Below are 101,747 nucleotides of genomic sequence, written 5' to 3'. Positions count from 1 at the left end.
CCAACCTCTTGAAAGTGTGAAAATTATTGGTTTTTCCTTGACAGCAATCGCTCATCAAATAAAATGAAAGTCATGTCATTAAAGGAGATTGCGCCACCTTTCGCGATAGATAGGGATGGCGGATGATTTTTTTTGACATGGAAAATTCGTAAAGTGAAGGCTAGCGCAAGCACAATTTCGAGAGAAAATCGGAGAAAATGTTGTTAAGATCGATAAAATATTTCGTTCTAGGGCAAGCGGACCATAATACCACTGATATCCTTGCGGTTTATTGAAAAGTCCGCCATTGCGGACAGACACCTTCTTACCTTGAGTATTGAAGTGCACCCGGGTGAAAGCAGAACGACAAGTGTACAGCTACGAGGTAACTCTTCTTTAAATCATATTCGAATAAAAACGACCATTAACAGACACCACTTAGACCAAAAATCGCATTTCGTAAGTCATTTGTCGAGATTTCCACAAAGCGATTTGCCTGACGTTGAACTTAACAGTAGATAATCTTGTTAAGAGTATAAGAACATAATACCATAGCCATCGAGACAGACTTCCACGATAACATAGATCAGAGCGATAGAGATGGGTGATTAACTAAGGGCTATGATAGGCCGGTTGATGGCAGTGCGGGGTATTTCTGATCTTTTCAAGGATGAAGGGAGAGTAATGCGTCTTGGAAGAAAGGCTGTACGAGATATTGCGCCTAATGGTATAAAACTGATTTATCGCTTTTAAAATCGTCACAGGATGATGCGACGTAATAGGACTTGAGGATAAGGAGGGATAAGTAACCCAGACATACGTCCTTGTTATGCTTTCTCCGTCTCTTTCTATGGATTCTTTTGTAGGATTTGTATGTGCTTAGATGCGGTAATAGAAAGTGATGAAGGTAATGTCGTACTCTTGTGATTTCTTCCCACTAAAACCCCAAATTGAGGATTCTCTTTTATTGGAGGAGTTGAAATCATAGGTTGGACTTGCTATGGTACATGTAATTGTCTGTATCTCGCTAGAGCCGAGTTGAAAGTTGAAAATATAGCCATGGATTAAAAAGTTAAAAGATACCGAGTTAATGGTTATGATAGCATATGCGATATATCCTTCTTGTGTTTTTTGGTGTTATTTTGAGGCACTTGGTATTCCATTTGGCAAAGATTGAAAAAAAATTATCATTTTTTATTCAAGATGACGAGAGTGCGATACTGAAAGTGCAGGAAAATGTACTGGGAACAATTTAGAAAAAAAATCAAGAAAGTGCAGCTTTTTGATCAAGTGCGTAAAGTAAACCTCAAACCCAACACTTTATGAATCATGGAGAAAAAGTTGAGATCTGCAACTTTATTTTTAAGGGAGCTGAGAAAGCTTCAAAGTACCAAGATCGAGAGACATTTATTATCAACCTGACTAGGATAAAATGGTGAACTTTTAGGTGAGATAACTATGCCTTAGCGCAGTTAGTCATGTCCAACTTTTTTTGTTTATGGACCCGAAGTGCGATTCTAAACTGGAGAAATTTCCAAAGAAATATTAATATAAAAATGATAAAATTGTCAAATATTGAAAGTCAAAGATTCGGAGTGGAAGAACTAGTGTCAAAGTGCGGCGTTTTGACACGGGAAATATCCTTAAGAAACTTAATGATAAAACGGTCAGGATTAAAAGGTTGGCAGAGAAGCTAGAAACGCACTGAGACTTTAGGCGGTGTTGCGATTTCCAGGAAAACTTATCTGGTGCGGTGATTCTTAGAAGGCTCGTCGAGTCCGTCGCAATATCTGATCTTACCCTTTGATCTGCAAGAAGGCATTTCGAAAACGCTATTTTATGGTAGTCTAGCCACCGCCTCATAAGAAAGCTCTTGGTGTTTATTCGCATAATATGTCTTTTTTTTCTAAAAAAAACTGCGTTCACTTTAGCACATCTTAGTGCGCAATAAGACTATCTTGCTCTATATAACACAAGCTAACATGTCTACAAGTTCAAAGCATACTATATATACATAAGCGTTGAGATTTAATTGCCATGCCAAAAAGTATCAACCTGAGAAAAATTATCTCCCATATACATCAATACAATCATTCCCGAAACAATGAATGCATTGAATGACATCGGATACATGGCCATCTAATGGGTAACTATTATCTAGAAAATATTTTGTTCTTCTTAGTACACAAATTTAGGGAATTTGACTTCAGGGAAACAGAAGGTCATTCCAATGACATCCTGTGGGCTGTAAAAGAGATAAAAAGCCCATTTATAACACAAAATGTCCCTTTACGAATAAAAATCACTTTTAGGCCTCCCACTTTATTACTTAGTCATTTTTTATTTTCCTTATTGACGACGAATAATACTTACTTTAACCTGACATTCTTCAACAGAAATTATGTTTTTATAAAAAAAATTGCTTTCTAAATAAGAAAGACATTTCAATATTTATAAACTAAGACATTATTGAGCTGTAACAAGTACGATATGTTAGGTTTATATTCTGCCTTTTTTGCAGTTTTGCAAATATATAAATATCTGTAAAAACTACTAAATCGGTCAGTACGCGGCCCATGGTCAGCTCTTGTTGTACTCCCAGTCCGGACAAAACGTACCAATAGTTTATCAGTCCTACTTTCCTGATAGCTCAAACATATCTGATAAATCAAAATTTAAAAGTTGTCTTAGAAAAAACATGTAGAAAAACCATTTATGACTCTAGCCTCACAAATACACAAGATCAATGAGAAATATAGGAAATATATCGTTTTATGTTTTTGCGCAATTTTGATATATTTGTCAGTGTGACAATTTTTCGCAGTTTCTGCAGCTGTCGGGCGCACCATCATCTCTGTATAACTTCTCTTTGATTCAATCAATTGTTCGACTAGCCTCTGGGATTCATAGCATACAGTTCTGCAGTAGAGTATAACTCGAAAGACTAGAGACAAGCTGTAGAAAAACTAGATGGTCTGCGTAGGGGTGTAGACCAACAGAAAACTTGCTCTGACGGTTTAAGGTTTTAGTCTTTCTTCGGAGCAATAAAAGGACGAAATGCTAACCCTCGAAACGTCCGCGCATCAACTCTGTTTTACAGAGGCGTTCAACATACTTGTTCAACCTTGCGTTGATTTATAGCCGAGCAGTATACCTTAGCCTTTCACTCTCATTTTATTCTGAACAGCAGACATTGAATAGACTAAAATAATGATAACTTGACCAAACCAAACCAGAGAAATAGCGATTGAATTTTAGAATCATTAACACCAAAGGGCTTTAAATGTGGGTGAGCATAGTTTCAGTTTGTGTTCGGTCCGCGGTTGAAAGCTTGCATAAAGGATGGTTCTCACTAGGACGCAAACACAAGAATCCGACTGCTTCTTCTTCTAGAGCTCGCGCTTGTGTTTGATCGATTCTCACTTGTGTTGTGCGTTTACCCTAGTGTTCTAGTAAGAACCAACCCTAACATAAGATTCGGCGTATCGCACATCTTATTAAAATATGACTTAAAAACTAGAACCCGGCAAACACTAGCGAATGAGCGCAATAGGTCTATGGTACACGTGGCTGTGCGCAATAGGTGTATGGTACACGTGGCTGTGCGCAATAGGTGTATGGTACACGTGGCTGTGCGCAATAGGTCTATGGTACACGTGACTGTGCGCAATAGGTCTATGGTACACGTGACTGTGCGCAATAGGTCTATGGTACACGTGGCTGTGCGCAATAGGTTTATTGTACACGTGACTGTGCGCAATAGGTTTATGGTACACGTGGCTGTGCGCAATAGGTCTATGGTACACGTGACTGTGCGTAACAGGTCTATGGTACACGTGACTGTGCGCAATAGGTCTATGGTACACGTGGCTGTGCGTAACAGGTCTATGGTACACTTGACTGTGCGTAATAGGTCTATGGTACACGTGACTGTGCGCAATAGGTCTATGGTACACGTGACTGTGCGCAATAGGTTTATGGTACACGTGACTGTGCGCAATAGGTTTATGGTACACGTGACTGTGCGCAATAGGTTTATGGTACACGTGACTGTGCGCAATAGGTTTATGGTACACGTGGCTGAGCGCAATAGGTTTATGGTACACGTGACTGTGCGCAATAGGTTTATAATACACGTGACTGTGCGCAATAGGTTTATGGTACACGTGACTGTGCGCAATAGGTTTATGATACACGTGACTGTGCGCAATAGGTTTATGGTACACGTGACTGTGCGCAATAGGTTTATGGTACACGTGACTGTGCGCAATAGGTGTATGGTACACGTGACTATGCGCAATAGGTGTATGGTACACGTGACTGTGCGCAATAGGTTTATGGTACACGTGGCTGTGCGCAATAGGTTTATAGTACACGTGACTATGCGCAATAGGTGTATGGTACACTTGACTGTGCGCAATAGGTTTATGGTACACGTGACTGTGCGCAACAGGTCTATGGTACACGTGACTGTGCGCAATAGGTCTATGGTACACGTGACTGTGCGCAATAGGTCTATGGTACACGTGACTGTGCGCAATAGGTCTATGGTACACGTGACTGTGCGCAATAGGTTTATGGTACACGTGACTGTGCGTAATAGGTTTATGGTACACGTGACTGTGCGCAATAGGTTTATGGTACACGTGACTGTGCGCAATAGGTTTATGGTACACGTGACTGTGCGTAATAGGTTTATGGTACACGTGGCTGTGCGCAATAGGTGTATGGTACACGTGACTGTGCGCAATAGGTTTATGGTACACGTGACTGTGCGCAATAGGTTTATGGTACACGTGACTGTGCGCAATAGGTCTATGGTACACGTGGCTGTGTGCAATAGGCCTATGGTACACGTGACTGTGCGTAATAGGTTTATGGTACACGTGGCTGTGCGCAATAGGTTTATGGTACACGTGGCTGTGCGCAATAGGTTTATGGTACACGTGGCTGTGCGTAATAGGTTTATGGTACACGTGGCTGAGCGCAATAGGTTTATGGTACACGTGACTGTGCGCAATAGGTTTATGGTACACGTGACTGTGCGCAATAGGTCTATGGTACACGTGACTGTGCGCAATAGGTGTATGGTACACGTGGCTGTGCGTAATAGGTTTATGGTACACGTGGCTGTGCGTAATAGGTTTATGGTACACGTGGCTGAGCGCAATAGGTTTATGGTACACGTGGCTGTGCGTAATAGGTTTATGGTACACGTGGCTGAGCGCAATAGGTTTATGGTACACGTGACTGTGCGCAATAGGTTTATGGTACACGTGACTGTGCGCAATAGGTCTATGGTACACGTGGCTGTGCGCAATAGGTCTATGGTACACGTGGCTGTGCGCAATAGGTCTATGGTACACGTGGCTGTGCGCAATAGGTTTATGGTACACGTGGCTGTGCGCAATAGGTCTATGGTACACGTGGCTGTGCGCAATAGGTCTATGGTACACGTGACTGTGCGCAATAGGTTTATGGTACACGTGACTGTGCGCAATAGGTTTATGGTACACGTGGCTGTGCGCAATAGGTTTATGGTACACGTGACTGTGCGCAATAGGTTTATGGTACACGTGACTGTGCGCAATAGGTTTATGGTACACGTGACTGTGCGCAATAGGTTTATGGTACACGTGACTGTGCGCAATAGGTTTATGGTACACGTGGCTGTGCGCAATAGGTTTATGGTACACGTGACTGTGCGCAATAGGTTTATGGTACACGTGACTGTGCGTAATAGGTTTATAGTACACGTGACTGTGCGTAATAGGTTTATAGTACACGTGACTATGCGTAATAGGTTTATGGTACACGTGACTGTGCGCAATAGGTTTATGGTACACGTGACTGTGCGCAATAGGTTTATGGTACACGTGGCTGTGCGTAATAGGTTTATGGTACACGTGACTGTGCGTAATAGGTTTATGGTACACGTGGCTGTGCGCAATAGGTTTATGGTACACGTGACTGTGCGCAATAGGTCTATGGTACACGTGACTGTGCGTAATAGGTGTATGGTACACGTGGCTGTGCGCAATAGGTTTATGGTACACGTGGCTGTGCGTAATAGGTTTATGAAACACGTGACTGTGCGTAATAGGTTTATGGTACACGTGGCTGTGCGCAATAGGTTTATGGTACACGTGGCTGTGCGCAATAGGTGTATGGTACACGTGACTGTGCGCAATAGGTTTATGGTACACGTCACTGAGCGCAATAGGTTTATGGTACACGTGGCTGTGCGTAATAGGTGTATGGTACACGTGACTGTGCGTAATAGGTGTATAGTACACGTGACTGTGCGTAATAGGTCTATTGTACACGTGACTGTGCGCAATAGGTTTATGGTACACGTGACTGTGCGTAACAGGTTTATGGTACACGTGGCTGTGCGCAATAGGTTTATGGTACACGTGACTGTGCGCAATAGGTTTATGGTACACGTGGCTGTGCGTAATAGGTTTATGGTACACGTGACTGTGCGCAATAGGTGTATGGTACACGTGACTGTGCGCAATAGATTTATTATACACGTGACTGTGCGCAATAGGTCTATGGTACACGTGACTGAGCGCAATAGGTTTATGGTACACGTGGCTGTGCGCAATAGGTCTATTGTACACGTGACTGTGCGTAATAGGTCTATGGTACACGTGACTGTTCGCAATAGGTTTATGGTACACGTGACTGTGCGTAATAGGTGTATGGTACACGTGACTGTTCGCAATAGGTTTATGGTACACGTGACTGTGCGCAATAGGTTTATAGTACACGTGACTGAGCGCAATAGGTTTATGGTACACGTGGCTGTGCGTAATAGGTTTATGGTGCACGTGGCTGAGCGCAATAGGTTTATGGTACACGTGGCTGTGCGCAATAGGTTTATGGTACACGTGGCTGTGCGCAATAGGTTTATTGTACACGTGACTGTGCGCAATAGGTTTATCGTACACGTGGCTGTGCGCAATAGGTTTATGGTACACGTGGCTGTGCGCAATAGGTGTATGGTACACGTGACTGTGCGCAATAGGTTTATGGTACACGTGGCTGTGCGCAATAGGTTTATGGTACACGTGACTGTGCGTAATAGGTGTATAGTACACGTGACTGAGCGCAATAGGTTTATGGTACACGTGGCTGTGCGCAATAGGTTTATGGTACACGTGGCTGTGTGCAATAGGCCTATGGTACACGTGACTGTGCGTAACAGGTCTATTGTACACGTGACTGAGCGCAATAGGTTTATGGTACACGTGGCTGTGCGTAATAGGTCTATTGTACACGTGACTGTGCGTAATAGGTCTATGGTACACGTGACTGTTCGCAATAGGTTTATGGTACACGTGACTGTGCGTAATAGGTGTATGGTACACGTGACTGTGCGCAATAGGTGTATGGTACACGTGACTGTGCGCAATAGGTTTATGGTACACGTGGCTGTGCGCAATAGGTTTATGGTACACGTGGCTGTGTGCAATAGGCCTATGGTACACGTGACTGTGCGTAACAGGTCTATTGTACACGTGACTGAGCGCAATAGGTTTATGGTACACGTGGCTGTGCGTAATAGGTCTATTGTACACGTGACTGTGCGTAATAGGTCTATGGTACACGTGACTGTTCGCAATAGGTTTATGGTACACGTGACTGTGCGTAATAGGTGTATGGTACACGTGACTGTGCGCAATAGGTGTATGGTACACGTGACTGTGCGCAATAGGTTTATGGTACACGTGGCTGTGCGCAATAGGTTTATGGTACACGTGGCTGTGCGCAATAGGTTTATTGTACACGTGACTGTGCGCAATAGGTCTATGGTACACGTGACTGAGCGCAATAGGTTTATGGTACACGTGGCTGTGCGCAATAGGTTTATGGTACACGTGGCTGTGTGCAATAGGCCTATGGTACACGTGACTGTGCGTAACAGGTCTATTGTACACGTGACTGAGCGCAATAGGTTTATGGTACACGTGGCTGTGCGTAATAGGTCTATTGTACACGTGACTGTGCGTAATAGGTCTATGGTACACGTGACTGTTCGCAATAGGTTTATGGTACACGTGACTGTGCGTAATAGGTGTATGGTACACGTGACTGTGCGCAATAGGTGTATGGTACACGTGACTGTGCGCAATAGGTGTATGGTACACGTGACTGTGCGCAATAGGTTTATGGTACACGTGACTGTGCGCAATAGGTTTATGGTACACGTGGCTGTGCGCAATAGGTGTATGGTACACGTGACTGTGCGCAATAAGTTTATGGTACACGTGACTGTGCGTAATAGGTTTATGGTACACGTGGCTGTGCGCAATAGATTTATGGTACACGTGGCTGTGCGCAATAGGTGTATGGTACACGTGACTGTGCGCAATAGGTGTATGGTACACGTGACTGTGCGCAATAGGTGTATGGTACACGTGACTGTGCGCAATAGGTTTATGGTACACGTGACTGTGCGCAATAGGTTTATGGTACACGTGGCTGTGCGCAATAGGTGTATGGTACACGTGACTGTGCGCAATAAGTTTATGGTACACGTGACTGTGCGTAATAGGTGTATGGTACACGTGACTGTGCGCAATAGGTGTATGGTACACGTGACTTTGCGCAATAGGTTTATGGTACACGTGACTGTGCGCAATAGGTTTATAGTACACGTGACTGTGCGCAATAGGTTTATGGTACACGTGGCTGTGCGCAATAGGTGTATGGTACACGTGACTGTGCGCAATAAGTTTATGGTACACGTGACTGTGCGTAATAGGTTTATGGTACACGTGGCTGTGCGCAATAGGTGTATGGTACACGTGGCTGTGCGCAATAGGTTTATGGTACACGTGGCTGTGCGCAATAGGTGTATGGTACACGTGGCTGTGCGCAATAGGTTTATGGTACACGTGGCTGTGCGCAATAGGTTTATGGTACACGTGGCTGTGCGCAATAGGTTTATGGTACACGTGACTGTGCGCAATAGGTGTATGGTACACGTGGCTGTGCGCAATAGGTTTATGGTACACGTGACTGTGCGCAATAGGTGTATGGTACACGTGGCTGTGCGCAATAGGTTTATGGTACACGTGACTGTGCGCAATAGGTGTATGGTACACGTGGCTGTGCGCAATAGGTGTATGGTACACGTGGCTGTGCGCAATAGGTTTATGGTACACGTGACTGTGCGCAATAGGTGTATGGTACACGTGACTGAGCGCAATAGGTTTATGGTACACGTGGCTGTGCGCAATAGGTTTATGGTACACGTGGCTGTGCGCAATAGGTTTATAGTACACGTGACTGTGCGTAATAGGTTTATGGTACACGTGACTGTGCGCAATAGGTCTATGGTACACGTGGCTGTGCGTAATAGGTTTATGGTACACGTGGCTGTGCGCAATAGGTGTATGGTACACGTGACTGTGCGTAATAGGTTTATAGTACACGTGGCTGTGCGTAATAGGTCTATGGTACACGTGGCTGTGCGCAATAGGTTTATAGTACACGTGGCTGTGCGCAATAGGTCTATAGTACACGTGACTGTGCGCAATAGGTCTATGGTACACGTGACTGTGCGTAATAGGTCTATGGTACACGTGACTGTACGTAATAGGTGTATGGTACACGTGGCTGTTCGCAATAGGTGTATGGTACACGTGGCTGTGCGCAATAGCTTTATGGGACACGTGACTGTGCGTAATAGGTCTATTGTACACGTGACTGTGCGTAATAGGTCTATGGTACACGTGACTGTACGTAATAGGTTTATGGTACACGTGACTGTGCGTAATAGGTCTATAGTACACGTGACTGTGCGTAATAGGTTTATGGTACACGTGGCTGTGCGCAATAGGTTTATGGTACACGTGACTTTGCGTTATAGGTCTATGGTACACGTGACTGTGCGTAATAGGTGTATGGTACACGTGACTGAGCGCAATAGGTTTATGGTACACGTGACTGTGCGTTATAGGTCTATGGTACACGTGACTGTGCGTAATAGGTCTATGGTACACGTGACTGTACGTAATAGGTTTATGGTACACGTGACTGTGCGCAATAAGTTTATGTTTTACATAATTTTGTGCGACATGTTAATGATTTTAATTTTGATGCTCAAAAGGCTTTGGGTTTTGTGTTGCGTAAATTGCTGTGTATAATATTTATAATTTCTCTGACCATGCACTGCAGCTTTATGATAAAAAAAAGTATGCAATGGTGTTACGTTTTCAAAAACAATTCTTATTTTTATACAAATGGTATTCACTCCACTCTAAGACGTATATGAGTATACCGGAAGCCCATGCATAATTGCAACATACAAAAGAGCACACATTTTCATATATTAGGTCCAAGGCGCACGAAAGGGACGCGGCGCCTAACAAATCACTCCAGATAATCCGAACAACATGTTATCTTTGGTATCCTTCATAATAGGGACAGGATATTTGAAATCTAAGTCAATTAGTACGACATTCATTCAAACGCGGGCCTGGGCTGCGAAGTAATATAACAAAGGTTTCAATAATGAATGTGGTGTTTCCGTGTTGCCTTCAAGTCTATTAGCATCAACAAGATTTAGGATTTGAGCTCGTGAAACTTTGCACACCTGGCCTCAGTATCGGGAAAATGCACCGTGATAGCGGAAATACGAACAAAATGTGCGTAGATTTATAGTTTTTTTTAGTTAATTAAAAGGAAGTTTTATTCTTGTTCATTCTAGTTTGTTTGAAGTTTGAGGTATGATTTGTTATAGCATACGAGCTGATCAAAAGGCTGCTTACATTATTTTAACACTTGCGATATAAATAGAATAAATGAAATAGAATAAATAAATTCGTACTCTCAAAACGGAGGCTCTAAATCGAATTTAGTGTTCTAGGGTATAAACCCTCAGGGACACCATCTACTATTCCACTTATATGTGAAAGTTACCTATGTAGCTGTAAAAAATCGATTCATCTTTTGCGTGTCTTAACTTTCCTCCCAGCTTAGCCTTTTGGCGCCATATAAGTTCGAAATGTTAAGATACCAAAAGAAATCTTTATTATATTGGTTCGAAATTTACTAGCCGTAACAAACCTTCGGCAGCTTTGGCCCATAAGCTTACGGTTGAGACGTATCTAAACCCTTTGTAATTGTTTTGTCACGTTTAGTTCACATGGAATGGTTCTACGAAGAGTCTTCTGTTCTTTAATGTTTAATAGCTGAATTCCAATCCAGATCGTCAAAGAAACCTTAAAAATTGTTAAAGGGACAATTTAACTAGCCGATTATTTTTTATTATTTATTTTTTAAAGTTTGTCGTTGGAGAATTTTGTCAGGAAAAAACAGCAATACGTAGTTATCTAAAGTGCGTAGTGTCAAGCAAAATATATGATGTGTCTTTTATTCTCAGTTTTCTAAATGAAAATCCCAATTCTAAACAAACAAACAAAAAACACTGTAGTCTACAACTTTTATCTGCTCATATTTTTTCCAGGTTAAGGCAGATTTAAAGTGCTTATTTCATTAAGGCCGTTCTAGATTGTTCACCAGCGACTTATTTTAAAAATAACTTCACTTGATTTCGCATAAAGAACGCAACGGACTGTAGAGTAAAGTAAACTAATGCTGACTTGCGACTCGCACCGGCGCCACATGTGAAGTTCTTCAGGGTTGTGTGCCGAACGCAATTCTTCTTTATAATTTAACGTTCACGTGGAAGACCTTTCGGGAAATCTTTTTGCTTTTCATTACCCAAAATGCTAGACATCTAGGAAACTAAAAGCTAATACGTAAATGGCGCATTTGTCTTTGCTTGTAATCGCTCCTTAACCGGTAAAAGGGAGCGTACTTTAAAACAGTTGTTAGAGTATTCTAGCGCACAGGTCATTGTATTGACCGAGATAAAATAAAACCAATTAATTTCATGACGTATTTAATTTGTGTCTATGTGCGAAAATAGTAGGTAGGTATTAATAAAAATTAACTTTCTAAACTTTAGCTTCTTTTAAAAACAAGCGCACCATTTGCAAACCAGTCTTAAACAAAGCCAAATTCCCGTTTGAAATCAGATTTATGAATTGATGTTGTCAAAATATATATTTTGCTAGTTCTAAAGTTTGACTGTGAAGTAAAGGTAATACCGTGTTTTTTCGAGAATCTTCAGTTACGTAACGTTTATATGTACAATATTCATGTAGAATCGAGGAAAGGAAGAGTTTAAGAGGGATAAGTTTGGTCAAAACTATTCTACCTTACTCACAAGAATCGTGTCTTTGACGCGTCATCAAGCGCCTATCAGAGTAACTCATCCACAAAAAAAACGATGAGAAAATGATTTCCCAGATATATTAGCGGGGCACAATAGTGGTAAGAATATCATGTGCAATTAACGGCAAAGATATTCTTAAATTGATAAACTTCGCTACCACTTATTTTCCTTTAAAATACCCGCTTTTATTGATTTCTTGATGAAAGGGTTGATTTTTATTCGTACACTCTTCTGCTTAATTCTTGTAACCAGTTTGAAACGCAAATAAAACCACCAGAGCAAAAGGAGGCTTCAAAGAAAAAAAAGAAAGCATTTTTTTTTCATTTTTACTTCCTTTTTTCATTTCCACTCCTGCTAAACATCTAAGACAGGAACGCAAAAACATGTTGAAGGATATGAAATAACCAGCACAGTAAACAGATATAAATACTGATCGGCTTCCTTAAAATAAAACTTATAGAAACTAAAAACTTTAGTTATCCGATAACGAGAAAGCAAAGAGCATTAAATAAACGACAGTGGGTTCGCTAATGAGACCCGGCATTTGTGATAATACGAGAACACAAAACAGAGGAAATAAACGTGATGTGACTGAGATGCCCCATTAGGGAGTTCCCCGGATCTGAAAGCAAGCGATTAACACGCTTAATACGGCTTTTATTGGAAAGTTATTGCAGTGTTAGTCACGTGACGGGGGATAATTACTTTGATTGGCCGAGAGTGTTATATAAACCGCCTTTGCGCTGGATGAGGTACAACTTGAGGATTTTCTCAGAAGGCTGCTCATCATCGTTCAAGTAAGTTCTTTGACTTTTTGCTGTTTCTTTTGATTTATATTTTCTTTAAACGCGAAAATCACCGCAAGACCGCAAAAAGCAACAACGGACTGCCGCTACAATAAGAAGTTTGGAAAATTCGTTTTTAACATCGATTATCTTTTTCTCCTACAAAAAGAATCGACAAATCTTAAATTACTCATGAAATACTTATTACTATTTCAGCCTTTTCTACTCGTTACTATTTTAGCCTTTTCATTTAGCATTTTCTTGCCCGCTTGTTTTTTTTTTGCATCGTATTGTTTATATTTCCAGTCTTGATGTACTTTTTTCTAACCTTGACTTGCCTTTCCTTCACGAATATGCGTTCTATTGTGTCACATAGTTATGTTTTAATCAGAGTTGAATGTGTTTTGTTTTTTTGCTGGCCAGGTTCGTCTTATTTTCCTCAAGAAAATTTAATTTCTGCACTTCTTGAACTAGGGGACAAATATTAAGAACATTTAATCATTTCCAAAAAAGATAATCCCATTTCCGTAACGATTTCCTTAACCTTCTATCCACTTTATCATAAACATTATAATCTTATTTTAATAGAGACCCTCCTTTTCAATAAGTTTGCTTTCTGTTATTGTCAGAGCTTGTTATTTCTCGTATTCAGCGCCCAGAAATAATTAGTCTCCTCTCAGCCGTTCTGGACCACCCAATCGATTACTTTACTGAAAAGTATCGAAAAATATCGAGTGCCAATCTCTAACTTACTCTTCGATATTTCCTAGAAATCGATTCGGTTGTCCGCTTGTCATATAAGACATCAAGTTGGACTGACCTCATATACGCAAAATGGAGTGGTTTGCAACTAGAAGGTTTTTTGACTTTGTACAAAAACCCCTAAAATGCGATTTTATTTGCACGTGTATGGCGCCTCGCCGATTAATAATAGGGTGATTTAGATCCACGACGCCGGCAAGAAGACGCCGCCTCGCGCACGTTCGATTGCGCCCGCACGCTTTTCTTGCCGGCGTCGCGTCCTGTTCAGGACGACATTTCTTGCTTTTTCACGTCCTCTTCAGGACGGGACGCCGGCAAAAATTAGCGTGCGCGTAATCGAACGTGCATGAGGCGGCGTCCTCTTGCCGGCGTCGTGGATCTAAATCACCCTAATATCTCAAATTTATTTATGAATTTGCAAACTAGAAGCATTATATTTGCAACAGGTCAGATAGATCTCTCGCTTTTGTGGGCTACTAAGCGGTTTTCAATTTGAGCGAATTTTTGAAAACAGTTACCCGCGAGAGGCTTTAATTGGTCGAGAACAGGCAGGTGGACCGTTTTCAGAAATATCAATTAACAAACAACAAAAAAGAAGTATACAGAATAACAGTCATCACATCGAAGGTCTGAGATTGTCAAACAGCTGTTAGCCTCATAATGCCTGAGATAATGGACAGTACAGCTATAAAATCGTCTCAGAGCCGCTCATGATGGGAAAAGTTTTACAATGATTACTCGAGCATGAATAGTCTTTGAGTCGAGAGGAACAATTCCTTTACTCAAATCACATTTAGCCTTGTTACTATGATGGGTATGGTAACTTTCAAGGCTGCTTTTCCATTATTTAGAATTAATACCTGAATGCCATCAAGAGTAGCCGTCGCATAAATGATGGTTTCAGCTCGGAGAGAGATAAGATTTAAAGGGGAAGTATTTAAGGGACCAGCTAGGCTTCCAATGATGCATAAGGCGGTTTTCTCATAGGCAAGTTCCCTCTTGCTATTATTCTTGATTGTGAAAGTAATCTCATTTCGATTATTTTCGGCTTTCCTTAATCTAAACAAAGCAGCACTTCTATTAGCTTGAAACAGTGCATCCCAGTTTGAGGAGCCAAAATTACGACACGTTGTTCACGAAATACACTCTTTTTTATAAGAACGTCTAATTTTTAGTTGAGGCTGGGCCGAATATGTTCTTAATGATGTTTTTAAATTTTAGTGTATATAAGAATATAATACTCAATGAATTATTAGGAAGAGAATTACTCTTAATGATCAATTATTAGCAATAATGAGGTTGTTACTATGAACACAATTCGATTCTGCATTTTAAAAAATCATCAGGACTAAAAAAGAAAAAAAAAAATTCTGCTATCTCAGCCTCGGCCTGTTCTAAGCATGATCTTAAAATTTGGTAAACTCTCAGCCTGGGCGTTCTTATAAAAAGGTTCTTATAAAAATAAAGTATGTACTCAGGTTCTGACTAAATCCTAAGCAGATAAAACACTAACATTACAGTAAAATATTATCATTATAGGAATTTTCATTAAGCTAGAGAAAAAAAAAAAACAGTGAGCTACATATCCGCAGTAAATGGCCATGTTGTTGCGGCTACCCCGCCTATTGTGGCGAAGCTAATAAAATAAAAAAACTAAAAATATCCACTATACTGACTTGTGCAAGCATTCTAGAAATATTTCTTTTGATGAAGTAAGTTCGAAATAATTACGTGCCGAGTTTTTTTCTTCTGATAAACAGTTTAGACTAAAGATATGTGGAAGTGATTCTATGTTTGATAAGGGTCTTGTCTAAGCTAATTACTTTCCTGCGCCGAAAGCCGTCGTAATTGTGCGTTTTCGATTAAAATCCCAAGAAGCTTTTGCATTACAAAGCAAAGTACGTTCAAGGAAATTATACAAGAATTGATCGTTGATTTTAATCTTTTTAGCCTGCTGGTATTTACAACTTTTAGATTGACGTCTAAAGCTTTCCTCATTGTTCCTTCCAACACATTTATGTCTTTATTTCTCCCCAAACTACTTATAATCGAGGGTAACTATTTTATACTTTGTGTCTTTTAGAATCTAGAACCTAGAAAAATAAAATATAGATTCTTGCTCGGACCTGACCGAGCAAAGAAAAATATGTTTTGTTGATTACGAGAAAAGGATAACAAATCTCGAAAGTTTGCGAATAAAAAAAAAAAAAACTAAAAAAAAAATAAATTTAAAAGTTAACTGTAAGGGTTGACGATGATGATGATGGAGCGACAATGAAGATTGTTTTATTCTTCAGGAATTTTTCTCGGGTATTTCAAATGGATATAAACTCAGGAGGATTTTAAAACGCTTTTGTTTTGATAAACCATCAAGCAAATAATAATTATTACCTTGTGGATTTAAAAATACTGAAAGTAAAAACTAAAAAAAAAAAAAAAACTAAAATTACATTCCAATCCCAATTCTTAAAAGATTTTGCGTCGAAAAGACTCTAATCCGGCAAGCAAAAACAAACCTATTAGTAAACCTGCCTGTGTGGTCTAGTACACTAAATATAATTTATAAAAGTTCTCATTAAAACAAACATAAGTAATGATAGTACAAAGAGTATACACAAGGGTGGGTTTGTAATTTAAGGTTTATACTTAAGGGGAGGAAATTAGAAACATCGTTAAAAGCCTTTTGCCGGCTAAATACCAAATAAGCAGTGGGTTTTGCCCGCTTCCTTGTGATACTGAGAGAAGCGATCAAAAAACCCTAGGCGCCTAAGGGTACTTACTACCCATCTAACGTTTGTCCAGGCGTTTTTAAAGGAACAATTTAAGTTACATTATTTCATCGCTTTTCTCGTTTGTTAAGGTTGATTCTCAACGTAACACAAATGAAAATAACTCGAACAAAAGTGCAAGAGAATTCGCTATTTTATCTCAGCTCTCGCCGGCAATTTCCAACACCTAAATCGTCTTCTGACTTCCGTCGTTGTTATAATTATGTCGTCGTTATTTATCGTCATGTTTCATCTGTAACACCCGCTCTTTCTGTCGCAGATGGCATCAAAAACACTTCTCGTGTGTCTACTCGTGACCTTCATGGTCTTGTCTTTCTACACACAAGAAAGCTCCGCAGGCCCACCACAAGGATTACGGTGGGGCAAGAGATGGGAGAACCCCTCCGAGAAACAAGTCAGAGAAAACGCTGAGAGAGAAGTACAGGATTTCAAGGATTACTTCAAGAAGAAATACAACAGAGGTATGTTATACCCCGCTTTCCGGCGTTTACTTGTTTTTTTTTTTTTTTTTTTTTTTCCACCATGCGCCGAGTACGTTCGCCATCTTGATTTTTTCCCTCGCTACGCGCTCGCCACGGGGGGTCTCAGTTTTCGCGCGGCCAAAACAAAACAAGATGGCGGCCACGACTCGGCCTCTTGCGAAAAACATAGCGGACTAGCTATGTGTATTGGCTACGAGCACAGTAGAGGAGAGTAGCTCATAGAATGGGATCTTCTTATCGATACTCGTCAGAAAAAAAATCATAGGTTGAAACCAATACAAAGTGCAAGATTGTTCTAAAGTTTTAAAGTTTTTTTCCTATTCCTTTGTATTTATAGATCACGAAAAAACCTCTTCTCTGGCCTTGCGTTTAAGTCAAAGTTCCACCCTCGCCCAAATCGTGTGTAACTATCACCACCTCCCCTTCCGTCTACTTTGCCTGCAAACTAATCAGCCGTACAATTCTTTGTTTCAGATCTTGATATTTAAATGAAGAAATCAACAGCAAGATTTCACCAACAATAGAGTCGTCACGCGTTATTGCAATCGTTGTGTGTCACACATACATTACCCATTCCTTTGTCACGCCAGCAGGTGTGACGTCATACCCCAACCCTACAAAGACTGGATTGGACCTGAATAATCGAATGATCAAAAATGTATTTATGTAAGAAAACACGTAGTTTAGAAATTAGCCAGAAGAGAACTATTGAATGAATACAAGCTAATAAAAGCTTATTTAAAAAGAAAAACAATGTTGTAATAGTCTCTCTTTCATTGAGTAGAAACGCAGATCTACCGACCAGACAGACATTCCCAGAAATAAGAGACAACATGGCCGCCACGCATGCGTAATAGTGCAAATACAATGTAAAAATGGCTGCCATTTATTATAAGGAAATGTGGGGAGACATCACAATTTATCAAATTTTCTCGTTTCAGAGATTTTGGGCTCACGATGCAGGACTCGAAAAAAAACCCCTTGCCATTGGAGTGGTACACTTTCCGTTCAAACGATGCCAGAGAAAGCCCTATAATTGTTCCTTGGACATTGCACTTTTGTTCGCTTGAGAGCATACAATCCTCCATACATTCTCTGTAATTTCATTGAAATCGGGCATAAAAGTACTCGTTTAAAAGGTAGAACTGTTCGCCGCATCACAGGTGCAGGACTCGAATATGGTAAATCGACTATCCTTCCATCAAATTGGCCAATAAAATAGGCAGTAGCGCCTTCCAATCTTGTTCCCGAAGAAATAACATTTGATGTAGTTATGCCTAGTTCAGGAACCATTATTGTTGTCTTTAAGATACAGACTGAAGCAAGGAAAACGGTGCGCTCCGCAAGAACAACTTCTCTCCGTTCGTCCGTTCTCTATTTTGTTTTTAAACGGCCCCACGGCTTTCTGGGATAGACACAGGGGAACCATAAAGCCTTTCTAAAATACTCTTTTTTTTTAATTTGCGCATATAATGTTTTCCAACCTCAGCAAGACTGCCGCACTTCCATTATCATTATACGTATCAAATCAGAGATGCCCCTTGCACGTTTAAATGCCGCTAATACTACTTTTATTTGGAATTTTAGTCAACCTGATTAAAAACTTCTAGTGCAACAACAAAAGAGAAGCCGGAATCTTGATTTTATTTGTGATACCGCTGTTATTCCTTGCGGGCCTAGCAAAATGTGAGCCCAGGGAAACCGCTGGCTAATGTCCCTTATTTCTGGGAATGCTAGAGCCCTATTTCATGCATATCATGGTAAAATGAAACAATGCAAATACCTTTATTCACACCCATGTATCATTTAAGATTCTTACAATCAACTCCTCTTACTAATATAAAACAAAAGAGTGTTTTAAACTACGGACTTTATAAGCACACTAGCATACACACATTGGCACCAGTCGGGCCAAGACGGGACGCTAGCACAGTCTATTACCCGTGCAGTTCGGCAACCATGGAAAGCTGTTTCGTCCTTATTAGGACTCGTCAGCATGGCATAGCCGGTTTGCCTCAGTTAAACTTCATCGGCAAAAAAACTGCAGGGCGACTTCGACTCGAACGAGGTGCTTTAAACCACAGCTTAGATCCATGTGGGATCTAAGAGCTTTTAAACTACTTTTAAACTTTTAAACTACTTTTAAACCACTTTTAAACTGCAATATGAATTCGAATATATTTTCCCTCCAAGAAATGGAGAGATAATGTTACCATAATGTTTTGCTTTAGCAAAATAATTGAATTTTCAATTTTACCCAATAAAAACCCTCAACTCAAAACACAATAGACTATTTCGCGGTTAGTAATAGAACAGTTCGGAGGCCTGTGGTTTTACACCAAAGAGAGGCTCAAACGGGCATTTTTTGACGGGAATGTTATGACTTCTACAAAATTTTGTTGTCTTGGGTGTTCTGTTGTTTACTTGCTTTTGGCGGGAAAAAGAAACTAACACGCCGTATGAGCCTCTTTTTGGTGAAAAACCACAGGCCTCCAAAGAATTATAATTTTAACCACAAAAGGTCTGTTAGGATGTGGCAAGAAATCTCTTTAATTCTTTATTTTATTCCAACCCAAAAAAGAGGCAATAAAATCGTTTCCCTCGATCGGCTGTGGTACATTATCTTCACGTATGCGCTTAAACATCATCTTCACAATTTTCCGGTAAAGCAGGCGCTCAGCGTCCATACCAAATAGGAAGTCGGCATGGTTCCATCCGGGGATCTCCTCAGAGTCTACGAGATTTTGAATGCGGGGTTTTAGCTCCCCGACATCTAGAGGGTCGGCTAGGGTGTCGTGAGACCCGGAGAATAGGACGGTGGGGACATCCATGTCCTCTACTCGGTAATGTGGAGGGTCAATCTAGAAAAAAATATTTATAGACTGTTTTCAGATACAGGGCCGTTGCAGGGGGCGGGGCACTGGGGGCACGTGCCCCCCAAATATTATTTTTTTAAATATAAGACAAATAACGTCGTGGCTGTGGTCCCCGATATTTTCGTAATGTTTCTGTATTGTGCCCATTATTTCGGGACCTGCTACGCCACTGTGAAAATTCAAGCACGAACTAGAATTAGGCATGGATTTCGGCTCGAAAACTCGGCAATAGCAACAACGAACAGCCACTATCACGAACATATAACAATAACAACAGCACCACCACAACCAACAACAGCCGCAACAGCAACAACAATAACAAAAACGTTTTAATCAACGTTGCATGATCATGACGTATTAACATATGGTCACGTTGCTATAACGACAATCATCATTGCTACATGATAATATCATAATGGGGGTGTAAGGGTTTGCAGTTATGCGGTTTTGCCTTGATTCTGGCGCGTTTTTCGTTTTTTTTCCGCGGTATAATTGCGGTTTCTCTAGACTGCACGGTTTACGATTATTGACTCATTTTGAAGGTATTGCTTTTTTGGCGTTTTTGTGTGCGGTTTTGCGGTCTTCGCACCTTCCTTACACCCCCTCTATCATTATTATTATCATCATCATCATCATCATCATCATCATCATCATCATCATCATCATCATCATCATCATAATCAACATCATCATTGTCATCATCATCATCATCATCATCATCATCATCATCATCATCATCATCATCATCATCATCATCATCATCATCATCATCATCATCATCATCATCATCATAATCAACATCTCCAGCACCACTTTCATCATAATCATCATATGCTCGTCAAAATGGATTTTATCCCAAGGGATAGCAAAATGGATGTGGTCAAAAGCAGTTTAAGTGCCTTAAGCAAAGGACATGGCCTTTAGATTTAAGACCCTAACGGAAAGCAGTTAAAACCGACTAACTATCATTTTGATTGGCCATTTGAAGTGTATGATTACTAAAGTATGGAAATAAGGCAGCATTTGATTTACATCATTGTTTGGGTCGGACTGAAAGACACTTTTAAGGATAACAGATTTTCAAGTAGCTCCTAATAAGGGATAGCACTTGGGTAAACTTTTCACCCCAAGGAATAGGGAGAGCATATGTGAAATTTTGGGTTTACCTTCTCCCTCGGACTACAAAACTGAAGCGAATGAAAGCTACGATGTCAAAATCTTTACCTGTCCGTACTTCACCCAGTTGTAGAAATACCCATAGTTATATTTCTGACACTTGCCTGAGGTAACCATCTGATATAAAAAAAAAGACATAAATGAATATCACGTGGTGAAGTGTGTAGAAGATTTCCCCAGAAGCTGCGCTTACCTGACCAAAGTGCACCATGTTTTTAAATGACGTCCCAGATCCCCAGTGTGACATGATGACTGGGACACGTGACTAGAAAAGAACAAACGATCGTGACTATCAAAATAAGGACACGTGGCTGAAAGTAACAAACGATCGTGGCTATCAAATAAGAACACGTGGCTAGAAAAGAACAAACGATCGTGGCTATCAAAATAAGAACAAGTGGCTAGAAAAGAACAAACGATCGTGGCTATCAAAATAAGATCATGTGACTAGAAAAGAACAAACGATCGTGGCTATCAAAATAAGAACACGTGACAAGAAAAGAACAAACGATCGTGGCTATCAAAATAAGAACACGTGACTGGAAAAGAACAAACGACCGTGGCTATCAAAATAAGAACACGTGACTGGAAAAGAAATAACGACCGAGGAAAATCAGAATAAATACACGTGGATAGAAAAGAACAAAAGATCGGCACATGAAAATATCGATCGTGTGGCTTATAAGAAAGAGCAAGTGACTAAAAAAGAACAATAGATTATAGCTCATCCAAAAAGGGCAATGGATCTATCCTCCCTATCGTGGATTTCTTAGAGTGAAAATTGAGTTATAATTACTGACCATGTTTAGGTTTGAGCTGTCAAAGCCGAAAAGTGTCTCTCCCGTCTTGTAGCACAGTTCCTCAGACTTCGCGCGGCTGCACACGCCCGCGTCACTCATCATCTTTGTCAGCTTACTGGGGACGAATTCCTCGCTAACGTGGTTTTGAAAAATGTGCTAGAAAACAAATTAAACAAATGTTTTATGAGCATAGCAACGACAGCAATCAACATATATAAATCAACATATATAATTTTGGAGTCGATGTGTATGGATACGTATTGGTTCATGGTTATCTTATAACTTGCTATAAATCCTTTTCTCTCAAAGCCTGAATTAGCTGTACAATCAAAGAAAAGGTCTCAACATTAATTGCGTAGTTGACATCAAATTGTGTTACATAACATGAGAGGTGCGTGACTAACCGTGACAGGGAATAGCGCATAAGCAGACGCTTTAATAAACTCGGATACGTGCGCGACCGTGTAGACTGGCGCTAGTGCAAAGAACATCTTGATTTTCTTGGCAAGTTCTTGATTGGCTGAGAATCCTGTGAAACCGATCAGGGTACCCTGGGAATGGCCTACGTAGAAGACTTGTGATTGGCTGGTTGCCAGAGTGACATAATCAATCATGGCGGGAAGGTCGTATTGCGCCATCTGTTGCCAACTGAAGGTGGTCAAGTTAATAAGGGATCCATTTCCCCAGGGTAACCAAGATATGGGATGCATTTTCACAGGGTTACCAAGATATGGGATGCATTTCCACAGGGTAACCAAGTTATGGGATGCATTTCCACAGGGTTACCAAGATATGGGATGCATTTCCACAGGGTTACAAGGATGCAGGATACATTTCCACAAGGTTACCAAGATATGGGATACATTTCCACAGGGTTACCAGGGCAAGAGTTGCATTTCTACAGGGTCTTTTACAGATAGGGTTGAATACAATCCTCTCGGCCGTTGTTTAACCACGAGCCTTTTCAGTTTATTGTTGCTTAAAAAAAATCACTTTAAAAAATGCAACTTAACCCCTTGGGAACCCTGTCCCTGCGCCTCAGTGATCTAATAAGCCGATTTTAGCAGCTGATTTTAGCATATATTTTGCTTATTCTGGTGTTGTTGTAGTTGTTTTTGTTGTTGCTGTTGTTGTTGTTGTTGTTGTTATTTTTGTTGTTGTTGTTGTTGTTGTTAATACATACGTCCAGTCCCAAAACTTGCTGGAGTCCTTGTTCCATTTGACGTGAGCAGCAGAATACTCATTACCCCGGATGTTACCAAGCCACACGTCAAAACCCTAGGAACAAACAATGATTGAAGTACGGCTTGGAATCATTTGTCCTCCATAAATACTCATTTTACTGGCCAGGTCAATGGTATTTAGCTATATACATTTAAGCTTTGATCAAACGGAGATGACAGTCGATAAGAGCTCCAGCTCTCATGGACCTTTTACCATGCACTCTCACTTGTTCTTATAGATTCTCATTCACTTTGAACAAGTTCAAATCAAATTCAAAATGATAGTTGATGAGTCTCACCATTTGATCGCTGGGCTCCGACAAAGGGCGAACGCTCGAAACGTCAGCGCAACTACTATGTTTCACAGAGGCGTTCAACTTTTTCAACATCGTGTTGATTTATAGCTTACCATCTAATTTTGCTACAGCTAGTCTGTAGTCTTTCTTGTTACACTGTTTAATCGTAAGCCTTTAAGAACTAAAGGAACTCTCATTGACTCTCCTCAACTCTTATAGTGACCTATTACCAGATCTAAGGATGCCGATTTGAACTTGATCCCTGGTCAGTGAGTTTCTAATCTGGACCCCACACTCCGTTTTTCTCTTTTAATCTTGTTATTCATTATATTGACCTTTATTTATTTATCCTAACCTAGCTGCATCTAATAATAATAAACGCGCGTACGACATAAACTAACTACCTGAGAAATTAAGGTATCTCCTTATCTAAGTCATACTTACCTTATCTGCAAGTATGTACCCAAGACTGTCGTGCGGGGAGTTCAGAACCCAGTTTGTGCTGTCCATTAGTAGGCCATGTTGTAGGAAAACTACAGGCTTGCGCCCAGATCCCTCGCGAAGCTCGTTCCGTCCATGTGGGATGCGCTGGAGGTTCAGGATGAACCCGTCACTAGTAGTGACGTAATGCTCCTCCACAGGGTACCCGCGGTTACGGATCAGCTGGCTCTAAAATATAGAGGATGCGTTAAACAACGACGATTACGACAGTAACAACAACATCGGCAACACAACATAAACAACTAAGAAATAAAGAAAAGCAGTACAAAAAATAAATAGATAGCCCTGAATATAATAAAAAAGCATGAAAAAGTGTTCATCCCCAGTAATTGCGCGGCTCAAAATACAAGATGGCGCCCGATCACCGGACTGAGCGGGTTTTCCGCGATAAAAACACCGAGTACTGCCTACAAGCAGGCTAAAATCATCGACGAGAACTCGCAGAACACTGTAAACTACAGTAAGCATCAACTGCGCATGTCTGTACTTACGGCATTTCTGTCAATGTCTGGGTCACGTGGTGGTTCGTCGGTCGTCGCTTCTCGATGAATGAATGGCAGCGCATGCGCAATGTAAAGACACGTGACAAAAACCAAGCTGCGCATCACGCCGATAGAAGATCTAATACATGCAAAAAACACGTTATAAAATTGAACTCGATTTTTATCATCACAGAGAGCTATAGGCGAAGTTGGTTTGAGCACGTACTGCGTGCTCGCAGTAGGGGCAAATTTAGATTTTCGCTGAAGGGGCAGGGGGGTTAGCTCAGTGACAAAGGGGGGAGGGGGTAATTATTTTTTGTTACATATTCCTCCCCCCTATACCCTCCCTAAAACTAAACCCTACAACTCCCCCCTTGACCCGCTACTGCACAGCTGGTAATCGATCCTGGGAGGGTACAGATTTTATTTTTTAAGCATGTCATAAAGAAGCTACGTTTTCAAGAATATACCATGCCTGAGGCTAGAGGCTAGAGGTTAAAAATTGTCTTCTATATACTACGGGCGCAGAATGAGCAGAATGTTCTTGATTTAAACTTACCCAGTATGAAAATTTTAAAGTATGACAAGATCGCAACATAAGCTATGCAGGTATTCTAAATAACAAAATAAACAGACCTTGCTTTTGTAAACTGATAGGCTATAACCCATCGGTCTAAAGCTACAGAAATGTTTGATGCTGTAAGGTTCTTCTTTAGAAAACGTATCTATTACCGCACTGCATGGGACATTAGTTTGTTGTTGCCTTATAATTAAAAACTTGAACGAACATAAAAATAACAACTCAAAAATTGAATGATTAACAGCCCTTTTAATACAAAAAAGCTATCGTCACTACAAGGTTGTTTTGACTCTCATATCAAAATTGAGTGTATTATCAATTACTAATCAAGATAAGAATCAGTTGCAAGCACACGCGCCAAAGCTATGATCATAATCATGGTATTCTCCAGCAACAAGTCGTAGTCATAGAATCCTATTATCATATCATACCAATTGCCTCGCATTTTGCACGCAATACACAAGTATCGAGATTACAAATAAATAGGATCTTTTCTCGAGCTGCGCAATGATATTGTCAATGTTTCGCAATATGCCAATGCAAGTACTTTATGCTGATATAAGTATTGCGATCCCTTACACAAACGAATACAAATATAAAGAAAACTCCCCTACCTTTGAATGCCAGCTAGCAGCCTCCGCGAGGGTCTGTTGTTGCGGGTCTATATCTCGACCTTGAGAATACAACTTTTATTACACAGCCCTGCTAGAATTACCGAAAATCACGTGATATTCACGCTACAAGCGTTTCCGGCGTTAACACCCCTCCCAATAATTTTCTCGGTAAAAAATATAAATAATTTAAGATTTTTATATTGTCGTTGACGTAAATATCGTAGTACCCTTTGAATGAGAGGCAGGGGGGGGATAATGTTGTGCTCCCCAATCCCCAATAAATTTTTTCTTCCGCTACCCGAAAAAAAAAAAATACAATCATGATGCAATACGAAGATCGTATTATTCGTTGAACATTTCCTTTCCAACATCGGGAACCCAGTGCGTTGAGATTAGCCTCCAAGGCCGCGATCGTCTCGCGTGTCGTGACCTCGACGCCCTGAGCTCGGATAATAGGGATATGTCCTTTCAAGGGCACAAAACGGATCTGCAGCCCATTTTTTTGCTGGCTGGGAAAATGTTGGTTGCTCGGTTGCTGGGGAAAAATCGTCCCGAATGGTTCTGCTGACAAATTTGTGTAGTCGAACTAGTTGTGCTGGGAATATTTTGGGAGGCGCTGGAGCGGTTGCTTGGGAAAAAAATCGTCCTGATCGGATATACGGGCAATTATTCATGTGTTAAAATGCCTAACCACTGCTGGCTGGGAAAAAAAAATCCTAACCAATACTGTAAGGGAAGAAAAAGAAATGGTCCCTTCTGGGAAAAGGAACAGATAAATTTTTCCTAGCAACTTTTAAAATGTATTTTTTCGGCATGAAAACATATTCAAGCCATTTTAACGTGTTTCGGTGAGGGGTGTTCGATGTGTGCCCTTTCCCTTTTTGGTTCTCGGCTCTAACGACTATCTATGTGATAACCAGGCCCGTACCCAGGATTTTTATTGGGGAGGGGGGGGGGGGGGGCGAAATCCGAAAAAGTGGACCTAATTTTTCCTGGGGGGGATTGAGGGAGTTATCTGATAAAAATCTGACCACCCGCGAAAAAAATGCTTTTTTATGCCTTTTAAGTATCTCCACGGGACGTTTATTGTAGGATTTGGCAACATACCAGAGTGATCTAGCGATCTTTATAGTTTTGTCTACAAATAGCACGTCTATTGAGAAGTGGACCTTCGGCCGTTGTGGGGGAGAGGGGGTGCGTTCGCACCCCTTGCATCCCCCTGGGTACGGGCCTGATAACTGCCTGCTATTTCTATCGGCAGAGAGAGTAGAATGGCAGTGGCGATGGCGATGGCGGAAATCTCTAGAAAAACACATGGACGAAAGTGGCGCTCGCTTCCTAGCAACATGCTTGTAAATACTAAAATTGACTTGTGACAGGGATGCCAACATGATTAGAAATAGTTCTTAATTCCGGTAGGGGGTGTTAAAAAAATATATATAAAACAAAAAGAAGCAGACGAGTTAAATAAATACAGCCACCTTGCTCCATTAGAATAGATAGCTATATAATCAATCACATTTACACTTCAATATGTATATTTACATTTACAAGTTAATATTGGTCATAGGGACGACGGATGAAGATAAACTAAAATTTGAAAGTAATATTTTTTTATTTTCGTGCTTGGAAGATAAATTCTTGTAGAAACAAGAGGAACGAGAAGAATTAAAAAAGAAAAGGTAATGCGGCGGCAATAAGTCTAACATATTCCCAATCTTCCCATCTATTTTATCCGAATGATTATCAAACACTCCCCCTTCAAATTTTAAGAGATTTATGAAGAAATACGTGTATGTTTTCATGTTGCTGAAAAGAGAAAAGTTTTTAATTGCAGTGTGAAACCTACTGACAGATGGCTAGCTAGCTATTCTAAATAAAATTATTAAAAAGACGATGAAAATGAATTATTGCTTTCAATACAACAATCAAATTTTCTGACGTTTTTTGACAGCAATGAGATATTTGTATTCGTATTATATTCGCCTATTGTTATTCTAGGTTTGGGACCTTGATTATCTGGAATAATTATGACTCAGTCTCCGGTACTCTCGCTATGACAAGCGATACGAGAACATATGAAAACGAATTTTGGACGGGTTTATACGACTTAATTGTAATATTTCATTATCAAGAACTTGGGGTTACGGCGTAGATGATGACTCCACCACAATCACTGAATAGGAGCAAGATAAATAAGGCGAATTTCGAAGAAACTTCCCGGGGAATATCGCCCGTTTATGGATATCAAAAGATTTCTAGGGCTTTGTGTTGACAAGTAACAAGACTGGGCATCGAAGCGTAGGAAGAAAGCTGTTGCAGTTTCTTATGGAGCTCCGCTATTGGGCTGTGCCATATTTATTAGTCGGATGTCTCATCGTGGTTCTAAATCTGCTGTCACTTGTGACGTTCGTGGCTCACACCAGTCTACGTAGGCGCAGTTCCTTCTTTCTGATCAGCGTTTGTGTGGCGGACATGGGCATAGGTGTTGTTATGGTAACCTATGGATCCCTCATCTTACGTCACGGCCTCTTTTCTGACCAGCCATTGGCTACAACCTTTTCCGCAGTTGGTGTACTTGACATGGCAATGTCAACAGCCTCGTTTCTAGGCCTCGTATTTGTATCTCTAGAGCGCATGGGTGCCACGGTCTACCCACTACGTCACCGTCGCCTTGGCAACCGAGCATATTATCTTGGAATCGCTTTTCAGTGGTTTTACCCAGTATTGGGTGTGCCTCCTCTGTTTTTTCTGCAGAATTCCATTCATAATCTCATTGCTGCAGTAGCAGCCCCGTTAGGTCTTGCTGTGATCGGGGTGTCGTATTTGACAATCTATATATCCGTCAAGAAACAACATGTCCAACATCACCAAGGAATAGGAGCCACACAAGCAAACGCTCAGCTGAAAGAGCGTGAGTTAGCCAAGACTCTCTTTATTGTAACTGGTCTTTCGTTCGTCACATGGGTACCAGATGCAGTCGAAGTTGGTCTGATGAAATTCTACCTGAATTTCCATATGATCAGTAATTTGCTTCGCTGTATAAACTCTGTAATAAACCCTGTCGTTTATATATTCCGAATGAAGGACTTTAGACGTGTGTTGAAGTCGATTGTATGCCGATGCTCACGTGATCAGCTTCAGCCAATAGGATTAGGGCCACATTTGGTGATTGTGAGAGAAATGTAAAACTATGGCGAAACCAATGGACACTGGGCCGTCCAAAAAATATGGTTGAGGCTGCTTCAAACCTCGGTAAAAAAAAAAAAAAAAAGTCAAGAAGAAATACAAAAATTGCCAACTAGTTAAGACATATAAAGAAAATATCTGGCGTTAATAAGAAGAAGGTTGGCCAAAACCAGATGATGTTTTTATGACGAGGCTAAAAAAAATCAGAAAGAGGAAATTAAGTAGCAATAATTTGTTCTTGATTGTCACCAGTTTACTTCCGGTCGATTATTAACAATGTCCGATTATTTTTAACGGAAAACGTGAAAAATAAGCAGTGTGTCTATTGGAAGATTCTTTGAGGAGGTGTTTTAAAATTTAGAGCAGATGGCTTGTTAAAAAGCACGGATTCTAATCGATTCTTTTGTCTTTTAACGGTTGAGGTTTCCGTCGGACCTCCGGAAGTAAACTGGTAACATTGCGGCTTTAAGGAACGACCAGGGTATTTTTGTCAGCGAAGCTAAGGGAGCGTGATGGTGTTAGGAGTTCAGTTATATATTCAGGAGCCTGATTGTGAAGAGCTTTATAAGTGAAAACAGACGAAGAACAGAAAACAGAGATAAGACAGAAGAGAAGACGACTTAAGAAAATAATGAAAAAAAAAATAAACAAGAAAAAGAAAAGAAAAAAAAAAGATAACGTGACTAAGAAGTAAAATAAGATTGGATAAACATAATTACTTGAAACTGGAAGACAGGAGAATGCACATCAAGATATATTTTGACATACAATGAGAAAGATTGAGTAACAATGCATTCTTTCGAGGTGATTCTAAATAAATAATGACAGTTATATACATTGTGAATATGAATAAAGTAATCAATAATTGATTAGGCTGTCGCAGTGTGTTTATAGAAATATATAAACTCTCTTTTCGGATATGAAATGATTATAATTTAAAAGCATTGTGTGCGAGGAAACCCCATCAAGTTCGTTATAACTAGACCCAATGGTCTTCACCGCGACAATTGATGCCTAGAAACCGCTATGTCACAGATCAGCATGATACTAAGGGAATGTGAGAACTTCACATTTGGGTTAGAGAAAATACTAACAGCGAATTACTTTATCTAGTTGCAAGTCGCTCAATTTATCAGTCCACTGGGAACTTTCGTGCTCTAAGGAGGTCACCAAACAGACATGTGAAATGGTCTGAAACGATTTGTTTACTTCAGACTTAAGGAATTCCTTGTCTCGAAGGTAACGTAGACTTCAACTACACCAAACACAAGTCTTTTCTGTTAAATCCTTTTCACCTGAGTTGGTAAAACCAAAAGAGATGCCTCGAAAAGTGTCCAAAAACGCACCGATGAAAAAACTAAATTTCAAAAGCGCTTTCTCAAGCATGGGGAAACTGATGAGTGATTTAAGCCACTCAGAATTGATGGACAGTGACAGTGAATCAGATCAAGATGATAAAACAAACAAAATGTGGGCAACACCAGCGAGTAGATTAAAGTCAACATCAAAAATGTCGTTTGGAACCTTGGACAGCGACTATGAGAGCGAAGATGAGTTGAGCATGACTTTCCCTCCTCCTAGACGATCCCAGACACCAGTCAGCGAAGTTGCAAGATTGGAAAAAATCCGGGAAATTTTGGAGGATAAGATAGAGGATATGAAACAGCGATCAAAAAAGCCTGGGACTTCTAAGGGGCTGCGAGATTCGATGACATACCAAATTGGGAACATGGAAAGCAAGCTGGAAAATCTCTTGAAGAGAATCGTGCTTGAAGGCCGGCGGGGAGAGGGCGCTGCACACAAACCCAGAACTCTGTCTTTAGAACGCCCATTCAGGTCATCGCTAGGATTTAGCAGCCATTCAATAATTGAAAGGAGAAAAGAAGAGTCTAAACTTGCTGTAGAAAGAGTGCGTGAAGTTATGGAAAAACAAAAGCAGGATGAGGAATTGGAAAATGAGTCTCGCACCAAGGGAAGAGAAAGACCTGTTCTAGAGGCATGGGGAGAGTCACGCCGCAACAGTACTTCAAGACCTCAATCACAAGCGAGTAAGCAAAATTCGACGAGGAGAGCATCACAACCAAAAGTCAACATAATACAGGGCCCACCTCCCTCCACCAGAAAGTTTTTCCCGCCAATTCCTGCATATGGCGCGAAAAAGCGACCAAGGGATGCGGTCCCACCGTGGATGCGCCAGTCGGATGACTTTCACGGGAGAAGTGAAAAAACACGAGAAAAAGAAAAACGAATCAATCTTATTCCAAACCGAAAACGTGTCGCAGGAAAGAGAGCTGCGGTTATTATCAAGCAATTGAATTTTGAAGAGGCGTACGGTATGGAGTCTAAGGCTTCGCTAGAGAACTTCAACGATGTAATGGGAGACTACGGTGAACAGACTCTGCCAGAATTCACGCATCCACCAATTTCCCGCCAAAAATTGTACATGATGGGTGCATTGTCAAGGCGACATTTGTACCCGCCAACAGAAAAGCCATATAAGGAAAACACTTGTGGAGACGAAAAACTGTTTTGGGTCAGAGTATAAGTGAAAGGGATTCACTTAAATTTCTATTTGGAAGAAAAAATATAATAAAAGACGCCATGGATCCAATAAGAGCGAATTTATTATCCTATGAAATCTTTTGAAGAGCAAAATTATGATTATTGGGCGTAAAATATAGGATAGCCGCACATTATACAGTAGCTAAAGGAAACAGAACTAAGTAATTCGAACTCTTTACGTTTCTTTACGTTTACCTATACATTAAAAATATATGAAACTCAAAAATTAAACTGACTGGCATAGAAAACTAGCATGCTTTACGAATTAGGGATACGTTGTATTGAATAATAATATTATCAACTAAACTTTTGTATATAAAAACGTAATAAAAAAATAAACGTAATAAAAAAACAAAAACAAAAAATAAAAAAAATAAAGTAAAAGCAATTGAGGTAAGATTAGGAAGAGGGCTTATATTATAACAAAAATGAAATGTTTCTAGATTGGCAACAAGGTTTCCGGCTATCTGGGAAGCATTTCTTCCAGATTAGCCACTGTAAAAGCCACAACAGCCCAAACAATGGCACACAAGTCCAACTCATGTTTCTAGATTGGTGACAGGGTTACCATCTATCTGGGAAGCATTTCTTCCAGATTAGCCACTGTAAAAGCCACAACAGCCCAAACAATGGCACACAAGTCCATCTCATCCGGATCCTGCACCGTCATAGTATCCCCATCGGAGTGATGGAAGTCAAAGTACTTCTCGTTTTCATTCTTCAGGCTACCAGCAGGAACGCCCGCATTCACCCAGCCAGTAATATCCCCATCCACATAACCGTGAGCAAGTTGGGTGGCGTTGATTGGCATTAAAAGCTGCAAGACTTCCTTCATAATCTCATTCGCAGCTGCATTCCCTTTAAAGTCCAGTCCCAGAGGTTTAAAGGTCCCAATATCGGACTCCATAACGAGGTCGTAATTACTAACATTCACCTTATGGTCATTGTAATACTTCATCCCACCAATAAGACCTTCTTCTTCACCGGTCCAAAGCACCATGCGCAGAGTCCGTTTAGGCCGGAGGTTCATTTGCCGAAAGATGGACAGTGCTTGCCATGAGATGAAAGCCCCACCCCCATCATCCATCGCACCTTCACCGACGTCCCAGCTGTCAAGGTGCCCGCTTACCAAAACTACCTAAGGTAGTAAAAATATCACTGCAGTCAAACCAGATATTGATGCTAGTAACAGCGAGGGCAGGACAAACAGAATTTGTGGGTCTAATCTCTGATAATAAAACCATGAAATCTCCTCCTCCCAGGCAAATTTTGACTAGCAAGAAAAAGTCTGTTTGCCAAGGGTTAGCTGTTCAGATTACAAATATAATAGTAATAATCTATTAACTACGGATTATGCAACATGACTTCACTGGGTTTTCTGAGTAAACATGGAAAGTACATAAAAATAACAAGGTGCAATTCAACAAATTTAGACGGTAATTATTGGTTATATTATCAGAATTTAGCCTAACAAATTCCATCTGTCATCATTACTTTCATATCAACTTCACCTGAACTTAATCTGATACCATAAAAAAAACTACTCACTTGTTCAGGGTACTTTGATCCAATTATCTCAGCCACAGTATTCCTTGATTTGACTGGTGGCAGGGATTTTGCTGACATGATTAGTTTAACAACAATCTTGTCCCCACGCTGAGCCATACGCCACATCATTTCAGCATCTTCAACAGTAATGCATGCAGTAGGAATCTTAGGAATACCTAAAAAAATACACACCCATGATGTAACCATGATATTCACTCCATAAAAAGGCAACCTTTCAGTTGTCCTTTAGCAGTAATAATAAATAGAGGTTGAGATTGTCAAGATTTTCATCTGTAGGCTCTCCTTTGTGCACTTTTATTAGCCTACTAGTAAGCATTTGTTTGTGTTTCCACGACGAAACCCCCGCTTTCCAGTGTTTTGGGCGCCTTCTTGGATTTTTGGCCGCGCACGAGCTGGATGTGAGAGCAAAAGGCAAAAGCTGGGGTAGGGGACTAGGGGGGAATCTATGATGTCTGGTATTCCCGCACAAATTACCAGGTGTTTTATTAAGTTTCAGAATAGGCGGTTGAAACTGATAAGTAGGGGGTGGACTTATTAGTTCAAATAAACCTTAACAGCCATTTGTGAATTTGTGAAACCCACATTCCAGAAAATAAACAATAGGCTCAACGTTTTTAGAAAAGGAACTGGCACTCAGAAATAGTGGCTGTCAGTTCTGCCGGCCGCCGGGCATAAATAAAACCCTTGGATGACTGCAGGCTTTGAAAATGATTAGCTGTATGCAGCATATTTTGTCCTTGTTTCAACCTGATGTATGATTATTTGAGTAAACTTAAGCCCAGGGCGTTGCCCTCTAGTTATATCAACTTTATTTGTGTTACTGGCGCATAACAGCCTCTTGTTTATTTCAGAGAATGCGGGTTTGGCTGCTTTGCAAGTCACAAGTGGATTTATGTAGGAACCAGTACCAACATGTCAAGCAAATTGATTAACAGGGGCTGCCCCCCCTGCATGACAAATTTTTCTTACATTTGTTGTAGTTAACCCCCCCCCCCCTTGATCCTGATACATTTATATCCCCCTCTTCAAAAATTCACTGCGGGGTCTACGATAAAGCTTAATAACCTTTCTTGTAATCCTGCCAGCCAGTATGGGGACTGTTGATTGAAAATGGAGTTACAGATCTGATCAAGGAGGCCATGCCCCCTACTTGTGCTGTCCTCTGAGCTGCAAAATCTCGATATTTTACTGTTTCACCATAAGAGATAAAATCCTGGTTGAACACTACGATCTTGCCTTTAGCCTGCAAGCAAACATACCACCGAGTGTGCAGATATACACATATTGAACTTTTATGTTTACTGTCGAATCCGTTGTATTGCGACCTGCGTTTTAAAAACATGATTTAATATGGTTTTCTGTTCCCTCAGTAAAACCATTCTGAGCCAATCAGAATCTCGCTTTGTGCACTTACCTTGCTTCCCTCTGGACAAAAACCAGACAGTGTCGTGACAGAACCAAGCAACTGCACTAGGAGAGAGATGGCAAGAATCTGATTGGCTTAGAATAATTTGACTGGCAGAACAGAAAATCCCAAAGACAAAAACAAATTGATGTTTTGAAAATGCGGTGTCGCTATACAACTGATTCGACAGTAATACTAAAAAACTGAGAATTTAGTTTCAAAAGAAAAAAAGAGCAACAAAACAATTACACAATGAAAGCAAAACACCTGGAATGCAAACAAAATATATCAAAAAATTCATTGTTTTAATGGAATTCTTTGCATCTTTTTCCACACTAAAATGGTTTCAAAACTTCAAAATATGAATGTCAAAGTTTTTGACATTCATATTTTGAAAATGGCATGGAAATTTTCCATTGTTGGCAGACACAATTTAAGCTATTTTAATTAATCATTCCCTAAACAAATTCTAAAGAAGGATAGTAAGGAGAGAGATGGTTACTCAGAAAACCTGTCACATGCTCTTATGGAAGCAGCGGAATTGACAGTTTTTGAATCTTAGATTTGTGCCAATAGTTGGGAGTGGGGACAAATAGAAAAACAACCCGAGGGCACTGGCTCATTTCAGATGGCATGTTATCCAAAATGTCATGCAGCTGAACCTTGGGCAAACCAAGGGCTGGGCATTTTATTTCAGTTTTGACCTAAGGGGGTGGTTTTTGCTTCCATCCAGCATTGAAATCAAACCCCCCACCCTTCCCTTGGACCATAGGGCAGGGGTTTCAAATGACTAGTGCATATTTTACATGTGAAGGGTGAAATGGTCCATTGATAAAACCATAGCAGTCAACTCTCCCGCATTAGGCGGGAGTCTCAAGATTTTGAACCTTTTCTCAAGCCTAATTTTCTTGAAAATATCCATACATTTACTGTTTTCTCCCGCATTAGCTACATCTTGGTACTTCTGATACATTCACTGTATTTTCTCAAGATTTTTCCTAAAGCGAGGTTGACAGCTATTTAAAACCCCACCTGTTGTAAAAATATAGCAGTCTTTTCAGATTGTCAATAAGATCTAAAAAATGTGGTAATGCCTTTGAAAAGCAAATATATTGGAGAGGGGTTATTCCATTGAGAGAGAAGGAATGATACCATATTTAATAACATATCAACCACTAAGCCTAGTGACATATTGACATAATGACATAGGTGCGCACACTCTTATCTTCGACATAATGACATGGGTGCCCACACTCTTATCTTCGACATAATGACATAGGTGCGCACACTCTTATCTTCGACATAATGACATGGAAACAACGACATAAGAGAAAAAAACATGTTTTTTTTTATGTCATTATGTCCATGTCGTTATGTCGGGCTAAACATAGTGCGAGTGCCCACGTCGTTATGTTTTTATGTTGCTAGTGTGCACTAGGCAATACCTCATCTGCTCTTGTAGTGAGTTCTTCGAAAGATTTCACTACCAAAACTTCAGCAGTGATCCCTTCAGGGGGTGTTCCAGTACTTGAGCCTAGACCCAAAATACTCATCTTGTGTTCCCTTGGTTGCAGCATTTCCGCCGATTCACCCCCCCGGACCCAATGGGGCACCATAACTTCTTCACCGTGGACATTTTCGAGTCCATCTTTTTTGAGCGCGTTCAACATATAATCGATTGCATTCTCGAGATTTTGAGATCCTGCAATTCTGCTACCGAATCTATCAGTAAAGTCTGCGAGTCTGTTGTACACTTGATGCTTTGCTGGTCCATTGAGAACGAATGTTATGACATCGTTTGCAATGCTTTTATGATCTTGAATTTCTTTGCGAATACTTTCTGGAATCTCGAAATGAATATCATTTCTGGTTTTCCCATCCCTGTCCAGAGGTTTTCCTAAGCAGTTTTCAAGGCTTAGAATGAAGATAACACTAATGAGAGAATAGCAAAGAAGAAATCGATCCTTTGGCATCTTTCCTGTTCCAGTTACAACCAGCATTCTACATAGAGTAATAAGATCCTAAGGTCTACACTTGAAATGACAAAACTGACCCCCCCACCTCCCCTACACACAAACACACATGTCGTCTATCGACTTTTTTCTAACAAATCAAACTACCAAACTTTGAATAGTTAAGAACCTCTTTATTATCCAAAAGGATGCTAAATTTCCTCAAAATTATATATTTTATTTTATTTTCGCACTTGACAATTATCAGTTTACGGGGCTACTGTGCCCGCAGGGGGACTAGAACTAAAATTACCCAGCGTTCCATTCGCCACCACGTGCTATTCTAAACGCCGCCATTTTGTCTTGTCTTCGAAACTCGTAATTTTGGTTCTTTCCAAAACTTACCTTTTTGAATTTATCTCGCCATAAATATGATATAGTCTTTAGATTAGTAACTGATAGTTCTCCAAATTATCAAAATGCAGCCGTTAATGTCGATAGGAAACACGATAGAGCGTCGGGTTTCCGAGGATTCTAAGGTAAGTGTCCAACTTTGTAAAGTTTTGTTTTCCAGTAACCGTGATTTTATCTTTATTTGACGCTTTAAGACCTCTTCTAATGTCTAAATCTCTGCTTATTTATACTATTTATAATACTTCGTCATTCTGTGATCGTCCATGTGTTAGTTGCTAGATTAACTTTTTTTTGTCGATAAATTGGGGTCATTTCACCCGCGCGAGTTATGTAGCTGTGTAGTTTTGCTTCTCTAAATACTAAAAGCTTTTTTCGGTTTTACCTGACAACGTATCACCAGCCACATCACAAGCATACAAGAAGTAAAACATTAATTTTGCTTGGGTTTCTAACTTGCTCTGGCAGAGAAACAGCCTTTATTTTACTTTATTTTACCAATTTTAACCGGGCCATAAGTTAAATAGAACTTTTACATGTTTTAACATGGTGTACATAATAAGGGAGGTTAAACTGCAGAATACCCATCCACTCAATTTGTAAATCCAAAACATGCCACCACGTATATGTAATCCTACAGTGAGTATGTTAAAAAACACTGCCGTGTTTTTTAACATGTGGTCCTAATCCAGGCCATGGATCATGGTGGCAGTCACTTGTACCTTTTTCCCTATATCAAAATTCATAGTTTTATTAACTAGTAATTCCGGACCGTGGTGGCTGTTCTCAGTAACATTGTTTCACAGTGGACGGTTTTTCTGCAGTTACTGCCAAGGGACTATTCTGATATTCATGCTCAATTTACTATGCACATGATCAAAATTCAAATCTCACCAACAGAGCATAAGATAATAGAGGGACAGTTTGGTATTACCCACGCGCCATGTCGATTCCAATCCTGGCTATTTTTAGTAACCGAAACCCCACCACTGCCCATGAGGATTTGCTCCCCTGCCGGTTGCATGTTGATGTTTGCTAGACTTTCTTAAAAGTCTGCTGACCAGCTTTTTAGAAATTGGCTTCTGTTGTACAACAGACTTTTCTAGTTCACTTCCCGCCAATTTTTACTGACCTAAATTTAGGTCAGTGACGTGTCTCATAAACATCCAATCGGAGCGTCATGGTCACTATTTTGTTGCTTTCAGAAATCTTGTTTCTTGCAGCTCTTCGTTCTTTTTTAAGATGTCAAATTCCGATTAACATCAATAGTGTAAAGACAACTAAATTTTCGATCCTTCCTGGGACTGGACAGAAAAGAAATAGAAACTGGAAAGATTTTAAAGCAAAAATGTTTTCAGGTTTCATTATTTTTATGCGCACGCTAAAGAACAGCGTCATTTTAAATGATCGCTCGCATATTTTTCGCAGCAAAAATATGCAAATTAAAATCGAAATTGTGCAAACAGAACAAGTCCTCTCTGCCTGCCTGATTTTTTTTTTACTGATTTTCGATGAAAATACCCACCCGCGTGCTCCTATCAGGGAAAATCAAAGAGGGTGACTTGGGGCAAGTCTATTGTTTTGCCAACTCGATAGGAATGAAAAGAGATCATGTAAAATAAGTCCAAAGAAGAAAACAAGTATAACTTATGTAAGTAAGATTGGCAAATATTCTCACAGAAAGCTAAATTCCTAAATAGTTTCACTGTTTTGTTTGTCTGAGCGGCGAAGTCAAGTCAAGAAGAAAGAAAATAGCGTTGAGCGATAAAATGGCTTGTATAATATACTTAATAGTTATAGAAATGTCCAGAAACAACATCAAAGAAGTACAGTTATATCTCCCTCTTTATTTTCTCACTATTAGAGAAGCTCAGATACTTCAGCTTACTGGCTTTGATCATCACAAAAATGCATTCCCTCGCTACAAGGATAGTTTTATGAAATGTATTTTTCTTGGATTCCTTCTAAATTCACCCTAATATTCACAAAAATAAATATATCTAAAGTAACTTACAGATTTTGTTTGATCATTAGGAAGGTAATAAATGTTGAGAAACCACGAAGAAGCAGCAAGTTAGAGCTGAAGTAGTGTTTGAAGCACAAGGTTTTCTGCTCTTGATTTTGAATGAAGTCTCTTTTTTTTCACGTTTTGGAAATCTTGCAATTCTCTAAGTACTACATCTGTATCTTTGATGCTAGAATGAAATTTTCGATGTTATTAGTGCAAATAGGGTGTGTTTTTTTTTCAATTTCAAGTCACAAAACAGTGGCAAACAATAAGATGTAAATGCCAAAGCACGGGGGTAGGGTGAGTAAATATGCTCACACGCAGTGGTGTGGTAGTTGTTACTAAAAATAGCCAGGATGGGAATCAACATGGCGCGCGGGTAATACCAAAGTGTCCCTCTTCTATCTTATGCTCTCTTGATCTCACGCAACATGCTGGCGAGTGGCTTCCACAATTGGATGGCAGTCCACATGCTGGCATGGGAGTCCCTTGTTATACGTGGTGCAACCTGTAGAGTCTTAGAACAAAACGCAAAGCATGGTGTGAATGCTCAAGTTCAATATTTCTATAGGAACCTACTGGTGTGTCGTACTGGAGTAGGACAGAGCGTGGCCAGAAGGCTGAGCTGCGACTGCAGAATCATCCTTACGACCTGGAGTCCTGGGGGGTGTTGATCCGGGAGGCGCAGGTACAGAAAGTCAGAGAAATGTAATGTTTTGCTACTTCCCAACTTATATAACTCATTGACCTTGGCTATTTTTAAGCTGGATTTACCAAAAAAGATACCTCCATGATTTTGATTTTTTTAAATGTCACAGTGAAACACGGCTGTTCCAAGTCAGCGTAATCCAAGCTGTCAAGGATTTCTGGTGGCCCCATCTCAAACCCCTTTAATCGCTGTGCTAATCATAGCACAAGTTGGTGTTTAATTGTATTTTTAATAAAAATTACAGCTATAAGCATATTAGGAGATTGCTCTAGGACATCATTATAAAGTCTATTGGGACATCATTGAATGCTATCCTACACTAAAATGAGCTCAATAGAGTGGTTTTCAAAAAACAGTGAAATACTTTTTAGTTTATTTATTACTAATACACTGTAATGTCATTGTTGTTCTGGCTTGGCTATTACACTTTAACACTTACATTTTGTTGCACAGGATTTTTAAAACCACTCTAGCGATGATAATAAAAGTATTTTTTTTCATGTTACAACTGGGTGCCAACCAATTTCAGCAAAGGTGTGGGTGACCCCATACACAGCAAAGCGTCACACTACACCACTTGTGATTTTATTAAATATAATATTGAATGTCTGAAAACAGAATATGGATGACAATTTTATAACTGTTTGTTTGTAAGGCTAGAGTAATATCTTACCCTAAGTCTAGCATCTTTTAATTTGGATCACATGCTGTCATTTTCATGGTGTTTTATTGCATTCCAGAGCCTTCCCCTTGATGCAGCCAAAGTACTATATGAGAAGCTTGTGAGAAGGTTCCCAAATGCTGGTCGATACTGGAGATTATACATTGAGCAAGAGGTTTTTAGAATTCATGATCATTTGTATAACATATTATTGCTTTGCTATCACTGTAGGAGCTCCCCAGAAAAAAAGATTAACTCAATATCACTACCCAAATTTGGTGTTGCTTATTATTGGATGCTTTGATGGACTTTTGTTATGTCACACACACTGACATAGAACTGTTTCAAGGATGACGGTCAATCAGGATGTATAAATCAGACTGTGATTAACACAAAATCCAGGCCTCAATCAAATAGTACATTGTGATTATCACATCCTGGTTAGCTGACTTCCTAAACCTGCTTAGGTATCTATGTTTGTGTGTTTAAATTCTACAGTAAGTGTCCATTCTCAGTGTTAATAATCCCCCTGTGGGATAGAGGTGGGGCAAAGGTGGGGTTGTGTTATGTTTCCATTATGATTGTCACACACGCACAGAATTAAAGTCTTGATACTGTAAATGACCATGATAAAGGCTAGTGGATACAGAAAGTAATCTTATTTCAGAAGCTTGGACTGTGATGGGAACTTTTCTCTACACATCTTTGTAGTATATAGATCATGCACACAAATCTCTTCGCATCTTTACAGTGTATACATTATACACAAACATCTCTACTTATCTTTACAGTACATTATGCACAAACATCCCTACACATCTTTATGCAAACCTCTATTCATCTTTACAGTATGTATCATGCACAAACAAATTAAAACATGTATTGATCTACTAAGATGAACACATGCACTACACATTTTAGATTTTTTTTCACTAATCAAAGCTATTAAAATCAAGAAAGATAAATTAAACAGATATGAAATAGCTTAAACATTGTTTATGCACTTCTATCCAAATTTGACTTTAAAGTTGCTTATCTCTTTTTTAATAATATGGGAGGATGGGATACTAGTGATGGTTTAACATTAAATCTCAAGCTGCAAGGTAAATTTAAAGGTCAAATCAGTTTGTTGTGCATTGTATTGGTATTACCAATGAAAAATCTTAAACTTTACCAGTCTCTATTGTAATCTCTTGTGTGGTTGTCATTATTTGCGTACTGTCTCTTTGATTTAGTAGTAGTTACCATAACAATCTTACATTAAAACCACCTTTTCAGTCGACTCAGCTTGACCGACTTCATCTTTTGATACTTGATGCAACGTTTCCTCGCAGTAGTGAAAATATCCAACCCAATATGTTTATCAAAATTTATAAAAGATGTTTAAGGCTTACTGTATCTTAGCATTCACAATAATGAACTACAGGGCTCAAACAAGGAATACAGTAAAAACCCGCTCGTAAGAACCTAGTTTTTTTTCACGTTTGGCAAAACAGGTTCTTATTTTGGGGTACTTATTAACAATTAAGGCAAATTAGGTTCTTATTAGGTTCTTAATTATTTTTTTTTAAGTTGTTTAATCAGCAGTAGGATTCATAATACTAAAGTGTGACTGAACCATAGAGATATCCTACTGTACGTATGTTGTATCTGTAATCTTATTGGACCAGCAAAATGTTTAGCAAATTTATATTTCAAAGCCCCTTTATTTGTTCCAAGAACCTTTTGAATATTTTTAGGTTAGTAAGTTCTTATATTTTCGGTTATTAAAATCAAATATTTCTGCATATAGGTTCTTAAATCACTAGGTTCTTGCACGCGGGTTTTTACTGTACTTGCTTACCAGCTAACAAGTACTAAAAGATGGAAATAACTTTTTTTTTTTCGGAAAAGCGCAACGATTTTGTGAAATTTCCAGTTGAGGCTTTTTACACAGCACTAAAGGAATTTCAGGGAATGTCCAGTTATGCTCCCGGACAGTGCATAGACGAAAATTACTATTGTTTTTTAGTCTACAGTGTCCTAATTAGTTACTGTAATTATAGAAAAAAAGTAAGAAAAGGGGAACTCGGAATTTTAGCAGCAACTGAACATTTCGTAAGGCTGGGAAAGTTAACGATGGAAGAAACTGATGTGGGTGGATATGCTCTCTTAGAAAGGTGTTGATTGTTGACTGAGAGTGAAAACTGAGTTCAAGGCAACCCTTATTGTTTTGATAAAGGAAAACATACAACTACATTAAATTAAAGATTATTTGGTGCCAAACCACTGTCCAAAAACATATCTTTGTAAGTATGATATCACGATGTACTGATACACCAATCTACTCAAAATCCTGCGTATTTTTTATATCTCAAAACCCCTTAATAAAACTGTCCGAAATAAAGCTCTAATTGACCGCAGTGATTTTCTGGGGTGGTGGCTACTTTTTAAGTGCAAGTTCGAGAGTACTGTAGCGACAATTGGAGTACAGTTTAACTACAAGTTTTTATTGGCTATAGAAGTACAGGAATGAACATTTTAAAATTCCAAAAAGCTAGAACGATTTGGGACAGCACAGGACTGAATGTGTTAAACGTTGATAAGGCTAGAGCAAGAAGTTCTTGCATAATACACCAGTTTGCGTTGAAAATTACCTGGACGCAATTCATTAAGGACTGATTAACTCGGCCCTTTATTTGGGAAAGGTATTTTTTTTGTGTGTGAAGGTTGAATAAGTGGAGAGGTCCAATTTGCACTAGGCAACTTGCATCAAGAAATCACGTGACGTTTTGAGTGGCAAGCTTACGCCAATATAAGCGGCTGAAAATGGCGACGGCCGTCATAGAGCGACAAAAAATTCTTAATGAAAAAAATCCCTTCTGACGTAGAAAAATTATAAATGATTAGTACGAGCCGAATAGGTTTTTCATTTTTATTGTTGTTTTGCCCCTAGAAGCTGGAGCGCGCGAATTTGCTACTTAAAAGTCACATGATTTTGTATTGCAAAACCGCCTATTTTACATGATTTCTCTTGCTTTGTGTCCTAACTAGTACTCCTTCTGTCTCCAGATGAAGCATCAGAATTATGAGAATGTAGAAAAGGTAAAAATATATAGATAAAGCTGTAATAAAGACTCTGTCACCGACTTATGCGGCGAATGTTAAAAGGTTGGTTCCTGCTAGGTCGCACGCGCAACGCAAGTGCTTCGGTCAAATATAAGCGTAAGAAAATCTAGCGCTTAGGGGCCTGCGTTCTAGTAAAAATAGGAAGATAACGTGCGCCGCGCATGCGTTCGAATGAGAACCAATCTTCAGTGTCGCAGAAATAACCCGTGCTTATGAGAGGTACAAGACTGTTCTAGTCAGTGGAACAGTAAATCCGCTGGAATCACTGGGAATTTTCCCTCCAGACTTCTCTCGTCCAGTGACGCTTAGCCAAAATGCCGTTCGTCGCGGGATTTCGGGTGAGCGTCACTGGCCGGGAGAAGTCTGGAGGCTCTGGTACCCAGGGTATGGGAATTTCAATCCATTCTACAATAAAAACGGCTCCGTTCTATTGTTCTATTGCTTAAGCATAAAATGATTAATAGAAGCGCGACGCACATGTACCCTTGGATTCGCGGCCCCCGTTAGCTAAGACTTGGAAACTTTATACCAGACCGAAGGATGCGTGTCAAAAATAAAAAAGTTTGTCAGCGCGCAAGGTTGGTTGAGGTATCTCGAAATTTTACGATATATTTCGTCAGCCTTCTTTAATTTTTTTTCTTATTTATAAGCGCTCTTAACTTCATCGATTTCATATATGATTTCTAGAGGGTAGAGCAATAAACGTTGCCCTTTTAAAGCCTATTGAAGAAATTTGTTTTTCTGCCAAACAAATAAATTGGCGATACAAAAAAAAGTTCCCAGAGGAAGAAACGTCTTTTTTTTGTTTGGCGGTAAAAAAAAAAAAACCCTCTATACATGCGCTAATTCAATGACTTTACAAAAAGAATAAGTAATTGCTGAGGGCTGTACTAGCTGAATATTATTGCCGAGTCTAAAGGTAAATGTGCTCATGGGTTACAATACAATAGGATGGCTGACAAAAGAATATCGGGATGTTCTTTAAACAGTACTTTTTAAGGTTTCTTTGACTGATCAATAACTGTTGCAACTAAAAACATGAGCATTTTTGTATGCTTTTTGCTGATATTTGGCGACATTTCGCTTCGAACCGAGACACTATAACTGGGGATTGCTTTTAAAATCTGCGGTTTCCTGAACGTAGACACTTGCCGGGGATGGGGCGAGGTTGAGGCGAATAAACTAAAACTAAGGTAATTTATTATTTAACATAAATAAACGTGTCTATCTTGCCCTTGTGTCGTAGTTGTTCCAGAGGTGCCTTATCAAAGTGCTTAATATTGACTTATGGAAGTCTTATCTTGCCTATGTCAAGGAGACGAAGAGTTCGCTGCCCAATTTCAGGTACACTCAGTCCTGCAACTATAGGTGACTTGAACTTGAAACCACGTGACGTTTTTGGGTGGCATGGTAAGGAAAAGTAGTAGAAAATAGAAATATGGACAATGCAATTTGTTGTTGTTATTTATACTACTGTGATTATGTCACTATTGTTTTTCTTATATTGTTGTTATTGTTGTTGATGTTTGGAAACGATTATGATGAAATAGGTGGTTACGACTAATGACTTATTTGTCGGTAAAATTCGGTAAATAAAAGGCTTGAATACCCTATTTCTGCTGGAAGCCTCGGAAAACGCAGAATTCCTCTTACTATTGGCGCAAAAAGTCGTTGCGAAGGTTTACTTTGAAGTCATCGATACATTTTATTTGTTTCTAGAGAAAAGATGGGTCAGGCTTACGAGTTTGCTCTTGACAAAATCGGGCTGGATTTTAATTCATACCAAGTGAGTGATTGTATTTATTATAACCCCTTCGTTTCTTTCTTTTTTTGTTTTTTTTGTTTGCGCCTGTTTCTTTGATGTCCTGGCTAAAGCAGTTACCCCGCTCGCTCCTATATCGACCGTAGCCGGCCTGAGGCTCGGGTTTCGTACTTACCATTGACAACTGATAGAAACACGTTGTCTTTTAAAGGATGAAAAATGGGAGAGAAAGGGTTGATCGGTGATGGGGTAATACAAAATACATCAAATCTTAAAGAAAAAAGGGCGGGACCAGAATGCGCATTAATTCCAGCCTTGGCAAATGACCTAAACACCTCTGGAGGTCGCTCCATGTGGGTTAATCTGAACGTATCAATTGAAAGTAGACCTCTCGACCAAAGCGGCTTGAAGCAAATTGTTGGCTCCCCGGTCTGATCTGTCGTAAAAAAAATATAACAGGCGACATGGAATTGTGTTTTCAGTTACTATTTTAGTATGTTTCAGCGCTAGAAGCAGACATATTTACATCGCTTGTTTGTCGTAGGTCTGGATGGACTATCTTACGTTCTTAAAATCAGGGTAAGCATACGAGGTGTAGTTGATATACAGGCGTGTACCTAGGATTTGCAGAGGGCAGGTGAGGGGGGGGGGGGGGGTTCGCGCATTCTGCGCTTCCCTTTTGAACGCGGCGGACAGGTGAGGAGGGAGGGGGGGGGGAGGGTTCGCGCATTCTGCGCTCCCCTTTTGAACGCGCCTTGTTTGGGTCTGTAAGGACTTTTTGATTGTCTTATGAAATGGCGTTAATACAGTAATTTTTATTTTTAGAGAATCAACTGGAAGCTATGCTGAAAACCAAAAGATTGCGATGATCCGAAGGGTTTATTTGGTATGTAAAATTGCCAAACAGTTGCCGTTGGATATGGCGTTTGTTTGGGAGATTCCCGATACCTGTCCTGCTGTCTCCAATGATCTGCTGTCGAATTCTCCTAAACAAACCCTTCTGTTTTTATTAAGCGATACAGGCACATAAAGGGTTGTTTTATTTCTTAAACACCTGTAACGAACACAGGACAACTAAAATAGCATCAGTAGAAAACTAATATCAATTAATAGCACAATAGCAATTACATGACTCAGACGTAGGTTAATTTTAGTCCATCTGTTTTACTTCTTTTTTATCTGCCGCTTACTCGCGAAATATCAAGTACGCGTTTGTGCAAAAGCTGCTATTGTAATGAGACATTAAAAGAAAAAGTGGTTCGTTTACCTTCCTTGCCTGTGTCTCCTTTCAGCGTGCTGTTACAACTCCTATCATCAACGTTGAAGCGATCTGGAGAGAATACAACACCTTCGAACAGGTAAAGGACCTTTCACGGCCACCTGATGTGGGTACTAAGCTATCGCGAGTGTGTCACATGGCCCTTCCACCCCAGGCGCGTACCCAGGATTGGCTTAGGTGGGGTAGGGGGGGGCAGTCATACGTATCATACGGAAAAATTATAGCATTTTAAGATTCCTTTAAAAGAAATGACCCACTTTTTGGCCGCCAAGGGGGGGGATGCGCGCGCACCCTGCACCCCTCCCCCTGTGTACGCGCCTGCACCCTTATGTGCGACACCTTGATACTTTGGGGGCGTTTAAAGGGTTCCTGTCAGCTGCCTTTTTGTCATCCTAGAAAAATACCAAGAGTGAGGGATCGAGTATTTCCATTGGTTGATTTGGTCATTGTTATATTTCAGATTGAATTGGTCTCTGAATATCTGATATTAGTGTTAATGTATGACCTTATACCTTGTAACTAAGGCAATAAGACAGAGTAATATAAAACTTACCTGACCTCACATCAACTCACCTGACCTCACCTTACCTGACATCACCTGACATCACTTCACCTGACCTCATCTCACCTCACCTCACCTCACCTCACCTCACCTCACCTCACCTCACCTCATCTCACCTCACCTCACCCTTACCTTTACCTTTAAGGGAATCAATAAAGTTCTTGCCAAAAAACTGATAGACGAACGAACAAGAGACTACATGAATGCCAGACGGATGGCGAAGGTGAGCCACTTGACAGCATGCCTTTTTAATTGTCCAACCTTAGCAATTTGCTTTGATCCCATGTTTTCTACATGATAAAATTTCTAATTCAATGTGTGAATGAGACGACGTCGTTTTGTGACGTGACGTCTGAATAAGCCAAGACATTTTTTGGTACTTTTTTTGTCTTAATTTTTTTTTAATTTGCTGTTCCCCTCTCAATTAAGCAGAATGAGGGATTCTAGGAATTACTGGCTTGACACCAATATAGCTTCCAATAATTAATTCCAAGCGATTGTAGACTAGCCATTTTAATTATGTCATTGCTTAATTCATCTTAGGAATACGAGGCATTATCACGTGGTCTAATCAAAGGAGCGCCCTCTATACCGCCCCAGGGAACCCCTGAGGAAATGAAACAAGTAAGACCACATTATGCCAATCCGAATCGATAATTTTCAGCACGACGAATATGCAATCTTAAACCGCATTCACACCAGCACTTAAACCAGTTTAAAGGTGGTTTAATGAAACTGGTTTAAATCTCAATCTACCAATAGTGGACAGAACAAACGGGAAACTTGGCAAATTCAGGCTGAACATGGTTTTTGTGTGAATGCAGCATTAAAAATACGCAGTCTACGGCTTCACAGTGTATCTATCTATAAATCCTAAAATCCTGCTTATTCACCGTTCTGTCGCGGTTATTACTCTTTATAAAAGACGAAAGAATGGCTGCTATTGTTGAAATAAACTGCGTTTTAGGCTGCGTTTTGTGTCCGTCTATGTATACGCTTAAACAAGGACCCGCACTGCCCCCGTTTGGCTGAATAAAAATCAAACTTCAAAATGACAACACGCCGTAACATTGCGTCGGTAATGAGACTTTTTAGTTGTGTTATCGTTAATAATTTGAACTAATTTTTACTGCACATTCCTGCCTTTTTGGTAGGTTGTTCAATTTTAGTAGCTAAGAGAAAATAAACCGAGCAAACGAGAAGAAAAGCGCTTCAAAAGTTGAGTTTGGGTTTCGCTCCTCGTGGGCAAACAAGACACGCTTGTCTGAACTCCGGAGCTCCGCACCGCGTGGCAATTTACCTCTAAGCCTTCCATGGACCTGGTCCAGGCCTTTTTATAGTGCGGGTCCTTGTTTAAATTTCCGATCTTGTTTGCGCATTGCTCTTGCCCCCTCTCTCTTATTTATTCGTGATTTGACGTTTTAGCTGCAATTATGGAAGAAGTACATTTTCTGGGAGAGGAGCAATCCATTATGGATTGACGACACGGGTCTGCTTACAAGAAGAGGTAAAGGGCGACGTCACCACCACCACCACTACTACCCTCCAATTATCATCGTTAGCATAATTATCATAATTATCGCCACCAATCACATGCAAGATAATCAAGCAGTCAACTGGTAACAGGGACGTAGCCAGGGGGTGGGGGTGGGGGAGGATAGGAGCCCTTCTAGTAGTCAAAGATTAGTAAATATGTGGCACAGTTTTCAAAATTCAGGAGAATATATCTTAAAGGGCCTTTTAGGATCCATTCTTTTAGAAATACTGCCAACGCCCTGTGTAACATTTCTCACAAGTCGTAGTCTTAGTTCCTGTTTGTGTGTTTGTGGTTCTTCAGAAGACAATAAACATTCACACATACTTTGGTTTTATCGCATTTTATCGCGCTAAAGTATTGCCATTTCCAATCCGTTTCAGTGATCTATGCGTACGAGCAGTGCTTGCAGTGCATGGGCTTCAACCCTGACATCTGGTGTGAAGCGGCAACGTACCTCGAGTCTACTAGCCGAGCGTTGGCCGAGAAAGGGGTGTGTACAAATTCACTGCTATGCCTAGTTCACACTCGTGACATAACGACTTAGGCGCGCGCACTCTCTATGTTCGTATGTCCAAGTGTGAATGGTTCGACATAAAGACATAAGCTCGACATAATGACCTGGAAATGACGACATAAGAGAAAAAAACATGGCCGGCTTAACTTACGAACATAAGTGCGCGCGCCTATGTCGTCACGTCACTAGAGTGCACCAAGCATTGGACTATTTAGGTGTTACTTTGACAACAACAACAGACAAAAATTCAGTGCCTACAAAATCAGAGGCGACACTTGTGGTGACTTTATATTGTGTCACCCAAGCAGCAGCTTGTGCTTTGAATTTTTGTCTACAAATAGCGCGTCCATTGGGAACCGAAAGTGGACCTTCGGTCGTTCTGGGTGGGGTTGCGTTTGCACCCCCTGCACCCCCCCCCCCCCTTCCTGGGCACGGGCCTGAGCAATTTTCTTTAACGCGCCAGAATTAAGTTTTCTATCGCTGCTTGCTATCTATACATGGCATGCTTCTTGTTATGGCCGTTAAAATAGGCCTATCACGCCGCCATTTCCATCGGCTAATTCAAGCGAGTATCTAAGATATTTTTAATCAAATATCTTCATTAATGTATCAGGCATCATTCGGGGGTTGTTATTTTGAAATTTTCCCGCAGATAGATGTTGTATTTTCATTTGTAAACAATAACAACAGAGTTTGTTGGTCGACATTCTTTAATGTGAAATGCACCCGTCAATTTATCCACAGGATACCCAAGGCTCTAAAGTACTCGGAGACGAGGCGGCCAATTTATACGAAAAGGCGATCAGTGGTCTCATGCACAACAACTTGTTGGTCTATTTCGCGTACGCGGATTTCGAAGAGGTAAGGATACTTCATGTCTGTGCCTACATGAGGATAAAAACCCTTTTAGCAGATTTTTGCTCTGCTTGTGTCTCTCCCCAAGGCTTGAGTTGTTCTAGTTGGTTCTCGCCTTTGCATCGAGAGTTTTTCTCCGAGTTCTCCGGTTTTTCTCCTTCCACAAAAACAAACAAAACCTTTAGCTGTGTTGCATGGTCAGATATTAGTTGTTTAGCGGCTGCCTAGGGCGCCTTTCTGCGTCTTTAACTCGATCCCGTTGTTCTTCGGTCGGTGAATCTTTCGAGGCTGACTATCTACCACAAATTGGTTGAATTGCTTTTTATTTCTTTTGATATCTTATTATCAGCCAAAGAGACTAAAGCTGAGAGTGACCTTATTGCCTTGAAAGAATTTTAAAAGAGTTCATGGCTTTGTTTTTTTTTCTCTGTGGCATGGCTTCTGGTTAAAAAACAAGAGCTTAATTTACAATCAATCAGTCTTATTACATTCTTATTATAAGTCAATGAGTTCCAAAGTCGTAGATTACGAATTGAAACTTTCGGTCGTGATGTCAAAATTTCTGTTTCAAAATGTTTTGACTGATAGCTTTGTTATGTTTATTCTGTCTGTTCCCCTTTAAATCACCAATCTTTCGTTTCTTACATTCTTACGCGCAAGGATCTGTTTATAAGCAAATAGCATGCTGGGCCTATTTTAGGGGATGTAATTCAACATGGCGTCAAATGGCAATGAGGATGTTGTGAATCTAATTAACGAAAATATTTCGGGAGCAGAATTGTCAAAACCTACAATTTTCTAACTTTTCTAACAAGAAATTTGCCTCAAGTCGAGGTTTACACTGTATTTATGCGTCCTTAGTCTAAAAGTCCAGCGGTTATAGTGGAACTACGGATGAACTATTTCTGGTGATCGGGACGCCCGATCACCAACTTAACAATGGGTCGGTGTACTCCTATTGGCCAACGGAAACAATGCGCCTGTCAAATTGGGTCCCTTGGGAGCAGTCATGCATGAATTCCGTCAACTTAACTTAACAATGGGTCGGTGTACTCCTATTGGCCAACGGAAACAATGCGCCTGTCAAATTGGGTCCCTTGGGAGCAGTCATGCATGAATTCCGTCAACTTAACTTAACAATGGGTCGGTGTACTCCTATTGGCCAACGGAAACAATGCGCCTGTCAAATTGGGTCCCTTGGAAGCAGTCATGCATGAATTCCGTCAACTTAACTTAACAATGGGTCGGTGTACTCCTATTGGCCAACGGAAACAATGCGCCTGTCAAATTGGGTCCCTTGGGAGCAGTCATGCATGAATTTCGTCAACTTAACTTAACAATGGGTCGGTGTACTCCTATTGGCCAACGGAAACAATGCGCCTGTCAAATTGGGTCCCTTGGGAGCAGTCATGCATGAATTCCGTCAACTTAACTTAACAATGTGTCGGTGTACTCCTATTGGCCAACGGAAACAATGCGCCTGTCAAATTGGGTCCCTTGGGAGCAGTCATGCATAAATTCCGTCAACTTAACTTAACAATGTGTCGGTGTACTCCTATTGGCCAACGGAAACAATGCGCCTGTCAAATTGGGTCCCTTGGGAGCAGTCATGCATGAATTCCGTCAACTTAACTTAACAATGGGTCGGTGTACTACTATTGGCCAACGGAAACAATGCGCCTGTCAAATTGGGTCCCTTGGGAGCAGTCATGCATGAATTCCGTCAACTTTACTTAACGATGGGTCGGTGTACTCCTATTGGCCAACGGAAACAATGCGCCTGTCAAATTGGGTCCCTTGGGAGCAGTCATGCATGAATTCCGTCGACGGTCTAGATGGGACGCGGATAATTGGAGGTTGTTGAAGGATACTTGGAGGTTGTTGAAGGATACTTGGAGGTTGTTGAAGGATACTTGGAGGTTGTTGAAGGATACTTGGAGGTTGTTGAAGGATACTTGGAGGTTGTTGAAGGATACTTGAAGGTTGTTGAAGTCAATTCAAGCGACGATTTGAGCTTGAAAACTTCATCGGGCGATCGGCCCCCGTTGTTGAAATCGTTGTGCGTTGCGTATTTTTCGAGAAGCGAGCGATTTAGTCGAGTTGATTGAAAATTAGTAGCCAACCTTTCCTTCTTTCTTTATTGGGAGTGATAGAGGGAATTTTAAATTTCCCCGAACAGCGCTAAAGCAGCCCTAAATGCGCCCTAAATCGCTTAAACGTGTAAATAATAGACAACTACAAGTACTACACCAAGTTGGGTTGAATTTTTTTTTGCAAAAAAGAGGATTTGTAACAACTCCATATGTTCTCTCTATTAACGGTCAAGGAGCCGGTCGGTTTAAATTACTCATTGACAGAGCCTGGGCTTTTTGTGATGGGCCAAATCGATAGAAACCAAAGTTAGGCCAACTATTGTTGTAATAGATGTGCAGATATCGGCAAATAGATATTCTTACATTTCTTTGCGCGTGCTCAATATGTGGTGCAAATCGTAGCCGGGTCTAGGCATCTTGATGGCGTACCCGATAACAACGATGCCTACAATGCTGTCAGCAAGCGCTAGACTCATTAGAAGGTATACTCTACGCGACCTCAGAGCTTTACTTGTAGCAAACTCTAAAAGTGTTAGCAAGTTTAGGAGTAGAATGAGAACCCCTTGAACATATAATATGTAGCTTGTCATGGATAGGTCGAACTCGGACATCCCTCGAGATGCGTTAGACATTGTTCATTTTACCGTTTGCAGTGAGGCTCCAGCAAAAAATGGACCAGCGAACACTAGAAAATTACACCGCGGTTTTCCAGTCGATTAGGCAGTTCTTCTTTGACCACTACTTTGGATATATGTACACTTGAATTAACGTTTGTAATCACGTAGTGTTTGGCTTAAAGTACTTCAAAGTACTTAAAGTAAGTACGTCAAAGTACTTAAAGCACTTAATAAATGAAAGGGATCCTGATCCGTTTGAATTTTGAAAGTTGCTTTTGCTTGCTTCGAAGATGTTGCCAATTTAATTTCCTTCTTCGATTTAAATAAGAATGGAATTGTGTTTGTCCTCCCAGTATCGATAGTTCCGGTTCCAAATACAACCAATTTTAAGGCCTTGAATATGACATCAATTAACCCTTATTGTGATTGCTCAACTTTTTGTGAATTTTGTTTAGCGAGCCAACAAGTTATCGCTTTAGTAGGTATCGTCTTTGATGCCGATCAAACAGTTGTGCAAGGAACGGCAACCCCTCCCCCCCCCCCCCCCCTAATGCTTCCAAATAACGGTGAGGATAATAACGGGATTACCTTTCAAATCTTTCCTCTCACACACAAGTACGCAGGATTGGTAATTAGGAAACACCTGTTCACTATCTCGCTACCCACTAATTTGACAGGAGGGCTTATATAAGCAGGGAATTTGAGATTTTAATTTTGGTGTCCAATTACCGAAGTTCAAAAGCGCCCTCATCCCGTTATTGTAATTATCATTGCTTATTACTTGCAATTCTGTCACTTTTAAATTTTTGCAACGGTTATAAGCGATCTTTCATCCGCCGTTCTGTGTATTTGTCGATCCCTGTGTAAACGGTCCACACTTGGGCTAACGAATATTCACATTTAAAAGAATTTTCGCCCAATTTTACCGATACTTTTATCATATTTAATGCCTACATTATACATTATTATTGTTCACAAAGTACAAAAATCTGCAGGAATAAGGATTTTGCTCTGTCTCAAAACGACGAAAGTTGTAGTTTTTCCTCTTGCAAACTCAGTGATTAAAATTTTTGTGTAAACAGATTGTGTGTTTACACTATTTACCTATTGCTTTTTGATGTTCGAGTATAACTAAATGTAGTTAAACAACAATGGCAGAAATACCTCATACGACTTGCACTTCCAAAACCACATTCTCTTCTCAATGCCGATCTCGAATTTTTCTTCAAAAATTGTTTGAGAATTGTTTTAAAATCTGCACCCTTATCGTTCTACAGTAGAGCCGGTCAATCCAGCAGTTGTGTGTGATGTTGTTCTTTAAGCGATCTATAAAGGTGTCCTAATCCTTCGTATGTTAGTAGATCCTTAGTGTGCAATTTGTACGTTTTCAGGGACGAATGCGATTCCAACAAGCGAAAGAAATATATGAAAAATATATCGCACTCGAAAATGTCGACCCTACATTGGTAAGATTTTAGTATAATGCTCTTAAAGTAAACCTGGGAAAAAGATCAACACATGGATGGTTGAAATGGTTTTACGCCTCTGTAGCACAAGACGAAGGCCTCTCAAAACGTCAGCGAGACTACTCTGTTTTTATTGAGGCGTCAAACATGCCATGTGGACCTTGTCTTGATTTCTTTCCCTGATCCCCACGCCAACGCAGGCCCACTAGTTATTCTACAGGTTGTCTGTACTTTTTCTAGCCAGTTCACAAGAACAAAATACACAAGTATGCCTTACTCTGTCAGCTTCAGGTTACTTGTGTTATTTAAAAGGCTTATCTGAAAGCACAGGTAACCCGGTCAGAATATGAGGCTTGGCTAGTCTAAACTTCTTTTCACAACACAGGCGTTCATCCAGTATATGAGGTTCTCCCGGCGTGCTGAGGGTGTGAAGGAGAGCCGATCGGTATTCAAAAGAGCACGTGAGGACGCTCGTACGAACTTTCATGTAAGTATCAGAGTCATAAGAAGAAGGCCTCGTAATATTGGGGGGGGGGGGGGGGGGTGGGCACGGTACAGAATTTTCAAGAAAGTTGTGAGGCACAGCCACGCCTCTTCTGGAAATTTCCTTATATTTTTTGAAAAATTTGAAGGATGCATCGAAGGATGCATTATCTTGTAAGGTATTTGAATAAAAATGCGCAAGGAAATCAGTTAATCTAAAGAGAGTGCTTAGTGAAACAAGATTTTCCAATGAAGAATATTAATGGAAATCATTTCATTAAATCAAAATTTTAAAAAAGTCAGCTTTTCTAATTAAAAAAAATGTTAACAAAAGCTCACCCCATATTCACAAACACCAACTGTATCCTAAAGTGTGATTCTCGTTGTAGGTGTTCGTTGCATCTGCCCTGATGGAGTATTACTGTGGCAAGGTGAGGAGTAAGATGTCTGTTCTCTGTACCAGTGCCAGGATGAACACATCTTTGAAATTTTGATAACCCTGGCTCTTCCGTGGTGTTTTTTTTTTTGAGAGCGCGTGACACCCAATAATTAACGATCACGTTTACTCGGAATAGCGCGAAGGGAACCAAAGAACCCTCCGTAAATTTTGATCGATCAAAGTATAGGCAAAGATAAAAAATAGGATAAAAGTGAGGGCGATCTGCATGACAAGGTTTTCTTGTTTGACAGGACAAAGCCGTCGCTTTCAAAATATTCGAACTGGGACTGAAGGTATGTGTCTTTTTTTCTGTTGCTTGTGTATTATTGCAGTCGCTTGTGTCTTTTTGCTGTACCTTGTGTATTATTGCAGTCGCTTGTGTCTTTTTGCTGTACCTTGTGTCTTTGCTGTACCTTGTGTCTTTGCTGTACCTTGTGTCTTTTTGCTGTACCTTGTGTCTTTTTGCTGTACCTTGTGTCATTTTGCTGTACCTTGTGTCTTTTTGCTGTACCTTGTGTATTATTGCAGTCGCTTGTGTCTTTTTGCTGTACCTTGTGTCTTTGCTGTACCTTGTGTCTTTGCTGTACCTTGTGTCTTTTTGCTGTACCTTGTGTCTTTTTGCTGTACCTTGTGTCTTTGCTGTACCTTGTGTCTTTTTGCTGTACCTTGTGTATTATTGCAGTCGCTTGTGTATTATTGCAGTCGCTTGTGTCTTTTTGCTGTACCTTGTGTATTATTGCAGTCGCTTGTGTCTTTTCTCTGTACCTTGTGTATTATTGCTGTCGCTTGTGTCTTTTTGCTGTACCTTGTGTATTATTGCAGTCGCTTGTGTCTTTTTGCTGTACCTTGTGTATTATTGCAGTCGCTTGTGTCTTTTTGCTGTACCTTGTGTATTATTGCAGTCGCTTGTGTCTTTTTGCTGTACCTTGTGTATTATTGCAGTCGCTTGTGTCTTTTTGCTGTACCTTGTGTATTATTGCAGTCGCTTGTGTCTTTTTGCTGTACCTTGTGTATTATTGCAGTCGCTTGTGTCTTTTTGCTGTACCTTGTGTATTATTGCAGTCGCTTGTGTCTTTTTGCTGTACCTTGTGTATTATTGCAGTCGCTTGTGTCTTTTTGCTGTACCTTGTGTCTTCTGCCCTCGCTTGTGTCTTTTTGCTGTACCTTGTGTCTTTTTGCTGTACCTTGTGTATTATTGCAGTCGCTTGTGTCTTTTTGCTGTACCTTGTGTATTATTGCAGTCGCTTGTGTCTTTTTGCTGTACCTTGTGTCTTCTGCCCTCGCTTGTGCTAGGAGTTACTAACTTAGTGCTTGTTGTACGACAGAAATACACAAACGAGGCTGACTTTGTCCTCCCCTATGTTGACTACTTGTCACACCTGAATGGTGAGTTGCTTATTCTCCCCTGCCAAGTACAGCTTTTTCAAATATGGTTGCACTTAAAAATCCATGGATAAACTAACAACCCGAGTGGCGTCGTGGATATAATATGTGAGTAAATCCCCTTCCCTGGATGCCAGCCAGCGTTTTTGTCCGCGCGGAGAATGGGGATGAAGGATGGGGAGAGAGGCGAAAGAAGCGTCTCCTCCCCCTCCCCCCGTTCTCCACACGGTCCTACACCTTGCCCGCACTCGTAACACTTTGTTACGAAACGAAAGCTACTGAAACAATGCTGGTGTTTCGATGAAGAGAAACTATAGAAATACTACAGTTTCATGACCTGAATCTGTTATACCAACTGCTCAAGACTTGTCACCGCACAATGATTCTCATCTACCCAAAAGATATTGTCTATACTTTAGTATGTACGCGCTTAGAGGCAAACAACTCATTCAACCTACCCTGGGTACCAGAGGCTCGAAATGTGCGTAACTGGAGCGAACACCGTGTAACCAATCTTTTCTGTTATTCTCAACGCGGATGGTTACGGGATGGAGTCGCAAAGTCTTGCGCTTCCTGTGGTCCTTTTACTACGGTGCGCAACTTTCGGGGGAAATATTCGTGGGGGACTCATCACGCGTAATTAAGAACCATGGATAATATTTATGCAGTGCGCAAAAATAAAATGCGATCACGTGCCAAACTAATACTAGCATCTTAAGCCAAAACTGGTGAAACGGACTCCTCGTAGCCAAGACCGGCGTGACAGTAAACAAGTAAAGCTCGGGCCTCACGTACCCAGGCTACATTAAACCCCGATTATTATTGTTTCTTTTCTATTTGGAGAGAGAGAGAGAGAGAGAGAGGGGGGGGACTTTATAGAGTTGCTTTTCTTACCAGTGTTTTGCTCCTTGCAGATGATAACAATACACGTGTCCTCTTTGAGAAGGTGTTGAGTACAATGCCTAAAGAGAAAGCCAGGTATGTGGGTACTGATCCGAGCGGGAGGTTCGAGATACCGAGGTCCTCTTTGAGTTTAACGTTAGAGTTGCCAAGATGTAATCAAGGCCATGATATTCAGGCGGTTGGTTAATCGATCGGAGAGGTTAAAGTCACACCTTTGTTATTGTTTACATTTAATATTTAAAGACAATTTATGCGAAGAAATTTCAAAATAACCATCTAAAAATAAAGTTTTATAATCCATTTACTAAGTTCAAACGAAAACATTGCAAAAGCGATCACAAATCAGCCGATTAAAACAGATACTTTCTCCTGAACTTTACATTTTGCTAGGATAACAAGCTGGAGGCTAACAGATACTCAGAACTTCTAAGTATTTATCTTGTTTACAGCGACGTTTGGACGAAGTTCATAGAGTTCGAGACCACGAGTGGTGACCTGTCTAGTATTCTGAAGGTGGAGAAGAGAAGGTTGCAAGTGTATAAAGAAGTAAGTGTGCTTTTTATATTCGCCTTGTGTTTGCGTTTTGTATGTGTTTTACTTTTTGGTGAAGCTTGGATTTGACACAATGGCTTTCGTTACATTTGGCTTTCTGACTCACATAGATACAAATTCCTATCTTAGCAGGCAGCTTAATCGATAAAACACGTACCAATTAAGGAAGCCCAAGAGGGGGTTTAAGCTCCCTAGACCCTACCCCTAAACCCGTTACTGGGCAAACTTGTACAGAATACATAAAAATGTATCATGTTATAAGATATTATCATGCTATTATAAATACTTAGGCATGCAGCAAAGAGCCCAGAATACGTTCTCTTGGTCAAGGATGGGGTTAAAACCCCCTAAAGCCTTCCCTTAGATCCGCTACTGTACGCCTGTCTCGTGGCTAGTAGAACATAATTGTGTTTTTGCAGGAATTTGAGCAACATGAGACAGCTGTCCTTGTGGATCGCTATCGCTTCCTTGACTTGCTTCCCTGCTCGCCTATGGAACTCAAAATCATGGGATACACCGTAAGCGTTACCTTTCTTTGTATGGCTGTCTGGACCCTCCTCTCCCTGTCTCTCTGACCTCTCGTCTTTCTGTTCCTACCTTAAAAAAGGCCATCACGCCCTTATTTAACCCTTCCGCACAATACCAACTCACTAAAAGAATGCATTTCCATCGGCTAATTCAAGCAAGTAACTGAGATAATTTCAATAAGTTATCATAGATAAGGCATTAGATCTTCAATCGGTAGTTATTTTGAAGTCCTTTATTCTTGCAAATACACCGATGTATTTCTCAGTTGTAAACAATTCCTTATATTTCTTGTTTTTTTTTAAGCCAAATGTCTGAAAATAGGGGGGGGGGGCGGGGCCTCCTGCCCCCCCCCCCCCCTAGAACCTCCCCCGTTATTTAATGTTACCCTTTATAAATATCCATACCTCGTCTTCAGGGCTCCAACAAAAAGGCTACTACACAAAACGTCAGTGAAACAACTGTTTTACAGAGACGCAAAACATACATTTCCAGCCATGTTGTTTTAGGGCCCATCGCGCCACGTGACAAACATTTCGACTGCCCAGTCCAGCACGGACAACCCGTTAGAGGAGGTCAAAGAGGAAAAGACTGTTCGCTTCCCTCTTCCTGACACGTCACAGATGACTCCTTTCAAGCCGACAGCTGGGGCTGGTGAGTCTGTTACTCAGGCTCAGGCTGTGTTTGGGTTGGGGGGAGGGGAGGTTGGGTAGGCTACCATAAATAGTCCAAATCTATCCTGCAGTTGAAAGAAGCTGCGTTTCCACCAAGCCACGAAGAAGTTTGTTGTACTTTCGTTTGCTTGAGTGTTCTTTTTTTTTTATAATAATCATAAAAAATAGCGGAGTGGGGGGTCGATGGGCCTGCGGGCCATTGGTCTCCACCTCGAGATGTATTTGTTGTTTACTAAGGCCCAGTTCACTCACGAACACGCCTTACAACGTGCGCGTGCGCAAAGAACATTTCTACAAAACACAGTTACACAAAAAGAAACAAATCGGGTTCTTCCCATCTGCCGTTCTATTATTTTAATTTTTTGTGAATAATTCGTTTTCGTAATTCATACGAAAAAAAACACACATGAAAAAAATGGTTGTGCGGGTTCATCTTGTCGAAAGTGTGCACAAGACTTGTATGCTTGGGATTACTGATGGTCTCTGATAAAAAATGTAAAATTTGCCGTAGCTCTCAAGGACCATGTTATGCGAGTGACAATGTAATAACGTGCCATTCATTTTAGCAATAATGTAATCCTGTGTTTGTTCTTGTTAAGTCGGTTTCAGCTCTGTCCCTGGGGGAGTGTTCCCTGTTCCTCCTGCCGCAGCGCATCTTATGACACTAATGCCTCCACCAAACTCCTTCCAGGTAAAGATCATCACCATCATTTGCATTGTCATCATCATCATCATCATCATCAATATCATCAATATCATCATCATCATCATCGTCGTCGTCGTTGTCGTCGTCATCATCATCATCATCGCCATCGCCATCATCATCATCATCATCATCATCATCATCATCATCATCATCATCATCATCATCATCATCATCATCACCATCACCATCATCATCATCATCATCATCATCATCATCATCATCATCATCATCATCATCATCAACATCAACATCAACATCAACATCATCATCAACATCATCATCATCATCATCATCATCGTCATCATCAGTACCATACTCACTATCATCAACCTTCTACGTGTTCATCTTTACCACCATAATGACTATCAGTATCATTATCGTCGCCGTCGTTATTAATTCCGTTATTATCATTCTACACTCCTAACTTCCCTGTATTAACTTACTCGCCCATTACACTGATTGCCTGTTCCTATCTTCTATGTTATCACTTCGCTTCGCCTGAAAATTTCCGCCTTGTATTTCCTCTTCTTCCTACTTCAATAATGCCCCCACACATTGCCCATTCTTCTGACTTGAACTTTTCCCTTGCATGGCCCATATGTCTGTCTTTAACAATTTTCCCTCGCATGGCCCATTTGTCTGACTTTAACAATTTTCCCTTGCATGGCCCATTTGTCTGACTTTAACAATTTTCTCTCGCATGGCCCATTTGTCTGACTTTAACAATTTTCCGTCGCATTGCCCATTTGTCTGACGTTAACAATTTTCCCTCGCATGGCCCATTTGTCTGACTTTAAAAAAATTCTCTCGCATGGCCCATTTGTCTGACTTTAACAATTTTCCCTCGGATGGCCCATTTGTCTGACTTTAACAATTTTCCTTCGGATGGCCCATTTGTTTGACTTTAACAATTTTCCCTCGCATGGCCCATTTGTCTGACCTTAACAATTTTCTCTCGCATGGCTCATTAGTTTGACTTTAACAATTTTCTCTCGCATGGCCCATATGTCTGACTTCAACAATTTCTCCTTACAGGGTCCATTTGTCGTCATCGAGGAGCTAATGCGACTCTTCGCCGAGTGTACTCTCCCAGATCGCCCCATTGGCGACACACAGAACGGACTCGACGAAGAAATGGATACTGATCAAAAGAGAGGTGTTAAGCGGCCGGGGGGCGGGGATAGTGACGACGAGGGTTCGACAGTGGCCCCGCCAAGCCATGATATCTACCGGGCTAGGCAGCAAAAGAGGATACATTGAATCGTAGGTAGCGTGTAGATATGTACAGAATACACATTTTAAATTTGTCGAAAAACAGTCTTTAGGGATGTGGCAGTAGGAATTAAGGTTTGAAGAACAGACTTTGTTGAACCATTATCACGTTTTCTTTGCGGATGACGTGTATTTGACAGACATGCACATAATTCTAACTCCAGTTTCTACGACATGAACGTCCCAAACACTTTCAGGATATATATTTTTTTATCAGAACTGTTCAGTTCGAGGATTTGTTCTTGTGCACTGATTTGTCGCCACGATGCACTGTTTGCGAAACTGTCTTCAAACAGATATACCTATCTTTTAGTATAGTTTTCTCCTGCCATAACAAACCATGCTTTGTTTTTATGTAGAATATGTTTTGTTTGTACTCTAATATCTTGAATCCTAGAAGTGCTTGTTTAGAAGAGCTGTTTTATCATTAAAATGCGTTTTGTATAATGATTGATAAAGTTTGAGTATATCGATAAAGGCGGAGTTTTTACTATATTTGAAGAATGTAGCATTCTCGAAATAGAGGCCAGTAGCGGCGGATTATGTCTTTGTCTTTGTAATCTTTGTTTATCGAGGGTAGCATATTTAACCGAATATACAGTTTTCTAACATATGGCCCTCGGTTACTAAGCACTGTTACTGGGGGTGGTCACTGCCAGAGGGTTTATTTCGTCCCCAGTGGTTCTTTTACGTCCCGGTTCAGGTTAATGTAGTGCAGCTTGAAGAGACGGGACCTCGGGTTTAGTGTCCTTATCCGAGAAGACTGGAAACACGGGAGAATAACTTTAACTCACTTGTGACACAAATTCGAATCATGGCAGGAACCCGGAAAAAATCCCCAGTTTGAGCCAGGATTCGAACCTTGGCCACAGCGGTGAGAGGCCGACGCACTAACACACTAGGCCACCCGTGCTTCCACCCGTGCTTCCACTTTCCATGGGGAGAGGTTTGGGGGTCGTGTCTCGGCGGATGGGCCCCTCTGCATCCAATGTGTTCAGAATGTATAGCTTTGTCAACAAATCAAATTGTAACGACGGGGATGGGGGTCCCCTCAGTACAACATTTGCTTGTTTTAGTTGCTATTTTAAACATCCCTTTATCCCGACATACATAACATAACATACATAACCGACAATCAAGTCAAAACGTTTTTAAAATCTTTATTTTGCTCACTGACGAGCTTTGTATTTTATAAAAGAATAAGAAAAAATGACGAAGAAGATAGTCTCGATTTCCAGCCGTCGCTAGACTGCGGTCTCACAGAAACGAGCTGGAAATCGAGCCTACGAAGAAGGACTGCTTAATGAACCTGCAGCTATTTTATTATTTTGAGATCATCAAAGAGCAATAGAAATTATTCCTTGCAAAACAAAACACAATTGAGAATTCAAGATAGTGGTTCCATTATCGGACAGTGCCCTATTATCGGACACTCGAAAAAAACGTAAATATCTCAAACAATAGAAAACACGCCGACAAATGACCCATAGAATCGAAGAAACAACATTCAGAAAACATGTATTCCGTAGCTTTTTACGAGTGTTTATTGTTTCGCAAAACTAGAAATGATTTTCTCTCACGCACCGCAAAATGGCGATTGAAATCCTATCTGTGACTTGAATAGGCGAGGACAATAATGTCCGATGATAGGGCTAGGTATCCGATAATAGGGCTTCACCACACGTCTTACGAACGATTGTTTTCTCCTAAATTTAACCATCGAATTTTTAGTTAAATTGGTCGAATTATTATGTTAAATAGTCAGTGCTTTCTAGCTGTAAAAGCTAAGACTCAATTGTGTTTTGTACGCGAGATATTTAAGCGTAAAGCTAAAGTGTCCGATAATAGGTATCATTACCTTATTAAAAGGCTTCAAAAACACAGAGAATTTCAATAAACGGCCACAGCTGCTTAAACAGGGCCGTATCAGGAGGTGCGAGATGGGACGGGGCGCATGCACTTCCCTACCCCCCCCCCCCCCTACCCATAGGGGCGTGGCTATGCCCCCAATATTTTCTTGATGTTTCTGTATCCCCCCAATAATTTTAAAAATTAAACGGAATGGCCAGTACGGGCGTGGCTGTGCCCCGAATATTTTCCTAGAGAGTCTTTGTCAGACGCCATTTTGTCTTCAGATATTTTCTTTGTTACTTACTTTATCACCTAGTTTAAATGAAAACAATATTAAATGAAAACAATAACAAAGATATGGCTGTTTAGATCTCCGCGAAATGGATATTGAAAAATTCATGGGTTTTTTTAAGAGCTAAGAAATTCACCTCACCTCATTTTGACTCGAATAAAAATGAAATACATATAAATCTAATCTGCATATTGAGAAAGACAAGAATAGAAAAAGAAAACACAAGAAAACCATACGTGCAAATAGTCAAAATGACAAATCCTGTAAACTCATTCATACAAAAATAAACTGAGGTTGAATTCAAACGTCGTATTATCCATGAGCTGTATTCAATGCAAATGAAGATAAAACAATCAACTTGATTTATTTGCACGCATTTGCATTGAATACGGCTCATGGATAATACGACGTTTGAACTTAGCATGATAGATTCATAATTTTTGAGCCGTAAATTGTTTACTTATGGGTGACCTCATTATCATTCCCTTAATCTGCTATCAAGAAATCAGAAAAAGATACCAAATATCGACCGAAAAATCATTTATATAAAAATAAGCGTCAATAAAAGAGTGTTATGAAATCAAAAATTAAATTAAATTCTTAATTTTCCTAATCAAATAAAATTCTAACCTTATATGGAATACTTTAGCATGTAATCCCTTAGTATGGAATCTCCTTATATGGAATGCTTTAGCATGTAATCCCTTAGTAAGGAATCTCCTTATATGGAATACTTTAGCATGTAATCTCTTAGTATGGAATTTTCTTATATGTAATGCTTTAGCATGTAATCCCTTATTATGGAGTCTTCTTATATGGAATACTTTAGCATGTAATCCCTTAGTATGGAGACTCATTAAATGGAATCATTAAGTATGGAATCCCTTCTTTCAATAAGTTGAACGTCTCGTATAGTCTAAAAACAGAAGAAGTAGACAAAATACACGAGCAAGAAGACACCATAAAAGAATGGGAAGAGGAGCCTTGAGCACTTGTCAATCCAATTCTCCCATTCTTGTCCACGGAAATGTCTCTTGAAGAAGGCGACTACGGCGTCTTTGCGTCCACTTTTCGTAACCTTTCGCAACATGGGCCTTGAGTGGTTGCAGGTTCGGATGGGCTTTTTGGGCGTGGTCCGAATTATGTCCCCATTTACCGGCTTGTTTGTCCCTGTAGAGGAAAGGGTGCTGATGGAGTCGGTGAAGGAGTAAGCGGTCTTGCCGATCTGGATCCGGACCTGCATCATCTTGTGGTCCTCGGGCTGAAATGGGATAATCATAAAAACCTGGAGTCAGTTTGGAGGGGAGGAGGATATGACGATCTTCAACGTCTCCGGTTAAGAATCTTGGAGTGTGGCTAGATTCAAATTTCTCAATGTCGGACCATATCGCAAAAACCTGCTCTACTGCCTTCCATCACATGTATAATAAAAGAAGAATAAGACCTTACTTAACTAGAAGTGACCCAGAGACTCTCATTAATGCTCTCGTCACAAGCCGTACAGATAACTGTAATAGTTTACTGCATGGTACCCCTGGCTACCTTTTGCAGAAATTGCAGCGCTTGCAAAATGCCGCAGCTAGAGTAAATTTTACTAGGGGCAATGATGATGATGATGATGATGACGATGTCGATGATGATGACGATGACGGCGACGGCGACGACGACGACGATGACGATGATGATGATGATGATGATGAAGATGATGATGATGATGATAATGAAGACGACGACGTTAATGATGATGGCGACAACGTCGATTATGATAATTAACGGCGGGAGATATGTCGCGTAACAGCAACAACGACGATAATGGTGGCAATGATGAGAGTGTTGATGTTAATAAAGGCGATAATGATGATGATATATGATGACAACGACGACGATGATGATGTTTAATAGAAACACGCCACTTAACATAGATACGGGCTGCTTCACATTGCACTTATGAGTGGGTGTTTGTGTGTAAGCACTGAAGATTCAGGGTACATTTCACTACAGATCAGTGGCGTTTGCAGGAACCTTGGTCTTAAGATTCAAACCCAGACCTCGAGCAGAACAAGAAGCTAGAATTCCAGGTCTTCCAACCTTGAAAAATCTTGGGTTGATCTGATCTAACCCTGTCCCGGAGACGCTTAAAATGATGCTACTAATGAGAAGGATGATTCTGCGAAGTGTAACACTGTAAGAGGTGATGAAATGAAAGGCGATATTTGGAACTCTTACCCACTCCTCCTCGACCTCATGATCAAACTTCTTCTCCGGGCAAAAACTCCCTTGAAATCTCTTCCTCTTGGCGTACTTCAGGACAAACACATACTCGACAAGCGTCAAGAATATAAACCCAAATGACAACAACAGGAAATAGTCTATCGCCTTGAGATAAGAGACCCGAGGTAAGTTGGAGTTCACGGATCCGAGCATGTAGCAGATGGTGAGTACGGTGGTGATGCTTAGGCCAACTCTTGCGGGGACTGCGTCCGCATCCACCCAGAAGCTGACCCAAGACAGGGCCACAATGCACACACACGGGATATACATCTGGAAGATGTAGTACATCGTGCGACGCTGGAACTTGAAGGTGACAGTCATGCCAGAGAAGCGGCCTGTGGGAAAGAAAGTAAGATAAATGGACAAGCAGGGTCACAGGTGGCGAGCAGGATGACCAACGAAACCAAATCCCTCGAATTAAATACATTGAATAACAATGAAGGTCACTTCTTTTCTTACACGGAAGTTGAATATTTTGGGGGACTCAAGCAAAAGCTGTACCCAAAGTGATGGTGTTAAATACAGAAGAAGGCCCCCTATCCAGCTTTAGTCTCTTGCCTAGACGAAAGGCTCGAAACGTAAGCAAACCTGTGTTCACACATGGGTAATACATATCATTCTCAAACATGTGTTGATTTATTTGCCTGATTCCACCGCGCCTACTGTAATTCTTGGGCTTGTGCGTATTCCCTTTACCCATATCTTTATCAAAGCTCTTTATATAATGTACTATCTGTATGATTTACTCACGTGAATGATAGAGCGGATGCTTCAGCTTGCGTTTGACGTTAACAACAGTGAACTGCGCCATTTCTGCGTCGTATATAAACACGTCACTTCCGACAGGTTTTTTCCACTCGTACATGAGATCTTCTTCGTCAAACGAGACTAGAAAGAGGGATTGTAGTATGAGAGAACGCATTCGCCATTCTTACGTTGCGCGGGGCTTGGGTCGGGTTGATAGGCGAACAGCATGCCGGAACGGTTGATAAATAGATTTTCATATAAAACTTGAACTGAGAAAGGCATATATGACATATTTCTCTAAATCGTAGTTTTTTTCTTTTGTATTTATCTTTATTCTTATAAATAATTAATGCAGTGGTCAGTCTTAGAGCTGTCATTTCTCATTTGCTATTAATAATTTGCTCGTTTTTTTATAATAAGATGTATATTGGCATTGATGTATAGAATCAAAAAGCCCAAACTGTCGTGATCTCGTACCAGAACAATGAATACAATACACCAAAAACTGGAATTCGACTCTGCCAGAGTCGTGTTTGTAGCGAATTTGGATAGATGCCTGACAAGGAAGATTGCTTCACTTACAGCTCTCTAGAGCAAGATGGCACGTTTGGAGATCCATAGGGTATTTGCGTAGATCCATTTTACACGTTGCTCTAGATTTCAACCTGGAAGATGATAACATTTAAAACTAACAAAAACTTGTTTCTTTTCTCGAGACCATTCAACATCCTATAAGCGTCCGTTACTACCTTTTGTAGTATGACGCGGGCTACTGTAGCTACCTTGACAGTTTTGTGAGGTACACCAATAAGGATGCGAGAAATGTGCTATCTGATACGACGCGCGCTACCGTGGTCACCTTGACAGTTTTGTGAGGTACACCAATAAGAATGCGTTAAACGTGCTATCTGATACGACGCGCGCTACCGTGGTCACCTTGACAGTTTTGTGAAGAGAGCCAATAAGGATGCAAGAAATGTGCTATCTGATACGACGCGCGCTACCGTGGCTACCTTGACGGTGTTGTGAAGAAAGCCAATAAGCATGCAAGAAACGTGATTCCACCTAGTTATGTAGTTTGTGCCAACCTAGCCTGTGATTTTTGAAAGCTTATTGGTTTTGGCCACGATAGCGCACTCGGACCTAAAATCCTCGACAACACATGACAAGTAGCCTATTGAGCTCGAAATACCTGGTTTGTTCGTCCGAATTCATTCACAATAAGGTAAATTCCAACATATTTCGATCGACAAAATAATCAGCATTTACAACAACAAAAATAATAACACCAAAAAAAGTTGCAGCAATAAGAATGGCTGCAATGAGAGTGCACGGTCAAACGGTCATGAGAGTTGGAACTCTCATCAACTCTCATCTCCGTTTGAACAACAGCAACAATAATAAGGATATAATACCACCTACAACAACAGCAGAAACAACAAAAACAGCAGCCACAACAACAACAACAAAAATAACAGCAACAACGACAACAACAACAACGACGACGACGGCGATAGCTGCAGCACCCAACCACTTCAAATAATATTTAGAAAGATAAAGATAATATCCACATCACCTTGTGCTCAACATAATGTGCCCTTGGTCCAGGTTTAGCCAGACTTTCTTGTTCGGTGATATCATCTTATGAATCTCTGTGTCCACCGAGTTGACAAAGAAGGTGTCCGGAATCCAAAATCGGTCCACGAATAAACCCCCTAAGCTCACTGTCTTGTTCAATCCAAAGGCAAACCGCGGGTCTTGCCAGAACTGACCGAGGTATATATCCATGGTAAAAACCTAGAAACAACCAATCAGATTTATTGTTAAAATTTTACAGGACTATCCAAGGTATATATCCACCTAGGAATAAACTAATCAAATTTGCTGTTTACATTTCAAGAACTATCCAAAGTTTATATCCGCCTAGAAGCATAACAAACCTTGTTTCTTTACGAACTATCCATGGTATAAATCCACCTAACAAATAACTTATTAGAGTTATTGTTAACATCTTAGAAGAACTGTCCAAGGTATATATCTATCTTGTACTACCAAAAAATCCCCTACAAACGAGAAAGTAGTTTGTGGTTTCAAACTATAGAGGATCACAGACGAAACACTAGATTTCCAGGTGCGCTAAATAACAATATAGCTACCTTAAAAAATTATTTATCGATTTAAGCTACCTGGCGTATTTGCGTAAAGGTTAGAAGAGCGATTGCAATAAGGGGGTGGAAATTCTAAAACTAAGAGGTTCTCTATACTCACAAGCGATAACAGTTCTATTCAGCACCACATTGCTAGAATAAGGGATTTGCGCTAAGAGATCGCGTGACCTTTTTGGGTGGCAAGTCCAAACCAAAATAATAACAGACATGGCTGCGCCCGTCACACCAGAGAACGGCGAAAACACAGAATCTTTAAATGAAAAAAAAATTCTGGCTTTTTTCGTAAGCCCTTAACAAGTTGCTCTCGGTTGCTGTTATTTTGCCGCTGAAAGCCTGAACGCGCGCTAGTTTGCCACCCAAACAATCACGTGATCTCTTTCGCAAGTCCCCTATTTCCCTCTTACCATGTCAGCCTCCTGTATCTCCCCAAAGGACAAGATGAGAATGTCCACCATCACTTTGATGGGCTTCACTACGTAGAAGAACAGACACAGATGGTATCTGGTAACCACTCATATATCCTAATTATTCATTGGGAGCCCCGGTGGTTTGCAAAGCGTCGCTCTTAAAGAAGGCAAATTACGCCCTCATTTTATGCTCCCGCTCAATGGCGAGTCACACAAAGCATTCGTTTCCATCGGATTATTCAAGCAAGTAACCAAGATTTTTCCAATCAAATAGCGTCAATAATGTATTCATTCGCAGATGGTTATTTTGAGGGTTTCCTTGCGAATAAATTGCTGTATTTTCAATGACAATAAATAAATAAATAACGAAGAAGTGAGAGAATGACATTTTTTAAGTGCCCGGCGCCACTGTGTTCCGGATTTGACTTCTTGTTCGATGCTCATATTGTTTATCGCCTCCCACACAATATCATCAATACAATCAATCTGTGATCATAGTCATTTGAGGGTAAACTGAGGTGCTCCTTCATATTCCCACGAATCCATCTCAGTGATGTACCGGCTACAGAGGCCTGTGCCCCTCCCCCTTTAAGCTTTTTCTCTAAAATCCTTAAAAAAATGGCCAGAAGGGAACTGGCTCCTACCAGTTTTTGTATCGTGCTCCCCCAGTATTTCGAGGCGTGTTACGGCCTTCTTCACCCTTGTAATCTCAGGTGACCCAAGGTGAAAAGAAGGTTATCATTATCATCATCACCAACACCAACATCATCACCACTACCACTATCATCAACACCATCATCATCACCATCATCATCACCACTACCACTACCACTATCATCAACACCATCACCATCAGCATCAGCATCATCATCATTATCAAAATGATCATCATCATCATCATCGTCAACATCATCATAACCATCATCATTATCATCACCACTTCCATCATCATCAGAATCATCACCATCTCCATAACCACCACCATCATATCATCATCACCACCATCATCATCATCATCATTATTTGCTTCTTTACCTCCGTAGAACGGGCGAATGTTTTTGTCGTAGTCTACGAGGACCAGCTTTAAAAGCTTTGACATGTTCCGCCCCGCAATCGTGTTGCTCTCGTCAAGAACCTTCAATTTCTCCGCATCCCTAAAAGACGAGCACTGTATTTTAAATGTAAACAACAGAAATAGCTAGCAGATCACATCACATAGAGAGAAGCTGCTCCCGCGTTTTCACATAGAGAGAAGCTGCTCCCGCGTTTTCACATAGAGAGAAGCTGCTCCCGCGTTTTCACATAGAGAGAAGCTGCTCCCGCGTTTTCACATAGAGAGAAGCTGCTCCCGCGTTTTCACATAGAGAGAAGCTGCTCCCGCGTTTTCACATAGAGAGAAGCTGCTCCCGCGTTTTCACATGGAGAGAAGCTGCTCCCGCGTTTTCACATGGAGAGTGGCTGTTTTCTGGGCTTTAAGGATACGCTGTCACCAGCACAAAACGGGTCTGTTCAGCAGCCCTTTTTTATTGCTGGCGGGGAAAATGTTAGACCCCTTGGTTGCTGGGAAAAAAATCGTCCCGAATGGTTCTGCTGAAATTTGTAGAGTCGAACTAGTTGTGCTGGGAATATTTTTGGGGCGCTGGAGCGAATGCTTTGAAAAATAACCGTCTCGGTTATACAAGCAATTATTTATGTGCTAAAATGCATATTCACCACTGCTGGCTGGGAAAAATAATTCCTAACTAACGCTTGCTGGGGAAAAAAAAAGGGATGGTCCCTCCTGGGAAAAAAAGGAACAGATAATTTTTCCCAGCAACTTTTAAAATATATATTTTCGGTATCAAAACATATTCAAACGACAAAATATGCCATTTTAGAGTGTTTCGGGAAGGGGACTCGTTGTATGTCCTTGCGCTGTTATGTGTACCCTAAAAATTTCATAACCATTTGTTTAACTTACAAGGCGTTAAATGCGGACCCTTGGGCGGATCGCGCATTAATGCAAACCGCCATCACTAGGAGGAGAATCTGAACTCTCATCTGAAAATTAAAATATCAACGTGTTAGAACAAATGCTTACAACTTATTATAAACATCATTTGCCTTTTCGGTAGTCGTCGTAGCAGTTGAACAAGGCCATTCACGCCGCCATTTTTTTTTATCCCGCTCAATGTGGAGGGGAAAAAATAAGATTACAAAGTTAAAGCTGGACTCGCCGTCTAGTGGTGTTTTAAATATAAAATGGAACTTTTCAAAGCTTATAGTTATTTAGAAATAGTGCTTTAAACGCTTTTAGATTGACAAAGAAAATATGTTGACAGATAAGCAGGCCAAAAGAAGCATGCTTGTCACCGTGCAAATGAGATTACAAGGTTTGCTTCAGATCCGAATGATTTACAGCAGGGCGTAAAATGCACTGCTAATCATTTAAATAATATATTTGAGAATTGCTCACTCTTTCCTACCATGCAGCAATATTTTGATTTCTTTATGATATTCTACTCGAAAACAAAAGAACCCGCACCAGATTGTGTAATGTGGATTCGTTTTTTAGTTGCTTAGTTTTATTTCTGAAAAAAATAATTATTACGTTTTTGAACCATGTTTTTTTTACACACACGTACATCACGTATTACCTACCATAAATATTAATGTTTAATTGAGCTACTTTAACGCAAGCAATAGTTTGTATCACTGTACTATTACCAAGTGAACATAGCCACAAACCACAAGAGAAATTATGTTTCCAATAAATCATTTTTTCAGCATTTCTTGTGCGCATGTATGATTTTTTTTCTTATTAATGCACTTCGATTTTTAAATAACCGACTTGATGTCTTAGGTATCATAAGATTTCAATACTAAAGCCGCCCCGAAATTTTTTCTTGATACAATAATACACTCTTAGTATTCAGGCAGCATTTTGCTATTGCTTATGCTGATATTCTTATACAAAACTTAATCTGTCATTTTACTTTTTGAGGCTTTTTTAAGGCATCAAATAATAGCTTCATTGATAATTCTATGAAGTGTCTGTCAGCTTTGACCACATTTACCTCCCCGTGGAAGTAGAACTTAACTAAGCGGACAGTAAAGCACAAAGTATCCCTACCATTACGAAGTTTTCTTCAGTCCCACTATGAGTTATCCCTATAAGGCTAACAGTTTTTCTTCGACGATAAAAGGCCTTGGTCTGACATTCCGGTGGTCTGATCACGGAGAAATAATTTATGCTGCTAGCCTGTGCGCTGTTGGTTACAAGTTTTCTGGCGTTAATAGTTCTTATAATATAGCACTGACTGGTTGCTCTATCCTGCTGGGATCGACCCTAATAAGACGTCTATTAGTCTTGCTACCTTTTTTTGTCAACATCTCATTTATGTTATTGACTTTGCTGTTTTGAAAAAGGCGTCATGGGTGTTTTGCAGACGTAGCCTATACCATGAGGTGAACTTACGGCGTTAGTTTTGATGATCATTTTGAAAATTGTGTTCCATTGCCTTGGTTGTCTCTCATTTTTTTTATGTCGACATATTACGTTGGCCATTGCTGTATTTCTCGCAACCCCCCATGATACTAACAAAATATAAGAACAAAGCGCTATATCTGTTTATTAAAATTGATCAAGGTTGGGGTTAACTATTAACACCGTTACTCAGAATATGGACTTAACACGATGATTATGATAAAGATTCAAAGTATGATTCAAAGGAAGAAAATGGGGGAGGCTATGAATATTTGTACGTTTATATAAAGAAATTTTACTGTTTTCCAAAATGCAGATCATCAGAATTTTTTGGGTATTTTTATGGCGCAATTGACGTGTTTGAAGTAATAGACGTTTCTAATATGATTTAAGTAATTGGAGATCTTAATGGTATTTTATTCGGCCCATGTTGTGTTTTATTGCTTAAGTGAGCCATCAATTGGTGATATAACACGTTAGGACTCAAAGTAATGTTAAGCAAGTAGTATCTTGTTTATATACTTGCAAAACCAAACCATTATACCTTTCAATGACCCGGCAGTCTGTAGAAGGAATTGACTTTTTTTTGGAATGATGTAACGAGAAAGAGAATTTATAAGATAAAGGATATTGTCTACAAGCATGTTTAATTATTAGTCCGCCGTTATTGCGACCTTGAGACAAAACTGCTTTTAGTCTGATGATAGCATTTCATATTTTATTCGGCCTCCCTTACATATCACTAACCACTAATTGACATCGCTAGAGGGTTGATGGTGAATCGCCGAGTCCAAAGGTTATTAATGTGGCAAAGTCAGTTATTTAACACCCCACTGGCCTAATTTTATAATTATTTTTACGCATGTGGTGGTTCACTTTAAATGAAGGGTATTTTTTAATTGAGATCTACAAGACAACAGGAATTGTAGTAGAGTGGAATAAAACCATTCGGCCTCGATATCTCTAATACTTTATTTCCCCTCCCAGCACTTTCTGAATATTTTTACCTTTTAAACCGAACTGCTAATAACACGAACTCCTACACTCGAAAGGCTTACAATTCACTTTAAAAATTGCAAGTAATCGAAGTTGAACTGTCTACATTCAATAAAAAATCGGTGATAATATAATGGTTCCGTGTAAATGCTAGTTTTCCCTTTAAATGAAGCATTTAAAGTAAGAAGTTCTCATTGAGTAATAAGATTCTTTTGCATTCTCATAACTGCCTGCCCTTAGATAGTAAAGATAAAAATGGCGTCATAAGTTTAAAATATGCAAGCAACATGTGGTCAACACTGGTATATAAGTATATCTTAAGATTATATTTGATTTTAAAATAAATTCGATATGTTATCGTTATATACGATAAAATGCCACAACGGCATAACGAATTGAACGTTTTATTATTCGTTGCTAATCTTACATTTGGAATTTGCGTTATTTGCATCTAGGTAAAAAGAACCTCGTTGTAGCCTTGTCAAGGGACCTCGATGACCATATCAACACTTTACAAATAAACTAAAGTTTAAAGGGACTCTGTCAGCCATCACCTTGTTTTCGTTGGAACCAATATTAAATAAAATAAAGAATTTCGCAACAGCTTCTCCAAGCCAATGGAAGTGGCTACTTTCTCACACTTTGTCTTTGCCAGCGTAACAAAATGGCGGCTGCAAGAGTTTTGTTTTTAAGATTACGATAAAGCGTACTATAACAATTACTAGGCGAGGACATGGAAATCGCAGTTGACCGGAACCTCGATATAACGACATGGCAAAGGACCGAAAACTTGCGCATTATATCGAGAATATCGTTATATTGATATAATTTTACTTTCATTTTATTTCTTATTGTTGTTGGGATAAGAAATCGATATTGTTGTACCGACTATTGTTATACCATGGTATAACTAGAAAGACTACAGACAAGCTATAGAAAAACTAGATGGTCTACTTAGGCGTGGTGTAGACAAGGTATGAATCACCACACGGTTGAAAAGGTTTTGCTAAACGCCTCTGTGAAACAGAGCGGTTGCGCTGACGTTTCGAGCGTTAGCCCTTCGTCGGAGCAAAATAACTTTTGCTCGTCTTTTGCTCCGACGAAGGGCTAACGCTCGAAACGTCAGCGCAACAGCTCTGTTTCGCAGAGGCGTTTAGCAATACCTTTTCAACCTTGTGTTGATTCATACCTTATTGTTATACCAAAAACACCGTGTATTATATCGAGTATCTGTATATCGAGATTCCACTTCTTTGCAAGGCTGATTCCCGTCATACTGTGTTTCCCGACTGCGATTCAGGATGTGCGCTAGTTTAAAGCGACACCTTTTTATCAATATGACCGTAGCGAGGTATTCTTTTGTGATGGGCGCCTTTGTCGCTAACAGCGATTGAGTCATACGTGTATAGGCACGCCATCTGCATCGCGATGACAACAAACCAACAGTAATCATCAGGTGATCGATTGTTTTTGTCAACGAGCAGTATGGAATAACTGATTTTGAATAATCCCAAAGGCAAGGTCAATCAATAGTTCCGAAAGTCCAAAGTTATTATTGTTTTTTTAAAATAAAATTATGTTGTTGAGGGTTGTAAAGTGGTGGTAACGTTTTTAAATTGATATTGTTTTGGTAAAGAGATCAAGAAGTATATACGACACATGCGTTGAAAGTCGCCGAGTCCAATTTTTCAATTATTTTTATGAGTACAATGTTTCAATTCAACATATTTCGAAGGATTACCCCGCAAAGCTCTAAGATCGTTATCCTAATAATAAAATTCGATTAGATTTTACCATCACAAGTAAAAGATTAGCTCGAGCAATCGTTTATAATTCGTCAAATATCCCGTTAAACAAATTTGTCTCCAAGCTATTCTTCAAAGTGATTACCCGAAAATAAAAATTCTTCAAGCTAAAGGGAAATAGTTCTGTATGGGTCCTCACACTGTTACTTATGTTTTATAATCAAATATGTTTACGATGTTTAAATTGTTGATGACGATCCTCAAATTATCATTCCCGAAAAAAGGATAAATCTGCTTAAATTGATCTCTTCGTGCTACACTATCCGCATCAAACCCTTTCCTAGTATATAACATTTTCTATTTTGAATATTGGTCGTTAAAAGGTGAGAAAACTGATAGAAAGCTTTCATTTTTAACAATTAAGACATTTAAAAAAATCTATTCCTACCTCTTCGTCAAAAGAATCTCAATGTATGATTGAAATGGGTGTTTTTTTTCTTAGTCCACAAAGTTGGGCAGAAATCTTCTGACTTCATGGCTGTCTTAGTCGGCCGCGTCGCTTCGTCTCTGTGGGAATATCTTTATCATTTCGTGAAACCACAACTTGTAAGACTTCTTTCTTAATTATTTCTTCAAGGAGGGGTTCTATTACTCTCTGTAATAAGCTCCCAGTTGGCTTGGCCATTCCAAAAAATCATAAATTCTTCATTATAGACCTCGTTCTAACAGAATACTGAAGATCAATTCTTGAAATACCGGCTTCTTCAAAATGGCGACAGCGATTGGTTCTCGGTTTTAGTTCGCAACTCCAGGGGCTTTGAATCCTAAATGAGCTTCGCAGCACAAACCTTTTCAAGACAAACAAACTTTACACATTGGAAAAAGCGTATAAATGTATGCAAATGAGCTGTTCCCAATAAATTTCAAGTAAGGACGTACGGAATATTCTTCATTTTTAAACAGATCAATTTTAACTTACTGTTAGTGTTCTAATAAGATCTTTATTGAAGCATTCAGAGAAAAAGAAAATAACCAAACCTCTGGCTTTATGGGAGAAATGCTTAGGAAAATTATTAAAAATTTATATTTATTATAACAAAATCGTTTGAATGAGTTAATGTGAAACGAGACCACCTCATACGCCTTATAAGGCTCAAAAAAGAAACTATGAAACAACAGTAATGTGCTCTGTGCTCCAACAAAACTCCCAAGATATTTCTCTTCCAATGCCACTAGCGATTTTGATTATTTTCAGACTCGTTGCGAAGAATGCAAATCGACAGACTAATACATAACGGCTTGTCTAAATCAAAAGTATTCTACTTGGTTTTAATTCAACACTCGGACAGATGCTACTTTAAAATTTGATTTACGGATACAAGCTGTTAGGCCACTGAGAGCTCACGAAATTCTCAAACTCCCAAACTAAAACGTTTGTCCAAACTGCCTTGAACACCTAAAGCTGGAAGTGCAAATATTATTGTATTGTGTAGTTCCAGAAAATATCCATACCCCCCTCCCCCCATTGAGAAGATTGGAAATTCCGGGGGGGGGGGGGGGGGGATGGGTTGTGGAGGTTCAAACAGCCAGGAATTTCCAGAAGGGAGGGGTCGGGGGGTAAATGCCCTTTTTCCTTTACAGTTACTGTATTTATTTTTTTCTAGGGGGGTGGGAATTTCAGAGGGGTGGGGGGTCATACCTCCTAACCCCTCAATGGGGGGGTATAGATATTTTCTGGAACTACACATTTTGACCCAGAGGAGAGTAGGATTTGGGCTAGTAATAATCTCTTAATTATATTTCGTGCTTTTAACAAATTTAAAAATATGTTCTCATTTTTGAGAACCTATTCTAGGCATGTTTAAAATATCAATATTTGAAATACTACTTTTGATATGGCGCACAGTCACCACCAACTTTGATATCATCGTCATTATCATCAACAGCATGATAGCGATTATCATCACAACCACCACCATCATCATCACAACCGCCAACACCATCGTCATCACCATCACCACCATCACCATTATCATCACAACCACAACCATCATCATCACCACCGCCAACACCATCATCACCATCACCACCATCATCACCAACGCCAACACAATCATCATCATCATCATCACCATTATCATCACAACCACAACCATCATCATCACCACCGCCAACACCATCATCACCATCACCACCATCACCATTATCATCACAACCACAACCATCATCATCATCACCGCCAACACAATCATCATCACCATCACCACCATCATCATCATCACCATCACCATTATCATCACAACCACCGCCATCATCATCACCACCGCCATCACCATTATCTTCACAACCACAACCATCATGATCATCATCACCATTATCATCACAACCACAACATCATCACCGCCAACACCATCTGAAGCATCATCATCATATGGTTCATAAGACAAAAGTATTAAACATTTGTTATTTGGCTTAATGTTCAATCTGTATTTTGTGCTACAAACTAGATTATATCAGTAAAATATTAAAGATGAAAAGAATGGCTCCTAAAAAATTTAGAGCCCTCTTTAGAGGATCTTTTTTTTTCGGAAGCCCCTCTTTTGGTAGTTTCAAAATTTCGAACCCCCCCCCCCCCCCCCCCTCAATACCTTCCCTCGGTGTATTTTATGAACACTCCCTTATCTTCCTCCACCCCGTAAGAGATTTTCTTTGCAATATGACCGTTACCGAACCAAAGAGTATTGTCGGCTAGATACTCAGCTTACGTGTGGTTTCTGCTTACGTGTTGACTTCTTTGCAGATAAGGCGTAAAGAAAATTAACTAATTTCATCTTAAGACAAGCGCATTACTGTTTGTAACTCTTAGACCATCAGTAAAATGCGTGCTCAAATTATTGGATTATGCTTCGAGCATAGATAATTTCCGCCTTGCAAATGATTAATTATGATACATTAACACGTTTTCGTACTTTTCATCTAAGATTCTAGGATTCCTATGAATTATTTTAGTTGCTACTCCATCGACCATTTTTTAGAACTTTGTTTTTTTATGCTGATATATATTAATAAAAACAATTCTAACGAAACTCTGATAAGCATGTTTTGTTTCAGAGAAAAGCTCACAATAAACTCAAACTTACGTGTCTTCGCACGAATTCACTGGACTAGCTTACATTCGATTTCTCATTTGAAATCATTTATGATTACATATGATTTCTAGCTATATTTCAACACCCTCAGACTAGAATCAATCAGCTGGCAGTTACTTGACTATACTTTATGAAGACAACTAAAGCCGCATTGTCACAAGTTTACTTTCGGAGGTCCGTCGGAAACCTCAACCGTCAAAAGACAAAAGAATCTATTAGAATCCGCGCTATAAAATGGGCCATCCGCTCTAAATTATCAGTCATATAACTGATGTCTTCAATATTTGGAATAATTAATGGCTAAGTGATCAATAAGTGTCTTCAATATTTGGAATATTTAATGGCTAAGTGATCAATAAGTGTCTTCATTCAATATTTGGAATAATTAAGACGACGTATAAGTGTTACGCTTGACTGCTTCTCTCTACATCTTTTGATCAAATCAAAAATTGTGCGCTTTGTACCAACATGATTTCTTTGTTCTAGAAGGTTAAAAGTGGTTTTAATATTAAACTTTGTGATGCTTATGATTGCATTGATGTCAATATTTAGCAAATGTATCAGGGCCGAAGCAGGGGGTGGGGCACTGGGGGCACGTGTCCCCCCCCCCCCCCCCCCAAATATTTTCCAAAATTATAAGAAAATGACCAGTAAGGGCGTTGCTTTAAGTCCCCCAAATATTTTCTTAATGTTACTGTAATGTCTCCCCTCCCCCTACGGAAACCCGAGTAGCTATCACACCCAAAGCTGCTCTCGGCAGGCTGCATAAAGTTATTAATCTAATATAGTTTAGTTCGCAGCTAGATCGAGAACAAAAAAAATATTTCATAGTTGACAATCATGGAATGGCGCCGCGCTAACCATTTCGGGGATTCGGGGAGATTCGCTGTATCTTTCGCGCGTAACATTCTTGGAATCGCAAGGTCAATTTCACAGAATTACCTTATCATGTATCCATCGTTACAATTGCCGACGATGTTGTGGGCAGAGCCATCAAATGAATTCTAAACAAAGCTTTTGTCTGGCTGTAACCGCCATCGTCTGAAGATGGTAATTCGCTTACATTATGGAATTAGCTTATCTTGTGATTTGGGCAATGAAATATAATTTACTATTATAGAGAGACAAAATCCTAGTCTAATTTCATCCCCTTTTGATTCCTGTTGTCGCTCTCAAATTGCTTACGCGTATCAAAAAGATCAAAACAATCGCTATTGTTCTATCATATTTCTTAAAGATAAATGTCAACCTTCAGATATCGGTTTCGTGATAACATTATGTTCCAGGGTAGAGTGAATGATACTGATAAACAGTACCCGAGAGTAGTGAATCACCAAGAATATGAAAACTCTTATAATGAACAACTGGGATTATACCTTGGGAAAGTCCTTATAAGGCAAAATAGGAAAACAAGATAAAGCAAACGGAAATGGACATGATTTCAAGAACATACCTTTGAATATATTCGACTTATCCTCCTTATACTGGGCTCACGCGTATTCCACGGGGAGTTCCGCCTCAGACTCATTCGCAATCAGCGATTTCCAATGGAGTTGTCCCAGTCGTATTCAGGAACTTATTACTTATTTATGATATTTTATTTTTCCCATTTCCCGTACAAAACCAGTATTCTAAATAATACTTAATAAATGACTTACTCGGCCTAGAAAATTGCAATTTAAATGCTAATGAAAGAACATTTGTATGAGACGCCTCTTAAAGTTTATAATTCGCTACATGAGTTATATTTTGTTTTTCTTCTTTGTTTGCCTATAAAGAATACAAAAGTGGCCTTTAAGGTGGTTTGCCACTTATTCAAAACAAATTCCCTGAACTGCAGCTAGTTTTAAGCTAAATGTTTAAAAGGCCATTTTCTTGATACCATCTCTTCATCTTGTGCTACTTATCCTTATGTCAGCAAACCAAATCTTCTAGAAAAAAATATTTCCACGCCCGTTGGAAACATCAATTAAAAATATTTTGAAACAAATTTTATAAACAATGGTTTGTTCACTTGTCATTACAAAGACTTTGTTCTGCTAGATATTTTCACTTGCAATTTAGTTGAGCTTAATTGAAAAATAATGACAAACAGCCCCAAGTGTTTTCTCCCTCGATAAGAACATTTCCCAAGCCTTCCACGCTGCAAGAGATAGTCTTCGACGCTGTCAAACGGCTCAGCACGAAATTCTTTGTGGGAAGATGAATAAAATAACACCCTGACTTTGGCTATTATTAACTAAGTTATATTTCTCATGCCAAGTGGGAACGGTAGTGGGTAAGGCATGGATGCGGGTGTCACAAGATTTTGGACCTAATCACAAGCCTGATTTTTGTGAGAAAGTTCATACATTCTCTGTATTCACCCGCATTGGTACTCTTGGGTTTGTTACACATATTTACCGTATTTTACCCGATTTCACAAGACTCCTGTCCAAGTTCGGTTGACAGCTATTTCAAGGGTTTTGATTCAATAATTTTTTTTTTCAATAATTCCATCGCTTCGTTAGGAAGCTACTTTACAAGCCAAAAAGACTTCGAATCGAATGTGGTTAATTGTTAAGACACTTACAAAGTCGTCCCATTTTTTCTAATTCTTTTTAATTTGCAGTAATACTATATCGCAGTACCACAATCAACCTGTGTACCTTTACGAGATTCTCACATATTTTCTCATTGGAAATAAAAAATAAATATAAAAAATTATATATATCGGTTCTATGTTTTTGTTTCTTTTTCTAAGCATATTATAAACACTCTGATTCTTCTCCGAATGCAAAACTTTCCAGATACTCCACGCGTCTCTCCATCCGAGAGAGAGTCGTGTCACTTATTTCCAGAGAATCTTTAGTTCTCTTTAATTTTGACATCATTCTATCCAGAATCCAGCTCATCTGCACTAGCGCATCCCCAGTCAGAGACGCATCACTGTCACTTTCGTTATACGAGCTGAAGTCTTCAAATTCACTCAAACAGGGACTGCTTTGGCTCATGTCTGAAGCACTACGACTTGCGTTACCCATATTGCGTGCTAAAAACTCATCTGCGTGATTCCTTTTGTCACGCAGTTTACGTTTTTGTGGAGGATTATTTGCGCGGTTTGAAGAGTTCGAAATACTGCTTCCGATACTATCGTTGCGTGACATTCGATGGAAATTAATATTGCGTGACTGTAACTCAGCGTTATTCTTTATGTCACTCAAATGACGAATGTTATGGTTCTTATCGAATGGCTGTTTTTTTGAAGCTTCGACTGCGTTTGCGTTATCACCTTTCACACGGGGATTGCTTGACTTGTTGTGTGACAGTTTCTGTTTTAATTCGGTGCAATTCCCTGTTTCATTTGTCACGGTATCAGTTTGTGGATCAGAATTGCTTGATGCTATTGTGCCATCTTTGCTACATTGCTGGTCATTCAAAATAAAAGCATTGTTGGATTTTGATGATTTTTCATGCAATGTTTTAGTTTCATGGCTTTTCTCTTTAACATCATGTACTTTTGTGATAGTTTCATTGCGTGACAGGTCACGTGGTTTCTCATATTTCTCTTCTTTCAAATTTTTGCGAGTTTTTCGACTATTCTTTTGTTTCTCTGGTTTACTACATATGTCGTGTGCTTGTGCGGGATTCATTGCGTTACTAACCGAATCACTCGGTGTTTCAACTGCAAAATCACGAACCTCGTGTGACGGCGTTGCGTTACCAAAGTCGCGTGACAGCGTTGTATCTTCTTCCCTGCTTTTACTACCACTAGAAGCAGAGTCAGTATCAGACGGTAACTGTGCCGCGTTGCCATTATTGCGTGATATATTTGCGTGACTTTTATTCTGAGACGTCGTTGCGTTACATGATTGCGCTAGCTCGCCGTCTGTTATGTCGCTTAGGTCCCCTTCTTCCGTGTCACAAGCTTGCTCCATCTGTTCCCAAGAACTCTCGATTAAATCCATCACATTTACCTTCATCGATGAGTTCCGGTCAATATCAGAAACTTCCGGTATCTCAGCTACCTCTTCCATCACATCCGTCACAATGTCCTTATAAGGAATGCTAAAAAACTTCGCTGAGTGGTTAGCAGGACTTTGTCTGTTTGCATACCGGCCATAATACACACGATCAGGTCCGTAATTTCCAAAATTCAATTTTCGAAACGGAGCGTGACTAGGTGTTGTTTCGTCACCTTTGGTACCATGACTGTCACATAAAAACAGATCATCATCGATTAGGGGATAAGGTACTGTGACCCTACATTCCTTAGATTCCGTCTTCGCAGGATTATTTTCCAATCTGCCCGAAGGCCTCCCTCTAAAATAGCTCCCTGGGACAAAATCCCGTATCGGTGTGCTTGTTCGGCTAGATCCAACAAAAGGGCTTTCATTCTGCTGTCTCAGATGACAGTCTAACTGTGAACCCTTTGTTTTCTCGTGCATTGAAAGTTCAACCTCACTTGTCTGATCGCGTTCACTGTCCTTAGCGTTACGTTGCGTTGTATCCCCTGAAACAAACTTCTTCTTGAACGCTTTCTCACGCATTTGCCTTAAAAAACCGGCTTTTTCCTTCTTCTCTTTACCTTTGCGCTTTACCTTCTCCATTCCTAGACCAATTTGGAGACCAATCTTTTCACGTTGTTCAGACCCATACACAACTGCCTCTTCGCTAGTGAAAGATCCCGAGCTAGCGATAACAGGAATGTTGATGTCACGTTGTTTTGAACCTCTCTTCAATAAGACTTCGTAATTTTTAATCACACCATGAAGGTATTTCACCATCTCCTTCTCCTCGTTAAGGTCCGAAGAGAGCTCATTTTGCTGATGTTTTAGTCGGACGTTTTCTACTCTCAGCTTCTCAGACGTGTGATCTCCCATGTGTTACATTAATACAATGTGCATCGGATCAAAGGTTCTATAGAAGCGATCAAAGGTTCTACGATCTCGCGTGATTTTGACGCCAGTGAAGCAATATCGGTGACACATGAATGACGTGGTAATAGGATACCTTAAGTGATTGTTTGCCTTCAATTAACAGAATAATTGTTTACCGAGAGTCCCATAACGGTGCCAATATAGATCTTTCCTCGATTAAAATGACGCTAATTAGAGACAAGACGTAGTGATGTTTTAGTTTAGTCTTGACAAATTCGTGATTTAATCAGACTTGTCTCTTTGCCCCCTGTTGTTTCACGGAAGAAACACCAATCTGTCTTTTTAGAACACAGACTACAAGCCGACTTAAAGATAAATATTTACACAATTAATCGGATGGTGAGCGGAATATCTATATCATTTAATTTGAGGATAAACTGTGTTAAACTGTGCAAATTGCGTCCTTTTCTTTCACCCCCTCAGGCGATTTTGCTTTTGCCGTTGCGTGTTTTGGTCGCATGGTTGATTTTCGAGGGCACGTATCAACACACGCTTTTGAGCAAGAGAGCCCCTAAAGCGTGATTGGAATCAAGCGGAGAAGATTCACTCACGTTATAGGCATAACCTTGGTTGATACAACTATTTAGTAACCATAAGGGACAAAAAATAGCAACAAAAAAGCCTCACAAGCCAAAGCAAACATTGCAAGCAACACGCGATAAATGCCAAACTATGTTGCTGAAATACGATTTCGCACTAGATTTTTTATTCTGCCCTGGAGACATAAAAACAGCGACAAAAACAGTTACTTCTAGTATATATCGAGTTGCCATGGTAGCTTTGATGTAAACAAATCATACAGGCGCGTACCCAGGAAAAGCTGAGAGGGGGGGGGGGGGGGGGGGAGGGGGGTGCGCGCGCCCTGTGTACGCGCCTGTCATAGTCACTAGAGTCATACGATGTTGAGAAAATGAACTGTGAGGATTTTGCATTAGAAATGCCAGCCAGGAAAGACACCATTTGTCTTGCGATGTCAGGTTCCACAAAGGATATCTTTTTAGATAAAAATATTATGATGCATTGAACAATTCACGTCCAGAAAATTGTAGTTCGGACTCATATCACATAGTAGGAAGTATTCAGAAAATGTTGATGCTTAGATTCCTCGGATTAAGATTACTTATAAAATAGAATACATCTCTCGCATGGTTTTATATTCTATCAATCGAGTGCGTCCGTTCTTAGCTAGAAAACATGCAGGCACATTAAGGCACGGCACATGTTTTCGCTGTGGTAATAAAAAAATTCTGATAAAGAAAAACATTTCCGAGCATAGAGAGAATTTTATGCATTTCCGGATCAGGCCAGAATAAAAATTTTACCAAGGCAAAGCTAGCCACTGGATGATAAATCCAACAAAAGCAGGTGTTTTATCTCATACTTTTAAATTGTGAAACTCTAAACATCAGAAGAGGCGAGGGCCTCACTTGCCTCATGCTGGCTACGGCTCTGCAGGTTAATTTGAGATTTTTTTATATTCCGAACTTATCGGGCGCACAAGCGGGCACACTTTTTCCCGCCAAGCACACAGGGAGCCCGATGACTGGCGAAATAGTTAATAGGAAAAAACAAAAAGAGATTGTTATTAAATGACCCATGGACCTTATCTCCTAATGCAAGGGAAGACGCGATAAAAACTAACGAGAGAATTTAAATATAGAAACCATTATGAATCTTTCAGTGCCTAAATTAAAATTATTAGTTAGGAGATGTCCAAAAACAAAGAGAAAGATGTTCATAATAAAAACATCTAGTGTAGCCGTGTTTTATTGTCTATACGCAAAAAAAAGATTTCAATATACTTTTGAGCCTGAAAGCCCGTTGTTCCTTATTTTGTCATCGATTTAAGCAAAAAGTTTACCTATGACCTTCAGTGGAGAAATCTTAAGATTTCCGTGCGTACGTCTAGGTAAGTACTTCAAAAACGCGGCATATGACCATTATATAAAAAAAGCGCAATATAAATTAATAAATTATTATTATTATTATTACGCAATCTGTGATTGGCATTGAATGCGCTCGTCCCTCCGGAATGAGAAATTATAAACAGGAGAATTACAAATTTCCTATATTCTCCTGTTTTTAGTGCCTGAAATCGTCTTGGACACTCTGTACCCTCTTAGTTATCAACTTTGATGCGCACAACTGAATGCCTCAGCTAGTTTGTTTCATTTTTTTGCAACATGTAAACAGCAGAAACAAGGGCATACAACGAGTCCCCCTTCCCGAAACACGTTAAAATGGCACATTTCGTCGTTTGAATATGTTCTGATGCCGAAAATATCCATTTTAAAAGTTGCTGGGGAAAAATTATCTGTTCCTTTGGTTTGCATTGATTAGAAATTATATTCCCAGCCATCAGTGGTTAGGCATTTTAGCACATGAATAATTACCCGTATAACCGATCGGGACGATTTTTGTCCCAAGCAACCGCTCCATCGCCCCAAAAATATTCCCAGAACAACAAGTCTGACTCCACAAATTTGCCAGTAGAACCATTCGGGACGATTATTTCCAGCAACCGAGGGGTCTAACATCTTTCCAGCCAGCAAAAAGATGGTCTGCGGTACAGATATTTTGCGGAACAGATCCGTTTTGCCGCGCCCTTGCAGAAACTGACTTATCCTGACGATTACGAATCTAGCGAGGGTTCAGAAAATGTGTCTTCGTCGATCCACGCCCTGTCTGCTTGCGTGACCACGGAGACGTAAGTTGGCCTTCAAAATGCTGTTAAAGATTTCAATATACTTTTGAGCCTGGAAGCCCGTTGTTCCTTATTTTGTCATCGATTTAAGCAAAAAGTTTACCTATGACCTTCAGTGGAGAAATCTTAAGATTTCCGTGCGTACGTCTAGGCAAGTACTTCAAAAACGCGGCATATGAATAAAATACTTGCTAATTTCGTAGATATAATTTCATAGACACGGACGTTTTCCATGTAACACAGTGCGCGCACTGAAACGGGGGTCGCATGTGTACTTTAATACAGTTTTTCTGGAGCTCGCATGGACTTGACAATGACTATTTAGTGGCATATGAAGCCAAGCTTACATATAAAGTCTACCACCTCTAACAAAACTTTGCACCGCGGGATGGCTATTTCACGTCGACTTACTTCTGTATTCTCGGTAGTAATCCCACTCGTTTTAATTTGCGTGTATGTGTGTGTGTTTCAATCAAAAGAATAGAGATACGTACCTTAAATGTAACGATTGTTTATCCGTTTCTGTTGAAAAAAAAAATAACGATCGTCTATTTGCTTGCTTGTGCGTGTATATTTATCTTTGAAGTACAGTTAGCTTCCCTTTAGAAATCGAGCAGTTCTGCGGTCCGTCATATTGCTGTTTAATGAATATGTCCCGGACATCATTAATGAACTCTGCATCATTAAGAGAAGACAAATGGCGAAGTCATTATTTCCTTGGTTCTGATTGGCTAAATATATGCTTGTATATGCGAAACAGCTGCTAACGGGGTTCAGGTGGCGTTTCATAGGGGGTGGGGTTGAGGCGTAATTGAACACTTTAATGAGATAGAAAAAAAAATTCTCAAGACTAATTGAAACCTGGATTCAAAAATAAGAACATAACTTTTAAAAAAGTCGTTAATATTCTTTGGCAGATTCTAATATCTGAATACAGTAACTTATACTTGAATTCAGTAGCTTATGTGAAAGAAATACAGGGTGAAAGATGTGAAAGAAACCGTTAATTATAATGTAGAAAATGATGTTTCCAAAGTTTTGAAACCTCAAAGAGGTTTGATTTGAAAGAAACGACTTTCTCGATGTCTGATCTTCCTGTTTATCAGGGGAAGAATTATATGGAAAATTACTCATATGAAAGAGGGGAGGGCTAACAGTCAACGTTCTCGACGCAACGGCTGTTGCTTCTCTAAATGGTCTAAAAGTGCGCGGGAAAATGTAAACGCTAGGGCCTAGGCCAGTTTTTCAAGAGCGCGAATTTCTACGTGAAATTTCTCGACTTTCGTATACTGTTCAAGCGAAAAATGAAACCATTGAAGCGGAAAAATGGTAAGCATTTTCCTCATAAGAAATTGGCCGAGATAAGCATGTGAAAAACAATAGTTTTCAAAACAATTGTTGATATGGGATAAAGTTATTGAAGAAATAAAATGTCTATAGTGTATGTGGGCTACCTGTGGTGTCTAGTGATGTCATGAGTTAGCCAGAGAAGGGTTGAAACGGGTCACGTGAATCGGCTTGGCCAATCAGAACGCGCCAAAAAAATCATTTTTGTTTAAAAGTTTTTGGGTGAAGAGCTCCCGGACAACTTCACTTTGGAGCAGATTTGTGGTTTAGTCGGTAAGTTTACGTGTTGGTTTTGTTCAATATGTACTCATAGATAACTAGAGATCAATCTGACAAGCGATGGAGAGACGACGAGTTGTAATTATGGAGAAAGAAGCGCTTGAACTGGAGACACTCGTCATCAAAATAGCGAATTTACATTTGTAGCAATATCGTGAAAAACCGGCAAAGTTCATAACTTGTCAGCCACTAAAGCAATTAATTTGTGTACCAATTTAAAGTTGGACATTTTTCCTATCGCGAAACGAGATGGATCACCATCGCACCTTTTTCGTGTTATTCGTTGAACAAGTTCATGTTCAAGGATGACGAATATATCGTCCGCCCTGACTAAATCATACGGTAAAAAATCTAGTGTCGTTGTAGTTTTGGTCAAAATTAATTGGTTTCGATTGCTGCTGATGTTTAAAGAATTTGTTTCTAAAGACCTCTGTAATAGTATCTGCTTTGTGATAATTATGTTATATATGAAAAAGATAGAGACAAATTTGCCAAACTATGATAAGAAAACAGGAGACAAACGAAAATATAGAAGACTGTGTTTTCAATTTTAGATTAGTAGATTTTATTTCAAAATTTGGTTAGAATTAATTGATTACGATGTCAAATGAAGTGAGACACTTGTTGTTGAATTTAAAAGGGTAATTGGCCCGAACCTGCTACCATTTTTTTAATACTAAATGATTTCAGTAAGCTTATATTTGATTTTTCACAAACATTTTACCCCATCTCCTTACTTATTACAGAGGAGATAATATATTAGTTAGTAAGAAAGTGACAATTAGTTTATTAGATTATGATTGTGCTTATAACTATATATTCTTGTTGAAGGAGGAGATAAATGCTAATGGAATTATCATTTTTATTTTGTTGTAGGGGTAGAAATGTAAAACCTACTGAGTTGCAGAACCCATTCATTGTAGAACCCACTACATGCTTGTTGGAGGGGTGTCAGCTGACCCACAAGGCAAAATGGGGACCTGACTAACTGACAGATTGACCTATTGATTGACCCATTTATTGACTAACCGATTGACCGATTGATTTTAACCTATGCACTAATTGATGCAAAGCATAAGAATAGTATAGGGTACAGTATCAGAATATTATCACAACAAAGTCTTGATCTAATCAGAATATCTATTTTTGTTACAACATTAAGTAATTTATTATATATATTGTATAACACATAAGACATTGTATTTTAGGGGATTATTTATTGTTGGAAATCTCATTTCTTATTGTTTGGAATCATATTTCTTATATAAAGTAGCAACAATCTATCAAAAACAAAGATATGAAATTTTTAAATTTATTGTGTGAATGCAAACTCATCAAATTATATCAAAAGATATATTTAGAGTTTTACTAGTATAAATTTACAATATTTTTTTTAAATGTCACCTATTACATCCATAACTCTGAAGAGCTGTTTTTCAATATCATCCAAAATAATGTCTATTTCTGATTCTTTCTTTGAAAATACCTCCATAATCCTTCTTATCACTCTTTTCTAAGGCTAAGGCTCTTATCTCTTTCCCTAAAATTTCTGGTCATTTGCGCTCTCCTTCTAATGTCCCACTCCCACCCCACTCTTGCCTTTTTTTTCGTATAAAGAAAGACCAATATCGGGCTGTGTTGCTCTTTCTGGGTGTTGAAGATTGGCACAGGTACAGGGTTTGTACGGACGGGCTGGATGATATTCCTTGGTGGTTCAGCATTTGTTCATTAGCCACTTCCTCTTGCGATGTCTTGGACAGGGAAGATGGATGGGCGTACAGTCTGTTACCAGCACCAGCTCTCTGTACCACTCGTGCTGCTATCCATTTCTGTGGCAATATCATAAAACTATATTAACATTTTCGCACCAAAGGAGGAAAAATTAATTGTGATAATTATGATAAGTATAATACTATTGCTCTCTGTGTAACATACCTTATTTATTTAACATTCAACATATTAAAAGGTATACACCCTGCTATCAGAGGCCTTTTATATATAAATATCTCTATTCACATCCAATTCAATATATGATGCAAGAGAAAATTTATTTGACAATAGCTTGGTGCAATCACCTGAACCTTTCTGCTGACAGACACGAGCTAAATAGCAATAATAGAGGGGAAGTGATAAGCTTTGGAACTACTTTCTGAATAGTACAAATTGTTCAACATTTGTAAGGACCTTGACATGTAAAATCAGCATAAATAAATCAGCATCAATGAAGCTTTTGAGAAAAAAAACTCGTCCGTTCTAATAAGATGAATAGTCGAAATAAAACGTGCCCCACTGACTACAATTATGTCAAATTTCTTATCTATCCCTTGATTATCTAGAAGGGGAAAGTTCAATGCACTCAACACTCACGAAAAATAGTCTGCGATGCAAAATTTCACTGTTTTCGAGTGAAAAACAAGACTTTGTAGATAAATTTGTACTCTAAAACTCCAATTTAACATCAGTAAATAAAGTTTACTTAAAAGAGAATCTGGAAGTAGAATAAAATAATACGGTAGCTGTTATTTTCATGTCATTTTCGGTAAATTCTTACCAGATTTGATGTTCCTGCCGAGGTCTTGTCTCGTCAACGTCAGGAAGCAAATGAGTGAAAATCGATATTTTTCCCATCGTGCCCCGCGCACCCGTGTCCACCCTCCTCTGGAGTTAGCAGGAAAGAAGACATGGGATAACCTCGTCCCCAGGGTCTTCTGGGTAATTTTCGATATGGCGTCATATCGAAAATTACCGAGAGGACCCTGGGGGGACAAGGTTGGGCATGGAATCGTTTATCGCCCCCTTGACCATTTAAGGCCATAAAGCTAATAGAACGCATAGAAACAGTGCCGGTCTCTGGTGAGCCGTTGGCAAATACAAGAGAGGATCATAAGGAGTTCACAGGTTGAGTGTTTTCAATTCTGAGTTTAAGGAGACCGAATGAGCATTAAGCTTCGTCTCAAACCTATGCTCCCATTATTATATCTATACGGCTTTAGTCATAGTTAGAAATATAAAACTGGATTACCCTCTTTTTTGCATTTTAGAATCAATCAGACAGAGAAACGGATCGTTAGCTATATGACGCGGCTAATTTTCCCCCGGACAGTTTTGTTACTCGATTTTCTCTGTAAGATTTTTTCTGCCTGTTTTTGTATGCTCGATTCTTTTAAGGGCCTGAACCAGCTCTCGTCTTTGTTCTTCTCCCTAACCTTTCTCAAGCCATTCTATCGAACCGGTAAAACCCTACCGTTTCACAAGTTCTGAGCATGTTCTCAAAATTTGCTGAAATCTCAAGCTTGGCGTTCCTATAAAAAGGTTCTTATAAAAATAAGAGTGTATTCAACTGTAAGAAGATTGTGTTTCAGTCATTTAAAGAGCCATGGTCAGACTCCATATTGCCATCCTAGCAAAATGTCACCGTCCATTTCTTGGCTGTTGTGAGAAGCTGGTAAACCTATTAAAAAACGTTGTTTTGAGATGGCTATTTCGAAATTACTCCACGATCAAGCGGATGTTGCTCTTCGCCGTAATGGTCTATGGGAGACTGGGGCGAGCATGCGCGAATTTCTATTGTAATAAAAAAAACGAGTGTTCCTCGAACCTATTCAAAATGACTGACTTAAAAAAACAAAACCGAACGGTTCCTGCAAGTTTACGTAGCATATCCGATATATACCCGATATATATATAATACGACGAGCATCCCTATCAGGTCGACATGGAACAAATCCCTCCACCCCCACCCCTCTCTGAACTGCGCGCCTATGTCACCATGTGTCACGTTTGTGTCACGCTATGACAAAGTCTAAAGTTCACGCTATGACTGTCAACTCCTCAGCGTCATGCAAAGAATGATGCACCGTGAACACCCGATTACGTCCGATAAGATGTAATCCCCTATCCCATAGCAAAAATTGCAGCTATCTCAACTCAACATCACCATAAGAAACTCTCAAATCAAATATGCAAGCTATGCAATCCTATTCGAGGGTTTCTGGGAGTTCATTGATGATGCGAAGACGGAAGAAGCTGCTAAAATCGATAAAAACACAGACAACACAGGGCAGGGCTTTGAAACGCAGACAAACCAATTGACCGGTCAAAACACCACCCTCGTTCAGCGTTTTTACACGCACTTAGGCGCGATTCTGTCAAGAACCTTTGCTGCTCTTGAACTCTTCAATTCTGGTTTAGAGCACGTATAATCTCCCTCACACGTGTCTGGGACCGACATATGTGCCTTGGTATGCCAGGAATGCGAAATCAATAACTAGTGCGCATAGGATTTTCTCGTTAACCTTGTATCAGAAGAAAAGGTCAATCGCAAAATACAAAAATGGGAACGAATAAAAGAAAATTGCATAATCATTAACGTGGAACAGGAAAACAGAATCCAATAATAACAGCGCATGAATCATAGAAAACAAGGCTACAAGCCGGACGCTCCCTCATTCACCTGTCAGATTTGATTACTATAAATTTGCTTAAAATGTATCGAAAGAAAAATCTTGCGGTAGACTAAACTATAGTTTTATTGCATCGGGCATTGCCTATTTCTGGCCGCCAAGATAGGTATACCCCTTATAATAGAAAACTACGTAAAGGGCCTATTAATGTCATGCTGGTAGAATCCTCGACCAGTCCATCTTTTACGCCAGAGTTGCTTTCACACCAAAGCTGGTTTTCACTGGTTTTCGCTTTTTTGTACGATTGGTCTAATAGACATTTTCGATTTTCGAGTACTAGAATATAAAGTGTACCGTGTAGATAACAACTTGGACAAGGAATAGTGAAATAAACCATTACGGAATTTTATTTCCAAAAACCGCTCACGAGGGATGAAAATTCATTTTCGATTCAACATGTTCAGCTTAAGAAGCATTGGATTTGAAAAATATTAATAAAATATTTTATTATTGTTGTGAAACTTGGTGTGTGTTTATTCGCCGCGCTTTTTGCCAAGGATTTTTCGCTGTTTTTGTTTAATTGATATTATGGCCTATATATCCTTTATATGGGAGGGGTGCTGGGGGAATTTTCGTTTCCGCAGGCTGTCCGTTACTTAATTGTCAGAGTCAATGGATCTACGAATCAAATAATGTCTAGCTACTTTCCTTTTGCTGCGAGATCTAAACAACTGGACATTAATCGAAGCCAGCATTTATCATCAATTGTTGACACTTGTGCGATAGCTGTAAAATTGGCAAGAAGTGAATATTTATATAGGTACTAAATTGGTGTGAAATAGGTGATGAGAACTGATGAAAACATGGCGTGAAAACTTTATTACCTTATTGTTAAATTTCACGCTTTGGTGCTAATTGTATTAATTTGATTTAACAGCTCATCAACTTGACCGTATCCACAAAAACACCGGAAATACATGCAAAACCAAAAAATAACGCTTCGGAAATTCCACACAAAAGTGCTGAAGTCAAAATATAAGCCATGCTACGATAAATTTTTATCCGTGCATCGAGGCTAAAGAAGATAGGAAATGAGCTCCGTATAAGGAGGAAATTCTAAGTTTATATTTATTGAGTAAGATTAGTTAAGTAAGGTCATTTTCAGGAATGGTTCTAAAATAGGTAACGCGACGGCTAAGATGTCACTCAACACAGGGGGACCTTAAATATGCAAGTGCCTGCGGTTTCGTTAGTGACTCGTAGACATTGTGATGCATCGTCGAACTGGGAGCTCTAGGAAGGAATACGGTGATAAAGTAGCCATGTACGGGATATCTGCCAAAAACCGCGAGTACCTAGCGTCTATGGCTAACGATATGAGGTTTTCAGAGCCTATAGACCAGGGCTCCAATCTGCACATGGCGCTAAAGCTATTAAAAGCCGAGAATTCAAACCTGGAGAAGATTATTATCATTCTCAAGACCGAAAATCAGACCCTCCAGAGGAAAATGAAGGAACTTGAATACCAAAATGATCGATTTAAAGTAACCCAGAACCAGCTTAAGACTGAGTTAAAAAGAGAAAAGGATATGGTGAAGTATTTACACGGGCTCGCTAAGAAACACGAGAGAACGATACAGAAGAAAGATGCGGAGAGCAGGCTACTGCGGCGAGAGGTCCGAGAAGCAGAGACCAAACCATCCGACGAGCCGCCTCCGCTGCCAGAGAGAACAGACCGATTAGAGAGAATCGCGCGAGAGAAAACGCTTACGTTGGATAACTTAGATTCTATAGACGCTAGAGATAGAGCCAAAGAAAAGGAGAGAATACCACTAACTCCTGCTACTCCTAGTACACCTTCTACCCCTAGCCCTACAAGCGAAACTCCTCGGCCTCGACCACAACCACCGAAGCGTTCGGACTCATTCAACATCAAACGAAATAGGCCCTTTATAATTCCGCGTGGGGATAACTCCCGAGCGAGTTCGTATAATTCTGATTCGGCTGTTAGCGGGATTACAATACGCGCTGTAAATACGGAGGCCTCGACGATCTCGAAGCATAAGGTATCACTCACAAAGCCGGCGACCGAGGCTCGAGGACCACACTCAGCCACGGATAACGACTCAACAGAGTGGGACGGAGATATGAACGATGTTTTAGGATTTTTGAACGAGAAAGTAAACCAGTTTGAACGCCTTTTAGTGGAAACTGGAGGGAGTTCTAATTCAGGGTCGGAATATTCCTCTAGTGACACTATCGGACCGGGAAAATAATATGCCGGTCCATATACTTGGAATTTGCACGGTATGATCATATCGTAAACCTGTATACACAGTCGATTATTTATATTTTGAGGGCGGTAAGTTATTAACGTGTCTGTTAGTGAATAACCTCTACTGTTTCATCTTAGGAAAACATATTTGCTGCTAAGAACAACATAACGTATTCAGTTAGTGTTTGATAAAGTTTTTATGACGTTTGGAAGGTACACATTTGAAAATTGTTTCACCTCTAGTTGCCGCTTGTACGCTTGAGTGATGGTCCTTATAGTAAACTTCAGTTCAAAGGCCGACCCTATTGACAATGTACCTTTGCATTATGTGCTAGTCTAACTAAAACTATAGTACTACTAAACATGGCTATAATAAATGTATTTCTATGTAATGGCTGGTCTCTGGTCATAACTTAGCTCTCTAGTTAAATAAACTGGGATGTTGTACTTTTAAAAGGTGATAATAGAGCGTGATATTCAGATATCTGAATCAAATCGTCGATTGGGTCACCTTTGGAGGATACCCTGCCGTGACAAACAGATTCTACGAATATTTTACCCGCATGGCAGGCAAATGCTTTATGTTGATATGCGGTGATTACGCGTCAAGGATGGCGTGATTTCAACACGGTTTTAACACTAAAAGGAAGATTAACCAGTGTGCAACCGGAAACAGAAACATCAAGGGCTTTTTTACGCTTGTCAGCCGCAGACCAATCTAAATGGCAGTACAAGGAACCTGCCCTTTAAATAATAACACGTTTTGTAAATATAATTCAGGTTTGTATAAACACAGACACGCTAATACAGTGTCAAGTTTACATAAGGGAATGCAACCACTCAGCATTTGTCGTATTGCTTCCATCGCCCTTTGTTTGAAACAATTAAGTGCGTTGTTGATTTAATGGCATTGTTTTCTTTTGAGATTTTAACCAAGTTTACTGTCAGCCAAGTACGAGAAGCTATACTTGTACCGTCTTTTCAGTAGCTTTTTATTTTACAAGTCTTGACCTTTTGAAAGTAAGACTATTGAAAGATATTATAAACTTTTTCACCTCACAGACGAGAGCCAGGGGTTTGTTATTTTACAGATTATGAAAAGTTTTAGATATTTCTTTTGATATATCTGAGCGTTTTTTTTTTCATCCAAAATAAAGAAACACGAAGAACATTAAGAAAATTTACAATATCATATCTAAAAACTAAGCTTTATACGTTATTTTCGCCAATTTCGAATACACTCATTTTTTTATTAGAACGTCTTATTTTCAGTTGAGGCTGGGCCGTTCTTATTTTTGGGACATTTTAAGGCTTAATTTTTTCTTAATGATGCTCCTAAATTTTAGTGTATATAAAAATATTATACTCAATAAATAATTATGAAGAGAATTACACTAATGATTAATAGCAAAAATATGGTTCTTACTTTGAGCACAATTTGATTCTGCATTTTAGAACGCATCAGGTACCTTTGGTCCTTTCTACTATCTAAGCCTCGGCATGTTCTTTAAAATTTGGCGAAATCTCAGGCTGGACGTTCTTATTAAAAAGGTTCTAATAAAGAAAATAAGAGTGTAGAGATTCTTTTGTGGTTCTTGATTTTTCGCTTTGTGACAGGCAGCTGACACTGCTTCGTCGACCCTCCTAGTGCGCCGTCCAAGCACTTGTACATTTATTTATTATTTCGTGTTCGGTAATAGGTTTCTGAAGTGTTAAGATCTTTACTTTTCCGTGTATGTTTGATTTCTCGTAGGTGTTGCTAAAAGCCCTTTTCAGCCACACCTTTTTTATTGTTTTCATTCGAAATAAGAATACAAATCTCATTGAAGAAATTTTAAATTATCATTTAAAATCGATGTAAATATAAAATTTGCCAATAGCATTCCATTTTGTTTTACTGAAACTGTCGATTTTCTAGCTCAATCGGTCATTTCCTTATTAGGCATTACATACCATATTTGGGAGTCCGCTTCAATCATTCTCGATCAACCACATCAGCCTATGAATGAACTGGCCTATAAAATAAGATTAAATGAATTTCCCTACTAATTGTAGCTTTTAATTTACATAGCGTGTTGCGGTAGAAAAAAGAAAAAAAAGGGAAAAAGCGAAAACAAAGAAAAAAGCCATCCTACAGTCTGAAAATATCCCCCATAGATCGATGACCGGGTACGCTTTATGTTTTATGCAAATCAAAGAAGGGAAGAATATCTGATAAACCTCGATTATGTCACACAACGTTACTGTGTTCAAGCGTATAGCGTGACAGAGGTCAGAATGCCTGCGCATGTCACGCTTTGCTACTGTATTCCAGCGTAAGCGTGACATAGGTCAGAATGCCTGTGTATGTCACGCCATGTTACTGTATACAAGCGTATATCGTGACACAGGTCAGAATGCCTGGGCATGTCACGCTATATAACTGGTTTCAAGCGTATAGCGTGACAGAGGTCAAGAAATAAACCATGAATAGCAGGGAGAACCTAACCAGCAAATACGAAAATCGATTTATTTGACTGAACAATTTGGTGGAAAAGACCACCTGGAAATATAGGAAGATTTTCAGGCGTGCGAGCAGAGTAGATACAAATACGTTGTATGCTGCGTGGAAAATAAAAATAGGGATATTTTTTGTACTAAACACACAGTCACAAAATATGAAGAGATTTTGAGAAAATTACATGAAACATGTGCTCCCTGATATATCTTATACGAAATTTTCTGTTTTGAACCAATCAAAAGAAAAAAGAACAATAGTTTTTGCTTGACATAATTTTCACAAGGTTCCCAACGTTAGATTTGTCTAAGTAAGAGTTATGTACCGAGAACCAAGGCAATAAGCGATATACTTTTTTTCATAAGAACCTTTTTTATAAGAAAGTCCAGCCTGAGATTTCACCAAAGTTTTAGAACATGCTAACAGATATGATGCAGATATGATGCATGATAACAGGATTTTTTTTCTTTTTTAGTCCTGATGCGTTCTTAAATGAAGAATAAAATTGTGCTCATAGTAACAACATTACTATTGCTATTGTAGTTCTCTTCCTAATAATTCATTGGGTTTTATATTCTTATATACCCTAAAATTTAAGAACGTCGTTAAGAACATATTCAGAACATATAACGTCCCAGCCTCAACTGGAAATTAGACGTTCTTATAAAAAAAAAAGAGTGTATTCAAAAACGTTAGGCAGGATTTAGTTTTAAGTGTAACTTATGTTGTATTTTTTTGTCTTGACTAATCAAATTTCGACATACTTGCATTTTACCGTTAGGTTGCCTAGTTCTTACAGGGAGCATTTCTTAAATTATATATTAGGTGGACAAGTATTCTTGTGCATTGAGAACTAAAAACGTTTAAAAATACGTAGAATGTCTTTGATTGTGAAATATTAATAATGGAAAAAGTAATACAAATATACAGTCTGGGAATAGGGCGAGTTTTTATCGAATCCCGAAACGTAAAATTTCTAGGAATTTTCTCGTTAGAGAAGGTCTTTGATATCACAGATGGCTATTTTGAAATCCATTCATTTCTTAAACTAGTTGCGGCAAAAGTATTATTTCATCCATAAATGGACTTATTGTCTCTTGGATTTAAAACTAATAAAAAGCTGATCTCGGTTGATTTTTTTAATTCTCATATTTAATGTTTTTCTAATGTTGCTTGTCTATACATAAAAATGATCAACCCTGACCTTTTATATTCTAGGTCTTATTTTTATTTGAAGTTTTCAAGACTTTGTACTGTTAGTCAGTAATGTACAAGAATGTATACATATAGTTGCCTAAGATTTTTAAAATTGATTCGACTTCCACTGGGTTTGCTAAAATAATGAATGATTTGTTGGTTGATGGTTGTCGGCCCATTTAAGCTTTTCTCATTTAGAAAGACAAGGTCTTTTAGAGTGCACAGATGGTGTTTTTCAATAACATTACTCTTTTACATTTGGAGATTCGAAATGAAAACGCAACCTTCAGACTCCAATTAGGTACAAATTGGGTCAATTTCTGCGTTGCGAGCAGTTGGATATAGTCTCAAACTCATATCGGATGTACTTATTAGTTTCGCCAGCATTGAGCGAAGCACAGCTCATAAAACGACAAAAAGAAAACTTTTTTCCCATTCTTTACCTCGTAAACGCTAATTCCGCAAAAAAAAAAACAAAAAAAAACACTTATTTAAAAATGAATCAAAGCAGCAACACTACAACACAGGGGAACACAGATAAAAATGAAGGTGTTTTCAAGGCAGCGATCCCGTGCCTGACGGTACTTGGACTTTGGGCGATTATTGGGAACACCATCAGCCTAGTCGTCTTACTCAAAACGAAAAGTCTCCGACGGCGCAGATCAAACTATCTACTCGTCAATCTGTGCATCGCCGATTTTCTCGTCGGCCTCAACTGCTTGTTCAGGGTTATCGCTTTTCTGAGATTCCTGCTCTCAGTGCGTTATCTTATCCACGCCTTTGATGTATTCGTTTTTAGTTTGAATTATTTCTCAACCTGTTCATCGGTCAATTTTCTGGCCGCTGTATCGGTGGAGCGTCTTGTTGCAGTCGCCTTTCCTTTCTATCACCGAGGAACGTGTAAGACATTTTACGGTCTCCTGATCGGAACTCCTTGGGTCATCGCCCTTATTAGTACAGTGACGATGTCATTGCGCGATTTTACCCCACTCATACCTGTGAAGATTATTTTAACATTGTTCTTTATCTACATCTTCTTGCCTTTTCTAATAATGCCAGCTGCCTACACCGTCATCATGATCAGATCCAGGGCGAGTCATATCAACGGACACGGAGCCCGTGAAAGATTGCGTGACAAGAAGCTTGCCGTCACGCTTCTCATTGTCACGCTGGCGTCACTAGTCACATGGATTCCTAATATGTGTTACTGGGTCATACTAAGATTAAATTTTTTGTCTTATAATTATTATACTGAGATGACTCTCCGTTATCTTCAATATTCCAACTCGTGCATTAACATCGTGGTGTACGCCTGGAGGATTCCTGAGTTCAAACAGGTTTTGTTTAGGCATAAACCTGTTGTTGCGAACGTGCAAGGTAGAGCAGGAGAACGAAATGCAGGAAGGTGTCAAGGCGCGCTAGCAGAGCCAATAGAAATGCACCATATACAGCGGGGAGAACATAACCAAATAAACGTACAATTGGACGATAATCAGGATTGATTTGACTGCGTAATTTAGCGGACTAAGACCACAAGGTAATATAGGGAGATGTACAAGCGCCCAAGCAGTGAAGAGAAAGATGCATTGTATGCAGCGTGGAGAAAAAGCCATCAGACGTGAAGTCAGAAAAAACATTTAGTATAAATCATTGTGCATTAATTATTCTTTTGCTGTTTTATTTATTTTTTTGGTTAAAAAATAAAGTTGTGTTGTTTGTTTGATGGTCAAATCATGAAAGCAATATTTCCCCTTACATCCATTTCACCATATTTATGGAAGTAAAAATGCGTTTACACGAAAAAAATACGTTTCGGCCTAGAAACTAACTGACACATCTGCTTGTGTCGCCAAGCCTTGAATTCCGCCAGATGGTTGTTTTAATAAAATTCATCTTCCAAACGAAACCAAATGTGTCCGATAGCTCGACACCTAGAACAAGGAACTCATATCATAGTAAACTTTTAATAAACAGTTTGGTCATGTTTAGCTAAGAGTAGTATCAAACCGTATTGCACTCGTGCTTAAAGGGACCGGCTTAACCTACCCATGATGCTTTGCTTTTGTGACAATCCTCGCCGCCAGCGTACTAGTTAGATTATTAGGTGAACATGTATTCTTGTGAATTTAGCACTTGAAAAGTCTTGGAAATACGTAAAATGTCTTGAATTTTGAAATTTTACTGATGAAAAAAGTAACACAAAAATGCAATCTGGGAATAGAGCGAGTTTTTATCAAATCTCTAAAGACGCACAGATTGTGTCTTTAAAATTCATTTCTTAAACTAGTTACGAAAAAAGTATCATTTCAGATATAAATGGCCCTAATAAAGCATTGAACTTATACTTAACATATTAAATGTTCAAATTTCATGCGTTAGCGGTGCCTTGGCACTGAAATAATAATCAATAAAAAGAACAAATGCAATCTGGGAATAGGGCGAGTTTTAATCAAATCCCAAAACGTAAAACATTACTCAACAAAGTTATAGGTATTTTCTAGGACTTTCCTCGTTACAAAAGGATATTACCGGATGGCTATTTTAAAACCCATTTCTTAAACTGGTGGGACAAAAATATTTTTTATAGATTGCATTTAAAACTAATTAAACGCTGAACATGCGAAGCTTGTCTGTACAAATTAATGATCAACTGAGCCCGAACCTCATTTTATGTTATAAGTCTTATTTGTATGAGTTAACAAGAATCAGAAATGTACAAGAATGTATGCATATAGTCGCAAAAGATTTTGACAAATGATTTGACTTTGCGTTCGCTAAAATAATGAATGTTGTGTTAGTTGTTTTGGTCTCTTTAAACTTTTCACATTTAGGAAAATGGGGTAGTTTAGAGTGCACAGATGGTGTTTTTCAATAACATTACTCTTTTTACATTGGAGATTCGAAATATATACGCAATAATGTTTAGCCTCCAATTATATACAAATTGGGTCTATTACTACATCGTTTTGGATGAACTCAAGCCGAACCTTCTTAAATGTCTCAAGGTAATGATGTGGCTTAAAGGGATCAGACAAGGCCTCATAGAATGCACTGTTCCATTGCTGTTTACATTGTCAAAATGTCCGAAGGCATCACTGACACCGTACACTATTTTTTTGTTAATTTTAAAAACTTTAATTGTCAGTGGACTGACATATGCATTTGTATGCAGAGCCGTAGCAGGCCTATAAGAATAAAGGAGATGTGTCCAAACAGGGGACTTAGTGAAACGAAACAAGCATGGAAGTCGGCTGTTAAGGTAACAGCGCAGGAAAGACTTGTATTGGAGCAATAAGTTTTTACACGGTACGGATACATGACTTAGATCTACAGGACAGAGATAATATCATCAAAACAGGTGCAAGAAGCCTACAAGTCAAGTTTAAAGACTGCATAAAACCGCCAAAGATTTTGACAAGTGGTTCATTGACATTCACTGCATTCGCTAAATAATAAATGGTGTGTTGGACCGTTTTTGCTTTTTTTTTTTTTTTGAAGAATTTTTTTCGTTATAAAATTGACGTCTAGTAGTCTCAAATCTCGTCTGATTTCATTCATGTTTTCTGAGGATGATATTTAATCATTAGTATTTGATGTGCTGCTGTTTTATTTTATTTATCGGTAACCCATTTAAAGTTATTTAACATATGAACAGACCACTATTTTATAAAATATCCAAAATATTTTCAAAAATATAACCGATGTTTTTTTCTTTAAATTTGCGGAGAGACATAACGAATACTTAGGCATGATGGGGATCATAGTGACAAGTCTAAACTGAACATGTAATTTTTTTGTCCGCATACTCAATTTTCTAACTTTGCTTCCGGCATTATTGCGGTATCCTTCAATTTGTCAGAAATGCACAAGAATGTGTGCATATTATAGTAGCCTAATATTTTTACAAAATGGTTTGACATTCACTGCGTTCGCTAAATAACAAATGGTGTGTTGGATCCTCTTTTAAGCTTTTCACACTTAAAAAGACGGGATCTTTTAGTGTTCATAGATGGTGTTTTTCAATTACATTACTCGTTTACATTTGGAGATTCGAAACGAAAACGCAATAATTTGTTTCGAAGCTAGTTTTAGTAAAAATGCAATCTGGGAATAGGGCGAGTTTTTATCAAATCCCCACAGAAGCACAGATTGTGGCTTAAAAATCCATTTGTTAAACTTGTTGCGAAAAAAGTATCTTTTCAGCTATAAATAGCCGTAATAAAGCGTTGAACCTAAT

The 101,747-nt window shown here is 39.6% G+C and overlaps 8 protein-coding genes and 3 long non-coding RNA genes across 13 annotated transcripts; 6 read left to right on the top strand and 5 right to left on the bottom strand.

Moving 5' to 3' along the window:
• Nucleotides 1-12,912: 12,912 nt before the first annotated feature.
• Nucleotides 12,913-17,804, top strand: LOC116618312. The gene is made up of 3 exons (XR_004296141.2): nt 12,913-13,032; nt 16,831-17,032; nt 17,528-17,804. It is a non-coding gene; the product is annotated as an uncharacterized LOC116618312 (long non-coding RNA).
• Nucleotides 17,805-18,819: 1,015 nt separating this feature from the next.
• On the bottom strand, nt 18,820-25,721 carry LOC5512475 (gastric triacylglycerol lipase). Its single transcript, XM_001632757.3, has 9 exons — nt 25,602-25,721; nt 24,417-24,546; nt 23,869-24,093; nt 23,089-23,183; nt 22,310-22,553; nt 21,906-22,061; nt 21,299-21,370; nt 21,154-21,222; nt 18,820-19,914 (listed from the first exon to the last, which is right to left on the bottom strand). Exons 2-9 carry the CDS (start codon nt 24,528-24,530, stop codon nt 19,603-19,605), a joined length of 1,287 nt encoding a protein of 428 aa, XP_001632807.2. The 5' UTR covers nt 24,531-24,546; nt 25,602-25,721; the 3' UTR covers nt 18,820-19,602.
• Nucleotides 25,722-29,063: 3,342 nt separating this feature from the next.
• Nucleotides 29,064-31,555, top strand: LOC116618313. Its single transcript, XM_032381838.2, has one exon. The coding sequence runs from the start codon at nt 30,109-30,111 to the stop codon at nt 31,333-31,335; it is 1,227 nt and encodes a 408-aa protein (XP_032237729.2). The 5' UTR covers nt 29,064-30,108; the 3' UTR covers nt 31,336-31,555.
• LOC5512477 (carboxypeptidase Q) lies at nt 31,397-36,367 on the bottom strand. The gene is made up of 4 exons (XM_001632758.3): nt 35,772-36,367; nt 33,987-34,164; nt 32,901-33,076; nt 31,397-32,490 (listed from the first exon to the last, which is right to left on the bottom strand). The coding sequence occupies exons 1-4, from the start codon at nt 36,324-36,326 to the stop codon at nt 31,924-31,926; spliced, it is 1,476 nt and encodes a 491-aa protein (XP_001632808.2). The 5' UTR covers nt 36,327-36,367; the 3' UTR covers nt 31,397-31,923.
• A 233-nt stretch (nt 36,368-36,600) lies between these two features.
• LOC5512451 (cleavage stimulation factor subunit 3) lies at nt 36,601-61,342 on the top strand. The gene is made up of 25 exons (XM_048722866.1): nt 36,601-36,817; nt 39,269-39,385; nt 40,147-40,242; nt 43,119-43,151; nt 44,422-44,519; nt 44,895-44,961; nt 45,482-45,516; nt 45,763-45,823; nt 46,230-46,295; nt 46,924-47,001; nt 47,322-47,402; nt 48,204-48,285; nt 48,696-48,805; nt 49,574-49,690; nt 53,786-53,860; nt 54,246-54,347; nt 54,733-54,774; nt 55,034-55,075; nt 56,108-56,168; nt 57,080-57,143; nt 57,518-57,614; nt 58,040-58,138; nt 58,655-58,799; nt 59,419-59,510; nt 60,561-61,342. The coding sequence occupies exons 1-25, from the start codon at nt 36,758-36,760 to the stop codon at nt 60,783-60,785; spliced, it is 2,145 nt and encodes a 714-aa protein (XP_048578823.1). The 5' UTR covers nt 36,601-36,757; the 3' UTR covers nt 60,786-61,342.
• A 1,834-nt stretch (nt 61,343-63,176) lies between these two features.
• LOC5512452 (gamma-aminobutyric acid receptor alpha-like) lies at nt 63,177-86,161 on the bottom strand. Of its 3 annotated transcripts, none has more exons than XM_048722884.1 (9): nt 86,007-86,161; nt 70,494-70,573; nt 69,569-69,687; nt 68,531-68,598; nt 67,535-67,755; nt 66,541-66,623; nt 65,962-66,099; nt 65,167-65,546; nt 63,177-64,201 (listed from the first exon to the last, which is right to left on the bottom strand). In XM_048722884.1, the coding sequence occupies exons 2-9, from the start codon at nt 70,571-70,573 to the stop codon at nt 63,857-63,859; spliced, it is 1,434 nt and encodes a 477-aa protein (XP_048578841.1). In that variant the 5' UTR covers nt 86,007-86,161; the 3' UTR covers nt 63,177-63,856. The 3 variants fall into 3 exon arrangements, with proteins under 3 accessions (XP_048578841.1, XP_048578839.1, XP_048578840.1); XM_048722882.1 differs by lacking the exon at nt 86,007-86,161 and adding an exon at nt 79,343-79,463; XM_048722883.1 differs by lacking the exon at nt 86,007-86,161 and adding an exon at nt 75,189-75,599.
• LOC5512453 lies at nt 80,353-82,897 on the bottom strand. Its single transcript, XM_001632760.3, has one exon. It carries the CDS (start codon nt 82,749-82,751, stop codon nt 80,637-80,639), a length of 2,115 nt encoding a protein of 704 aa, XP_001632810.2. The 5' UTR covers nt 82,752-82,897; the 3' UTR covers nt 80,353-80,636.
• Nucleotides 86,162-86,685: 524 nt separating the features above from the next.
• Nucleotides 86,686-88,449, top strand: LOC116618318. The gene is made up of 2 exons (XR_004296144.2): nt 86,686-87,132; nt 88,015-88,449. It is a non-coding gene; the product is annotated as an uncharacterized LOC116618318 (long non-coding RNA).
• LOC116618317 lies at nt 88,339-89,917 on the bottom strand. Its single transcript, XR_004296143.2, has 2 exons — nt 89,690-89,917; nt 88,339-88,967 (listed from the first exon to the last, which is right to left on the bottom strand). It is a non-coding gene; the product is annotated as an uncharacterized LOC116618317 (long non-coding RNA).
• A 2,640-nt stretch (nt 89,918-92,557) lies between these two features.
• On the top strand, nt 92,558-94,208 carry LOC116618341. Its single transcript, XM_032381871.2, has one exon. It carries the CDS (start codon nt 92,813-92,815, stop codon nt 93,815-93,817), a length of 1,005 nt encoding a protein of 334 aa, XP_032237762.1. The 5' UTR covers nt 92,558-92,812; the 3' UTR covers nt 93,818-94,208.
• Nucleotides 94,209-98,007: 3,799 nt separating this feature from the next.
• On the top strand, nt 98,008-99,012 carry LOC116618330 (galanin receptor 2a-like). Its single transcript, XM_032381858.1, has one exon. The coding sequence runs from the start codon at nt 98,008-98,010 to the stop codon at nt 99,010-99,012; it is 1,005 nt and encodes a 334-aa protein (XP_032237749.1).
• Nucleotides 99,013-101,747: the final 2,735 nt, after the last annotated feature.

Source organism: Nematostella vectensis, chromosome 15 (genome assembly GCF_932526225.1).
Source record: "Nematostella vectensis chromosome 15, jaNemVect1.1, whole genome shotgun sequence".
NCBI lineage: Eukaryota > Metazoa > Cnidaria > Anthozoa > Actiniaria > Edwardsiidae > Nematostella > Nematostella vectensis.
Note: the sequence above shows the minus strand (reverse complement) of the source record. Positions and strands in the feature narration are given on the sequence as shown.

What these genes read in the sequence shown, in the direction of transcription:
- LOC116618341 (XM_032381871.2), top strand. Translation starts at nt 92,813, where the DNA reads ATGCATCGTCGAACTGGGAGCTCTAGGAAGGAATACGGTGATAAAGTA.
- LOC5512453 (XM_001632760.3), bottom strand. Translation starts at nt 82,751, where the DNA reads ATGGGAGATCACACGTCTGAGAAGCTGAGAGTAGAAAACGTCCGACTA.
- LOC5512475 (XM_001632757.3), bottom strand. Translation starts at nt 24,530, where the DNA reads ATGCGCAGCTTGGTTTTTGTCACGTGTCTTTACATTGCGCATGCGCTG. An exon ending in ATGCGCTATTCCCTGTCACG is followed by an intron (nt 22,062 to 22,309) that starts GTTAGTCACGCA and finishes TTTGTTTTCTAG; the next exon opens with CACATTTTTCAAAACCACGT. An exon ending in ACTGGGTGAAGTACGGACAG is followed by an intron (nt 19,915 to 21,153) that starts GTAAAGATTTTG and finishes ATTTTTTTCTAG; the next exon opens with ATTGACCCTCCACATTACCG.
- LOC116618330 (XM_032381858.1), top strand. Translation starts at nt 98,008, where the DNA reads ATGAATCAAAGCAGCAACACTACAACACAGGGGAACACAGATAAAAAT.
- LOC5512452 (XM_048722882.1), bottom strand. Translation starts at nt 79,417, where the DNA reads ATGAGTCTGAGGCGGAACTCCCCGTGGAATACGCGTGAGCCCAGTATA. An exon ending in AGATACAGGAGGCTGACATG is followed by an intron (nt 67,756 to 68,530) that starts GTAAGAGGGAAA and finishes GGTTGTTTCTAG; the next exon opens with GTTTTTACCATGGATATATA. An exon ending in CACATTATGTTGAGCACAAG is followed by an intron (nt 66,624 to 67,534) that starts GTGATGTGGATA and finishes ATCATCTTCCAG; the next exon opens with GTTGAAATCTAGAGCAACGT.
- LOC5512477 (XM_001632758.3), bottom strand. Translation starts at nt 36,326, where the DNA reads ATGCTGGTTGTAACTGGAACAGGAAAGATGCCAAAGGATCGATTTCTT. An exon ending in TCACTACAAGAGCAGATGAG is followed by an intron (nt 34,165 to 35,771) that starts GTATTGCCTAGT and finishes GTTTGCTTGCAG; the next exon opens with GCTAAAGGCAAGATCGTAGT. An exon ending in CTGGCAGGATTACAAGAAAG is followed by an intron (nt 33,077 to 33,986) that starts GTTATTAAGCTT and finishes GTATTTTTTTAG; the next exon opens with GTATTCCTAAGATTCCTACT.
- LOC116618313 (XM_032381838.2), top strand. Translation starts at nt 30,109, where the DNA reads ATGCCTCGAAAAGTGTCCAAAAACGCACCGATGAAAAAACTAAATTTC.
- LOC5512451 (XM_048722866.1), top strand. Translation starts at nt 36,758, where the DNA reads ATGCAGCCGTTAATGTCGATAGGAAACACGATAGAGCGTCGGGTTTCC. An exon ending in GGGTCTGCTTACAAGAAGAG is followed by an intron (nt 48,286 to 48,695) that starts GTAAAGGGCGAC and finishes AATCCGTTTCAG; the next exon opens with TGATCTATGCGTACGAGCAG. An exon ending in CAAGCCGACAGCTGGGGCTG is followed by an intron (nt 58,800 to 59,418) that starts GTGAGTCTGTTA and finishes GTTCTTGTTAAG; the next exon opens with TCGGTTTCAGCTCTGTCCCT.